Consider the following 135000-nt stretch of genomic DNA (forward strand, 5'->3'; position numbering starts at 1 on the left):
TAGAGCCGGCTAATGTGTCTCCAGGTAAAGAAAAAGCCGCTGGCACTTTCCTTTACGAGTAATTGGAGGCATAGAGAAGGCATTGTCCAGGGCGAGCAACAGAAAGCTCCCTTTGTACATCATTAACAGTTCGGTGACAACAAAAGCGAAACTAATAGAACATAATGCGGTCTCCTCGCCCGCCCGTTTACTCAAACGGTCATTAGGAGAGTAACGAAGGCTAATTCTTTCCTGCTGCGGTGCAACCCAAAAACTTGGGGAGAGAGACTCCTCCCCATCTCCCTGCACGGCCCACACATTTCTATTCCTAAACTGCTCCACCATATTTTCATCTTCACATATTTCTCCCTCGACGAGGGGGTGGGGGGGGGGGGTGTGTGTGTGTGTGGGGGGGGGAGTCCCTGAGGACTGAGTTCTCTCTGTATCTGGATGATAAACATGATTTCACGGTGCCTTACAATCATCACTCTTCATAAAACACACCAAATCCCTTATAAAGGAATTAATTCTCTGTTGGAGAGACATAACCAAATGTATGGATTTACTATCTCCCCCCTCCCTCCCCCGACCCCATGTTTTAATGCATCATAAACACTTGGTGTTTGCTGCTCTCTGTTCCAATAAAAACAGAGAGCAAGCGGGGGGTGTAATATCTGGAGCTGGGGGAAATTAAATCTGAAAGTTGCTCTCCTCCTCGGTGTGCTCCCAGCACATGCACACGCACGCACACACACACACACACACACACACACACACATGGACGGATTGACGCATATACTGTACACACACACACACACACACACACACACACACACACACACACACACACACATGGACGGATTGACGCATATACTGTACACACACACACACACACACACACACCACACACACATTGTATGTACGTACACACACACACACACACACACACACACACACACACACACACACACACACACACACACACACACACACACACACACACACACACACACACACACACACACACAGACATACTGTACAGACACACACACACACACACACACACACAGACATACTGTACAGACACACACACACACACACACACACACACACACGGACACGGACACGGACACACATGGTTAATCAGCAGCCCTAGGAGAAATCTAAGACCACATCTACACCCAGTGGAGGGAACCCGATACAACCGCCTCTCTTTTCCCCTCCTGCCTGCATTCCCTCGCTTTCTCTTAATCATCAGTGCACACGATCTCTCTCTCCCCTCCCTCTCTCTTTCTCTCCTTCCTCCTTAGATGGATTTGACTGAAGGTTCAGAAGAAATCTTATGATTACACAGAAGTTCATGATGACTGAAATTGATCTCAAACAAGGACATCCGTGGTGGAAAGAGGCTAGGGAGGTTTGGGGTGGGAGGGCGAGGTTATCATGAAAACATGAAGGGTGTGTATTATTTAGAAACCCCCCCCCCCCCCCCACACTTAAACCCCCCCCACATGCAAAATTCTGCCTCTGCCCTGCTATTTCCACAAGTCCTTTCAGTGTGCGGTGACAAACATAACCCTACTGACTGGTGGAAAAATAAATCATACTTTCAAGTGAAGACAAATGCCTTATCCGTTGGGAATAGCTGGAGGCTAGTCATAATGGCCTCTCTCTCTCTTTCTCTCTCTCTCTCTGTCACTCTCTCTCTCTCCCCCCCAGCAATCTATCTCCCTCCACCCTCTCTCTATCTCTCCCTATTGCATTGTCTCTCTCTCTCTCTCTCTCTCTCTCTCGCTCTCTCAATCCAGTTCTCCCTCTCCAGCAATCTCTCCACCTCTCTCTCTCTCTCTCTCTCTCTCTCTCTCTCTCTCTCTCTCTCTCTCTCTCTCTGGGCAGGGAGTTTCCCTGGAGCTAGTTTTAAGTGTCCACCCAAGCCCAGCCCAGCCCAGCACAAAGCCAGCTCAGTACAGTACATTATGCTCACAGCCATTGCTTTTTTTTCCTGAAGCCATATTCCATGATGTCGATGCTAGCTAACATCTTTAGAGAGGGAGCCACCGCTTCTTGGCCGCCATTTTGAATAAACAAGAGAAGTTTCCCCCATCATTGGGCCAAACAGTTCTTAGGAGTGTTAAAAGACGAGAGCTGTTTTGAGCGCAAAGCACAAGGTCTCGTGTTCAATCTTGTGACTAGGCCATAAAAACATGGATTTCCCAAATAACTGCCCTGAGTTCTTGGACAGAAGTCAGACAAGACTGGCTGGGCTCATGGCAGGCCAGCTGCAGAGGTCCGTCTCCCATCCCTCTCTCTCTCCTCTCTCTCTCCTCTCCTAGTGCTATCAGATTGCCACTCCCCCTCCTTTAGCCCATTACACAGGCCTCTTTATGCTGTGCTAAAAGCTGCTCATGTTCAAACACTCCTGGGAAAAGCTCCTTAAAACACGTCAGGATGAGAGGCCCTGTCTGGTAAAATATTAATAGGAAGTTAATTGGTTGTTAATGGACTGGTGCTTGGGTTGGAATCGCTAGCCATTAGATAGGCCACAGAACCGGTCCCATTCAGGGGTGTCCGCTTACTGCCTACAAGGGCTAATTGTTTTCCGGTCACTGTGAGCGCGGGTTTGTGGTAACCGAGTGTTAAAGTCATTACTGATGTCTGACTTTTATGTATGGGCTTGTGCGGCTTTATTGTCCCTTGTGCCCATGTGCCAACCACATTTCCTTGTAAGCTTGGCATTGTGGGTATTCAGTTACTGTCCTGGCACATTAGCTTTCGTCCACCATCAGACCTTTCATACCATCTTACATATAGAGTAGTGGAAGATTCTAGCGTAATCCCCTCCGGTTATCAGGATGGTTCCGAGTAGTCCTTTGTTGATTAACCGAGGGTATAGTTTTAACTTTGCTGTTTGCGGGCAGCATGTTTGTGCTCTCTGTGGTTGCTGCTCTGAGGGGGAAGGGGAGGGAAAAAAGAAAACCTCTTCTGCTAGAGTAGGCATGTAATATTGATGTGGAACAGACTTGGAGGAACACAGAAATCAAATGGAATCTAAACTGAGTCCAAATGTTGACATCAACACATACATTTTTGATCATTGCAAATATAAAGATGCCTATCCTTTTAAAAGGAAGCCACCGGGAATACGCACAGAGAAGAATATATTTAGAAATGAGTGATATTTCAGAGATACTGTAATTCCTGTTATCCATTCAGCTTCAGTTCATTTATGAGGGACGACAAAGTACTTGTTCAAAGTGTTTGTTCAGGAAGTGGTACTTAAAATGGCGGGTTGGAGGTTACTCACAGAATGCTTTTTGCAGTTGGAGCTTTTAAATGTTGCCTTGAAACTGAAATAGACCATCTTTCAAAGTATACTGTACGACAGTGTATGCTGTTTGCTAATGTTGGCCTGCGGACATACAGTATGAAGCCAAGCATTTTGTTCCACATCTCCACTATGATGGATGGACCACAAAGAAAGATGAAAAACTGGTCTGCTAAACTTTTCACTATTAATCTGACCTTCATAATTGTATACAAAATCAAAAACATTCAAGAGTTAAGGATAGGATAAGTAATTTGTTTATGTAAAATAAATGTTAAATAGCTCTATATTGGGATAATCCTTCAGTATTTGTTTGTTCAGTAACAAACTCCTCTCCAGCTCTTTAGTAAACAGAAAATGCATTTCCAGGTCGGGATACCAATTGCATCCAATCAAGAGATAGAATTCATACAGGATTCAGAATAAACTAGAAAAAGTGCCCTTCTGGGCACAGGTCTCCACCAGGAGGATAGGAGTGTGTGTGTGATGTTTGGCAAAATGTTTAGGAGCAATATAAACGTGTGTGTGTGTGACACGGCTTGGCCTGTTGTAGCGCCACCATGAGGCTGATTTGAAAACTGTCAAGTGGCATTTCTTCCAAAGCTTAGTGGGAATATGCATGCACAGTTTCACCACAATCGGACGCTGCGTTGAGTAGTTGTGGCGATTTGTACAAAACGGGTACAAAGCGGGCTACTCCTGAAAAGTTTAGAAGCCAATCGTAGCCAATGAGGGTGGATGATGAGAAATCAAACAAACCCGTCTTGATTACATGACTATGAAGAAGATGTGTACTGACTTGCGTGAAATTTGGATAAATTCTGAAGGAGTAATATTAGAAAATGTGTTTTACATATGTCGGCCTCCTGGTGGCGCTATAAAGAGCAGATGTGAAAAATTCCAGGCAAAGGTTTTTCCTTGGCCTCTAGGGAGTTGGCATACAAAGTTATCCACAGATCCGTGCAGTTAGAGGTCACTTTTCGGCCAGTTATAGCGCCACCATGAAGCTGAGTTGAAAATGTTCATGTGGCATTTCTTCCTCGGCCTAGTGGGAATGTGCGTGCACAATTTCACGGAAATCACACGATGTGTTCATGATTTGCAGCATTTTGTTTGAAACTGAGCACTCCTGCGAACTTTGGAAGCCAATCTTAGCCAATCAGGATGGAGTCTGAGAAATCTGAAAGACCCGTTTCGTTGAATGGCTCTAGAGAGACTGTGTACCAATTTGTGTGATGTTTGGACAAAATCTGTAGGTGTACTGTCCAAAAACTTGTTTTGCACAAAGCGGCCTCCTGGTGGCGCTATAACAGGCCGTTCTGGACATTTTGGGGTAGAGGTTCATCGTTGGCATCCAGGGAGTGTGTGTGCAATATTTGGCATCGACCGGGTTAACGGTGCCGGAGATTAGCTGGTCACAGACGGAAGGACGGACGGACGGACGGACGGACGGACACACACACACACACACACACGGACGGACGGACGGACGGAGTGCAAAACATACTCTCTCCCCATGCCTTCGGCCTGGTGGAGACAACAACTGAAATTGAAAGTATATGACACAAATACATGAGCAGACAAAATTAGAACTAGAACAGTACTGCATAAAATTGAAGCTGATAAATGGGTACTCTCCTGAAATTTCGACCCACTTGAAAATGTATTTTGTTTATTAAAGAGCTAATCTCTCAAAACAGATTCTGCTAACAGCATAATCTGTCAGCAGCACCACTGCCCCAAACATGTACTGTAGTGTCGAACCAGTTCCTGGTTCGAAAGTAGGTGGTGCCTCCAGAATTAAAAATCACACCTGTGCGAAGTGAGCGGTGCAACTGTACCGTGTGGGGGTCCCCTGGGGGGTCCCCGCAACATCCAGACCCCCAGGAACGCGCCCAGGGGGGGCGGCCCGGACACACATAGCGGCCCGTGTCCGAAATGGTCGAGAAATGACGGAGTTATCGCGGTGCAGCTTTTTGTGCTGGGATGCGTGCTGGGACGCGTTCACATACATGCATGCATACATACATACATACATACATACATACATACATACATACATACATACATACATACATACATACATACATACATACATACAACACTAGTCCCATTCATAACTACATTTTCACATACTCTCCAACCACTACACCATAAATTCAAACAGAACTTCGCCACTACACAACAATCCTACCCCCCATTACAAACACATCAGGTCATCTCTGCACTCAGAAGGAACAGGAACCTGGGAGACCTCCTTGTGCATTCCACATTCTCCACTTTACCTCCCAAGCCCCCACAGCCACACACACTCCATTTTAAGCCCCGTAAATTCATCAACAACCCCCATAGTCACACTTCCTCCCCCATTCAGGATCCCCTGTCTCTGACCACCCCCAATATAGTTTATATCATCACCTGCACACAATGTCATAAACATTACATAGGAGAAACCAGTCACACACTAGAAACACGCCTCAAACAACACCTATATCACATCAAACGAGCAGACCTACACACTACCCTGTACACACACTTTCAATCCCATCCCATCGCTAACCTCATCGTTTCAGGTCTGGAATGTGGAGTCCGATGGACCAGTGGACAGCGGAAACTAATGGAGCATAGATGGATTAATAAATTGCAAACAGTAACACCCACTGGTCTAAATGAAAGAAGCTGACTATCAAACACCCACATAGTACACTCACACCTCATTCATTTTTATGTTCATCTTTCTGTTCAATTAAATAAATTGTATCCAGGCCTTGCTGTGAACTTTTACTCTTTTAGGTTGTTTTATTAATGTCCATTTTTTACCAAGTATATCCATTTTACCATTGTGTTTTAGAGGATGGGTTCGGACCATGGTTTAGGTATGCGGTCTAGTCTAACTTGGACTCAGGGGGGTGGACGCCTCTGCCTTGCATAGTCCCCAGTGAATAGGCAGGTTGCCCTTCACTGGTAACCTTACTTTGGATTTTAAATATATTAAGGTATTGTAGGCTGGGATTTTACAAAAAAGCCCCCCTTTTAAATACATACAGACATACAGACATACATACATACTTATAAGGTATGCCATCTGGTGGCTAATGAACCAAACACACATTCTCAGAAGTTGGAGCAGTTTTAGAGGACCCACTTTTAGGCCAGTGCAACAGAGCATGCTTTTGCCTTTTTTAAAACCTTACCCATTTTAACCAAATACATACATACATACATACATACATACATATCGCTAACCTCATCGTTTCAGGTCTGGAATGTGGAGTCCGATGGACCAGTGGACAGCGGAAACTAATGGAGCATAGATGGATAAAAAAATTGCAAACAGTAACACCCACTGGTCTAAATGAAAGAAGCTGATTATCAAACACCTACATATTACACTCACACCTCATTCATTTTTATGTTCATCTTTCTGTTCAATTAAATAAATTGTATCCAGGCCTTGCTGTGAACTTTTACTCTTTTAAGGTTTTTAGGTTGTTTTATTAATGTCCATTTTTACCAAGTATATCCATTTTACCATTGTGTTTTAGAGGATGGTTTCGGACCATGGTTTAGGTATGCGGTCTAGTCTAACTTGGATTCAGGGGGGTGGACGCCTCTGCCTAGCATAGTCTCCAGTGAATAGGCAGGTTGCCCTTCACTGGTAACCTTACTTTGGATTTTAAATATATGAAGGTATTGTAGGCTGGGATTTTACAAAAATGCCCCCCTTTTAAATACATACATACATACAGACATACAGACCTACATACATACATACAGACCTACATACATACATACAGACAGACCTACATACATACATACTTATGAGGTATGCCATCTGGTGGCTAATGAACCAAACACATTCTCAGAAGTTGAAGCAGTTTTAGAGGACCCACTTTTAGGCCAGTGCAACAGAGCATGCTTTTGCCTTTTTTAAAACCTTACCCATTTTAACCAAATACATACATACATACATACATAGGGACACACATGGCTCCGTAATGAGCGGAGGCACCGCTCAAAAACTAAGGATTTTTTTTTACCGAGTGGATTCCCAGATTGTTAAAGAGCTGGAGAGACCAGTAGACTTAACAAAATATCTCACCTGTGTGAAGTGAGCAGTGAAACTGTACCGTGTGGGGGTCCCCGGGGGGTCCCCACAACATCCAGACCCCCAGGAGCCGGCCCGGCTCCGGCGAGCCGCCCCGCGTCCAAAACGGTAGAGAAATGACAGTTACCGTGTGGGGGTCCCCGCAACATCCAGACCCCCAGGAACACGCCCAGGGGCCCGGCCCGGTTCCGGCGAGCCGCCTCCACGTCCGAAACGATCGAGAAATGACAGTTATCGTGTTGAAGCTTTCCGTGCTGGAGTAGAGTAATAAAAGGATAGAGAACGAAACCTGGAGCGACAGCCCCGCCCCCCGTTATTTCAGTTCGATGGAAGTTGCTCAGTGGCATTTTTTAAATAATTTTTTTATGGGTTTTTTTCTGCGGCTTTCGCCTTCATCCTAAAGAATCCGGAAGAACTTCCGAATTTTTCCGATTTGGGCACCAAATTTGGCGTCAAAAATTGCGGAAGTGCAAACGGGCGGTCAATGTTAAACTACAGCGGTACGGGGTTTCCTCCTCATAAATCCACGGGTCCGCCTGCAGTCCCACCTCTGACCAGTAGGGCCGAGTGCTTCAACGTTTGAGAGCCTCCCTGGGGGCTTAAGGATGCGTACACATACATACGTACATACGTACGTACATACCTACCTACCTACCTACCTACCTAGGGACACACATAGCTGCGTAATGGAGCGGAGGCACCGCTCAAAAAAAAACTTTTAGTTTTTCTAACAAAAACATATCACTTACCCTACCTTTAATGCTGTATTTATTCATAAGACTGGAATTATTGTACTTATTATTTGGCAGTTACCCAGTCCCATAATTCAATGCCAAGCTTGTTTAAATGTTAAGTGCTTTTGTGTCTGATTACATTTATACGTGGGAAAAATGTCAACACATTCACCAGGCAGATAAGACTGACCTGCTGAGCTGGAATTAACCACTATTTGCAGACTACACTACGACCACTAGGTGGCAGTAAAACACAGGAAGGGAATTTACAACCTGCAAACAAGCCTCTTTCTTTCACAGGGGCCACTAGAGTAGAGCAGGCCTCCACCCATGAGCAGTCAGCCCTCTGTGGTGGGTAATCTGTGGGGTACTGTGTTGGAATCTAATACCCGCTGGGTGGAGAAAGAGATGAGTGTGAACCTAGGAGGCAATTTAGTAGCAGAAGAAAGGCCTGTCTGTTTGTTTGGTGCTTAGCTAAACCTGCCTGTCTGTCTCGTCTGCGTCGTCGGTGGGAAGAAACACAATCCACTGTGAACTCACTCAATTGTTTCTGAAATGAATCCAAGACACAGAGAAGCAGAGACATGACTGTATTATAATTAATTGAGCATTAAAACGAGACACCTTACTGTTCCTTGACAAGTGAAAAGTGTGTGTGTGTGTGTGTGTGTGTGTGTGTGTGTGTGTGTGTGTGTGTGTGTGTGTGTGTGTGTGTGTGTGTGTGTGTGTGTGTGTGTGTGTGTGTGTGTGTGTGTGTGTGTGAGATTGAGTAATGCATTTCATTCTGCGTACATTATTTACAGCCAAACTTGTACTTTATGTATAAAGCTGGATGATCTAACTAACATAGGCAGTCTCTTAGCTAGACCTTTATGATTTTCTAGGTAGCAAAAAAACAAGTTTTCTAAAGGCAGTACCTAGCGATAGATGTATGATACACAGAATATAGCACTGGTAAACAACACTTGAGTTAAAGTGTAAAAAAATAAAATGCTGTAAAATGTTCATCAAGAGAAAAAACATGCTAGAAATATTACACTCAAAAGAACAAACAAAACAAACAGTAAGAATTACCTTCTGTTTGGAAGTTGGAAACCTAGGTGAGATTTATTTGATGTGTGCTTGGAGTTTGAGTCAAATCTCTCTGGACAGAAATGGAGAGAACCCCAATTGAACATGACTGCTTGATTAAATCAGCTGTCCAGTTAACTGGTGAGATCCACCTGTTGACCGAATGGCCTTAGCTACAGTAGGCCTCTAAAATCCATTCATGCATCTATAAAAAGTAAAGCATTCCAAGAATGGACATCCACTTGGAGAAAACACTTGCCTATAGTGCCAGCAAACCAAATGTTGAACACCACCATCCGTTTGCATTTATAGTCCAGAAACCCAGTGCAGAGGTGATAGTGCTGCACAGACAATTTTCGGACATGTGGAATAGGATCTTTTTGTCTTGTGTGTACATTTCTAGAGTCAAATGACTCATGCAGACACTGTCAAAGGCTGAATGCAACTCACCATGATGTAATAATGCATGTTAACAGCAGTGAAATAGTTAGTGTGAGAAACTGAGTTGAGAGGCTATTAGATTACAAGAGATTAGAAGAATGTGCGCTGCTGTCCAAATGTCCATCCGTGCCTAATTTCATCGTCTACGAACGTGAAGAAGTGATGTGATAAAGGTTCAAATTCCGCCTGGCCTTCTGACACGCAGGCCGGTAACATTTCACTGCACAACTTAACCCCTTCACTCTAAGGGCCGATTCATACTCCTATTTTAGAGCCGAATAAAAGTCGGTTCGGCTCTGTAGAGCCTACAATGTGACGTCATTTGAGGTTCGGGGGGGGGGGGGTCAGAAAATTTCTGACGAGCCGAAATCATTTCGGCACTACAGCGCCGAAACAGCGGTAAAATAGGAGTATGAATCGGCCTAAGGCTTATCAGAAGTGGCCAGAGGATTTATCTGTACAAGTGCCATTATGGGATGAAGACCTCGGTTTTCATTAGGATGTTTTGTGGAAGAAGATGGGCCTGACCATGCCTGTGAGGATCTTGGGAACGTGAACGCTGACAATCTCAGCGATCATCTCTGGGAAGCTGACGCGTGTCTGGAAGGACTGGGCCTGGAGGAACAGATCGTATGTGAACTGGTGAAGTTTCCTCACAATCTGAAAAACAGAGAGAGAGAGAGAGAGGCGGAGGGGAGAAGGAGAGAGAACAGAGGTTAACATACAGTAACTAGATAAAGTGCCCCTCGGGGCACAGGTCTCCACCAGGGCAGGTCAGGTTGTGGCCTCCTGGTGGCGCTATAATAGGCCAATGTGAAAAGGGTGCCATTTCTTCTTACGCAATTGATTACGCTTTGATGGCAATTGGATGACTTGAGGCATTTTGTTCCAAAAATGTGTTTTGCAATCCACCTGTTGGTGGCACTATAATAGGCCAATGTGAAAGGGGGGGATATATTCCTCAGCCTAGTAGGAAAGTCTGTGAAAGATTTCACGTAAATTGCACGCTGCGTTCATGATTTGAGGCTTTTTGTTCAAAATGGGCCAATCCTGAAAACTTTGAAAGCCAATGTTAGCCAATTAGGATGGAATATGAAATATCGGACAGATCCGGCTTGAACACATGACTATAGAGATAGTGTGTAACGATTTGCGGGATTTTTGGACAGAATCTAGAGGAGTAATATCAAAAAATGTGTTTTTTCAAAAGTTGGCCTCCTGGTGGCGCTATAACAGGCTGCTCTGGAAAACTTGGGGCAGAGGTTCATCGTTGGTATCCAGGGAGTGTGTGTGCAAAATCTGGCATCGACTGGGTTAAAGGTGCCGGAGATTAGCTGTACACAGACGGACGGACACACACACACACACACACACACACACGGACGGACACACGGACGGAGTGCAAAACACAAATACTTCAAGTTCAATTGTCATACAACCGCATCATATAACAATATATCAGTGTAGTAACCCACCCACAAATTATAGGCAGTCAAATTACAATATTGCAAAACTATTGCATTGTCTTTTGAGAAATAGTAAAAATGTCATCACTATCAACCATCATCACCACCATGATGAGCTAGTCCACCGCTGACACACCACTGACGGTGCCAACATGAAGTATTGACGGCTGGATGGAAACGGGAATGAAGGAATATTTGTCTCCACCAGGCCGAAGGCATGGGGAGAGAGTATGTTTTTGTACCTGTTTTTATTAGTTATGGGACATTCACACTTACCAGATGGTAACAGCTTGTTTTCAAAGTTCAGAGGAAGGGTTTCTGAGGGAATTTATTGAGCATCTGCTTACTAAAGTGGTTCAAGCTACTAAATTGCACCCTTCCAATCCCCCCGTCCCTTATTATCGTATCAAGTGCATTCTCACCAGCAGGTAGTCTTTGGTATTAATAAAATAAAAATGTGGACGGTTGTCAATAATGGAGCCAAGATATTTACCATTGTCCACTGTCCGACCTTAGATAACCCTGCTCTGGAGAGCTGGGCAGGCTAGTACTACTACTACTGTTACTGCCACTACTACTACTGTTACTATACCACTAGTAATACTGTTACTACCACTACACTGTAATCTCAGCAAAGCAGATGGCTTCTTGGTTAGAGTGGGTGACGATATTATCACACGAAAAGATGAAATTACCAGGAAATTCCATCCTGGAGGCAAATCTTTCCGGTGACGAAATGGCCACCAAAGTAATCAAAAAAGTCAACCAAAGAACAAGATTCCTATACAGGATCTCCTCACTGGTCAACAAAAACACCTTGAAGACCATAACAGGAGCCCTCGTACAAGGTTTCTTTGACTATGCATGCACCTCTTGGTACCACAGCACCTCAAAGGCCCTTAAAACAAGGCTCCAGACTTCACAAACTGGTCAGGCTACTACTTGGCCTTACTCCCCGAACCCACCTCACCCCTGCCAATTTTGACAGGCTGGAATGGCTTAGGGTTGATGACAGAGTACAGCATCTTGCAATGGGTCTGGTCCACAAGATTCGCTACACCACCAAGATACCCATGTACCTGTCTCTAAATACTTCCTTAATGTCAACAAAGTTCACACCCACAGGCCACAACACCAGACGGAGTTCAACAAACCAGGTTCAACCCAGATTTGGCACAAACAAGGGACTAAATTAATTTCGCTCCTATGCCATTAAGACATGCAAATCCCTTGACTCCTTCAAAACTGCTCTCAAAGGGCACCTACGGACGGCTGCAATTCCAAACGGGCCCCCATAAAATCTGAATCCCCCCACCCCCTTACTGTATATGTTTCTTTTCCCTTTTTACCTCCTTACATGATTTCCATTTGTTTTATATATAGAAGTGTATATTTGTACGTCTTTAAATGTTCTGATGAATTGAAAAAGGTGGACCCTGTTGTAAACAATTGTAATGCTTTATCAGTGTGTCGTCCACAGTAACAGTCTTTGTATTGAGTTGTACTTTCATGTGAAATCCCCAAATACCCATTCTGCAAACTGTTAAAAAATACATCAATCAATCAATCAATCAATCAAACTACTACTGTTACTACCACTAGTAATACTGTTACTACCACTAGCAATACTGTTACTACCACTACGACTGTTTGCACCCATTTCCCTCCATCACCTAACACAGCTAGTCAGCAGCATGAAAACCTCCTCCAGTCCATTAGATATTATTCCAACCACTATGCTGAAAGATGTGTTCAGCTCCATAGAGGCCCAGCTCTGCTAAATATCATCAACCTCTCGCTGGTCTCTGTCCCTTCCTATTTTAAAACAGCCACTGTTCACCTGCTTTAAAAAAAAAAGTCTGGCTTGGATCCAGCACTACCCAGTAGTTATCGGCCTATCTCCAAGCTCCCTTTTATTTCTAAGATTTTAGAAAAAATTGTTGCTGAACAGCTTCTAACAGTTTTAAACGAGCACAAAATTTTTAGTTAAATTCCAATCTGGTTTTAGACAAATGCACTCCACTGAGACAGCACTTTTAAGAGTGTCAAATGATTTAATGATGGCATCTGATGCTGGGAGATGCTCAATTTTGGTCCTGCTGGACCTTAGTGTCGCTTTTGACACAATCAACTACTTTATTTTAATTGATAGGCTCAGGGATCGAGTGGGGGTCACTGGGAAGGCTCTGGACTGGTTTTCCTCCTACCATACAGGCAGAAAGTTCTCAGTGGTGGTGGGCCCTCATGTCTCAGATTATGCTTTTTTTTTAATGTTTTTTTGTGGCTTTCGCCTATATTTTATATTTTTTATGGAGGGACAGACGGTAGGCTGACAGGAAATGGGGAGAGAGATGGGGGGGTGACATGCAGTAAAGGCCGTCGGGATCGGGAGTCGAACCCGCGGCACACTGCCAGACTGAATTACCAGCCAAGGTGCCTGGACCGCTGAGCCACGGACCAGGCCATGTTCCCCTCTTTTGTGGGGTCCCCTAGGGCTCGGTTCTTGGTCCAACCTTGTTTGCACTTTATATGCTACCTTTTGGACACCTTATTAGCACCTTTAAAAATATATCTTATCATTTTTATGCAGACAACATTCAACTTTATTATTCTTTCAACGCCAAATGCCCTGCTGATTTTAATTTGTGTTGTACATGAATGTATATCAGCCATTAAGGCTTGGATGTCGGACAACCTCCTCTAGCTAAATGAGAGTATTGTTCCCAAGGTGGTGGACTGTATTGGGCCCCTTAAACCCAATGTGCATTGTGCGCCCCAACATTAGAAACCTTGGTGTTCAGTTTGATCAATCAATGCACCTTGACGCTCATATAAAAGCTGTTACCCATACATGTTTTTTCCACCTTAGAAATATTGCCAGATCAATTGTATCACACACTGAATTAGAAATGATTATCCATGCATTTGTCTCCTCACGGCTAGATTATTGTAACTCACTTTTCACTTGCCTCAATAAAACCACCACGGCATGGAGTCATGGACCGCCTCCAACTCATTTGGAATACTGCGGCCAGGTTATTAACCAGGTCCAGCGGATGGTGCCACATCACTCCGGTCCTGGCCGCGAAGACTTGCAATGCACACTGTCCCGGGCAGCACACCCCCCGCGCCTCTGCCTCCCAGTTCTTCTGCGTGTGTGTTTATAGTGTCAACACACGCAGAGATGACAGATGTCATAATCACACACACACCCGCGATAGAGTACTATGTATAACTACAGGCATTAATAACTACAGACATTAGTCTACCGCATATGTACAATTATATTGTCTACATTTAACAAACAAGCTTGATTGACATTTGTGACTAAATTTGACTGAGGGACTGCCATTGAATTTTTTTGTCATTTTTGTTTTTCATGTCATATGAAAGCAGGGAATCATAGCTTAAAATTGACATTGGTTGTTCAGTTTGAACCACCAGTTTTGGAGATGTGGCTTATAGAGTAATGTCTTGCAGAAAACTGCGAGTTGAGAAAGCTTGAAACATTACACTCTAACATTACACCTAGCTACATGTTTAAGCATTTATTGTCGATTTCAGCTCTGACACTTATTTCAGACATGCTCTAGTATGTGAAGAGTATGCCTGTGCTATTAACTCATTCTTGGGAAATAAAAGTTTTTCTCCTCTGGTGAAAAGCTGGAGTTTGTGCGATGGCAGGATCTCAGTCAAATCTGGTCACATTTGTAAATAGGTCAATACAAAAACTGCTACGAGGATAAAACCAGAAAGGCACTTAGGCTTCTTTACATCAGAAGGAAAACGTGACAACCGTATGGAAAAAGGGGCAGAAGAACTGGGAGGCGGAGCGGGACAGTGTGCATTGCAAGTCCTCACGTCCTGGCCTCCGTGCACTGGCTTCCTGTTAATTTCAGGGTCCAGTTTAAAGTCCTAGTGCTCATTTTAAAGCTTTGCACGGTCAGGCCCCGGGTTATGTGCCCAGAAGGGCCATTAGGTATGCCAAACAGGGTCTGTTAGACCCATCCTCCACTAAACTGAAAACCAAAGGTGATAGATCCTTTCAGGCTGTATAGCTGTTAATCTTTGAAATGCACTTCCACTTGTTTTGAGATATGCACCCCCTGCGGACATTTTTAAGAAGAGCCTTAAACCTTTTCTATTTGAACGAGCGTTTGTTGATGGTTCATGATTTTATTTTCTTTGTATTTATTGTCTTGTTGAGTTGAATTGTACAGCATTTTTATCTGCTTCATGCCCGTTTTGTTTGTTTAGTTTTCTCACTGTATGTAAAGCACTTTGTGAGATCTCTCTGTGAATGGTGCTATATACTGTAAATAAAATGTACTTACTTACTTACTAGTAATACTGTTACTACCACTATTACTTTTACTACCACTGCCCTGCTCTGCCCTGTAAAGCTCTTTGAGAAAGGTGCTATATAAATAAAGGAAAATTCGGATTTTGTGCAGAAATTCCTGAATGGAAAAACTCTTGTGCTTGAAGGATTTTGGGGCTATATCTGGATTTTGGGGCTATATCTTATATAATTTAATGCGCAAATGGGGTAAGGAAACACTTGCAGAATAGGTTTTGATTGAGAAAGCATTGAACTCGCATATCCAATAGCGCTTTTGCACAGTTGGAAAAAATACAAATAAAATAGAAACACACGATGGGGAGCCAGTGGAGTGAACGTAAGGTTCGTGGCCCGTGTGGGTGTGATGTGGACACATTTACGCACTCTCAATCAGGATCCTAGCAGCGCTGTTTTTAATGTATATTGAAGCCTCTGCACTGTCTACAAGCTCTTGCTCTCCCGATGAGTAGTGCGTTGATCATGGAAGTTTGATCTGTGAATATATTTCCAAGGCAAACGCTCTCCCTCCAAAACACCTCTGAACGGTCGAGGGGAGACTATACTACTCCACTAGTCCGAGACTCCACTACTCAACAATAGAAGCAACATCAACACGACCAAAATGTAAATTCACCGGACAGTCATCGCGTCAATTCACACCTTGATCCGTTAAAAGTCGGAGGGGTTCCTCGTCCCTGTGTAAATTTTTATCTGTGCTTGGAAACTAAACCAGCCCCTGTCAACACACACCTATTTATATAATAGACCGCCTGATTGAAATACAGCCTCTGGACCAGACAGCTAGAGGACCTGCAGCCCAATCGCCAACTACACGGTCGGAGTGTAATATAACAGTTTCACTTGACTGGCAAAATAGCGCCACCTACTGCTTATTTGGTGAACTTATTTCATATCTCCCAAGAATCGCATTTTATCAGTGAATGGAAGCTGGACAAAATGCACTTTTCTTTTTTCTAATTTCTGAAAATGCGCTTCCTATTTTCGACGTTCAAACGTGCTCCTGTCTGCGTGCCAATCGACAGAAGCACGTTTTAACCCAGAAGCACGTTTGAACCCCTTGAGTAAGACAAGCCGAGCAAGGCTTACTCTGTCTTACTCTGATGGCTGCGATGTCAACTCAGCACCTAATCTGATTATGATATATTCTGCCAGGCACTACAATTCCCATAATGTTTGGGTGCACTGCTCCTCCTTGTGGATAGGGGGAGGGCTGTCTTACTGAGACAACATGTAGTCCATGAAGTAAGTGAGCCCAGTGTCCATGACATCAGAGACACTGGGCTCACTGCTAAAATGTAAAATATCTAAAACCACATATTACACACAGGAAAGTGTTCTAAATCTTCTAAACGTCATTAACATATATTTTTTGGCAAAAGGGTGAAGTGTCCCTTTAAAGGCTACCTTTAAAACGGCTTATGCAGAAATTGTTATAAAGATGACACCAATTTTGCCAGCCAAACTCCTCCGGTATTCCGGAGTCACGCCAGAATGAAAGATGAAATCACTTTTGGTCTTTAGCTTTGGAACGGGTGGTGGACCCCGACAGCTCCAGCTAGGCGTGAGACCGGGCTGAACCATAAGTAAGATTGAGTAAGATCTTCACACTCTATTCTAGAAACGGGCAGCAAAGACGAGCTAAAGCCGCGGTAATGTGATCCCCTGACATGCCTTTAGTCTTCGTCAGTACTCTTGGTTGCTAAATTCTGTTCAAACCAGGTCAGTTGACAAGAGAACAAAACATTACAGCAGTCAAGTTGGAAACATTATGTAAAAAGGTTGTAAAACATAATGTAAGAATCAATGTATAGCTTGTGAGGTTCCAGAATTCTGTGAAAACATCTATTGTGTTACTTGAGGTTTAAACATGAATCAAATATTGAATAATAACTATCCTAGAGTCAGAAAAGTACATGTGTGACAAATATGGAGACTATTCTGGCGTGCCGGGCAGTTAAATATCTATTGCTATGATGCTATCTAACGTTATTAGTACTGTGATAACGGGTACTGCACTGGGTATACTAACAAGGGGTACAGAGGTACAACAGGTACAACGGACCCTATTGCATAACCGGGTGGGGCATGCATTCCTAAATTTCATCGTTCCCGTTTCACATCGTTCTAGACTTGTTGGTCCCCAAATAGGCCCGGAAGCAACAGGAATTGGTCTAGTATACGTATGTATATACAGCATTGGCGTAGGCTGGATTAACTTTAGAGTGGGCAAATGTTCATGTACCACCCTGTTTTTAATTGATACGGAAGGGTCACTCGGAGCTAGACTGGGCAGCTGCCCGAGTTGCCCAATGGTGACTACGCTACTGATATACAGTATATATCATTTATTAACTTGGATAGATCCCATTGAGATTAGAGATGTCTCGATACTTATTTGGTCATATCGGGTCATATCAGGATCTGCGAATATGCCGGTCTAACCACCGATCCGACACAGGGGTAAGGGGTTGACAGACACTATGGCAGGTAAATAAAATGTTTGGGCATGTGGAGTTTGCTTGGAGTTGGAGTTGCCCAAACTGCAAGTGCAAGTTTGAGTGAGGAGTCTGCTATAAATACAACACGAGATATACTGTATAGCTAGATAGAAAACACAACATGATATATCCGTCTCTAAACAAACACCTCCGCTCTGTTCCTTCTCTCTCCCTCTCTCCACACACAGTATAACACACACACACACACACACACACACACACACACACACACACACACACACACACACACACAAAACGCGCACGCGCGCGCACACACACACACACACACACACACACACACACACACACACACACACACACAGAGACACACACGCACGTGCAACACACACTCAATGTCAGTGGCTCAAAAAGCTCATTATCTCTACTACGATATATATAGATATATATAAATATATATACCGGTATATAAAAGAAAACACCTGCAGACTTTTGCTGCATGTTCTGCGGTTCCCTACTAGTCCAACGTGTGAAGAATGCAACGCACCTTAACAGTCAAAGCTTAGCATAGCATATGTATCAAGTTAGACTAATGTCAACCCTTGACTTCCGGTCGGTGGACTTCAAGATTTGTTTTCCTTTCTTTTTCTTATTATAAATATTATTCTCTGGTATCGGTATTCAGTATCGGTATTGGCTAACACAGAAGTTGTGGTAACGCGATCGGATCGGGAACGAAAATAATTGAGATTAACTAGGCCAAGATAGGCAGCAGCACAAAAAATTATAAACATGTTGTTTTAAACACAAAAAAAACTAAGACTTGAACGAGCACAGATCTCCACCAGGAAAGTATGTCCTATCTGTCTGTGTGGTGCATGTGATGACAATGTTGTGGGGTTGTGTGTGAGTATGTTCTTAAATGGGACACTGAGCAGCGAAATGGGCCTGTATGACTTGGGGACTTCCGCATCTTTATTTGGCTTCAGTAGAGCTATTACAGAGGCGCGTCGCCAAATCTGACCGCTCTTGAGATGCAAGGCACGTCAGTTGGGCAAAGTCTTTGTCTGCATCTGGGAAGCGACCATTCTTCTGTGACTGGGCATCTGTGGGTTATATTTCTGCCTGTAAGCTGGTTGATGGTCCACTTCTTCTCTGGAGCTGACTCTTTGGTGGTCATACAGAAGGTGGCTGCACTCCTCGTCCCAACCCGGGATAAAGTTCCTGTTTGTGGGATGGTTTTCTTTGCCGCACCCAGAAGGCCTCGGCCTGGGTCTGGCAGGCCGGCTGATCTTCTTTCCGTCTCCTAAGCATAAGACTCCCAGTTGGCCTTAAGGGAAATTCCATCGCTTGAAAGGTTTCCCTGGTACCGGTTGCGGCCAGTCATGGGACTTTAATGATGGATGGTCTGGTCTGTGATGTGAGCGGGAAAACGTGTCCAGGATGGGTCTCTCCGGTTTCGGTCACCTTATCACGTATACACATTTTTGTGTTGTCACTGCTGTTGCATCCTACTGGCTCACCTGCCAGTGAGGAGCCCCCACCGGGAGGGTGTACTGTTGTATCCTACTGACTCACCTGCCAGTGAGGAGCCCCCACCGGGAGGACGTTGGGCCTTCGTCCTACTCCTTCCACCCAACACTCCCCCGCTGACAGGTGCCGCCCTCAGGCCATAGGAGTATGTGCTGCAGGCTTTCTTATCACGGTCTCCACGTATGCTACTCTGTCAAAGACTGCTGGAGCAAACCAAGGGAAGGCTACAATTGGAGGGGGTTCAACACTTGCTTCCTGATGTAAATAATTTGAAAATTAATAGGAAATAAGAGTCAGATCTGTCAAGTTTAATGAAAATCATACCAATATGTTGTGTCATATATAATATTATATACTGTATAATCAAACTGAGGCATACAAAGTTGTAGATATATTGCCAGAATGAACCAAATCTTGGCAGAAATAGTTACTTATTGATATTCCAAATTGCTTTATTGAATTCCTTGACCCCAAAAACATAATTTGACACCAAGATTGACCTTCTAAGTGGCTTGATATTGACACTTATGGATATTACATGGTAGCCATCTTTGAACGCCAATATGGCCACCTTCTGCCATTTTGATGACGTGGCTCCCCTTCCAAAATTAAACGTATGGTGATGAAGAGCATTTGGGGATTTTCTTTTGCTTTTGTCAGCCAGTCCTCTGTGCTGAGAAGGCCGTTCTCAAATCTGGACCTAAGTGACCTGAATAATTGGCAGAATTAACCAAATGTTCAAATCTTGGCAAAAATAATCACTTATTGATATTCCCGATGGCTTCATTGAATTCCTTGGCCCAAAAATCAGCGGCCATCTTTGAACGCCAAGATGGCCGCCTTCTGCCATCTTGATGATGTGGCTCCCCTTCCAAAATGAAATGTGTGGAGAGCATGTGGAAAAAAATTGGCGCTTTTGTCAGCCGTGTCCACATTTCTTTGCTAAGCTACCAGACTACTAAAACTGGAGTATGAATAGGACTTTGGTCGATTAGCTCCACCGTCCTCCATAACAAGGAGCTGGCTGAATAGCAGCTGGACCTAACCATCAGTTCAGTTGTAACTGTTACAGTACCCATGTTGTTCTTCGCTATTTTACCTGCATGTCTAGTATGTTGAAATTGTACGAATGCACGTATTATTGATTATCAATCTTTGATTTATCTTTCTGTATGTCTCTGCTTTCCAAAACACATGGCACGTGTTTACACACGTTTGCAGTCAAAGATTCACAATGGAAATAAGCTCTTGGGCTTTTTTGTGTTTTATACTTTTGACCGGTGGTGGAAAAAGTACTCACATTTACTAAAAGTAAAAGTACGTAGTCATTGTGCAGAATGTCCCATTTCAAGTTTTCAAAATGTATAAAAAATCATTTGAAAATAACAGATCTACAAGCTCACAATTTGTCACATCGCGATGCATTGTGAGCTTGTAGATCTGCTATTTTTAAATGGCCGAAATGTTTATAGGGCTGAAGTGGTTAATATATGTTTTGTAATAATAATCAAAATCTGTACTTAAGTAATGTACTTAAGTTACTTTCCACCACTGCTTTTGACAAATTCTGTAATATATATTTCGCTTGGAGGAGGGTGTCTGTTGCAACTTGCAAGACCCAGAAATATCCAATGATTCCAGATTACACTGATGATGTGTCCAAGTTTGTGCGTCAGAAGTTTAATTTACTATAAACAGAGTATGTAAACTATGTTTGCAATGCATTATAGACATGGGCTTGATAGAAGGAAAAAATCCTCATGGTCTGTCATCCTATATTCTTTTTCTTTTCAGAATGATGCGTCATTGACTGTTAACGTGAGTCGTCGTAATGCCATTTATAGTAATACCATGATTAAAACTAGACTGATGTAACTGTGTTTTTGAACTACTCCCTGACTATAGGTCCACTGCAGTTAAGTGGAAACTTTGTCACAAAACTGAACGGAATGGACTCAGTTGCCCTCATGGAAAAAGAGCTCTTTAGTCTACAGTGGCATCACAATTTCACCCAGAGATATTAGTCTTGGCATTAGGAAATAAGTTAAATAACTGATGATTTTATCAGCATCGAGAACAATTTAATAATAGGGAACAAGTTAATATGTTCTGAACAACATCAAAGGCACAAGTGGTGGATTCTCACTGTGGGGGGTTTATATGACGGGGCTGTATGAAATCATTTCACAAGTTTGGCCTCCAAACATGTACATTCTGGCAATATTCACAGTTGAGGCATGTATTGTTTGTTGCTGGACAGTATCACTAAAGTATGCGGGACAGATGGAAAACAGTGAAGTGTCTTATGCGCTTAAACCAAAAAATGGAGAAGGATCTGCATGCATCTGACTTTCAGCACGCATTTTTCTGCAGAAACTCTGCAAATATGTCTAAAGATGTACACTTTCACCCTTTTTCTATTGGACACCACTAATTTTATGAATAGCTTTATTCATAATGATCTCGTTTTATAAGCAGATTATAATGCAAGTATGTTTAGAATGCATATAGGCTTGATGGAAGGAAAAACAAAACTGCATGGTCTGCCGCCTTAGCTGTATGGTCATCTACTGTATATGCTTTTACTTTTCAGAATGATGCACAATTGATTGTTAAAGTGAGTCATCATAGCCCGAATGCCATTAGTAAGAAGTCATACCATGATTAAAACTAAACGTTTAACTTCACGTCCACAACACAAGATAAATGGTCAGCCACATAATCCAATTTCACAGTAACAGCCCTGGTTTGATGTAAGCAGCTGCAGCAGATGGAATGGGCGACACGTTTCCTACCTGTCTGCTGAAGAAATAAATAATCATATATAAAAAAGAATATATTCCATTCCGCTGCCCTCTGGTTTCGTCCACTCCAGTCCCGCATTAAAAAGGAACGGTAGTCCATTTATAAATCATGATCCACAACAGTAATGGGTCTGCCATGTCCGTCGGTAGACCCTAACGGTTCTAGTTGGTTCCACCGCGGGCCATCAGAATGATGTGTGGCATCCATCCAGCTAATGCCGGGAGTGCCTATCATTCACACGACGGGGGGGTCCCGCATCATGCAGACCATCGGCTCAGAACTGTGTGAAAAGTTGAAAGCAGCTGAATTTTGGAGTCTGCTCTTTGACAGATTAGAAGACATCAACAAAATGGAGCAGGAGATCGTGTACATTGTGTTGGTATCGGTGAATGTGGTTTAGTGGATGAGTGGAAGAGGAAGTTGGTCTGCGTGTGCACAGACGGGGCAGCTCTCAGCGTGGGTGTAATAACAGCGTCATTCCTAAATGACGTCAGAAGGCGCTCAACGGCGATTCCCTTGTACACATTCTGTGCACAGCCCACACCCTGGAGAACTTAGTGTTGTTTTTGGCAGCAAATTTAGATTTTAGTTTTAGTCATAGTCTCTTGAATAGTTTTCATTTAGTTTTAGTCACCTGGAATGTTTTAGTGTTAGTCTAGTTTTAGTCGACTACATATCATAAGATGTTAGTCGACTACAACTACGGTTGATTTAGTCGAACAAAATGTATTTTGGCGGGCCCTGATGCCGTCGTAATGACTGTTTTTTTCACTTGCTGAAAATAGCCGATCTACAAGCCTTTACAAGCTTGTAGATCTGCTATTTTCAGCATGCAACCAAGTGTAAAATGACTTATGCTGGATCTCTTGTCCACTATAGTCGCTTTCTAACATTTTAGTCTAGTTTTTATTTGTTGACGAAATATTAGTCAGTATATTTACTTATTTAGTCTTAGTTTTAGTCATCATATCTTAGTTTTCATGTGGTTTCCATTTAGTTTTAGTCGGTGGAAAAAGGTAGTTTTTCGTCTTAGTTTTAGTCGACGAAAACAACACTGTACCTTAGTGTGAGTCTTTTAACTCATTTGCCACCTTGTTTCAAGTCTTTTGACCCTTCGGCCCTTGACGTCTTTTTTATTGATTACGTTTCATAACGCTGTTCTGCACCCTTCTGTATTGCTCCGGTTGCCATGCGACCGAAGTAAAGTGAAAGTGAAAGTGAAAAAGTCAACGCACTTATTATGTCTGACTTATTATGAGAATTGATTTATTTTAGAATACATTTATCTGATTCTTTTTCCAGACTGCGTTTTTATCAAACAAAGCTGGATTTGCGGCTCATAACTAAAGCGTTTATGATCGCGGTTACAAAATGTATATGTTTTGGCTGAAACATAACAACGTAACATAACATTCGTGGGACATGTTTGAACAGCTGTCAAAATAAGATTGTTCTCCGATACATTGTGGCGTTTCTTGAGTTTAAATTCAGCCACTAGATGCACAGGTTGCTAAGCAAAAAGGCGTGCAAAAAGAACTGCAGTCTGCAGAACTACATAAACAAGAAGATAAATAAGTATAGACACGTCTTATGATCTTGTATTTGATATTGTGACTATTCTAAATACTAGAATTTAGCCTAGCGCCACGCGTCGCAAATATTGTTCTTTCTTTTTTTTTACTTGGAAGAGCACACATGGCAACCCATGATGTTTTCATATACCCAGTTGCTTGGAAAGTGCAAACTTGGCAACCTGGCTGAGTGGCCCTATTTTTTGTTTTGCTTGTTTTTATTCGCGTATAAAAGCAAGCATGGCAAGTGGCAATGTTTCTATATACCTATATAAGTTGCTTGGATGTGGAAAATGTGACAACCTAGCGGGAATACTGTACTGTACTGTACTGTACTGTACTGTACTGTACTGTACTGTGCTTACCTGTACTGTACTGTACTGTACCATACTGTACCATATTGTAGCATACTGTGCCGTACGGTATCATACTGAACTGTGCCATACTGTACGGTACTGGACCATACTGTACCATACTGCACTGTTCTATACTGTAGCCTACTGTACTGTACTGTACAATTCTGTACTGTACCGAACCGTACCATACTGTGCCATAGCGAACTGTACAGTACTGCGCTGTGCCTTCCCATACTGTACAGTACTGTCCCCTATAGTGTATATGGCTGTACTGTACTGTACTGTAGCATACTGTGCTGTACCGTACTGCTGCGCCGTGTGTGTGTGTGTGTGTGTGTGTGTGTGTGTGTGTGTGTGTGTGTGTGTGTGTGTGTGTGTGTGTGTGTGTGTGTGTGTGTGTGTGTGTGTGTGTGTGCAGTGGAAAGGGGAGGGGGCATTTGTGATGTAATTTGCATCACAGCGAAATGTTGCGCAATAACAGTGTGTCTGACAAGTAATATTTGTATAGTAAATATGGCAGTTGTGGGGAAGCGATGTAGTGCATATGGATTCAGGTGGCGTGCAGGAATTTTTGTGCATGGAGAGATGTGTGCTAACGGAGTGGTTTGGTAGGAGAAGGCAAACGGATAAACGGCCATGTGCTTGTGTACCCCCCTTCCATTAGGGTAGAAGGATATTATGATATGTATATGTACGTACAATTTTAGCATGTAATTTATATACGTGTACAACAATACATGTATTATCATGTATTATGATCTGATAACCACTGTTATCACAATATTAAGAAGAAAAAAGAAAATAAATGTTTTTTTCTCTGTTTTTTTTGTTTTTTCCTGTATTCTTACAGAGACTTATTACTTTGTTTTTGTTTTCTTTGTTTGTCATATATATTATTTGTAGGCAAAATAAGCTAATTAGCTTCAGCCTACACCTTTTTTGGTCATAGAAATGTATCTTTATTTATATACTGTTTCATTCTGTACAACTGAAGACCAAAATAAAACATTGAAAGTAAAAAATAAATAAAAACTATGTGATGAGAATGGCATTGCCTGTGTAAAACTAGGAAAGTGTCACAACATTTCATGGTCTACATGGAGACAGTTGAAAATATGGAGACTATTGCCTGCCATTTAAATTCAACTAAAAAATGAAACAGTTCCGAGCTGTCGGTCTGCATGATGCGGGACCCTCCATCGTGTGAATGATAGGCACTCCCGACATTAGCTGCCACACATAATTCTGATGGCCCGCCGTGGAACCAAATAGAACCGTTAGGGTCTACCAACGGACATGGCAGACCCATTATTATTATATATAATAACCCATTATTATTATAAATGGACTACCTCTTTAATGGGGGTGCTGGTTTGGACTGGAGTGGACGAAACCAGACGGCAGCCAATGGAATATATGATTTTACATGATTTTTATTATTATTTTTGAGTGGTGCAGTCACTCCAAGGAATAGCAATGTCCCTATGTCAATCCATCCCTATGTATGTCCCTATAGACGCCTTATCAGACGACGTCACACTGATAAGAAACAGCATGCGCGCGCATAAAGGCAGCAGAACAACACCACCTCTCATAAGATGCAATGGAAAAGTTCTAACTGCACTCACGTGTAAAAAATGCCCCATCAAACTTTCAGATGCTGTTTTTCTCCCAGTGTGGAGGAAGAATGATTAGGATTTTTACTGTGATCTCTCGCCCTTGAAATATATAATCCTTGGTTTCTGTTGTGTTTGAACAATAATAGCAATTCAAAACAGTTGTCCTCAAAACCACACCTCCAGTCGCTGTCATAAGAACGGGAGGTGCGCTCATGAACACGGCAGCAGAGCCTATTTGTGCACGGCTGCATGCGCACCTGCAGTCCATCAAGTATAATTTATGCTTCGTCCTGCGATGGTGTCGCGCACGCAGACCTCTACGCTCACAACAGTCGCATCTGCGATGCGATGTGAGCTTGTATATCAGCTGTTCTCTGTGCGCAATACTGTTGGGCTTTGAAGTATAAATGTCTCCTAGGGTGCACCTCACTAGCCAACTCACAAGAGGAGGTTGAATGGACTGAAACCAGCGCTCTCCAAAACAACAGGTTTGGAGATCTGTTGGGAATTGATTACATGAAACAGTCACCAGTCCCAATGTTTGTAAACAAATAATTGGTCTATGTTTAGGGTACCAGTAGGGGCAAAAGAGAGATCGTGTTGCCTGCTAATTACAATGTGGAGTGTGCATGAGAGAGGGAGAGAGAGAGAGGGAGGGGAAGAGGAAGAGAGAGGGAGAGTGTTGTCTGCTAATTCCCCCACACAGTAAGTCATTTCTCGACTGTTTCTGACGCGCGGTGGCTCGCCGCAACTGGGCCAGCACCCTGGGCCTGTGGGTCTGGAAGTTCCGGGGACCCCCACACGGAGATGCACCACTCAGTTCACACGGGTGTGATTTTCAGCAGACAGGTAGGAAAGACGTCGCCCATTCCATCTGCTGCAGCTGCTTACATCAAACCAGGGCTGTTGCTGTGAAATTGGATTATGTGACTGACCATTTATCTTGGACTGTGGACGTGAAGTGAAATGTTTAGTTTTTCAGGCTCCAAGTGATGACAATGACCTAAAACATGTACTGTATGCACAGAGCGTTTTCACTGTTTCCTAGCCAGCATGCTTGATACTGGGGAGATCTTACAGTTTCTCTCCCTCAAGTTCCAGCAAGAAGAAGAAGAAGAGAGTATTGGTGAACGCAAGGATGAGCTGATGGTAGCTATTGGACAGCTGTCACTTATGCTTGACAGTGATGGCAAGTATAGGAAAGAGACTGTTGCAAATGCTGCTGCTGACAGGGACAAGATTAATGTACTGAGGGGTCTAATTCAGGAGTTTGGAACCAGATATGATCATATGAATCCCTCAGGGCATGTGACCAATTTCTAATTTTTCAACTTGGCCTCAGGAAATGAAAGACCTCCACAGTTTTGGCAACACAACACTTAGCATCCTCTAGAATTATGAGGCCAGCTTGTCTGTTGACAAAGACTCCACTCTAAGAGAATGGATCCGTTTAAGGGCTTGCAAGAAAACATTTAGCAGACACCGCTGTGTATGACTTGGTCAAAATAGTGAAGACAAACAACCCAGAGACTTACTCCAACATTCAGAAAGTCCTTGTTGTTACACTGCCCTTGAGCAGTGCTGCATGTGAGAGAGGCTTAAAAAAAACAAAGAAAAGTACAGATCCAGGCTGTCAGATTCTGACCCAAAGCCAGCTGTTGACTTGTGGATGCAAACTGCTGATCACAGGCTCCACCAGGGGAAGAGGAGTAGGCCTACATCATCATCTACCACGTTTGAAATTGAGGACAGTGATGACAGCAGTGAAGAGAGCGATGATGATGATGTCCCGCTTCATGGCATAAATGCCATTGTAGCTTTAAGCAAACTGAGCTCAAAGAGCAGACATTCAGTGCTTAAATAGCAGTCAGTTGATTTCAGTTTGTTTAAACAGACTTTGATGCTTAAAAACAAAAGCAGTAATTTGATTTTGCACTTGTCTCTTTTGTTTTGCATCCAACACCCTCAAACTATATTTTCCCCACATTCACTCACCTACAGTACACTACTGATTCTACAGACTAACACACACCATCATTTGTTAGTTCATCTTTATTTTACTATAAGTGGACTTTAGTGTCACGCAGTCACGGTGTATTCAGCGTTTTCTTTCCTTTCCTTTTTTTTAATGTCGATTTGCCCTTTTTTAGGATTTAGAGGATACAGACAACCCACCCTAGAAAGAAATCCTAATATTTTATATATATTTTTTTATATGCCACATATATGATTAACATATGTGGATGAGCTATATATGACAAATATATTTCTTATAAATCTACATACTGTATATGCACACATATTATGAACCCGCATATGACATATATGACATATAATATGTTGGCATGTATATGTTCAAATATTTCCTTTCCCGTGTTGTGAGTGGGAAAACACCCCTGTTTTAAAAGCCAGTGGTTCTCAAACCTTTACCTGTCTACAATATTTTGCTTAAACTGCAAGAGAAAATGATAGCTATAGCACATGATGCTGAATGATAACCTACCTTTTGAATAATGGCATTTAACAAAATTTGTGAAAGAGTTGCACCAGGTGAATACTAGAGATGGTGACTCTCATATTGGTCATATGGTGCACCTTAACTGATGTTTACTATTCAATATCCATATTGATTTCCATAAAAGTCTGATATCTAATAAAACCGACTACATCACAAATTATTCTAAATTGTCAATCTCTTTAATCCCACTTCAGTGGAACACTCTCTCTCTCACTCTCTCTCTCAGACACACGCACACATATTCTACGTTCACTAACAGAACTACAAGCTAAGGCATCGCATACAGCTTGGACAGACAGACAGACAGACAGACAGACAGACGGAGGAGATGGTCCGTAAATAATTCGACATCTGTCGAATTTTAAAGATGGAGTGATTTTTTTTCACGGCACTCCATCTTTAATAAAATCTTGATTGTGTAACTTGGATGTGTAGAACATAGAACACCTCGGTGACGTTTGGGTTGTCTGGGTGACAATTTCACCCAGAGATACTGTACGTCTAAAATAGCCTGCATTTCTTTCCAAATGGTACGGACTGTTCAAATGAGGGTCAGCTCTCCTCGTGTTTAGTCTTGGGCCTTGGCATTAGGAAATAACAAAAACGTCGTCTTCTTCAGCATTGAGAAGTTAATAGGGAAGAGTTAATGTTCTGGACAACATCAAAAGCACAAGTGGTGGATTCTCACTGTGGGGGGTTTACATGAAGGGGGCTGAACCCCCACTGTGGGGGGTTTATATGAAGGGGGCTGTATGAAATCATTTCATAAGTTAACTGGATTTTGGCCTCCAAACAATTCTGGCAATATTTACAGTTGAGGCATTTATTGTTTGTTGCTGGACAGCGTCACTAAAGTATACGGGACAGATGGAAAACACTGAAGTGTCTTATGCGCTTAAACCAAAAATGGAGAAGGATCTGAATCTTTCAGCACGCATGTTTCTACAGAAACTCTGCAAATATGTCTAAAGATGTACATTTTCAACCATTTCTATTGGAGACCATCAAGGCTATGTCTTAAGGACTACTGAAATGTATGTTTCACTGTATGACTTAAAGGGATATTTCACTTTCAAAAAAACTTTTGGTCATTTTATCATCTACTCCCCAGACGGTTTTTAAGTTACTTGATTCAGTAATTAGATATTTGATATTCATTTTAACTGCCCCGCCCCCTTCCTATACAAACCCATTATAACTCCAAAATCCATTTTAACTATGATAGATTAATTGAAAACACCCAACCTTTTTCTGGTGACTGATAGTGTCCTTCCAATACATGAGGGGGCCTTGCTTTTTCATTTACTGCCTCTCCTATATACAGGTTTGTTTTTAGTTCAATGTTTGTTTAAAAACACCATTGACAATGAAGGGAAAATGTACGTCATATTGTCCCTCATTACGTCATATTGTCCCTCATTACGTCATATTGTCTCTTTATTGTTAATGGCATTTAATGTTTGTGTTGGCACCGTTTGTTTTACATCACCATTACATCACCTAATCAACATGAGTTAGACTTTAATATATTAGCGCCCCCACTTCACACGGATGTGATTTTTAATAATTCTTTTGGAAAAGAACCTCCTCCAGGAGGAGGCCGGAAGAGACTAAAACATCAAAAAGAGTTATTTAAAAAATTAAAACGGTAAATGAAAAACCACGACCCCCTCACGTATTGGAAGGACAATATCAGTCACCAGAAAAAAGGTTGGGTGTTTTCTAACACAAACATGAAATGCCATTAACAATAAAGAGACAATATGACGTAATGAGGGACAAGACGTAATGAGGGACAATATGACGTAAATGTTCCCTTCATTGTCAATGGCATTTTTAAAACAAACATTAAACCTGTATATAGGAGGGGCTAGCGCCCCTCAAAAAGTGAAACTTTCATATATTCTCAATTAATTGTGCATAAAGTGAAGTATTTAAAACCTTTTTTGTTTTAATCTTGATTATGGTGTATAGCTCATGAAAATCAAAAAAAATCCTATCTCAAAATATTAAAATATTTTACGAGATCACTAAAAAGTAAAAGAATTAGAAATATCGACCATCTGAAAAGTATATTAAAGGTGATATAGACAAGTGTTCAGCCAAAATTTAAAATATATATAAATGTATTTTGTTGGCCTTTTCCCCCTCTATCTTTCCCTATATTATGATGCTGAGGTGTTCTCCTGCAACAGCACACTCCCCCTTTGTCCCCCTGTGGCTGAATGCACTGTTTATATCCACTACAGTTTACTAGACGGGACGTCGGAGGGGATTTAAACTTTTAGCCAATTGCAGCGCGAGGCTGTGACGGTGTGTTCAATCCAGCAGTATTATAATGAAAACGCGATGCGATTTCAATTGCAATGTATAATATTATCCCCATATCTTAGTTTCACTAACATTGTTCATGTGAAATAGTATGTTTAGGATTTAATATGTAAGCCTATTGAAATTATGAGAATCGCTATGTATAGTGCATGGTTGGGTGGTGTGAAACTAGTGAACAACACCAGCAGCAAGCACCCCTCAGAACTCGGAGGATCCTTAGTCACAGAACGACTCGGACCCCAATAAAATCTCCTGGTTAGGCCTACATCAATATCGTTCATGTGGAGTGGGTTGTATGTGCTTATTTGCCTGCCGGCCGGCTTGAAGCGTACATTCAACCCGTGTTCACCAGCGGTGACAGGCTAGCCGTCGCGGATCATCATAGCGATTTTTCTTCATTGCAATGAATAACCGTGGACAGAGTAGTTCACATGAACGATGCTGTAGTGGCTGGGGCATTTGAGGGGCAATATGTTTTATATGCACGATTACAAATAAAAGATAATTGAATTGAGAGCCAGTGAGTCTCCTCCTCCGCTACTTCCTCATTTGAGGGACTCGTCGTGTCAGTCGTGTGATATTGCGATTATGCTACAGTTACCCTTAAAAAATCATGTCAACTCAATGTCATTGTTGTAACTAAGATATCGATAGAAATTCATAATTTTTTAATGTCATATTTAGCCATACGAGCGCAATATCCATAGCGTCCCTCCCAGCAGCAACAACAATCCCATAGCCTGAAGTGACCTGGCTCAGCCAATAGAATGAGGGGGGAGGGGGGTGGAGCTAGATTTGCATTTGTTTGGAAACACTCACGCACTTTGTGTACAAACACTGGAAACTTGTCTATATCACCTTTAATGTATGTATGCAGTCAATACTTGGTCTGGGCTACTTTTGAACAAATTATTTCATTGATGTGCGTGGCATGGAGGTGATCAGCCTTTGTCACTGTTGAGGTGTTATGGAAGCCCAGGTTTGCTTTGATAACAGCCGTAAATGCATTTGTATTGTTGAGTCTCATGTCTCACACCTTCCTCTTGACAATACAACCTAGATTCTCTGTGGGATTCAGGTCAGGCCAGTTGGCTGGTCAGTTAAGCACAGTAATACCATGGTCAGTCCGACAGTCCACCAGTTACTAGTAGTTTTGGCACTGTGGGCAGGTGCCAAATCGAGCTGGAAAGGAAAATTAGCATCGCCATGAAGCTTGTCAACATACTGAAGACAATGTACTCTAAAAAGAGGCTGTGTTGAAACCATTGTTAAGTGTCAATGTCAGTGGATCAACAACAGCAGATAACATCGCCTAAATCATCACTGTGTTTTGTCAAGTCCAGAGTCTCAACACAACCATCTATTATGATATTTTACAGCACTGTGTGCCTCCGTACATTGACAAGCTTTATGTTAATGCTGATCTTCCTTTTCCAGCAGCACTTGGCACCTGCCCACAGAGCCAAAACTACTACTAACTGGTGTACTGACCATGGTATTGATTGATTGATTGAAGTATTTAGTAACAGATTGGAGAATTACAGTACATTTCAAGCACAACTCAATACAAAACTGTTAACTGTGGACGACACTATAAAGCATTACACTTGGTTACTTGCACAAGCAGAGTGCGCAAGTATTGTGGTCGTGCTGGCCTTTTATGCGTATGCTCAGAGGTATATATACTAGATGTTGATGGTGACGTAATTAAGATATGTTTCAGTGTTGGTTGAATTAAAGGTAATGTCTGTATGTATAAATGTATGTAATCTGAAACCTATCTTTATTACATCACCATCAAAAGCCAGTTATAACCCGGCATTGATACATATCTTAATTAAGTCACCATCAACATCTAGTATATATACTGTACCTCCGAGCATACGCATAAAAAAGCCAGCCGACCACAGTATAGTACTTTCAACTTACATACATGTATACATACATACGTTACCTGAACCCAACCCATATTGAAACATATCGTAATTACGTCACCATTGACAGCCAGTTATAACCCGACTTTAGTATTTAATTTCAATGTTTTACAGAGAGGCTGAGATTTGAATGTTCATAGCGGTCGACAATACTTGCGCGCTCTGCTTGCGCACTAGTAGGCCTACTTGTGTGGGGCACTCGACAGAGTGCCCCACACAAGTAGGCACTCGACAGAGTGCAGTTCTAGTTTACAATATATTAGTATTAGGTATTAATAGGTATTACTGTGCTTAACTGATCAGTCAAGAGGAAGGTGTGAGACAGAGACATGAGACTCCAACCTGGGCTTCCATAACACCTCAACAGTGCCACAAGCTGATCACCTCCATGCCACGCCCCATTGACGAAATAATTTGTTCAAAAGTAGTCCAGACCAAGTATTAACTGCAGACATTAATATACTTTTCAGATGGTCGACATTTCTCGTTAAAAAAAAAACCACAAAATATTTTTTTGATTTTCATGAGCTGTATGCCATAATCATCAAGATAGAAAATGGGTTTTACATATGTCGGGAGTGTGCATACAACGTTTTACACAGATCTGTGCAAAACACTAATTGGTAAACACTAATTGGTAAACACTAATTAGGTAAAAACACTAATTGGCCAGTTATAGCGCCACCATGAGGCCGAGTTGAAAATGTTCCAGTGGCATTTCTTCCTCTGCCTAGTGGGAATGTGCATGCACAATTTCACGGAAATCACATGATGTGTTCATGTTTTGCGGCATTTTGTTTGAAACCGTGCACTCCTGGCAACTTTGGTAGCCAATCTTAGCCAATCAGGAAGGAGTCTGAAAAATCTGAAATACCTGTTTCGTTGAATGGCTCTAGAGAGACCGTGTACCAATTTGTGTGATGTTTGGACAAAATCTGTAGGTGTACTGTCCAAATAATTGTTTTGCACAAAGCGGCCTCCTGGTGGCGCTATAAGAGGCCAATGTGAAAACCTTGGGGCAGAGGTGGCATTCAGGGAGTTTGGGTGCAGAGTATGGCTGCGATCAAGCCAACGGTGTCGGAGATTAGCTGTCCACAGACGGACGGACGGACACACACACGGACGGAAACACGGACGGACGGACGGAGTGCAAAACATGCTCTCTCTCACTCTGATTGAAATGTGGATTAAAAATGTGTTTATTTATTCCCCCCCCCCCCCCATCATGACTCACACAAAGCATATGGTCGTTAGCACACTAACTGGCTGAGCTACCAGGCACCCACAGCTGCCAATTAAAAATCAAATCTCAATCAGATCTCAATATCTATTTACCTTAATTGGAGAAAAAACACTGCGCTTTCAGTGATTTGTGTACTTCCTGCACAGTAAAAGGTAAAAAGCTAGAGCGAAGAAGACCACCATTTACAGGAACATGAGGACAGTGTTTCACAGTCAGTGGCAGAGTTCATGACAGAGCTGTTAGTCATGAACAGCAACAGTCCTTCATAATGCAAATGCATAGTGTAGGCAAGGGTCGAGAGATATTAGTCACAGAAAGGGATTTAATGGCTTTCCAAAACCTGTTTGCGCCAGCGGTGACTGAAATAAAACTCAGACGTTGCCTTTGTGATTAGATACGTTATTGCCTAAAAGCACAGCGCGCCATTGTTTATGAAAGGACTAATTAAATAACTCGACTCAACTGTCTATAGGTACCTGCATGTGCCGTATGAGCCCGGCTTCAGGTCAGGAGTTGGTGAGGTATTGACTGTTAAAAAGATATTTCGGCGCTGCTTTAGAACCAGGGTACGGCAGAGGGTGTTTTGTGTGTGTGAAGTGAACTGTTGGGTCCATTACCGGTTGGAGGGAATCCAGCAGCTGTGTGAGCTGGAACAGTCTCTGAGTGCGGGTGGTCTCCCCTCCACTGTGGCTAGCCAAGCGGTCCAGCTCCTTAATGTAGGAGGTCCGCAGCTCATCGAAACATCGCTGGCTCTTCAACCCGTCTACTGGCACTGGGGGCACAAAGAGCCAGAACACACAACAGTTTAATCAAACGAGCATGACAGCACACCTAATGAAAATATTAAAATTCACCACATCACTGGTGTGCCAATAATCAAAATAACGCACACCCCCTCGTGTAATATTGCTTAATTGCACTGCAGATTTGGGCAAAATATAGACTATTATTTCCATATTCTTACTAATTGTGTTTTTCCTATATTAATGCCCTACTATTATTATTGAAAGTAGCAGATCTACAAGCTTGAAATGTGCCATCAAGTAATGCGTTTTGAGCTTGTATATCTGCTACTTTTGTTATTTTTTAAATTTGAATCCTGAAAAGAAGTTTTAGACATTTGCAACCGACAGAGGGTATAGGTTTTTTTATGAAATGAAAAGAAGAAAAACCTGTTCTAATCGACCTGATGGATTTATAACATATTGTCACAAGCAATAAACATTTGGAAGTATATAAGATATGGCGTAAATGGTTAAATACATTTGTAAAACACAGAGATGTAAACCATGATCAATATCATTGATCTATATAAAAACAAATAATGATGAATATGGAGATATACGGTTTCTACCCGACAGTAATGATTTGAATCAATGATATGAAACAAAAACAAAAACACAGCCATGTTATTTGTTGTTTTTCTTGCAATCTTCAAAAGTGCACAGGAAGGACTGGAGAACATCAATTATGCTCCCCAGGAAATATATTTTTTATTTTATTTCATTTTAATAAATGTTCTTAATTGCACTGTTTGGAGTGTATTTTTATATATTTAGTTTTGAGAAATGTATCAAAAATACAATATTCATAAATTCATTGATGCGTGTTTGCCCACCTCTGTTGACTGGTTCTCACAAGCCAATTGCTCAGCCAATTGATGACACAAATGCAGGGACACTCCAAGATTTACTACAGTTCCATGCAAGGATTTACAGTATATACTCTGGAACAGTAGCTACAGTATATACAATTAATTGTAAGCTCTTCCTGATACCCAACAACCTCCAGCTTCCAGTCAAGACCACTAGGGAATGATACCTGTGAATTGTGTACCAGACTTTTCCTCCAGACTGCATTCTGACACTGACTGCAGTGTCAGATACTGTACAGTAGTTTGTACAGAGAATGTGCTTGTGCAAAATATTCATGCATGGAGGTACAGTAGCTGCTGTGGCTCAGTATGACCCTTCTGCGATACAGACAAACCATAGCATAGTTTAGTTTGTTGACTTATTTATTTACTATATATATTTATTTATAACTTTAATACATAATAACTGCTTCAGTCTGTCAGTCAGTGACTGGGAAACAAACTGTCCCAAGGTTGCCGTTTTCTGCAGCTGTGCTGAATCATCCTTCAACAACTTGTGAATTTGTGTAAGTGAACCCCGCGATTAACAGTAATTGTATCGGTGTACGTGTAGACAATTGCAACACCTAGTGCAGAGAGACCTGAAGACTCACCTCTTCAGACTCCACCTCACCACCTAGCACTCCTCTCTCCTTATATCCTTCTTTTCAGCTTTTCTAGATAGATGCTACCGGTACTTTAGGGAGATATACGTTTTGCTTGACCACAAATGGTGGTGAACAGATGCTAGTTCATTGTTTACCTGGTATCCGTGTTCACTAGGGTTCACACTTACACTATGCTGATGCTAGTTTTCTTGGTTTACCTGGGATGGTAGTTTCTTGAGACACTAAACTGTCTCTCTGCATTCTATGTACTGTATGTGATTACTTTGCTTATTGTAAGGGTTAGAGCCTCTGCTAAATACCTAAATTATAAATTGCAATTGTAAATTGTACTCTGCTTACTCCGATCTCACACTTGGTGGCTCAGAGGGTCTTGTAAATTGTAAAATTTCATCAAAGTCATTTTGAAAGTGTCATCTTAATGGCTGGGTTTCCCGAACGCATTTAATGTGCGGCACTACAAGACTTGTAGTGCCGCACATGCTCAGATTCGTTCGGGAAACCCAGCCAATAGCACTCTCCAACTCCACTGAGCGACACCAGCTACAGTACCTCCATGCAAACACATTCTCATCAGACTGCAGTCTAATAGAAAACATTTGGTACACAACTCACAGCTGTTACTGAGCATTTGGAAGCATAATTTAAAAAAAAATTAAAAATATGCTGGCTTTACTTAATATATCAATCCCAATATGCTATCCCGTAAAAAAGATTATATATACAGAATGGTTCACGGACACCTTGACTGCTACCAAATCTGACCTGCACCTGACACTAATGTTATACTTCAAATGTTCTGATGTGGTCAAATGAACCACATCAGAAGCCAATAGACATTTATGAATGGACTGTGGTAATGATTTAATGTGAGACCATATCACCCTCTAAAGCCCTAACCACACCAAAGGGTCAAGGCGGTTTTAGCGTTGTCCCTGCGGTGTGATATGTCTTGTTGCACGTTGACCCACGTTGACACTAGTGATTCAACGCATGGAATACAAACCACACCAAAGGGTTGAGACAGTTTTAGCGTTAACTCCTTGCAACCGTTTGGACCCAAGGAGTTGCATGGTGACCCTTTCGTGTGGTTGGGGCTTTACACTGTAAATGCAAATCTGCAAATAAAGATTAAGTAAAAAGAAAATGGTATTGCAAATCGATGCGTTGTGAGCTTGTAGATTTAGCCTCGGTTCCAGCCTGATTCGCTGCGTTCCGTGGATTTGCATTACTCAGTCTGGCCAGCAGGCTGTTGACTCGTATTTCATAACGTCACCTGTTACGTAGCCACGTTGTTTCTGATACGTCATCAGCCAGCGACACGCTATCCATGCTTCTCATTGTTGAAAAAAATAGCGCCAGTTCGAGACTCGAGAGTAAAAACCTAAACATGAATTTGATTCAGTAGTCCACTGTCAGATTCAGTAGTACAAAAAAAACTGAAGGCTGTGTGGTGGGGTGAGTTTAGTGAGTCATAAGGGGACATTGCAGGGCAACAGCAGTAGCTGCACGATGCACATTGATACGACATCAAACTGGTGTTTTTTTTCCACGGAACGCAGCGAATCAGGAACCCATGCAGGCTATTATAGACTGGCTGTTGGGGCATTGCTGGGGTTCAAGTACTTAAGGTATTGCACTCACTGATACTGAAGAGCAGCAGGGCCTTCATGCACAGGAACTCGTCATGAGTGACCCGCAACACACAGAACCTCTGCGATAGAAGCTTCATTCTGACACAGTGGTCGTACATGCTAGACACCTGCATCCGCTGGCTGAGAGGGAGAGAGAGACACACACACACACACACACACACACAGGGGCATCATTTGGGGTCCCAGGGGATGACAATTGGTACCCCCCTAGTGCAGTCAGTGGTTCTCAAGCTCTTTTGTGTCAAGGACCCCCAAATTGATATGCAATTGGCCACTGATAGTGTTGTGCCAGGGAACCCCAGAAAAAATTCAAGACTATTCAAAATGTTCCAAATATCTTAGATATTTTTCAGACAAGCTCGCCACGTGGCACGAATAGACGTGCTGTGAGCTTGTAGATCTGCTATTTTTGAACAACATATAAATGGATAAAAGTGGTTAATATCATCAGCTGGGGACCCCCTCAGGGTCCCCAGACCCCACTTCGAGAACCACTGCCCTAGTGTTCGCATCTCAAATTAAGTTATTTTATGGATATTTTCTCCACCTCTGAACATTTTCTGTGCAGATTAATCAGATTTAAGTGAGTGCAGCTCAATCCACGCCTGTGTCCATCCATCTTTATGTGACATGTGACACGTTATGGACAGTCAAGGTGCTTACTGTACTTATCTGCAAACATACATTAATTAGCCACTTTCATACCTAGAGTCCCTATTTTGGGCATGTTATTATAGGCAGACAATGGACATTGAAAAAAGAAATCATGGCGTAAATAACAAATCTACCAGCACATAACAATGAGTTGTAGATATGCTATTTTCAGGTTTTGAATAGGGCTTATGTTATGTGGTAAGTTTTCTTGCCACCCTCTACTTTGGATGGATGGGAGGAGGAAAAGAAGAATTGGAAGGCGAGAGAGTGGAGGGGAGAGAAAGAAAAATCTGAAAGGGAGGAGGGACCAATAATGGGGGGTAGGAAACTTGGAAAGTGAAACGAGAGGGAAAAAAAGGAAATGAGTGAGACGGATAATGGAGAAGGGTAACGGGACAGAAAGACGGGGAGACAGAGAAAGATGAGGGTCAGAATGTGGGTCAGGCGTATCCATTACCATGCAGGTCAGCAGCAGCCAGCCAGCCGGAGTGGCAGGGGTCTAATGCAGACTGAACGAGCGTTTTACTAATGCTGCATGAAATATCAGCCAGATTGTAACCTGCTCCTGGGAGCGCGCGCCCATCTCGCTTTAGCATTCCACACAGCCGTGGACTTGTCTCCTCTCCCGAGCGGCCCGCTCTGCACTCAGCAGAAGTCGCTGATAAGACGCGGTGGGATTGTGCTTTATGTATATCATCATGTAAACGGGGTGTCGCCTGGCTGAACTCGCATTACGCTTGTACAGCCACTCTATTTACAATTTAGGCATTTTTCAAATTTTCTCTGAATTCTCAAAAAGCTCAGGAACAAATGGCATTGAGTATTGACCAGTGGTGGTGTTCAACTCTTATTGACCAATGATGGTGTTGCAGTGATAAGATGGAAATGGGACATTGTGCATCTATTGAGTACTTTTACATTTGGTACCTTGAGTATATTTTGATGCCAATACTTTTGTAGTGAAGTGATTCATTGTGCTATTTCTGCTACTTTTAAGTAAGGAGTAATACACAAATAAGTTATTTTTCCACCACTGAGCAGATATAAAGCAATAAATACTATTGGATCCGACTGTCGGATCTGCGTGTGCATCACAGAAGTTGGGAACATTTTAAGTCGGGAATACTTGCCCACCTTGTTGTACAATACTCCTTTATCTGATGTAGTCATTGTACATGTTGTCTGACATGTTTGAGTCTCATAGGGGGTAATACCGTCAAAAGATGACCAAATCGCTACTTACGCGGCGGATAAAAGCATGAAATGTATGTCCTTTGGGTCATCCTAAAACATTCTAGAAGGGGTGCCCAAAAAAACTTCAACTTGTAGCGTGGGCAAAGTGTTTCCGGTGTTCCCCTTATAATGGGAGTGGATGGTACTTGAAGCCACTTGACACCACTGTCTACACCACTGCCACTGGTTACGGCGGGGCTCCACTGGACGCGTGCGTGCGTGCGTGCGTGCGTGCGTGCGTGCGTGCGTGCGTGCGTGCGTGCGTGCGTCAAAAAACGAACCGGGGCAATTTTAAAGCAGTCACGCAACGCAACACATCGTAGGCAGGGCATGGAGCCACCCTTTATTGATTAAAAAGGGAACATTCCCTGACGGTGACGGTGACGTGCCCGGTGGAGCCCCGCCGTTAGGTAGCCGCACGGCAGAGCACTGCGTCCTGTTGGTGATTATGGGCGGCACTATCACATGCGTTGATAATGTGCTGCTATGCTGCTCAACCTGTTTACAGCCTGTGCGTGTTCCCCTTAAGACATCCTAGAAGGGGTGTCAAATCTGAAACAGCAAGTGAGTTATTGACTAAATTGAAAATGACCGCCTACAGTGTTGACAGATGAGGGAAAAGACATCTGAAGAATCTCTTGGCTAATTGGTCTGGGTCATCCTAAGACATTCTAGAAGTGCTGGCCAAAATAATCTGAAACAGCAAGTGAGTTAATGAACAATTTAAATGACCGCCTACAGTGTTGACAGATAATGAAAAGGACGCCAGTAAGACGCCCCGACCTCACCCTTCAGGGCGAGGTCACGTTGAAACAACAGCTTCTTAATACGGCACAGTTAACTCCTTTTCTGCTAAGAGCAAGATTGGAGGAGTTATATTTATGGTCACAGATTGCCTAGGACGAGATCGAACGAGTCCTTAGTTTATAATGTTTAATTGTCTCCACCAGGCCGAAGGCATGGGGAGAGAGTATGTTTTGCACTGTGTGTGTGTGTGTGTGTGTCCCCGTCCGTCATATTCTCACTAGGCTGAGGAAGAAATGCTACTTGACAGTTTTCAAATCAGCCTCAGTAGTCCTTCAGATTTTATCCAAATATCAATCCTGGTGGAGACCTGTGCACTTCTTCTTCTAGTTTTATGTATGTAAAGCACTTTGGTCAACTCTGTTGTTTTTAAATGTGCTCTATAAATAAAGTTGGCTTGGATATTTATTTGCACTCCACCTCTATCTTCTTATTCATTTTCTTCTAGTAACTGTGTGGCATTTGATAATTACCAGCACATTGACATAATGCTGTGCAAGGTAACCCAACCTCCTAGCATCTCTCTCTCTATGTCGTCCTCAGACGAGCCCTCATCGTCGCTTCCAGTCATCACGGTTCTCCATACAGCTGACCAGCTCGTTGGTGCTTTGCGCTCCCACGTCGTTCCTGAGTACATCCACATATGTTAAATTGATGTGGTACGTCCTCGTGGCCGGTGCCCGTGTGTTGGTTCCCACAGCAGTAGTTTGCTGACTGGCAGCTCTTGGTATCTTTGGCAGTGTCCTGCTAGTTTCATTCTCCTGGCTGCTATTTTCTGGCTCACCCTTGGCATTCCATCATACCGATTCTTGTTGGTAACGTGTACTCTTGCTGATGTTAAGTACTGCACGCAGCATTCTGGTGTAGCACCCATCTAGAGACTCTACCGTTGCATAGAAGAAGCAGAGTTTGGTTTTACGGGGGAGGATGGAGTTCCATACACTGGCCATACCGTTCAGCTAGGGCCCTCCTCACTTTAAGATCTTGCTCATTGTTGACCCATTGAGTGCCCCTCAAAAATTATTATACCAGGCTGTTGAGCATAAAGGTGCAAATAAAGGAGCCAACACAGTTTCAGAGCCAAAAGGTTTAGCTTGAATATGTACAATATTTACATTTGGACAAAATGTATGCAGGGCATACAATAATGCAAAAACAATTAAGCCACTACCAAGGGACACGGGTGTTAAGAAAAAGCTTGCCTACCTAACTATTCTAACCAAAACTTAGTTAAAAAACACATAGGTGCCGGCAAACACCCCTTAACAAGGTTCTGCCTACTGCCTATGTATAAAGGCCTCTGTCTTACCTGTGCCAAGGCAGAGCATATACAATAGAATTTACATAGAAGGAGAACAATAAACTAAAATACAAAGTTGGTCTGGGGATTCAAAAGGTGAGACAATTACTGCATGTCACCACCCCATCTCTCCCCATTTCCTGTCAGCCTACTGTCTATCCCTCTATAAAAGATATAAAATAAAGGCGAAAACCACAAACATTACCAAAAAAAAGAAAAGAAACAGGGCTACAAACTGAAATGAACTGGTTGGGAGAGTGAGCTCAGGTGGAACTGAGCCTTTTATAGACAGCAGATGGTTGTGATTGGATGAGGGTGGAGTCAGGTAATGGGCTGATTGTCAGATGAGGTGATTGGTGACTTCAAAACTGCAGAGAATAATAGAGTGGAGAGGGACGGAGACAGGGGAGGAATACAGAGAAACCCAGACAAACCTACACTACGTGGCACATAACACCAATCTTGGCACACTCTGATTCCACTCTGTTCAGGAGCTCCTGAGCCTTTCTGTGTGGAGTTTGCATGTTCTCCCCGTGTCCCCTAGGGTAGGTGCCCTCACAAAAAACATGCAGTAATCCTGGTCTCTAAACTGCCTCCCCCTGGCCAGCCGGGGCGCCTGATGGAGGGAAAAGGAACTAGTTGGAATAACGTGTTCCTTCCACGCGCTACGTCCAACCAGGGAAACTCCCCCCTGTCAGGTGTAAAGGAGCAACTTGGACACTCGTGCATGAAGGAAGCATGAGTTCAAGTCTGTTGCTCTCCCCAGGTTGGCGGAGGGTGTGTAGAGCCCAGGATCACATTAGATAATTGACACAGGGGTGAAAAATGGGTTACAAAATCGTGGTATAAAAATCATAATAAAAAATAAAAAAGGGAGCTCCTGAGCTTGTTGCAGAGAGCAAGCTGATGTAGTTCAGGTCTGTCTGGACTACTGTGGGGTGGCACCTCGACCTCCTTGGTGTTAGAGTAAGGCCAAGATCTGCTCTCGTCCATTGATGGCCTTCCTTAACGCCTAGTCCAGGACTATGAGGAAGAGGAAGGGGGCTAGGGTGTCCTTGCAGTACCCCAGCCAAGATGTCAAACTCCTCACTGTTGCCATCTGGGGTCACCACCTTGGCCCTTGTTCCTGCATACATGATCTCTATTGCCCGGAGTAAGTTGGGAGGGACACCGTAGGCCTTATGGATCTTCATCATCATATCTACTACACTCTCTCGAACAGAGGGGCTCAGCTTTGCAGCCACACTTGAGGAGATCTCTACACACGTTGGCAACCTCTGGCAAAAGTGTCCATGAAAGTGTCCACAAGCCAGAAACTTTAATCAGTCCATATTTTTCAGGAGATGGTAGAGATTGCACATCTTTCAGGCTTCTGGACCAAAAGTCAGATTAGTAAACTGCTCAATTTGAATGTTGTAACAGTGCAGCATTGAAAGACATTTTTGAGCAAACAGGTCCTTCCTTAGATCATTGACATTTTCAATGTAAAATATCTTGCCATACACGGGTGTATATTTCAAGCACTGCAAAACTGTTTGATTCAATGATTCCTGCTTAAGCGCTTCAAAAGGATATACCATCAGTTCTTTTGTATCACATGCTTTAGGTGGAGATTTAGAATTTAGCCCAAAACTCACTTCCAAGGGACTTTTGTACCACATGTCATGCCTTTATGAGATTCTTTAGGTGTCTTTTGCATCATCTGTCAACACTGTAGGTGGCCTTTTCAATTTAGTCAACACATTTCCTGTTTCAGATTATTTTGGGCACCCCTTCTAGGATGTCCTAGGATGACCCAAGGGACATATGTGGCAAATTGTATGCTTCTGAGATTCTATAAGCTTTTTGAGTCAATCGCCAACACTGTAGGCAGCCATTTTCAATTTAATCAATAATTCACTTTGAGATTTCTTTGGGCACCCCTTTTAGGATGACCCATTTCCCATTTCATGCTTTTATCCGCCGTGTAATTTAGACAGTATTACCCCCTACTATTGGGCTTATCTCACATTGTCTGTCCTGTCTGAACTGAATTTCGCCCGCAGAATCAATATTGCTCTTTCTGTTTGCCTACTGTAGCAACAGCAGGGAGAGGTAATGTTTGTTTTGACACCGTTTGTTTTACATCATCATTACATCACCTAATCATAGCAACATGAGTTAGACTTTAATATATTAGCGCCCCTCACTTCACACGGGTGTGATTTTTATTTTCGCACACACCTGCACTTATATTGGTGATACGGTACAAACATAATGCAAAACTCAGCCAATCAGTGAAGCTGATGGGTTGGCCAACCATGGAAACTTTGGTTCTAAAACTAGAACCGGCGTGCGTTTCCATCAGTTTCAAGCACCAGTTTTAGACAACATAGCTGAATGCCTGTGGAGCATGACGTCCGATTCCGATATGTTTGGTCGAACTGTCCATTTCACTTGTTCAACCGAGAATGAACAGACTGTGTCCCTTTTCTTTTTAATGATGATTTTTTTGCACACATTTTGAGACGGTGCCCGAGTTAATGCCTGGGACAGACAGACACAGGTTTTGTGATTTAATAGATTGATTCAGAGATTAGGGTGTGGATTGGATTCTCCAGAAACATGCTATGATATGATCTTACTCGTTGAAGACCAGGTCTGGGGCAAAGTAGAGCATGTCACCGTTGGTGAGCGTGTAGGACCTCCAGCCCAGGGCGAAGACCATCACTCCCATCCATGACGACTGGATCACCGACATCTGGTCGTCCACGTGGAGTTCACGGAAACCTGCTCAGGGTAGGTTTCAGTGAAAAAGAGAGGGAGGACATTGTGTTTTAAATTAAGAGGCCTATTGTACATTCTGGACAAAAAAGGTTCTGGAATTGTTATAAGGCTAGAACCGTGGCCATATTCAAGAACATTTATCTGGAAAGAAAATGGCATGGTTCTTCATAAAGATATGACCTTGTTATAGAACCACATTATTCCATCTAGAACCTTCATCGTAAGTGTGTATGGATGGATCAGAGCTCAGTGGTGCCTTTGTCACCTGAGTTAAACATGAAGATGTCTCCCTCTAGTGGTGAGAATCTGAACTGTTAGGTTTAACACAGCATGGGATATTTTCTCCAGAAGTGCTGACTTGCTGACAGTGTGTGTGACTCTCACTCTAACACTAATGGTGTTTGCACACTTGTGAAGCCAGGACTCGATATAAAAAAAAGTCTTGTACATTTAACTTTTTCAAAAATAATGATCGGATCAGGGTCTTCACTGCTGCCTGCTCCACTCCATTTCTTTCTGCGAAAACATTGCTACGAATATAAATAATAGGCATCACACTCAATGTGCAAAGACGTGTTTTTTTTTGTGGATTTCGGATCCGCAAAATGCAGCGATGTGCAACCACCTTAACCCTTATTAAATGGCCATGAATTCTTTATGGCTTTGATCCATGTGGGGTTCGAGTCACCTGGCAGGCACTTCTAGGAAAAGTTTCTTATCTGGCAGGCAAGGCCCAGGGCTAGTCTTGCTAAAGGCTCTTGACCTAATGACACTGACCTGACCCGTTTTACCTGGCATTGGCTTTTTTGTGTGTGTTATATTTAGCATTGCCTTGCTCCCTGTGGGTATAATTTATTAGTATTTATGCAAGTGTGTGTGGTGTACATAAGGTACATCGTGTACCTTAAGTTTATTTATACATTACTGCACAACTCGTTTGACATAAATGGACTGCACAGTAAAAATCCTCAGTGTCTGAAAGTGTACAAATCTAACCAAATGGACCCTTATGGGTCCATTTGGTTTCAGACGGTGCTGGTTAATGGTACCCTTAGCATTATGATGAGCCATTAGAACTAGGCCACCTAGTTGTAAAAGCACTATAAATGTCTATTACGCATCTATGAGATATAACTACAAATTTGGGCAAGGTTTCAACACAATAGCCCCATTGTCTTCCATAAAATTAACATTAAATATTTCAAAACGACACATAATGTCACACACACACACACACACACACACACACACACACACACACACACGTGTGCTGGGCCTCTAATTCAGCCTGGGAAATGGAGTTGGAGAGGCCCTTGGCCACACAAAAGAATTGCCCTGCGGCGGCGCAGACCCATAATACTAACCGATGAACGGTGACAGTGATTTGGCCTCTAATTCAGCCTGGGAAAGGCACAAGGCCAAATGATATCATAGGTCTATATATATATATATAAAACACACACGGCACACACAGCTAGCACCTTGCAGAGCCAACAGCAAAATAATTAACATTAGCTGGGATTTACTGGTCATAACTTTGGCGCTGCGTGGCTTTCCTATGCTCCAGACTGGTTTACCTGGTAAGCCCTTGGCCCAGCGCACCACATTGACCAACTGCCTCTCTCCCAGCTCGTTGAGGCTGGTTAGCAGTGACGAGGAGCTGTCGGGCAGGGCTTGGTTGTGTCCCGCGTTGACCACGGCGGGTTCGATGGAGTGCAGGATGCTGAGCAGGGACAGACAGGAACGCAGGCTGGGAGTGGGAGCTATAGTCATCACCTGGGACTGTTCTGCAATCAGGAGAGCACCACAATGTCATGAATGTTAATGCAATGAGTATTACGAATCATGTTCTGTTGTAAGTAGGATATAGGCATTTATAAGCTTTAGCTTCTGCCTACTCCTTTTGATCATCTTCATGTTTTGTTTTGTTTTTGTAACAGCTTCCATTCATTGTCTTTAAATATTGTATTTGAAACTGAAGGATTTCAAATACAAACTCATGTTAAATACGACTAAATGAAAAGCTAAAACTACAATTTTAGAATTAAACAAAAACTAACCAATATTGTTTGCATACCAAAATACAACTAAAACTGCTGTAGCAAGAAGAGGCATTGGTGCAGCTGATGAAAGTATTATTATTATTTTTTTACTGAAATAAGCAAACCCACTCTGGAAACTAACTGAAACTAAACTGAATTGAACAAAGATCACAACAACAAAATACAAATGACCTTGGTGAGTACAGAAGTTATGAATACAGTACAGCTAAGATAGGACAGCTGTTACTTCACCAACACAGGCAGCGTGCTAACGTTACTTATGAGCCATGCATCTACTTTAAATAGATGCTCGCTGGGGATTAAATTCATATGTGGATTAGTGCTGGGAAAACAGCAGGGTTTTACTGGAAGTTCTTCACTATGACCCAAATAACAGATGCCAGTTCTGAACAAAGTTTTCTGTCTGAATATGATATAATAAATAGAAAGTACTAAATTGGCGTGTGTTGCTTGCCTTTGTTCACATTGTATCCCTTGTCGGCAACGAGTACGATTAGTGTTGCCAGATCTGGCAAGAGAAACAAGTGGCCAGGACTATGAAAACAGGCCAAGGAAGCCACTCTTTCAAAAAAAAAGAAAAGAGAAAATGCCAAAGTGACAGACACTATCCCTCTGGAGTTCTTCGCGTGAATTATTAATGCAGTGCATTTGGTCTGGTGTTTTTTGAGTTCTTTATCACAATTAGATCCAATTAACTTTCAGAGACAATCAACAGAACTAATGAATGTGTGATAGGCTACAGTCTGTGTTGTCTCGTTTGACCAGTGGTGTAAAATAACTAAATGTACTCAAGTACAGTACTTAAGTACAATTTTGATGTGTTTTTACTTCAGTATTTACAATTTTATAATTTACTATTCTACCCCAACCCCACTACATCTCAGAGGAAAATATTGTACTTTTACTTCACTTTATGAAAGTTTTATTTACTACAGTAGTTACTTTGTAGAATTTGTAGAAAACACACTAAACACTTCAGCCGTATATATATATGGGCCATATGAAAATAGCAGATCTACAATTTCAAAGGATATTTTTTACATTTTGTACAATGAGTACAATGAGTGGCATTTGATGCCAATACTTTTGTACTTTTACTCAAGTAAGTTTACGGGACTTCTTCCTTCACTGCATTTGGCTTTGAGACCATGAATATATTGATGTGTAAACACGGGCAGATGAAGACGTGTTGTGAGTTGATTTGGAGCAGCTACAAGCATCATTCCGTCTTTGCAACGTCATGTTGCTGGCTTCCATTGGCAATGAATGGTAGTAGACTGCATCAGGGCAACAAGTCCTTCAGCCTCACTGACGAGAAAGAAGCTGCATTTATTTCGTGTTCATCTGTGAACCAGATCTGCATGATGTGTCCGTATTTCACAGTCAACAATCTGCACAATGCCTTGGAATTGTCCCCACATGAGGTTGAACCCATTCCTTTAATCCAGCTCCTTTAATCTTCCTTTATTCCATTTACTCCAATTCAATCCTGCAAATATATTTTGTTGGTCATGTCACTGAATCGTTATGTGACTGTGTGTAAAACCTGCGGTAATGCAATTTTACTTGTGTATGGATCAGTCAATTATTGTTATTGTCGTTGTTTTTGACAATCTAAGTAAGCAAGCCCAAATAAGAATCTATGCTTTAGTTTAGAAACACTTTACAGCCAATCAAGCCCAAAGTCGCTTTCAATAAGCAACTATATGTAGAATTCCACAAGTAAGACGCATAGTCTCACGAAACAGGCTGTTAGCTCAAATGCTTCGCTCTCTGAAACGCAGCAGAAATTAAAGCGGAAGAATATGGAATCTAAAAATGAAATCAATCAATCTGTCTGTCTGAGGAGACATGAAAATGACCCCAGAAGTGTTTTATAATTAAAGCCATTAAGACCTGAGACCAATTCTACAAATACCTTCTAAATAACTAGTTCTCAAAAAATGTCGTGCCAAGGACCCCGAAAATGATTATGTATTTGGCCGCGGACATCCCATCTGGAAAGGTTTCTTGACAGGGACCCCCCCGACCCCCCCCCCCCCCCCCCCCCCCCCCCAGAAGAGTATATTTGTTTATAAATAGCAGATGTACAAGCTCGCAGTGTGTCAGGAATATGTATATCTGCTAACAGTTTTCTGAAAAACCTTATGTTGCTAGCTAAAATCTAAAATGACACAGATGCTTCCCCGGTTTGACTGGGTAACAGCCGGGCTACACTGGGGACGGCATTGGTTTGACTGGGTAACAGACGGGCTACACCGGGGACGGCATTGGTTTGACTGGGTAACAGCCGGGCTACACTGGGGACGGCATTGGTTTTACTGGGTAACAGCCGGGCTACACTAGGGACGGCATTGGTTTGACTGGGTAACAGCCGGGCTACACTGGGGACGGCATTGGGGTTTTACTGGGTACCAGCCGGGCTACACTGGGGGCGGCATTGGTTTTACTGGGTAACAGCCGGGCTACACTGGGTACGGCATTGGTTTTACTGGGTACCAGCCTGGCTACACTGGGGGCGGCATTGGTTTTACTGGGTAACAGCCGGGCTACACTGGGGACGGCATTGGTTTTACTGGGTAACAGCCGGGCTACACTGGGGACGGCATTGGTTTGACTGGGTAACAGCCGGGCTACACTGGGGAAGGCATTAGGGTTTTACTGGGTAACAGCCGGGCTACACTGGGGACGGCATTGGTTTGACTGGGTAACAGCCGGGCTACACTGGGGACGGCATTGGGGTTTTACTGGGTAACAGCCAGGCTACACTGGGGACGGCATTGGGGTTTTACTGGGTAACAGCCGGGCTACACTGGGGAAGGCATTGGGGTTTTACTGGGTAACAGCCGGGCTACACTGGGGACGGCATTGGTTTTACTGGGTAACAGCCGGGCTACACTGGGGGCGGCATTGGTTTTACTGGGTAACAGCCGGGCTATACTGGGGGCGGCATTGGCGCGGAACTGCTCAGTCCACGGGAGTCTGCAACCGTATGCTGGCACTATAATCAATATTTTTCCGTGTCCGCAGGGGTTACGCAGCCCTTCGCTTTATCTTCAGAGAAGAAAGAAAAAAAAACAGTAAATAATAAATACGGAACTCCCAGCAGGACGGATGAATTGTCGGTGCAGCCACCTAGCTGCTTCCGTTCCATCCCCAGTGTAGCCCGGCCGTTAGAGTGAAATACTCCTTTAAGTGGTTAAGTAACACAACAGACCTTGAGCACGTATGATGCTACTGCCAGGTTCCTCCATCGCGGGCCTCCTCGCCCCTTCTTCCAGTACCCACGCAGTCTGGTTCTGCTCTTCTTCTCCGCCTCTCGTCTGCCCGACTCCCTTTGGTCGCCGGCCTGGTTAGCGTTCGCCGCAGACAAATAGGATGCAGGGGAAATACGCAGCACATGCCAAAAACCAGATGGGTGGAAAAACAAAGTAAACAAAACAAGAACTCCAGTTTTGTACTCGGAAAGACAGAGAATCAGTGACAATGAGCTCAACTGAGAGAATTAATTTGAGCGGCCATACATTTTGGTGAATAATACTTTACTTAATAAAAGTATTTTTGTTTATTATTTTTCGTTTTGTAAACGCATTATATTCAGTCACTCATTGGTGTCTGTAAGCAAAATGTACTGTATGTGGGTGGGACAAGTATATATGTGGGTCTGACATGGGTCAGACCCACATATATTTTGAAACAAAACAAATTTGTATACATATTAAACTATTAAAAAAGTACTTTTGAATTCTTACGTATTTTTAAAAGCAAGTAGTCCAGTACTTTAACGGCCGATTCTAAAAACACTGACCTAAGTTTTCTGAAAAACTTAAATTATTTATATAGCAGCATATTTTTTCTTGTCATTTTTTAATACTGTACATACTGTACAGAACCCCAAGAGTGGTTCCCGTTCAGAAGGGAAGGGTTACAAAAAGGAGTTCCCGCCTATAATGGGTTAAGTAAAAAAGGTTGACTTTGTATTTCACTTTCAAACAGAAATATCTATATCACAAAGGCGGTTGGCCACATTTATGACAGTGTATCTGAGCTGGAACATTTCATTAGTTCATCACATCCACTGCATCTGAGGTATTTGACCGTCGTGACCTCCTCTGTACTGCACCACTTTTTGAACGTACACCAAAAAGCTTCACAATTAATTATATCTCTCCCACGCGCACACACAGACACACACATACTGTACACATGCACGCACATGCATGAGCAGTGAGCACGCACACACATGATGGCCGAAGCTTAGTAGGTAGAGAGGCAGAAAGATTACCAGGCGGCCTGCCGGTTCACCTCCCAGGCCAGGTCTGTTATGTTTGTCAAAGTGTCCCATGTGCAAGATACTTAACCAATTAAGTCCTAAGCTGCTCACAGATGATTGTGATGAGCACCTGTTCCTGGGGGTCTGGATGTTCCGGGGACCCCCACATGGTAACTCTGTCATAATCTCTACCGTTGCGGACGCCGGGCCGGCACCCTGGGTGCGTTCCTATGGGTCTGGAACTTCCGGGGACCACACAGAGTTGCACCACTATTAACCCCTTAAAGCCCGAAACACTGAAAATCCACCCAAAATAAAGTTTTATGGTATTTAATGCAAAATACTTGGTCTAAATGCATCAAATTGGCTTTCTACAGTGTTTATGAATGTGGAAATGCACAATGAATTAGATGTATGATTACCGGTAATGCATTATTAATTAATGCATATTAACCCCGGAAACCCCAACATTCCATACAAATATATCTTTTGAGATCTAAATGCATCAAATCTGCTTTTTGAAGTGTTTATCTATGGATGTGGATATGTACAATATATATGATTTCAGAATAGGGCATTTTTAGATATTAACACCTTGCTTAAAACGGCAAAATCCCATAAATTACAATAATCAATGCAAATCCAACACATTTTCATTTCATTTCAGGCCTATCGTGAGCATTCTACACCAAAACATCAACAGAACATAGTGTGCATGGCAAACCATATACACAGGTTTTCATTCTTGCTTACAGCATGCACACTTTATAATTGCACAACATGTTTGTATTCTTCAGGGAGATTCTTAGGGCTCAGTGGCCTGATGTGTCTTCTTTTTCCATCCAAACTACTCTGGGTCCCATGCTGGTGGATTTGGCTGTTGTTGCCACCATCTTCACTTTAGATGGGATGGTCTTGTAAAATACCTTTGACCAGGTCTTTTCTAAATCTTGTAAGATTGTGTTCCCACTCTTTATAGTCTAGCCTCGCAGTGGCCAGACGCAAATCTGCCGGTGATAAAAGTATGACCAGGCCAGGCTATCTTTACAGCACTGTTTACATTGACAACTGGTGTGTCTATCTACTCACTGATGATGTTCACAATACTCTTTGTGGCTTCTAAACTCATTGATTTAGCTTCCTCTTTGTGATAGAGATGTAGGCCTACTGTTGCAGTATCCCTGTTGTCCTCTTCCATCTCTTTCATGTCTGGCTCAATCTTGGAGCAGATGTGACAACTCAGGGCCAAGGTCTTCACGGTCTCTTGTTTCAAGGTTATTCAAATAATCCATCCTGCACTGTGGCCGTACCTCATGAAGGTGAACCCTATGAACTGGTTGGTCCAGCGACCATTCCATGGTGTCACATAAAAATATCTTTGAACATGTGGAGGTAGCTTGTCGGGTAGTAGAGGCAGTAACATCAGATGGAGAAGGCAGTCATCTCATGTTCAGACTAGATGTATGACATCAGCAATTGCAATCTGATCCAAGGCTCTAGCTCAGCCATCAACTGCAGGGCACCCACACACATTCTGAAGGAACTTCTTGACAAAAACATCTGACAGAACACCAGAAAGCCCACTTTCAGCTAATAGTGAACCTACTGTATATATAACAAAATCATCAAGGCATGCATAGCAAGAAAATGCAAGATGCTCAAGATAGATGGCCTGAAAGGGTTAACTTAATATTAGGGGTGCACCGATGTATCGGCCGACAATCGGTAGGGGCCGATATTTGCCTTGTTAACACTCCCATCGCCCAGGACGAAGTTATTTGTCCTTTCTATTAGTAACGCCCGACGCCCAGGACGAAGTATTGTCCAAAAGACGAAGTTTATTGATATGAGAACGGATCGCATGGCTCTATAGCCCAGGAGCGCCTGTTGGGCAATCCTCGGTGACGCACAAGAGTGAGACGTCATCGAAAAACTCCCTCCCCTGTTTAGCTGATGAAAACAAAAATCTTAAAACGTTCATAACTCGCGATCTAAATCATCCCGTCTAATTATGAAAAAATATCATGTGTTAGACGGCCCTCCGCGTTCACGATAGATTTATTCTTGTCTCCCGTTGTTGTCGATCGACTCTAGAGTGGTGTGGCTATTGTTAGCTGCTACACACACATCAACAACTTCCGCCGGTCCGTTCGGAAAAGGGGTCCGTGTTTATAAATCGACTGGGCGCTATAATGTAATGGATTAAATAACCCCGGGCAATTAAAGTGTTAACTGCCATCGGCGCAGCGGTAAAAAACTTGACTTTCACCGATGGCAGTGGCCGATGTTCTCCTGCAGGCAAATCCGGTAAAACGTCCCGTGTACGGAGATGTATAGAGCGGCTGCATGTCGCTCGGTGCACTGAGTCAGTGGTATTCCTCCCCTCCCCTCCCCCCCCCTCCCTCCTCCCCCCCTCCCCCCCTCCCCTCACAGGCTCCTCCCCCCTCCCCTCACAGGCTCACACACAGGCAGCGGGCACCGTTTCAACTCAAGACAGGACACTTTTTTTCTTTTTCTTTAGTTTTCAGTTTACCAAACTATAATCCACAAGTTAGTGACGGTGTGAGCGCTATAGTGAATACCCTTGCACAGCGCGAGGTAATTAACGCAAGCTGCAAACGATCAACGGTCTTTAATTGTGTGAGCTGTGGTGGCTTGTTAGGCCTGCACTCTCTCAATTAGGGATTTTCCCAGCGGTTAATTTCACTGATGTGTACAACCGTTATTCAAATAGTTGCAAATGTATTCATTAAAAAACTGAGCACATGTATTTTTGATCTATAAGGCCAAACCTAATTTGAAAGAATATATTCAGAGTATATGACAGCTTTTTAAAATCTATATAATATTAGAATTTTACACAGCTGTGCTACGAGTCTGTTTGCACGAATCTGGGTCAAATCAATTAAGCAGCAGTAACTGCCTATAAGCTCCCCTATTCTCAATATTAAACCAAAAAGACAAAAGACTTTGCCTGCTATGTATGTTTATCATACCTGTTTATGCAGACCGGTGCAAAACAAATAACGGCCTACTGCAAATAGCAGCCTTGTTCCTTATAAACAACGGGGTCCAAATCGATTTTGCATATTAACAGCCCGGGCTACCATTTGGAAAAATACGGTATACAAACATCGGCATCGGTGACTATCGGCTATCGGCTAGATTGTTTTTTTTAACATCGGTATCGGTATCGGCCAAGAATTTCCACATCGGTGCACCCCTACTTAATATGCAACCACCTGAAAAGAAATATGCTACCGTTTCACTAATACAGATTGTAGAAAGCCGATTTGATACATTTCACTTGATTATTGTGCATACAATCTCAAAATATATCTTTTATTGGATTTTTGGCATGAAGGGATTAATATGCATTAATAAATAATGCATTAATCATAAATCTAATTCATTGTGCATATCCACATTCATAAACACTGTAGAAAACCAATTTGATGCATTTAGACCAAGTATTTTGCATGCATTAAATTCCATACAACTCTAAAAATGCTCAAGGGATATCACTGGGCACCCGGACTGTGGGGCAGCTAACAGAAGTTAGCACATACGCATGCACTCACACCTTTGAGGCTCATCCCTGACAGGAAGCATCTCCTCAAGCGACATGAAGCACAGTTTTTCCGTCGCAACTTGTCGATGGTGCAGTCATTCCGGCTGGCGCACAGGTGGTTCTGTTTACCTGAGGACACACACACACACACACACACACACACACACACACACACACACACACACACACACACACACACACACACACACACACTGTGGATGAGGGCAATGCCAGCGGCTAATACTCATAAGCAACATGTGGACGTGAACTGATAACAAATTTCAGGTTGAGAGATAATCATAATATGTACCAATTTGCATGATGTTTGGACAACATCTATAGGAGTAATATCAAGAAATGTGTTTTGCAAAAATCGGTCTCCTGGTGGCACTATAAAAGGCAGATGTGAAAAATGCAGGGCAGAGGTTACACGCCGATCGGTGCAGTTATAGGTAAAAACGTGAAATGGCCTGTTATAGGGCCACCATTGCTGATTTTGAGGCTGGAGATGTCCACAGACAGACAGACACACACACACACACACACACACACGGACGGACGGACAGGGTGTAAAACATAGTCTCTACCACGCCTTCGGCCTGGCGGAGACAATAACTGCTCTTGAGGTCACGGTGCGCTGTCACAGTCACCGATCGGGTGGGAGAATGTGGTCCTACACTCAATGTTACACAAAATTATTAAAACAATAAGCCCCAAGAGGCCATGGTTTACTGTGATTTTAGAACCGCTAAGCGGTCCCAGCTGTTCTAAAATCACTGTAAACCATAGCCTCACGTGGCTTATTGCTTTTATAATACGGTAACCAAATACGGCAACATGAAAATCATAGACATATCCAGGGGCAGAGCTAGGATATTTCTGGCTCCACATTACAAAGAGGCCATATTTTACACACAGAGGGGCCGGTATCGTGTGTGTGTGTGTGTGTGTGTGTGTGTGTGTGTGTGTGTGTGTGTGTGTGTGCGTGTGTGCGTGTGTGCGTGTGTGCGTGCGTGCGTGCGTGCGTGCGTGCGTGCGTGCGTGCGTGTGTGTGTGTGTGTGTGTTGAATGGTGCATTTATATAGCACTTTTATCCAAAGCACTTTACTTAGATTGTGCAATACATTCCCCCATTCATACACCGATGGCGGAGGAAACCATCTTCCTTAAGGACACTTCGACACTAACTCTGGCCATTCTATCGGCCACTCTCTACCCCTGAGCCACTGCCGTGTTGGCGGGGTTCATGTTTTAAACACTAAAACCAATTTCCAAACAAAAATGTGTTGTGCAAGCAAACTGAACTGTCTGTAACCGCCTAATGTTAAAACACTTTGACCATCAGATAGGGTCCTCTGTGTGGCCTTCGGCCTGGCGGAGACAATAACAAATACAAGAATAACTTTCCCAACTGCACATAAAGAAGTTGCAAGGCCAACTCTGAATGGTACGCAATATCTGCCTTTTTTTTAATACATTTAAAGAGTAATGCATTTGTTGTTAAACTCTTGACAGTGCCAGGGGAAGTGCCAGGAAAACAATGTGAATGGTAATCCGCTACACGTGGCCCAGGTGTGTGTTTATAGCTAGTATTTTACAACAGCTTTGAAGCACCAGGAAAGGCAGCAGGTGAGTTTTCAGTTCTGAGGTGCCAAGATATGGAGGGATGGAGAGGTTAATTATCTAGAACCTTAAAAACAGATGCTTTATATAACTGGCAGTGAAGTTAGAGAGGGTGTGTGTGTGTGTGTGTGTGTGTGTGTGTGTGTGTGTGTGTGTGTGTGTGTGTGTGTGTGTGTGTGTGTGTGTGTGTGTGTGTGTGTGTGTGTGTGTGTGTGTGTGTGTGTGTGTGTGTGTGTGTGTGTCACACGACGACACACATACAACGACGACACACCTACATAGTGTCCCCAATGTACGTGTAGTACATTTCGTACACACCTGCAGCAGCCCTCTTGAAGAACACCTTGCAGCTGCCACAGGTGACCGCACCGTAATGGCACCCCGACGCATCATCACCACAAACCTGGCATACTCTCCTGTCGGACAGATACACACTCACACCAGGATACAGGGCGTCGTACCTGGAGAGACACACACACACACACACACACACACACACAGAACACACACACACACGTTTATTATTGAAGTGTTATCCTGGTATGCAGCATAGCAGGATAAACAGGGTCACTGATTTTTGTGATGGACAAAAGACTTCTAGTCTCTCTATTAATACTAAGCAGCAACACAACACAATTCAACAAAGGGGGATCTGGAGCACACAGTCAATTTGGCAGCTTCCGCTGTCTAGTGTTTTGCCGCATTAGAAATCGCCAAATTGACCGTGCGCTCCGAGTCTACAACAATTTACTGGATTTATTCATATCACAGTCCCATTTCAGAATCGCATCACAGTTTTACAGGTACTGTATAAAACAGTGGGTGAAATTTTGTTTTTGTGCAAGCTCCATCGTTTTGATGGAGCTTGATGGAGTTTTGATGGAGTTTCCAGAAAGAGAGAGGAAAGTCATAATTGCGACCGAAGGTCTCAACTATGGAATCGGGCATTTCCCGTCATTCAGTATTTTAGCCGTGACGTGAGCGCCCCCTCCAGAGATACTTCCGGGTCCTACTTTTGTGTCGCTTTTGTGTTAGAGTTATACTGTGACGCTCCGTCGGACTAAATCTGAGACGAAAACAACCACGAAAAACCGCTTGACAGGCCGTCTGCCCCACACTGGATACTATCGCCATTTTATTTCATTGTGTCAACTAAATCCTCATTAATTGCAAACTAGATTCAACATACTCAACCCTGCACACATTCTAAATATGCCCCCAAAATATTGTACTGAGCAAATGGACTGTTACCACCTTCAATAATGATAATAATAGTCTTTATTGTCTCCACATCATATATTTTCTTTGGCATTAAGACCCATTTTAATCCTCAATGGCTTCCTTTCGGAAAAATAACGTAATTGTAAAAAGATTCACGCGTTTAGATATTCTATTTACAATGAGATGCGGACGGGAGCTGGTGCCACTTGGACCCGGACGTAACGTAGCACTACAAAATTACGTCGGACTTAAATACAGAATTGTGTTGGTTGGGCACCATCAGTGTGTTGGTCGGGCACCATATGTGGTGGTGCCCAGGTCATGTGACATCATCAGGGATGGAGATGTGGAGACCCTGATGTCATAGTAAATGCGACCTGCTGTCGCAGTTAAGCCCATATATGGAGATCCCTGATGTCATCAATATTGGCCAGCAACCCTTAGATCTCCATACTGTATATGGATATATGTCAGAACCTGTTCTGACATTCCATATGTTGATCATTCCCCATCAATCCCTCCTCTTCGATGTCTCCCTTTTGACTTATACCTGTCCATTCAAATGTCAAACTCTAGACAGGCCTGCCGCCTGCCCCATTAGTGCAGTGTCCCGCTGGGCCGCTACCACCCTGACCTTTAGGGTGAGGTCACTTCTCGCCCTCAGGCGTCTTACTGGTTTATAGCAGCTTAATACTGCTAATCACAATAATCTCATCTCAAATGGGTACCGGTATCTACATACAGTATTTACGAAGCATATCCATCCAGCAGTTTATGGAATGGCACATAAGTACATCTTTGTACATGTTCCGATACCGATACTGGTATCGGTTACTCGGGCCGATACCACCCTCAAGTACTCATACTCGGCCCCGATACTCTGACTCGAGTACCAAAACATCCAATTGACACTAGGCTGAATGAATGCAACGGCAGTAATTCTGCCCCAACACTGCAGGAAATCGCCAAAAACAGCCGATCTACAAGCATAAATGACAACTGACAAGTGTAGGCATGACAATGAAATTAAATTGGAGAAAAAGGGGGTAAAATAAGTGGTTACTCAACGAAAATAAAAAAGTACTCGTATCGGCGAGTACTAAAATTTAAATACTTGTACTCGGTTTGAAAAAAATGGCAACGGGACAACTCTACACACAATTACGATAATACTCCTCCGCTAACAAAGAAAGATGCACAGATGGTACACAGTAAACACTCCTTGGCCTAAAAACTGCCATAGCCATATGAATATGGCCGAATTTAGGCTAAGGAGTGTTTTTCATGCAAAACTAATGCTTGTAATGGATTCAGAATCATGAAACCCCCCTAGTTTGACATGTCGCATGCTACTTAAAGTATGATGAAATTTTGCCTTATATTGGTTGTCTATGGTGTGGTATACAAAAATGGCCATAACCTTTTTTCGCGATATTTCCGTCAGAGCAGACCTCTCATTCTGTTGACCAAGTGAATAGAAAATACACAAATAAAAAGTATATGACATCACAGGTTAATCTCTATTCCCTTTTGGGCCTGTGGCTCCCTGGCCAATTCCCCCCATGTGCCAACTCCTACTTGTTGGTCCGAGGGGAGGTGTAGACACCCATGTGTCTCCTCCGATAAATATGGAGTCTTCAGTAGCTTCTTTTCACCTGTGAGTGAGGAGGAGTTTCACCGGGTGCATGGCCCAACCAGAGGGGGTGGCTGGCTGTCCTTTAGTCCAACGGCCCATTATTCAGACATCCCAACAGTGACAAATGTTAGACTAATATAGGGTTAGTGTTACTGTTAGCCAGGGTCAGTCTTAGTTAAAATGCACACCATCGGACCAATTCACTAGAATGGGCCTCTTGGACTATGGCATGGCAGCCTGGCATGGCAGCGTGCCATTAGGCACAGTGGAGGTTTTAAATATACCCCAGCACCACTATGGTTGTTAAATCAACACTCTGGATTTCACTTAACAGATCCAGTGTGATGAATACAGACAGACAGACAGACAGACAGACAGACAGACAGACAGACAGACAGACAGACAGACAAGCATGTCATGCCAGACACAACATTGCGATTAGATCAGATTAATGATGCTAAGTTTATCCACTGTTTCAAGATACCTAATCTAACTTTGTAATGCAATGTTTACCATTGGTAGTGCAGGGGATGAACCCGTTTTTGTACTGTAGTTTGCTTTCCAGGTCAGCTTAACAAGTACAGCGGGGTGCATGGCAGGCTCTGACATGACCTTATGGGTGCATTCGGAAATATGCACTGAGAGCACTGTGTGATCTCTGGTCGTTGGTAAATGCTGTGCAGTAAGTGCATTTACCGTTCAGAAATACAGTGCACTGTGCCCCAGGTGCATAACATCACCCGGAAAACTGTCTAGGAAGATTTCATGCCCCTTTAAGCCCTATATTTTGTCACGGGTCTATACAAGCTTATTGTGAGCTTGTAGAACTGCTATTTTTTCTCTTAAAGAAAACAAGAACAGATAATTAGGGACACGTACCGCAGGGTTAATGTGATTAAATATCTGATTGGCAAGCATATTTTTTTGTACAATATTGAGCTGACCATGAATTCAGCCCATGAACAAGATGGTCTTTGGAGTGGCTGTGACTCTGTTAACTGAGCATCAATCAAATAAAATCCAGTTCATTTTCTCACATTCTTGGCAGGAAATCTACAGCAGGTGCTTTATCTCTTGTTTACAGTGACACTTATAGAAGAAGTCTGAACGTGTGCAAGGTTATAGCCACAGCAGGAATAAAGTAAACTCATAAATGTTAGCGGGAGGAGAAACATACTTTGATTCAGTCTAGTTCTGTGTGAAACACTACCTCCCAAGGCCATAAGGCAAGACAGCTTTAGGAGTGCAATTGAGTTAAGGTGGCCCATGTGAGTGCAATGTAGCCTACCATGTCTTCAATGTAGCCTACCATGTCTTCAATGTAGCCTACCATGTCTTCAATGTAGCCTACCATGTCTTCAATGTAGCCTACCATGTCTTCAATGTAGCCTACCATGTCTTCCTTTGCAGAAAATGTTTCTCTCAAACTCATTACTCATTACGCAGACAGACTTCACTCATGTCTTCATATCTCCATATATCTCCATGACTCAGACAGACTTCACTCCATATGTCCATAACTAAGCCTTAACTAAGGGTTTAACTAAACCCTTCCATTGACAAGTACAGACAAGTACAGACAATTTAAGACAGGGCTAGATTAAGGACATTGGATCCCTCAAGCAGTAGTTCTCAAAGCGGGGTCCAGGGATCCTTAGGCTTCCTTTGGGGTTTTAAATGGACCCTTACAGGTCTGTAACTCTAAGAATGCACACATGATCTGTACAGTGTACAGTGTACAGTGTACACACTCTCACAGTACGTTTTAACAGCGGGCGACAACCAGACGAATTTTCCGGAAGTGCATTATTTGTCTATGGGACCCGGCGACTACCGGCGATAGCAGGCGAACGGCCGATAGTAAAAAAGTGGGCGGAGGAACGTCGCCCGAAAAGATAAAAATAATTCATCTTTTCCGGAGATACTGGGCGATTAGGCGATGTGTTGGCCAATGCTCGCCCAGAGTTATGAACCACTGCCTTAGAAAGCCCCCTCTAAATGTAACTTTGTTACCTGACAAAACAAAAGCAATAGCCTATACTGCTGCCATGTCACCACCATCACAACAAGGATTACGTGTTATAGAAGGATGCAGGTCATTCAGTCATTTTTTGGGTCCAGCACCGTATTCTGAAACTGGGATGTGCATATCGTTTTCCTTCTTTACATATGATGACTTGAGAAAGCCCGGAGGGGCGAAACGTTGTTGTATTTAGGTTGAAATAAAAAAGACGGGGAACAGAACTATATCGCGTGCGGACATTCCACTTTTTTCTTCATTCAGTAATTTTTTGGGTCCAGCACCGTATTCTGAAACTGGGATGTGCATATCTTTACATAGAAGGATGCAGGGCCACATTGGAAGCGTTTCAAGTTATGATTATGATTACTTGCATTACCAAAATCAACCCGAATCGGAATTGAGAACAATGGTCACCTGAGAAGTCTGAGCAGCGGGACCTCAATGTGAAATTGGCTATTTCTTAATTCCTAAATGTGGAAAAAGTAAAGAATTAAACCAGCCTCTCGTCTTTAGCGTAAATAAAAATAACGTTTTTGCTACTCACCAAAACAAAGGCGGGCTGTGTCATTAGAAAGCCTACTTTCCTTAGTGGAAGCACTCTGAGCCCCCCACAACACGTATAAACGGTACTTTTTGGCCAGAAAGGGAGTAACTAAAAGTATTTTTTTTCCAGTGGAAACAAAATCCCCTTTTGTCCAAAAAGTACCGTTTATACGTGTGGTGGGGGGCTCAGAGGGCTCCCACTAAGGAAAGTAGGCTTTCTAATGACACAACCCGCCTTTGTTTTGGTGAGAAGCAAAAACGTTCTTTTTATTTACGCTAAAGACGAGAGGCTGGTCTGCATTCATGCGAGTGGCGGAAGTCAAGAGTAACATAGCTCTAAATGCAACGCATTAATAATACTATTTATTTTTATTTTAATAAGTGTTATAGTAGTTAATATTACCATAGTAATCACTGTTTAATAAGTGTTATAGTAGTTAATATTACCATAGTAATCACTGTTTAATAAGTGTTATAGTAGTTAATATTACCATAGTAGGCCTAATCACTGTTTAATAAGTGTGTGTGTGTGTGTGTGTGTGTGTGTGTGTGTGTGTGTGTGTGTGTGTGTGTGTGTGTGTGTGTGTGTGTGTGTGTGTGTGTGTATACAGTAATACTTTTTATTTTTTCTAATAAGTGTTATAGTAGTTAATATTACCATCGTAATCACTGTTTTGTGTGTGTGTGTGTGTGTGTGTGTGTGTGTGTGTGTGTGTGTGTGTGTGTGTGTGTGTGTGTGTGTGTGTGTGTGTGTGTGTGTGTGTGAAATTGAGACAAAATTGGAACTGGAACACTATACATTTTGAAGCTGCACGATAGATGGGTTCTCTTGATTGGATGAAATTGGTAGGCCTACAGCCAATTAACCAAAAGCACATTTTTAAGTTGTGTCCAGTAGGGCTGTAAAAAAGTAGGTGTATGTAGTCTAATCTATAGGCTATGATACCTATACCAATACCGTCACCTATCGATGCAAATAAGGCATGTACATAGCCTACATAATCTAAAAACTAAGATTCCTTGCAGCCCTATTAGTTAAAGAAAACAGACCAATTGTAATTAACTGGAGTAGTCAGTAGAGTAGACCATACAAAATATTGTACTGGAAAACTATAAGCAAAGCAATTATACCTTTTAGGTCTACCGTCAAACGCCAGAAATGTATATTATTGTTATTATTATTTTTGACATATTGTGGTAACAGATAGGGTTATTTGTTACAATAATTTAGGCCTACCGAATTAGAAAACAAGGCATTAAAGTGTGAACTGGATGTGAAAACCAAATATGAAATGAGGAAATTATATATAGCAGCCTATGTGGCATTTTATTTATATTCTCATCATTATCATTTTTACCTGGTCATATCGACCCAGCCAACGGCTTCTCTCTTGACAGGAGAATAGGAACTGGCATGCTGACTTGGATGGATCTCGATCATCTCGCTCGGGTAACTTTCCACTTGGCCGCGTCCCGGTACCATCATCATCACCCCCGCATGCAGGGCACCTTTCGCCCCGTCCTGCCCGCCTGCAGACGGGACAACACAGCGGCAGTGTTGCTGCTGCTGCATGGAGGTGGAGGTGGAGGAGGACTGTCCATAGTTACAGTGTTTACATAACGAATTACATGCTGCGCCCGCCGGCGGTCCGCCTCGCTCCGGCTCGAATCGGTCGCTGGCGCTGCGTGCTATGCTGTCATTAACGCACCACACGCCGGAGCCCAGGTGACAGGCGGGGAGAGAGGGGCCGAGCTGCTGCTCGTCACTGCAGGCGGCGCCCGCAGTCATGAAGAAGTTGGACTCCTTCCAGGTGTACCGCGGCACGGTGGTGGGACACGCGCTCCGTGCTCCGCCGTCCACGTCCTCCTCGCTGGACCTCAGGAGATCCATGCAAGAGGTCAGGCGGTACATGTCACCGGGACTCACCCCGGCTACGAACGACGACGCAACTGGCCGCGGTGCCGCGGAGCCGCCGCGAACGTAGTGACCCCGTCCTCCGGTCGGCGCTCCTTCTGAGGCCGGCGTGCCCGCTGCTGCTGCCGCTGCTGCCTCGTCGTCGTCGGGGGAACTTGTGTCCTCAAAAGCACCGTTATTATAATTAGAGCAAATAGTGATGTCGTTCTGCTGAGCGCCCAGAGCCAAGGACACGGAGACCGCGTTGCTGAGACTCTCACAAGTGTCTGAAACAATATCTGTAGGACCGCGTTTCTTTATTGTTGTTAATAAAGTGCTAGGAAGTTTATCCAACTCGGCGGCCGCTCTCGACCGAAGAGACATCTTCTTCTTCCCCCCTCGCTTAGAATTTCAGTAATTTTTATTTAGTGGCAAATATGCACGAGAGAGAGAGAGAGAGAGGGAGAGAGAGAGAGAGAGTGAGTGTGTGTGTGAGAGAGAGAGGGGGGAGAGAGATACAGACAGATGGGGGAGAGAGAGAGAGAGAGAGAGACGGAGGGAGGGAGGGAGCAATACAACGTTTCCCGGGGTGTGAGCAAGCATTTGCCCAATGAGAGTTCGGTCATGTGTTTGTCTGGTTGCTCTCAGTAGAATAAAACCAGATCAGATATAATCCAAACCAATCGCCATAGAGGCGAGGAGGGAAGTCCTGAACGAATGAAGTGATGCAGTACTTCAATGTCACCACTAGTGGGCGCATGTGAACGTTCTCTACCAGTACCTCAGTAGTTGTCAAACTTTTCAAGAAGAACCCCCAAATTAATATGCATTTAATTTGGCTGCGGACCCATTTTTGACAATATGTGCACCAGATTAATTAGAGTGACCAGATGCGTGGGACATTACCTAATTTCCAAGAATTTTCAGGCGTCCGTGCCACAAATTGAGATCCTGTACAAGCCGTTTGTACTTAGACATGCATGCATGGCTTAATCTTTGAGACAAGCATAATGCTGTATACTGGCAGGAAGGATCAACCAGGTAGGCCTCCTGTTCCGCCGCCTGTCAGTCACATTGTGACTCATGGCAGGCATCAGTGTTCAAATGCCCTATTGTTAGTCCTCCAATATTTGGCTTTCTGTTGTAAAGCTCTCTCATTCTTTCTTTTCCTGCAAGATGTGTTTTAAGCCTGTTAAAATTACATTAGAAATATCCCCTAGCTACAGTACCAAGTCAGCCATACCACCCATGACCAAAAACAAAATGATAGGCAATATTGGGCCTATAGTCGAATATGACATCAAGGCATTTAATAGCAACTTAAGTAATAAATTGCTAACCTTGTCCAATCCCCCCTGTCCCAGTTTGGATCTGGTCACCTAAGGGAAGATTTGTGTTGTTAAAATGTTTAAAATATTCAAATGTTTTCACATTTGTTCAAGATTCTTTGAAAATAACAGATCTACAAGCTCACAATGTGTACAATGGTTAAACTGATCTGGATGCTATATTAACTAACATTGCTGGGGGTCCCTTGGAACCCCCTCGGGGAGCCCTGGCCTGGGGGTCCCAGGACTGCATTGAGAACCACTGCTCTACCTAAGTCTTAATTTTATAAAAGTGCTTTTAGAGTGCAATTTTGGCTTACACTCCAGACAAGATAAAGACTTACTACCGTAACAAGAAGGTCATCTCCATACTCGGAGGGAGACCGGCTATTGTATTCCTCTCTGTTTTAGGACAGAGGAAATCTTACAAGATCTCACCATGTGCTCTGTGCACGTTCAATGTCTCGGTCTCATTACCACCAAGAGACGCCTTCATTCACTCCTCTGAGAAATAAGGTTTGGAATCAATGAGTTGTGAAGTAAAGTGGGACTAGAGGGAATAGTTAACAACATAGTCTCCCTCTCAAGCCGTACTATAGTATACAGAAAGAGAACGTGACATCACACCTTTGAAAGTAATCTGAAAACCTCCCAAGATGGCACGTTGTCTGACTAATGCGCCGTTACGAGCGGATCCCGTCAAAATCTGTACCCATCAGTCACCCGTTTAGAACGGCACGGGTGTGAGATTGCATTGAAAGTCGAGACCAATTGCAAGTGTTATGTCTGCTTTGTCCTTATAACAGGCCACAATATCTCACAGCTAACAGGACAGAGATGAACACAGGATTGTACTGTACAAGATATCTGAAACTGGTTATTTATTTATGATTTATTTCCAAGAGACCAGATCCGACAGTTTCACACACACACACACACCCCCCCCCCCCCCCCCCCATCCCCCAAAATAAGTTGGATGTTATTTCTGTTATTAACACATTTTCATGACTGTATCCCACAAAATCATATGTAGGCTATAATGAACTTGATACTAGCTATGTGACCACATAATATTGACACTTTAAACACGTTTTCTGTCTATTTCACAGTGGTGCCAAACAACACTGTAAATGATAGTTATAAATGAAGGAATACGACATAACAAAACCTGTAAGATCACACAGGTTTATAAACTACTGTAAAGTGAAGGTGTATTTTATGTTATGTTTTAGGACGGCAGGGTTAAAGAGGTTAAGCATCTCTCTGCTCCTTCAGGGACTGCTCCCTACTGTAAACTCTCTCACATGGACTCAAATTCATCAATGCGCTGCTTGGTGTTGCCCTGGCGAATTTGACGGAGCGTCTTGTATTTGTCACGGCCGTGTTTGACGTTCTCAGCGTGGATCAGGTCGTTGGGCGTCATCTTGCTCTCATCCATGGCCGCAGCCAGCTCTGTGCTCAAGACCTTTGCGAAGAACACACACACACACACACACACACACACACACACACACACACACACACACACACACACACACACACATTTTAGCAAATTATTTTTAGCAAAGTACCTTTCACACCGAAGGAATTTCATGTGATTGATTGCTCTCTATGTTTACGCCAATTATCAAAAAGGGAAAAATTAAGCCCCTGGGCCCAATTATGTTCCAAAGCTCCCCCCCAGCACTACCTAGAATGGGCAGTCAGATGGGTGCACAAACACATTTGACTACCCAGTTTTTAAGGCATTAGTGATTCTAAAAAGCACCCGTAGACATTTATCATAAATGATTTACTGACTGCCTACAGTATTTACATGATATGTGCCCTATAGGAGGGGCTGTGGTAAAAGGGCCATAGCAGGGCCATATAGCTGTGTACTGTATAGGCTGAGGTGCTGAGGGGCCTATGTACATTTGAGTATATTGTTGTTGGCCCAGGTCCCCTCAAGGGTCCTTAGTAGTCAAGGGTTTGTCTATAAGTTTAGAATAGTATTTATAGAATATAGAATATTGCAGAAGTAGCACAATAACAAGCCTTTCATTTTTATCTTGCAGTTCCACTAATTCCACTCATCTAGTGGGTTTTTATACGACTGTATTTGAGCACTCACATTGTAGCAGGCAATCAGAAGAAGTGCACCTGGTCTGCATCTCAATAGAATATTGCACTGAGACATATTAATATACTCAAGACGGTTCAGGAGATGCTTCAAAATGAAACTACACAAAATCCCCCTTGGGGATAAGTTTTATATTATTAAATTCACCTCTCTAGTCTCCTGAATGTTCGGGAACTCTTAAATATTATGTTTACTCTAGTGATTTAGCCTATTGATACTATTGGTTCAATATGGCAATATGGCAGCTTTTCACCCTCGCTGTGGTTTTTATTTCAAAATAGATAATTATGTCCTATGATAGATACATAGAAGGTTAAAACACATCACAAAAAGAGGAGGCACGGGTTAAAAATGAGAGAAAGACAATTTTTTAAAATTATGAATAAGCATAACAAATTATTAAAAAAAGGTGTCACTGGGGATAATAATCCTTTGATATTGCGCAGACCCATACATAACAAGACACTCCACTGCAGGTCCGTGCCGTGGCAGTGTTTCCTCAACTGCCGGTCGCCGGTCCAGACGCGGCAACTGCCGATTACAGCCGCGGCAGTGTTTCCTCTGCTTTCCCAACATGCGTGGCTGGTTAAGACTCACCCGTGTCGGCCCGGGCGGTTAGCTCAACCATCTGGGCACCTAGGCTGCCAAGCCAGCCGGATGGCGTGCCGCGGGTTCGACTCCCGAGCCCGACGGCCTTTTCCGCGTGTCACTCCCCATCTCTCTCCCCCTTTCCTGTCTAAATACTGTACCCTCAACTGTACCATCAATTAAAAAGGCAAAAAACGCCAAAAATATATATATAAAAAAAGGCGGTTAAAACTCACCCGTGGCTTCCCTATGAGGTTATGATTTGGGGTAGGATGTCGAACGAATACGGAAACACTGCCGCAGCTGTTATCAGCAGTTGGTGGCGACGGTGCATCTGACGCCACTGCTGGAGAATGCACTCGCTCTATCTCCGCTTTTCAGGTCTGCCAAGATTTTGTGGAGAGGATGACTCACATTGTCCATTATGGCCCGCATCTTATATAGTGTGTGCATCTCTCAACAACAGACTCCAGTGATTCCGGCCTCTCCCACAGTACTAACTAAGCCATCCTTCCTCATCAGTTTGTTCCGCTGCTTGGCATCCTTGTGACCTTGTCCATCACGCTGCCTCCCCAGCAGACTGCAGCGCAGAACAAGATACTTCAATACTTGCCACTGCTGACTGGTAAAACATGTATAGCATTCTGCTGCACACACCTCAAAGGATCTGAGCCACCTCAGAAATAAGAGCCTGCTCTGTCTTTTTATAGACAGTGTCTGTGTTCAGAGCCCAATCCAGGTTCTGATCCATGTGAACTCGCAGGTACTTGTAGGACTGTACTTGTTCGATATCTGTCCCTTGGACATTGACAGGCTGAAGAGGAGCAGGCTTGTTCCTCCGATAGTCCACCACCATCTCCTTAGTCTTGGAGGTGTTTATTATTATTATTCAAATATTTGTATTGAAGTTTGTACATTTAAGCACAGACAACAGATACATGACAGTCTTGGAGGTGTTTAGTAGAAGGCAGTCCCTGTCACTCCATTCCCTGAAAGCCTTCGTCGGGTCCCTCTATATCTCCTCCTGCCCATCCTTGACACGCGGCACAATGGCGTGGGTCGATTAGCACCCAATTACCATTGGTTTCTCATGTGGTTTCCATTATTTTCATGTTTCATGTTTTCATATATTATATTGATCAGACAGACTACTGACTAGCAGATGAGCTCTCATTTAGACATCATGACAAGCTACAGTATATTTAAAAAAAATCACACCCGTGTGAAGTGAGGGGCGCTCTTACATCACATCGTCGTACATCATCCAATAAAAAATTAATATACTTCTTCATGAATTCATTTGTCAACTTATGTTATTATCTTTTAACCATGATGATACATGATCATGTAAGATGACAACTGAATGTATGTGTTACATACTGTATATATACTGTAAGCCCGAGCTGAATTAAAACAGTTGCACTGTGTTTAGAAAAGCCGATTTGCTCGTCACATATGACGTAACTTCTCCATTCATTGTCAATGGCATTTAATGTTTGTGTTAGGACAAAATAGCAGATTTGCTCATCTACATATGACATTAATTTTCCTTTCATTGTCAATGGCATTTAATGTTTGTGTTTCCACAAAAAGCTCATTTGTTCAGACACATATGACGTAAATTCTCCTTTCATTGTCAATGGCAAATGTGACAAGAGTTCAGGACATAAAAGCTGTATATTGGATCAAAAATCACACCTGTGAAGTGAGGGGCGCTCTTATACATCATCTCATTCTGGCCAATCACAATTTGCGTCCTCACTTCTTCCTCACTATCTTCAATGTTTGTGTTTACACACTTTTGTCTTCAATGTTTGTGTTTACACACTTTTGTCTTCAATGTTTGTGTTTACACAGAGCCTCAAAGCTGTACATAGGAGGGTCTAGCGCCCCTCAAAAATATCTATAAGCCAGTTTGACCTTGCAAGGTGTTGATATCTAAAAGGAACAAGCTGACCTGTTACTGGACACTTGTCTGTACTGAACACGAAAGGTCTCTGAATAAAATAAGATGGGTAGGATATATGAGATACTGGTACAACAACAACATAGATGTGGATGCTGGATGCTCCTATAGTTGAAACACCTTGTGATAGGCATGTCTTGTTAGGCAAAGGAAGTGGCAGAGGATGACTTTGAATCCCAAAATCCCTTTGGAGGACAAAGTACTCACACTTTTTTATTGGCACACCAATAACCAATACACGAATGCTGACGGGTTTCGGCTATGATCATCCATCAGAGCATTAAAACACCTGTATTCAGATACATTGGCTAGCTTTGATTAGCTGAGTTTAGCTCTAGCTTTTTGTCCATATGCAAAGACTTGCAAAGATTTGCAAAGACCCGTCAGCCTTTATTGACTGTGTATGTAATATATATATATATATATATATATATATACATATATATATATTTATTTTTTAATTTTGGAAAATCTGTGGCAGCCTATACATTATTTCTTTTTTATATTATCTATTTGAAAATCTTTGCCTATAATGACATGCCCAAAATAGGAATTGCAGGTTGGAAGTGGTTAACTTAAAACAACATGTAAAAAGAACAAAGCCTGACCTTAAGGCTTCTCCTCAGCCTCTGGTTCTTCTGCGCCTCTGTCATCCTCTCCTCCTCGCTGCGGTCTCGGACCATGCCGGGTGACGTCAGCTCAGCGCTGGCTTCAGCATTGCTCTCGTCTGTCTCGTCGTGATCTTGCATGTGACAGTTCACTGGGTCCTGGATGTGGACACCCATGAGTTTAACCTTAAGCTCCTCTTTGGTTCGCTCCAAATCAGCTTCCACCATCACGGCCTGTTAAACGCATCCGCGCACGCACGCACGCACGCACGCACGCACGCACGCACGCACGCACGCACGCACGCACGCATGCCCATAGACACACCACTTGCAGTGAGCTCTATGGTTATATATGAACAGGAATTATGGACATTCTGGCCCAGTTTCAATAGAAACATCTTAATTTATAATATTGGTCAGGTCAGAAAATGTGGCCCAGTTTCAAGAGAAAGATCTTTATAATATTGTTCATTCAATGTCCTCTATCACATTTACAGATAATCTTCCATCCCATTTAATAGGAATTCAGTAGAATTACTCCATGCACATATAGCATTCTCACATCGCATGTACAGTGCATTTTCACATCATATGCACATTGTATCCTCCTATGATTCTGAGCATCTTGCACACTAATGCACTGCTACTGAACCCGCACTACTGCACTGTCTATAAGCAAAAGGAAGGACTACCTGTTTTCCAGTACGTTTATACTATATTAATGATGCGAAACCTGCAGAGCTGGTTCAGGCAGACAATTCAAAGTAGTGCCAAGTTCTGCCAACTCAGGTGATCAGTCACATGCATGCTTCACTGGACTGGAACGGGCTATTTAAACTTCCCCATTTACCCCAAGGGTATAGGAGAGGACAGATGTTCTACGTCATGATATGCGGCGTAGACTCACTGGGTGGCAAACTGGAGCTGGACGTTTGATGGAATGCATGGAAGAGAGCCAGGTGGACAAGCTCATGAATAAACAACACTATCTTTTGAATGAACATATCACACTATGTTTTCATAAATTGGAGGTATTTAAAAGAGCACCTTGAGCACATTGAATTCTGACTGGGCAGTATTCGCTCTGGCAGATTCGTCAGTATTTCAGGCTAGACAGCCCAGTCAGAAACTTACTCTATTGCCTTTTACATACATATCCATGTAATAAAATGATATACTGTGCAAATCAAAAAACAAGAGACCTTATTTTATTTCCCTGAACCCATTATTTAACAAAGGTCGCTACTCGCTACCATTACAAGATGGTGTTTATTCATAAGCTCTTGTTGACTTCAATCCATTCCACTTCCAGCTCCAACTTGACGAACGCCTACAAATTTGCCAGCTGGTATTACAAGACCAAGAAAGTGACGTATTTGTCCTCGCCTTATTTACATATCCTTGATTTACCAGCTCATTCCTTACTCTGCTGTCTGCTGTGCTGTACTGCTGCTGCTGCTTGCTGTGCTGTTCTGATGCTCAGCGGTTGTGTTTCTATGATCCCTTTAGGGGGTCCAACTATTTCCTTCCCTGTAATATCTATTGGGCAGATTTTATTGTCTCCACCACGCCGAAGGCATGGGGAGACGAGAGAGTATGTTTTGCCCTCCGTCCGTGTGTCCGTCCGTCCGCCCGTCCGTTAACAGCTAATCTCCGGCACCATTAACCCGGTCGATGCCAAACTTTGCACACACACTCCCTAAATGCCAACGATGAACCTCTGCCCCACATTTTCCAGAACAGCCTGTTATATAGCGCCACCATGAGGCAGCTTTTCACCATTTTTACCTATAACTGCACCGATCTGCGTGAAACGTTGCATGCACACTCCCTAGAGGCCAAGGACAAACCTTTGACCTGCATTTTCACATCTGCATTTTATAGCGCCACCAGGAGACCGACTTTTGTAAAACACATTTTTTGTATATTACTCCTCCAGATTTTGTCGAAAAATCCCGTAAATCGTTACACAGTATCTCTATAGTCATGTGTTCAAGACGGATCTGTCCGATATTTCATATTCCATCGTAATTGGCTAACATTGGCTTTCAAAGTTTGCAGGATTGGCCCGTTTTGAACAAAAAGCCTCATGAACGCAGCATGCAATTTATGTGCAATCTTTCGCACAACACATTTTTGGAACAAAATGCCTCAAATCATCAAATTGCCATCAAAGGCATAAGAAGAAATGGCACCCTTTTCACATTGGCCTATTATAGCGCCACCAGGAGGCCACAACCTGACCTGGCCTGGCGGAGACCTGTGCCCCGAGGGGCACTTTTTCTAGTTATAAATATTTTCATGCTTACAGGGAATGAATAAATTGAAACAACGCCTTGATGCGAACATATGCCAACAGTACTTACATTGCTTATAGATTAAAACAAATCTGACTGAACTGAAAATATGGTATTTCAGTTAAGTAACAAACCGTAGCCTAAAACAAAATTTTGCTCAAAGTTATGCTAAATAATTAAATACTGTAAATTAGCACGGGATTCGTTATAGGTGAATTAGACATCCATATAGACATTTATGGTGCTTCATTACATTGTAACTGTACATGTAGCCCTTTATTTATCTGCATCTATGATTTGTTTTTAATGAGGTCTTTATTCATTTCTTGTTTTTCGTATTGCCTTTATATTGTGCATGTATCAGGGTATCTTTGAAAAAGAGAGCTTGCTCTCAATCCTCCTCCCCGGATAAATAAAGGTTAACGAATTAAATGAATGAACAAAATACATAGACATTACATGGAACATTTCTTGTATGTAGGTGTATGTATGCATGTAAATGCACGGTTCCAGAGCACAGACGCTCCAGATGAATTAAAGATGAGGCTCTCGTGGTAGAGAACAAAACAAACAATACCATTGCTCATGGTTCCATCATCATCTGCTCACCGAAGGCAGGAACTAACACGTTCCTGAGCCCTCATCACAGAGGATCACATAAATTTCACATTAAGTTTCTATTAAATGCCATTTTCTGTGGCTGTGATCATGCTGATTGATGGTTTAGAGCTGAAACCTGTTCGTTTTTGCCCTAAAAAACTGAAGATGATGCACCCATGAGTGCTGGTATTGTTTGTTTTGTACACGCGCACACACAATGCACACATGCACGACGCACGCACGCACACACTTTTAGAACTTTTAACTTTTTGTTAAAAGTCTCTAAGTCTCTATATTCTGAAATATTCTATTTCTTTAGTAACAGGGGTCTCTTCAGCTCTTTAGAAAATAAACGACAAACTCTTCCTTGTGTTTCATTTCCCCTTAACTCTGGAGATTACATTATTATGTGCATGAAAGCACATAATAAACGCGCACTGACATCTTCTTTCCACCTACTGTGGTGCCAGTGTATATGATTGAGTATAAGTTCTGGGTAAAGTTCCCAGTGAACATAGTTGGGTGTGACTTCTGTTTTACCCACCGTTTGACTCCTCATCTTTAATTCATGTGGAACATCACCTCACACTCACCCTCTGCTGCCACCTCTTTGCCTCTTCATCCTTTTTCTTCTTGGCTTCCTCCAGTTGAGAGATCTTAGAGGTAAGCTCCGCGAGCTCAGTGGCCTATAAGCACACACACAGCCACACAAACACACAATATTGATCTTAGATCTAGAACTAACACCAAGGGCCCTATTTTCATCAGTGCCTTACCCCTTATCCCTAAACTTCTTTACTTTGTTTTTACTATTTTGATAAACATTTTAAAGTCGTTCAACTATAGCTGATCTATCGACATGTTGTGAGCTTGTAGATCGGCTATTTTAACTATTTGTGTGTGTGTGTGTGTGTGTGTGTGTGTGTGTGTGTGTGTGTGTGTGTGTGTGTGTGTGTGTGTGTGTGTGTGTGTGTGTGTGTGTGTGTGTGTGTGTGTGTGTGTGTGTGTGTGTGTGTGTGTGTGTGTGTGTGTGTGTGTGTGTGTGTGTGCATGTGCGTGTGTGCGCGTGCTGACTGTGTTTCCATCTGGTCCCTCTGTGGATAGTAAACATGACCTTGTGTGTTTTTATTTGTATCAGTCTTGAATGTCACACTGGGTTTCATTCAACTGACTAGTAATACAGAGTGCTACTTAGTGTAGCCTACCTTTGAGCATGTGTGCGTGCACACGCATTCACATGCGTGTGTGTGTGTGTGTGTGTGTGTGTGTGTGTGTGTGTGTGTGTGTGTGTGTGTGTGTGTGTGTGTGTGTGTGTGTGTGTGTGTGTGTGTGTGTGTGTGTGTGTGTGTGTGTGTGTGTGTGTTTCCGTAAAGCAACAAACGCAGACCAATCATTGTTAATTAATAAGTAATCAATTGTCCAATCAAACAGAAGGTAGTTGATCTACAAGCTCACGATGACGTGTCAGGCTAGTGTCAGGCACCTACACAACAAATGTTCGGTCCGTGTGTGATGCCTGATTGCTTTTTGATTGCTGCTCCAATTCATTTTCAATGGGAGTCACATGGTTTGACCAAACATTTTTGTTTGATGAGGGGGGAGCAATCAGCGATCAAACACAAATGTTTGATCAAACCATGTGACTCCCATTGGAAAAGCATTGTGGTGGCCCAAAAAAAACATTGCTTGATTGGTGTTTGGTACGTGTTTGGTACGTGTGACGGTGTGAATGAGGCCTCACAAAGCTTGTAGATGGTCATATTTCCCAGGATGTTAGCTCCAGGCTAGGGCTCAGGTGGTTATAAGAGTCAGTATTCATGCTGCTCCACAGAATGAATGCTCCCAGTGAACAGGAGGTTTAATCATATGCTTCTATGAGCTGGTATGCACAAAGAACCCTAAGTAACCACTTAAACCCTTTACACTTAATAAAGTGGACATGAGTTGCCTCTGTCCTTGGACTGCTTTTTTCTGTCTCTTTTCAAATCCCTTTACCAAAACTAGTCAATCTAAACTCGCAACAACGCATGCAACGTGACAAGTTGTGAGATTGTAGATCTGCTATTTTTTAACGTTCCCCCCAAAATGGTGGAGACATTGTTCCCCATCTGTTTAAACGTTGTCGAATGTACAACAAGACTAATGAAATATTGATTACGGGGCTGTCTCAGGGTTTTGGGCTGGGCGCCGACTTCTAATATATCACACAAGAGACAAGACAACAGGACCAGGCCAGGAAATCAGGCCAAACATATAATGTGTCTACTAAATACCTCTCACTTTAACAGACTGAACTAAAGGTAAACAAACCCTAACCAGGCATGGGTTAATCTATAATGAAGATCAATTTGAGCGTCTGTCTGTCTGTCCGTCCGTCCGTCCGTCCGTCCGTCCGTCCGCCCGCCCGCCTGCCTGCCCGCCTGCCTTTCCTGCCTTTCCTGCCTGCCTGCCTGCGGTGGGTGTGCAGACATGCCCGTATGGACTGGACATACCCGGTATCAGCACGAAACGGCTCCATGGCCTTTCTTTTAGCTCCACCCTTCGGCCAACATGTTCCCTGGAGGGGAACCCTACCCATTTGAGTGAGTTCTTGAGTTTTCATCTAGCACCACCATCCCTCAAATACCATTATGCCATGATCGCACCAGACCACACCTAATTTTTGAGACCAACACACTCCCACACTCAAAAGCACACAGCCATTTGGTATCTAGACAACACAGGCACAAGGCGTGTGCGTCGGTGGGGAAAGATACCGAAATGCACTTCGCGCTGCAGCCACTTGCGCCAGACAAAAGATAAGGCCCTTCATCTTGTTTTGTATATTGTGACGGATACAGGTCAAGTGGGCACCTTGGACATCTGGGCACCTTGATGTAAAATTGGCTATTTTGTCCAAAATGTTAAATAATATATTTGAAAAATGGTCTTAAGTAATGTAAAGTATACATCATTATTATTATAGAGATTAAATGTTATCCTTCAATTTATTTTTTATGCCCCAAAATGACTGGATATACAGGTTTTGTAGCAATTTGTAACAATTGTAGAAATATTAGACCTTAATTGTCGAATGTTTAAGCATGTGTGTAGTGATGCGCAGGAGCAGGGATTGAACCCCAGTCTCCCACTCGCCAGACAAACGCACAGCCTGTCACTCGCCAGACAAACGCACAGCCTGTCATGCCAGGAGGGCTGTTGTGGGCCGGGTCTTGGCTGGGTGCTACAATCACCCTCCCAGTCTTGTGGAGCGCATCCTCGCACTTCACACTTCGCGCCGCGGACCACCGCACACAACATCCATCATGTCCCTCCTGCAAGGATCCCCGTGCTCCAAGTCCGACCGACTACGCCAGATTGTAGTGATGCGCAGGAGCGGGGATTGAATTCCCGTCTCCCACTCGCCAGACCGACACACGACCTGTCGTGCCAATAGGGCCGAGCCCGATTTGCAGGGCTGTTGTGGGCAGGGTCTTGGCTGGGTGCTACACATACAATGATCGTGTACTTTCTTTTAAGACCATTTTTCTAATATTTCATTTTTTAACATTTTGACAAAATAGCCAATTTTACATCGAGGTGCCCAGATGTCCAAGGTGCCCACTTGACCTGTTACCATTGTGACAGGTGACATTAGTAGTGGTTGCTGTTATTGTTGTGTGACTGTGCACCACGTTGTCCTGGTTCCGCTGCTGGTTGTCGGACTGGTCTAGCAGAGCAGCCTTGGCCTCCACAGCAGCCCTGCAGTCCATGTCCAGCTTCTCTGCTTCCTCCTGGGCCATGGTCCTCTCCTTCTCCAGTTCCAGGGCCCTGCGCGTCTGTTCCTCCAGCTCTGAAACACACACACACACACACACACACCCACACACACACACACACACACACACACACACACACACACACACACACACACACACACACACACAGACTCAATGGTGGAAAAAGTAAAAATGCCCAAAAAGGGACACAAAGGCAAAGGGGTTTAGGCAATTTGATTTACAAATAATACATAATTAATTCTTGTAAAATATATTTTTTAAATGGGTGCCCCATTTCTATTTGTTTTCCACGATGTGAATGGAAATTAAACATTGTTTTTCATCCTGCGGGATGGAAATAACTCTTACCATGTAGCCTACTAAATTTAGAGTGCAAAGAAAGCCTTCCATTTGCATAGTGTGACACATATTAACTAATATTATTCCAAATGTATCGTGAATGGTGGGATATTTTGTTTTATAATGTGACATTTAACATTACGTTAAATGTCACAATCATATCATTTTAATCCGCCTACTGGCATACAAATCCTTCCTAGATAACACTATTTAGCATCACCATAAAGGAGTAAGTAACATTTATACATATATACAAAAGTACTCAAAAGTACCCACACAAAACATGTGTGCATGCCAGACACATGACACACATGTGTGAGCACGTGCAGGTCACGCACAAAACTCATTACAAACACAGATGCATAATTAGCTACACACAACAAAGCCTATCATGTTATTCTATTATAAAGGTTGTGCTGAACTCAGAGCTACTTCATTATCCTTAAGACATCCTGACTCTGACCTTCAACCAGACACAGAAACTACAGCAGCAGACAGAGACATTTGTATTCAGATTGTCATCTGACCATCCTGAGCTCTCTTGGTCTGCTCCTCAATCTGCCTCAATCTCTCCATCAGCTCCATGGTCTCCCGGGCAATCTTCTCAGCTTCCTTCTCAGCGTTCTCTCGCTTCTTCTTTTCACTCTCCAGCAAGGCCCTGAGAGGAGGATCACGTGTAAACAGACAACTCCATCGAAAAAATATGAAGTATGAAAACTCAGCAGTTCTCTCTTTTTGTTTCTAGGTGAGGGAGTGCGAACTGTCAACGGTAACGAGCACAGCTTGAGCTCCGTCTAACCTTCCCACCTTTCCATCTGCCGTTTGTTCTTCTCCTCCTTGGCCTGGGCCTTCATCTGCTGAACCTCGATAGTGTCAGGCTTCCGTCTGCGCATGTACAGGTCATGGTTTCCGATGCACAGCGCCAGAATGCGCTTGTTGATGCGGAGACGAGGGGCGTAGAAAACAAAGTCCTTGAACGCAAACACAAGTCTGTAAAACATCTGGGGCCATCCCATGAACTTTAGCACCAAGTTTTGCTTCCTTTCAGGTTCTGGAGCCAGTTGCACCACTTCACACTAAGTTCAAACTTAGCCTAGTTATAACTTAAATGGCTTTTAATTCAAGCCATTTAAGCTATAACTATAGGCTAAGTTTGAACTTAGTGTGAGGTGGTGCAACTGGCTCCAGAAGTGGACTCAAACCATGTCTGCTGTCCATTGCCTAGCTGTCTGCTGCTCCCCATGAAGTTTTGCACTGAGTCCCACCGCCTCTCCATGCAGCATCCACCTATAGGCTCTGTTTCTAGATTCCCCTTTGAGGTCTTAATTAATTCGCTGTAATTCTATTTGGCAATATCACTTAATTAAACTATTCATGCTTACGGGGAATGCAGAGAGACAGAGCCCTGACGCCAAACTATGCTTCAGATATCTATGCTCAATTATGCAAAAAAAAATGTTTTGTATTCAATCCAAGAGTTGTCTGACTGAACTTCTTTTGGAACCAATACTGAAAAATAAAAATGTTGCTTTCACATACAGTAGTACGTAGATCAGAAAGAGAACTCTCTTTCGGATCTAGCTTTGACGAGAAAGAACCACAAAGGAACCTCCTAATGTGGACTGAGTTCAGTAAGTTCAGTAAGCTATTGCCAAAGTGGAGTACTAATACCGCCTGGAGTATGTGGATCAATATGCCTTCCCAAAAAGTCAATTTGAAACAAATATAAGTGAAGTGAGTATAAATAGTAGCATAAAATTGAGACAAATGTAGTTGGGTTTGTTTCACTCTATCTCTCTGTGTCAGTCTCGCACGCACGCACGCACGCACGCACGCACGCACGCACGCACGCACGCACGCACGCACGCACGCACGCACGCACGCACGCACGCACGCACGCACACACACACACACACACACATACACACACATAACCTTGCATCAGATGATGCCCTCTGTAACAATATATTACATATTATATTATTATAACCACTGGTCTAAGTCCCTCAGAAGCTGAAAGGAATCAAATGTGAAAACACAATCTTTGTTTTTCTCCTTTAAATATAGATTTAAGCTTACTCATATTAACAAAACAGCCATATTAAATGAAATGCATTATAAGCAATTCACACTGCAGTTCCCAGCTATATTTTGCTACTTTAATTTATACAATAACATTGCTATCTATAAAAGTAGAAAGTTCAAAGCAGAAAGCTATACACAGCAGTTTAAGTTATCTTTCTATAGCAGTTTTAATCACTAGCGTCTCTATTCTGGAGGCAAACATTCAGTGAAAATGGCAGATATAGAGATAGATAGACCGCTGGGGGTCTTTGGGACCGGCAATTTTTCATGTTGCTCTTCACTTAGGCTTCTGTGGTGTAAATTACCAGGCAACCAGGCCTGATGACATTATATGCACTTAATGCCTAACTAACAGAAACACACCTGTTTCCAAATGTGGCTAATTTACTTGCAAATGCTTTAGTTGTATTGTGTTTAGTGTCTTTGTTTTCATAATTTATTCTCAAGGCAGCCCACTCTGTAAATGCAAGTTTCCCCCCTGATGTGCCCCCGAGTAATACATAGAGGCTGGAATGAATGGGTTGAACGTTAAGAAAGGTTTGCAGTACCGGCGCCTTCTTGTCGATTGGCTTGATGACAAACTTCTTGTCGTTGAAGGAGATATTTTTGATCTCGCTCCAGGGAAAGCCGATCTTTGGGGTCATTCTGGTGAGCAGAAAGAAACAGACAGCATGTTTGAAGCTCTGTAACACTGGCTCTCAACATCAGAGGTGGGGACCACCAGCAGTCCAAATGGACCCTTATGACCCTTAACTCGGAGGGAATACAAATCTACTCTCTCAGAGTTAAATGAACACTGAGGGTTTTACAGTGTAGATTAGGGTCCCCGAGAGAGCAAGTTGTCTCAAACGGGGGTCTGTGGTCTATTGCATATGAAACTGGGTTCCAGACGACTTTTGGATCCATTGTAAGGTTCTGTTACACATACAGACTACAGAGCCCTCCATAGTCAGGTACCTGCATATTTATGTGACCTTCTACTCCACCCCAGTGGGTCTCTGAGGCCCTGCTGGTTGTGCCTCGCTCAGGAGTAAAGACTATGTGGGTGATTGATGAGCCTTCGCGGGTTTCGCCCCTAAGCTATGGAAGATTGTTAAAGACGTATTACCTGTTCAAACCGGCTTTTACATACAGCTGTTTGTGATTACAGCTCTTTGTATTAATTGTGACATGTCCTGTATTGTGATCCTGTGTTTTTATTTTCTTTATATCATTGGTTGGTTGGCGATTGTTTTATTTTGTCTATTTGTTTTATTATTGACATTTATGTCTGCTTTCAAATAAGATTTGTTATTGAGTCAGGATGGATGTGACTGTTGCAGTGCCGCACAAGTGAGATGCTGCCATCGCAAAACCAGGTGATATCACACACAAGGCTTATGTTGTTAATGGAGCCCATCTTGGCTTAGTAAGAGCCAATTGACATCCAAGTGCGGTCAACCACACACTTTGCTAATTTAGTAAGCCTGGTCAAAGTCAAAGCAGAAGATGCAAATTTGCATTGGGCCTGCACTCTTTCACTCGCATTATCGCATTATCGAAATAAACGAGAGGCAAATCTTTAAATTGGTCTGCTCTCTCTCTCTCTCTGTTTTTCTGTGTTTTATCATGTTCATTAGTGTTCTGTAGTGTTTTTCTTATCATTTATTTTAAGTTTAGCATTTGTATGCTTTTGAGTGCTTTTTATATCTTTAAAACCCTTTCTGTGTCTTGTGTACAGCTTCAAGGTAAAACATAAAAGGTTCAAGGTGGTTCAAGATTAAAGCTTTGAAGTAACTACCACAAATTCATACCATTTTACGCCACTCTCTGCCAATGCAAATGGCAAAACCTTGTCACTAGCCAGTAGCCACCCCGCTCATGTTCTATTCTTTCTCCTTCCATCAAAACAACATTACGGACGCATCAAATCGCACAGCAGCCATCTCAGTAACAGTTAATTTCCACAGGCTGTCAGGTTGCTGAACAGCGGACGCACCCATATGAACCACACATTGTTGTTGTGTAATACTGTATGTAATGTTATCGTGTAGGAGAGACGGTAAGTTGAGCCACTGGGTAAGATGAGCCACAGCATGTTTAACCAAAAACGCATGTCGCTGATTGGTCTAGGAGAAGTTCCGCTTATATTAAATCAATGAGGGGAAGAAGTATATAATTTCTTAATTAATACATAACAGTTTAAGAAGAGAGAGAAAAGCTGTTTTCCCATAAATAACAAAATCCTATTCCATAGTTTAAAGAAACAGAACATACAAGCTTTTTTGAGGCAATTTATCCCAAACTGGAGGGTAACTTGAATTTGTGAATGTAGGCAAAATGTTTTTGTTTGCACAAGAACAAAAATGTATTGTGTCATTATTGTACCGAAAGATGGCCATAACAATGTGTTCTCAAAATGTAAAAAGTGGCTCATCTTACCCCCAGTCCTTACTGTATATTGTGTACATAATATGCACATTTGAGTCTATGTAGGTTGATAGTGTGTTTTGTAGGTTTTTGGATGGTGTATCCACGGTCCAGAAGTATTTATTTTATTTATGACCATAAAGTTGAACTTTTGTTTTGGACGTGGAGCATATTATTGCCTCGATACATAGTGATTATATTGTGTGGACACACTAGGTTAGGAATAAATGTCACCTCCTCTGTTTTAGTTTGGGTAGTGAGAGTATAGTGAACCACTTAAACACTATTTGTGCCCAACACGTCTCCAGACGTCTTTAGAAGACCCCCGTAGGGAGCCCATGATGTCTGGGGACATCTTAAGGTCTTTTTAAATTATACAAAACCAGATCGCTAAAATCATTTTTTTTCTTGATCATTCCCTCTTCAGCTAGACATGTTTGGGGCATGCACACTGCCGTCGATATCCTTGTTTACGGCCCGACTTAACTGTCTTTACTCTAAATCGCTCTCCATGGTTTTGATAAAACGGCAATGTCATCATTTCTGACTTAACCAATCATCTCATTTGGAATATAAACGCTTCTAGAGAGACTTGAGATGTGACAGCGCAAAGTAGTAATGGAGGATTTTACCTCGCGGTTTGGGGGGAAATGGCTTTTCAGAGTAAAATCTGTCTCATTTGCTGGGCACTCTAGCGCCTTTATTCTGAAGAAAGAAAAAGAGAAACGGCGCACTGGAAGTGTTAAGCTGTCCTACTTGTCTGTCTTCTCATAGACGTTGAGGCCCAGGGCGTCCACCCCCAGCCAAAGCTCCGACCCTTTCTTGTTCTTAATGCTGAAATAGTTGACTCCATACATCTCCAGGTCCTGGGCTATCTTCAGATACTCCATCATGGCATCTTCTCTGTAGAGGAGTTTATAGGACAGTAACACGTTCATCTTGTGTCCACTCTTACAGTATTCGGTCGTCGCATATACAGTAGCAGGCATGCAGTACCACTGTGATCGCTTCTTTGTCTGCAACACTGTACAAACCTATAGTCAACATCCAACAGAAATGTGTAGAATTGAGTTAATGCAGGATTTACACATAATTTGTCTCATATTTGCAAGGTGCATACATTACCAGTCAGCTAAAGAGCCAGATTAGATAGCGAGCAGCAAGGCAGCACCCTGCGGCCTACTAAAGGGCGAGGTCGCGTACACACATCCACCTGGGTGATAGCAGACTGCCGGGCGAGCACTGGCACTTTGGCATGGGGGTCAGATCAACATATCTGCCTGGGTGATAGCAGACTGCTGGGTGATAGCAGACTGCTGGGTGATAGACTGCTGGGCGAGCACTGGCACTTTGGCATGGGGGTCAGATCAACATATGGCATGTCAGAACAGGTCAGCTCCATATATGGAGATCTAAGGGTGGCAGCGGGGGCAGTGCAGTGTCTTGAGTGTACAGGGTTTGATGAGGTCTGGCCATATATGGAGCGTGTCGAGTGTACAGGGTTTGATGAGGTCAGATCAACATATGGAATATCAGAACAGGTCAGCTCCATATATGGAGATCTAAGGGTGGCAGCGTGGGCAGTGTCTTGAGTGTACAGGGTCTGATGAGGTCTGGCCATATATGGAGCGTGTCAAGTGTACAGGGTTTGATGAGGTCAGATCAACATGGAATATCGGAACAGGTCAGCTCCATATATGGAGATCTAAGGGTGGCAGCGAGGGCAGTGTCTTGAGTGTACAGGGTTTGATGAGGGCCGTGCCTTAATTTTCGGGCCTGTTGAGAACTAATTTTCTCCGGTTGAAGGGCGCGGCTGCACTAATAACTTTGAGGCGAGCCCGTCTAGAGTTTGAATGGACAGGTATCAGTCAAAAGGGAGACATCGAAGAGGAAGGACGGGTGGGGGTGGATCAACATATGGATTGTCACAGGTCAGCTCCATATATGGAGATCTAAGGGTTTTGACGTTTGAGGCCAGATGTAGTTGCTGGCCGGCTCCATATATGCAGATCTAGGTGATGATCCAGTCTACTCCATGTATTCTCCAGGGTTTGATGAGGTCAGTGTTGTGATCTTCATATATGGAGATGGCCATATATGGAGCGTATCACGAGGTGTGACGGACGGACAGACAGACGGACGGACGGACTGACAGACAGATTTAGCAGTTTTTCACAGTAATCTGTGACCTACGGCCGCAACTACTACTACTGTAGTACTGTATACTACAGTATATAGTAGTAGTAGTAGTATAATAATACATGTTAACACCCCGAACGCCCGGGGTTATTTAATCCATTAAATCAGAGTGCCCAGCGATTTATAGCAGCGGAGCACATTTAGCGACGGACCGGATGCTATCCCGGATGTGGCTGAAGTAGCTTGATGTAGCCAAAACACTCTCGATGTGATCAACAACAACGGGATGTGTGATTAATTCCATTGAGCCTGTGGAGCGATGCGATCGGTTTTGATATCAATAATCTTCGTCCTTTTGATCAATCTCCGTCTTGAGCGCTGGGCGTTACTAAATACTAATTACTAAAGGGTGGAGAACTCCGTCCTGTGCGCTCAGGGTGTTAACCACGAACCTTAACATCCCTGTTCTAGGGGAAAAAATAACAGATCTACAAGCTCACAACACATTCACAACTTATAGATCAGCTATTTTTGGTGGAGAGAAAAGAGTGTGGAGGGCAAACAAGGACTAGTATAGAGCCTTGTATAGAGCCCTTGTCCATACAGTCTAGGGTCCCCTATAGGGTTTAAGTGGTTAAATAAATAAAAGTACCTCAGTAGTCCTTTGTGCTCTTGGTGCCACACTTTGATTCTTTCCTCCCATTCATCTTTATTCAGCTTGTGCTGTTCCAAAACCCTGGTGTTAAGGGAGAGAAGAGATGGATCAATCAGGACCATGACAGCCGAGAGATCCAGTGAGACTGACCCTGGTTAATGCTGATTGTACCGTGGCATCCATTTGAAGGAGCCTCAAATGCTCTGTAAAATCCTGAGTGTTAATTTAATTCTCAGAGTCACAGGTCCGTCGGGTTCCATTTGTAACACACTCATTTTAAAGGTGATAGAAGTATATATTTATATTTTATTTGTGTTAAGTAGCTCTATATGCTGGTTGCTATAGAGTGTTCTGTAACAGGGATCTCCCCATCTATTTTGGTAATGTGAACATTTTCAACTATTATACCATTTTGATCCAATCAGGAGATATACTGCATACAGGATACAGGATACAAAATTTGAAGTGACATAATTGGAACGGGAACACAATTGAACATGATAAATGGCCTTTGTGGGGTTCTGTCATTTGAGTGGATAAAATTAGCATCCCGCCCTGAAGATGTATATTTTGATATTTTCTGTTCATTAAAGAGCGGGACATACGGGGAGATACCAATGACTGAACCCTTTCTTTTTATCCACTTACATACAGTTCGATTCCACTTGTAACACTAAATGAACACCTACTACAGTATAGTATTTTTGTGTGTACTACTTCACACCTCTGTGGCAGCAGCTTCTCCTTGCTGAGGTAGCCGGGTACATGGTAGTCCTTCCTGAAGGCTCCGTGTTTGGTCTGAACGGCGTACGATGCCAGAAGAACCGCCGTCTCCGGCGGGCAGTAGATGTCGTCGTTCAGAATGCACTCTTTCACCTGTACACATGTGATCAAAAAGGGGATTGTTTCAGCAAAAGAAGTCCTGATGCAGCGTGTGCGTGTACATGTGGCGACTGTGGCTCAAGAGGTAGAGCAGGTCGTCCAATGATCCATGGGTCGGCGGTTCGAATCCCGGCTCCTCCTGGCTACATGTCGAAGTGTCCTTGGGCAAGACACTGAACCCAAATTGCTCCCGATGTGCTGGTTGGTACCTTGCATGGCTTCCGCCGCAATCGGTGTATGAATGTGTGTGTGAATGGGTGAATGTAATGCACAATCTATGTAAAGCGCCTTGGATAAAGGCGCTATATAAATGCACCATTTACCATTTTACCATTTTACACGTGTGTGCGTAGCACAGTGGCTCAGAGCCTCAGCCTGATGGCCTCAAAAGTCTAATATCTCCCCCGGTCCATAGGGATATCCCTTTGATCTAGTGGTTAAGACATTGGACTTGCACGTGGGAGACCCGAGTTCAAATCCTGGGCGTTATAGTGGCGGCGTTACATTGGCGTGTGACATGGGGGATATTCAGTTTCATCTTCCATGACTGCTCAGATGGTTATGATGTGCCTTTATCCAAGGCGCTTTAGATTGTGGGGTTCAGTGTCACTTTCGACACTTCGACAATAACGGATAGGTGTGCTGTCATGCTCATTTCAGCACGGCTGGAGAGCATATTTCAACCAATTGCTTGGTCAGAAGAACTACCTGTATTAATATAAATATTACATTCCACTTTTGTCTTTTTGAGTGGTGCAACCACTCCATTACGGAGCTTTGTGTGTCTCTGAATCTGTCTGTCTGTCACCCTTTTTTATTTATTGTCTCCACCAGGCCGAAGGCATGGGGAGAGAGTATGTTTTGCACTCCGTTTTTTTATGTTTTACTCTCATTTCCTTTCTTTATTGTAACTTGCTGAATGTATGACCCTGTACTTGCTTACAAATAAGTTGTAATGTAGATTAGTGAAAGCGTCTCCTTTCCCCCTTTTCCCTTCAGAGCTGCCCAGATGTTCGTCTTTTTTGTTTTTTCTTGTTTGTTCGTTTTTTGTTTTTGCTCCAAAGAAAAAGAAAAATGTTGTAACTTTGGTCACCATTGAGAACATGGGAAATATATCTTTATATGTATATGATTGTAATGTAATGTACTTCTCATGATGTAGTTGTTCATTATGCTTGTACACAAGGACCAAAATAAAAACATAATTTCAAAAAAAAGAATCTGTCTGTCTGTCCCTGGCTATAGCTGGCTGTGTCCAAGCGCGAAAATAGCGTTTGGTTGGTTTTCACAACCAAGTGTCTCACTGTTGCACAGCCTAACACACACACACACACGCACGCACGCACGCACGCACGCACGCACGCACGCACGCACGCACGCACGCACGCACGCACACACACACACACACACACACAGTATGATGATTTCGGGTGTGACAGTACAGTACAGTGACAGTACAGTAGCCGACAGTCTCTGCACTAATCCATGGCCATGTGCGTGCGTGCGTGCGTGCGTGTGTGTGGACAATATGATAATGTCACCTGTATAACATTTCAGCAACTCGGGACGGCCACAGCCACCACATCAATGACTAAGTTAATTCACACCTAAATATTATATAATTTCCCTGTAGCACATAAACCTGTAGCTCCTGTTTCTAGCCTGTGGTTGTATGCACATGCACCCTCCCCCTCCCCCTCCCAGGGAGCTGCAGTGTTCCTCAAGGAAGCATTTGTTTTATACAATAACACATTGCATTCATGTACAGTATATAGTGGCAGTGAATCTGCAGTCATATATGTGCAGGCTTCTAAAAGTCAAAATGATGCTTCATTTTTCAAAAACGATATATGAACATATTTTTTAGGTCACTGTGACCTTGACCTCCTACTTCTAATCAGTTAATTATTTATATTTATATTTATATTTATGTGTCTGACCTGACTGTACGCAAAACTAGATCACACTGCCAGTGCAGCAAATGAATTCTGGGGCAAATGTTCTGTGACAATAGCAGTGACAGCACAGGATATCACAACAGATCTGTAAGCTTACAGCGTTATGAGCTACCGGTGTATATATATACCTATATTATTGACCCCTGGGAGACTCCTGTCAATCAAGTATACGGGTGGTTACATCTGTGGGCATCATCTTTCTCACTCGAGTCATATCATATTGGTGGTCTGGCTTGTTTAGCTCACTGAAAGGCATACCATTGCTCTCAGTCCCGTGAGTCTGTCTGTCTGTCCGTCCGCCCGTCTCTCTGTGAGCAGTTAATCTCTGGCACCACTCGAGATCAGCCACTTAAACCCTACAGCACTACTTAGTTGACTGGGGTCCCCGGGGCTCCATACTCTGTCCTTTTTTTTAGCCGATCTGCAAGTTCACAATGCCTCGTATTGTGACGTGTTGTGAGCTTGTAGATCTGTTATTTCCGTCAAGCATTCACCCCAGAATAGGGATTGCTAGCGTTCATGTGTTCACACCTCCACCACTAACCTGCAGGAAGAAGAGTCGCTGAGTTGCCTCCTGGATCAGTTCCTCCGCCACCTCCTCCGGGTAAAACTTGCCTCTGAACTTAATGAGTAGAGGGTTCTCCCGCTTGATATCCTGTGCCGTCACCTGGTGATCCCCGGTCGCATTAGGAGAACACATGAGAGTAGGGCAGTGGGCTAATTAGCCTCGGAGGAGTGACACCAGAACACATGAGCGACTCATAATCAAAATCATAACAATCCATGACGTCGGCAAAATGCAACTGTGTCCCACCCGCAAAACTCTGGGGATTATGAACGTGACATAAAGGTCTCCATGGAGAGTGTTTCTCTTTCTCACCCTCTTGTTGAGCTTCAGCCAGGTGCAGAAGCCCTTGCTGTCCTGATACTGCAGGCCGAAGAACCAGGTCTCCCTCAGCCCGATGGTCTTTACGATCTGAACGCATGGACGACGCTCATGCATTTAAATATGTTATTAACAAGAGCTTGTCTTGGTGTTCTGCATGGTACATAACAGGAAAGGTGGGCACCAAAACATATTGGCCACAAGGGAAAACTGGGCACCTAGGAAGAGTGGGCAGTGGGCACTGGGGGAATGTGGCCATCCGGAAGAGTGGACACTTTGGGGGGAGAAAGTGGGCACTGGGGAAATATGGGCACAAAAACAGAGTGCACCCGCACCTCAGAAGAGTAGGCATTGTAGGGAAATGTCGGCACCAAAACAGAGTGCACCCGCACCTCAGAAGAGTAGGCATCGTAGGGAAATGTCGGCACCAAAACAGAGTGCCCACCTTTCCTGTATACTTCTACAACAATTCAGTGACTATCTCAAAGTCACACTGTAAAGTGTTCAATTACAAGAAAGTTATTTCTTAATCTTAATATAATTTTCCACTGGCAGTATTTGCTGATGTCTGCCCTAAATAACACATTCCACCAGGGGCTCCGCCCAGAAATTCTATATGGTCTGATTGCCATTTTTGGACTATTTTAAACAAAAATTCCCGGCTGAGGATGTTCAGATGTAGGACGGTGGTTTAATAGTTGAACTATTCCTGTATAGCAAGTGACAATCTGTTTGAGAACGATGCGATGTGATCTTATTACCTTTATACTTTTACTTTTATTTTATTTCCTTGTGTGTCTGTTTTGGTCCTGTATTTCAGTTTTTCCCAAGGTGTTCTTAATGTATTGTATGCTCATGTGTAGTCTAGTGGCGTGTGTGTGTGTGTGTGTGTGTGTGTGTGTGTGTGTGTGTGTGTGTGTGTGTGTGTGTGTGTGTGTGTGTGTGTGTGTGTGTGTGTGTGTGTGTGTGTGTGTGTGTGTGTGTGTGTGTATCTTGTTGTGTGTCGAGAGTGTGTCTGCCTGGTTGTCTGTTAGAGGGGAGTGGGCAGTGTACCTGGTCAAAGAGCTGCTTGCCAGTTGTGCTGGGCAGAATGGCAAATTCCAGCTCAGCATCCATTGTGGTGACTCGGACATTGATCTGTGGAAGAGAAAAGGGACAGGAGAGTGACAATATGAGGGGGTCATTCATCTGTGTCACTGAGAGGTCACATTTGTCACATGTTACAGCCCAAATTAGATTATTGGCCTATCCAGATTGTCTTCATACTTTCATAGCTCATAGTTGGTTTAATCAAGTCAAAATAACAGTGTGGACAGTCAGTCAGTCAGTCCTAAAGATCAGATTTGCGAAACAAATCAGATTTGCCTGCGGTCTGACCAAAGCCTATGAGACATTCAAATCAAAAGCAGAATGGAAGAGTACACTAACATTGTTCATTCATTGTGTTGCTTCTTTGAAATGATTGTAAATGGGGAGGTTCTCGGGTAAAGCAAAAGACCAAGGAGAAATACAATGTGTTTCTTACATTCTTCTGTTCAACCAGCAGCATCCAATCACAAGAGGTTGGTGGGGACTACAGTCAAAACATGAAGCCGATATTGTGATTTAGTCTTTGACAGAAGTGACAACGAGGTCAATTTCATGAGGCACATGATTCAGTGTTAACGTAAGCATGAAGGCACAGAACTAATTAGGGATAGCCAGGGTTGGTGCATGTGATCACATTACATTAGAATATTTCACCATAAAATACAGTAAAGCAGGTGGAGGAGAGATCGTATGCTACATCATTAATATCCCAAATAGTTTGAAAGCTAATGTGTTAATAATGAAAAGATAAAATATATATCAAATAAATTCAATAATAACAATAAATCTTGCAGTTGGCTGAGTGTGCCACTCACATGACATAATTGTTTTTTTGTTCATGCATCAAGGGGATTTTTTTTTTAAATTACGTAACAATGTAACTAGCTCTTGGGAAATCTAGGACACGAATGCAACAAATACAGAACAGCTGACAACAGGGCATAAAGTGATAGCCACAGGCACTCAGGCGCCAAGAAATAACAAGCCATATTGCAGGATAACACAAAACTGTTTAACCACTTTTAATATAGGCTATATATATATACCAAAACACACAACGTGTCGCATGGCAGCATATTGCGAGCTTGTAGATCTGCCATTTATTTTTTATTTAATTTTAAAAAAAATTGGGAGGGGGGTTCCTGAAACATTTGCCTAGAGTTAACGTGGTTAAACACAGAAGAGGGAAAAGTCCTCAATCTCACACAGAATTATACGCCTGTAAATCAAAGCTTGTCAACACGTCAAAGACAGTTATGGTGAGATTAAATCAGTGTAATGAAAAGCAGCTACTTACAGCAGACATTTGTATTTCTTTCCTGTTTTATCTGTTATTTCTTCTTTGAGAGAGTTGTTCACAGACTCAGTAACCTTTTCTCCACGGAGTCATATGAAAGTGCTTGCAATACCTACTGGGATTAGAAGACTGAATTAAAATGGACCATTGTATTGTTCAGAAGACTTTCTCTTGGTTAATCCCACACCAAGCCATGTATGTCACAAGAGCGAGACATGTCTGATCCGAGACCAGATTGCCCATCACGTTTCTCAGATCATGTGAGTTTATTACTGACCCTGGATCGGTTTTCCTCCTCTTGGAGGCAGTTTGTACATACGTGAAAAAATTTACCTCATAACTAAACCCCCATTCCAGAAGCAGTTAAGGATGCTACAACAAATATTATTATTATTACATTTAATAATAATAATAATAACCTACAGCAGAGGTTATTCTCAAACTATGGGTGGGGAATAACCAAGTGGGGTCTTTTTTCCCTTTTTTGTTTTTATTTTATACATTTTGAGTAGCCAATTACATTTTACCCCAATGTATTTGTTATGCCAATTGATACCTCCCACTGATTGCCACTGCTGTTGTACCCTACTGGCTCACCTGCCAGTGAGTAGAGCCCCCACTGGGAGGATACCCTACTGGCTCACCTGCCAGTGAGTAGAGCCCCCACTGGGAGGATGTGTTGTACCCTACTGGCTCACCTGCCAGTGAGTAGAGCCCCCACTGTGAGGATGTACCCTACTGGCTCACCTGCCAGTGAGTAGAGCCCCCACTGTGAGGATGTAGCACCTCTGTTCTACTCCTCCCATGCATCCCATGCAACACTCCTCGCTGGCAGGTGCAGCTCCAGCCTGTAGAAGTAGGCTACATGCAGTGACAAAGTTCAGCCTCCCCCCCTGGCTTCCATAGCTCTCCTGAACAGAAGAGGGCTTCAATTTAGAGGGCCTAATCAATGCCTGGAGATAGACACAAGGAACTTCCTTTTGATGATTTACTTAGCAAGCAAAATGACAAACATGTTTCAACGCTATGCTTCAGTTCAAACATGATGTGACGTGGATCCAGTGTCAGGCAAAGAGGGCTGATGGTTGGATATTCTAATCTAGACCATACAGGATATGGCTAAGAGTAAGACTGACAACAACCAATATTTAACTTCCAGCAGATTAATTCAATATTGGTTTCTCTTTGTACTGAAGAGCGCTGTATGTGTTAATTCAATATTGTTTCATAGTGTGCGTTTAATAGCTTGATTTGATTTTAATTTTGCAATGAGTGAAAGTGCTAGATAAAATTAGGCAGTATTTTGTTGTGCATTCGGCTTGAGTTTTTCTCGTTTGTACAGTATGACTACTTACTGTTATGTGTTATGCCAGGATGGACATTATTGAAACAATGCCATTGCACAAGAGAAGTAGCTACTGTCTGACTAATAATCTAACTCCATTTTAATTGATTTAACATTGTGGCACATACTGTAAGCAGTGGTGGACAAAGTACTCAACCCCAATACTTGAGTAAAAGTGCAGATATATTCCTGGTCAAATTTTACTCAACTACACCTGCATGAAAGTTGCTCAGTCAAACTTGTACTGGAGTACTTGCTTTAAAAACATTTAATTACAAAGTATATTTTCTTTTTAATATCAATGTATTGCAATAAAGCAGCAAGATAAAATGCCGTCATGGAAAACAACATTAAATGATGATAGACAGTCAACCACATCAATGGTATCCTGTCCATTAGGTGCTTCCATTCAAGAAACGGATCAAATTGTCTCTCTTTATCTTGTACCAAACATAAGTACTACTACAATGAGCACGCACGCACGCACGCACGCACGCACGCACGCACGCACGCACGCACGCACGCACGCACGCACGCACGCACAAACAGACAGGAGCGAAAACATATGCCTTCAGCCTTCCGGCCTGGCAGAGACAATTATTATCTCCACCAGGCAGAGATGTTGCAGTCTGCTGTGCTGTTTGTGTGTGTGTGTGTGTGTGTGTGTGTGCGTGCGTGCGTGTGTGTGTGTGTGTGTGTGTGCGCGTGCGCGCGCGCGCGCGCGCGCGTGTGTGTGTGTGTGTGTGTGTGTGTGTGTGTGTGTGTGTGTGTGTGTGTGTGTGTGTGTGTGTGTGTGTGTGTGTGTGTGTGTGTGTGTGTGTGTGTGTGTGTGTGCGAGCGAGAGCTGTGTCCTCATTGTAATGCCATGTTAGTCCTGATGAAAAATGTCACACTACTTTTGGATGTGTTGTTCACTGTCCAAATATTGGTCTCCATATCCTGTCTACTCTGGTTGCATTCTAATGAAAGTCCTTTGTTGTAGCCTTTCCCCCCCATTGCTCTGTGCCTTTTCATAACCTTACCCCAGCCACAAGGCAGATACCCTCTCTGCGTTTAAGGCTAGACTAAAAACCCTCCTTTGTGATAAAGCTCATAATAGTTATACTGTAGCTGTGCCGGTGGACCTCCTATGGCTCCTCTCTCCCGCCCCCTCTCTCGTCCTCCTTCTGCATGACTGCATTCCCTCCTCCTCTCAATCTCCACCCTCTCTCTCCTCTCTAGTACCTCTACCTTTCCCTGTCCTTTTCACTGATGTTTCAGCTCTCCATATAGTCTCTCAAGATACATTCAGAAGTAGAGCAATAACTCCACAAAATCAGCATCTAACGGACATTGTCTCTCCATGTTGGCAAAACAGAGTCAATACTCTTTGAATCTAATGCAAAGCTAAAGAAGACCCATGGGTACAGAGTGGTAGTATAGGTGATTTTGAAGTTACAGCCAAGTTACTTAAGCTATTAGACAATACACTATTTGGAAAGAGTATGGTACCAAAACTTATATCAACTGTCAATCAAAAGGTTTCTCGCTCCACTTTTACAGATAAGTTCTCTTTATACACTGGCTGGCTGGGGCACTTGTTCAATGTCCTTGTGATGACATGGAATCCCTAATAAGATTGTTAAAATTAAGCTACAGACCTGGTACAATAAATTAGTTAGGTTGTTCCATAACCACTCGAACCCTAGCATCCCCATTCTGGGGAGGACCTTTGTCAAAAATAGCAGATCTGCAACCTTTCAACACAATGGAATGCATTGTGAGCTTGTAGATCAACTATTGTTGGCGATCAAGTTAGAGTAAAGGGGGAGAAAGAGCAGCAAGAACGGAACCGACCTTGGTAAATTAAGTATTAGTTTACTAGGGGTTTAAGTGGTTAAACTCTATCCAGGAACACTTCTCCCTGCTCAGAGAGAGGGTACCACATAATTCTGCAGCAGTTATTGTCAAATGGGTTACCTGCAAACCTTAAAGAGGTAAACACCATGTTCAAGGCAGATGGCTGCACCCCCTAGACTAGAGCTTGGTTCTGCTTAAGGATTGTTTCAAAAGGAGTGTTTTTCCTTGTCACATTGCAAAAGGAATGCATGCACATGTTTGGGGGGGGGGGGGGGGGGGGCGGGGGGTAGGGTCTTTGTTTCTTAGAGTTAGACAACTCGTGATTCGACACTAAATGGAATTGAAATGAAAGAAGACAGAAAGATGGAGTGAGCTATGCCTCTTGACAGAGGTTTGAGCACATGTTTTTTTTATTGTGTCTAATGTCTAGTAACTATTCGTGCATTCATTGATTGAATGCAGTTGTCCTTGGGAAGAAAGGGAGAAATAAGCACTTTGGTAATTTACTGTGACAGTGCATGTCGATGTGAAATAGTCGACATTTTGGCACATCAAGAACGATATTCACACTTCACAGTCACACACATTGAGCTTCACACGGACGTAGGCTACGCTGATGTCCACTATTGCGCCATTATTGCATCACACTTGCATATTCTTTTGAAAGTTCCAAAAACAAATACAGTGTTGGGTTTGTTGTCATTCCAGTCTGCTGTGGCCAGGGACTGGAACATATTGACATCCTGACAGAGAGATGTTGTTGTTACCTATTGGCTGACCCTTGGTTTATGTTTTACTTCATTTATGCTCAAGAGGCACTGAGGTTACCCTAATTCAGTGGTCAGCAAACAATATACAAACAACAGGAAACATTAATAAGACGAACATACAGGATATGAAAATAGCAACTTATCCAAACAACTAAATACTAATATACTAGAAATTGGTATACTAGTCCTTACCCATTCTGAATATATGAACAGCAAATTATGTTCAGTGTAGGTAATGCAATGTAATAGATCACATTACTGATAGGGGGGGAATTGTTTATAGATGGTCTAACAACAACAGGGTTTAAGTCCACCCGGACGGGGAATTGCCTTGGCAACAGTTACAATCCTGTGCACTTTTATATCTGTTGGATCATAACATATGAATACTTGTGATGGTGATGTTCAGTGTGTCACGCAGTCACGCTGGGTGCGCGCAGGGCTGTAACCTGTCGTAGTCAGTGTCCAGGCTTTCAGCGTGCATGTAGCCTATATGGCACGGTGGTTGAGGAGGGAGCGGACAGTTTGGTGTCGAAACAGTGCGTGTGTTCACGTTAACATGCCCCCGTCCAACTGTCAGAGCTGGCTTTCAGGTGCCTGTACCACGCAACCACCACGTTGGCCGCAATGCTTCCCCAAAGAAGAAGTTATGTCGAGTGACGCAAGAGTAGCTGTAGTATCAGGGTCCGAGTTGTTTTCCCCGTGTGGGTCTGTTGCGCGGAAAAGTGTGTCCCAGTATTAATCTGTGTCCGTCCCAACATGCATTTCACTGGTGACACGTGATTTGCGGGGAGATGAGTTGTTTTTTACGCGAATTAATTTAATTGAGATGATTGTTAGAATGTTTGGCGTGTGTAATGCGGGGCAGATTGAGGTTGGAGGACAGGGCTGCACGGCGCTAGGTTCCGTGAGGCGGTCCGTGCATCGTGGCGTCGTGAGAAGGCGCAGAAAGCGAGCAGCTGTCTTGCTCTATGCTAAGGAAGTATTCTGAAAGACAGCGACCGAGCGAAATAGACAGCGAGCGAGCGATCGCTAAATTATTAGATAGATAGATAGATAGATAGATAGATAGATAGATAGATAGATAGCTAGATAGATAGATAGATAGATAGATAGATAGATAGATAGAAAAAAAGCTTTTAAAAATAAATGTTGGTGACTGAATAAAATACACCTTAAAAAGTCAGAGGGACTGCAAATCGTACCGGTTTTGTGGAATGACTCACACATCATATTTTTGGCCAAAAAAAAGACTATATACCAAATTTTGTACTTTAAACAGAAGAGGCCTGTTGGCTGCCTGAATAATATCTCAAGTGAGGGAAAGCTTCCGCGTTGGTGCCATATAGAGTAAAGTAACAAAAAAGGAAGGGACATTAGTCACGTGACTGGACGCCGGGGATGTGCCATGAGTCATGACGCTTATGTCCGGCGCACTTCCGCCCTCACGTGGATAGTGGATACAGGTCGCTCCAATGAACTGCAGCGGTGAATTAGGCATCTATGGTAATATACATGTAGCACTGCCCCTTTAAGGGTAGTGCATACAAGGGGTGACAGGGTTGAGGCTGAGCAAGTTAAGCCAGACAAAGTAATCATATGCTCTGATTCAGCTGCTGCCTTGATGGCCTTGAGGAGTGGGACATCTAGAGCTAGAGACAACCTGGTAAATGAAGCACTGGTGATAAGCCTACGTGTACAAGATAGAGAAAGTGGGGTGATGGAGGTTTCCTTTGGGTCCCAGGGCATGCAGGTGTAGAGGGGAACGAAATAGCTGACAAGATGGCCATAATTTCACTCAAGAGACAGTAGATGTGGACATTCTGTTGGGCAAACCTGAATTCTATAGTTCCATAAAGGAGGGGTCTGAGAAACAGTGGCAAGAGGAGTAGAACAATGAAGAGAGAGGGAGACTGTATTCAGCGCAGGCATCTGTAAAAAGAAAGGGCATGTATATGGGAGGTGACAGAAGAGACTCTGTCAAACTGACACGGCTGAGATTTGGACATTGTGGGCTAGACAGTTGCCTGAAAACAGTGAGGAAACATCCAGGTGGACTGTGTGAATGTGGAAGAGCAGAGAGTGTTGTTCACATTCTATTTGCGTGTGAGATATAATAATATAGGGCAGAAAGAGCACAGTTATGTGAAGAACTGGATAATATTGGGATTTTCTCTGCATTATATTACAGGTCATAGAACTCTGAGCGGAATATCACCCCTGAACTGTGGAGGGCAGTAATACGCAATAGTGTCAACACTGCCGGAAACCCCAATAGAAGAAGAAGAAGAGGCCTCATGTTTTTTGGCCAGAAGCCTGATTTGAGTGTTTGTTGGGGACCTGGAGGCATGAGGTCTACGTTTACAGCCTGGTACTTGGCAAAAAACCTCAAAGAAATGTTGATGCTTTGATAATTCATTTTGATTATATGGGGATATATTTTATTTTAAGTGACATTTTATATTCCATTTACTTGAGTTTGGCAGGTATAGTCTAAGAAGAGGTGGATCTCTCCATCTTTCTTCATCACGACCACAATCGGTGATGAGTAGCCTACGGGATGCAGCTTGGCCTGGCAATACCCTGCAACATATAGTTACACAGTGGTGTGTAACCATGGATTTCAACTCTGCAAAAGATGGCATTGAATCAAGTTTTTAAATGTGTTGAAGGACATTCTAGGAGTCATGGGGCGTTCAAAAGAAAAGGATTTGCCAGCCTCAGTGTAAACCCCAGGACGTGCAAGTGCAAACCTTACACCTATTTGTTCAAGGGTAAATCGGCGTGTACCAGGTTGAAGGGGCAGAGTAAGAGAGAAGGCCTTTTCTGTACAGACTGAGGCAGTGTTGGTTTTGTCGTTTAAGCCATGATGAAAAATGTTTGTTGACTACCTTTTTTCACTGATATAAACTAAATAAAAACTAACCTGCACCCTCCCTCCCTACCTTCAAAACCGCCCTGGAAAGATCTTATTTACATCTTTATTGAAGCTTATAATGGTGATACCACTAAAAAACTAATATCAAAACTATATTCGAATACACAGTCTGCTAAAAAGCACTCCACATCTTATGTCAAGCTTAAATGGGAAAAGGAGGCAAATCTAACCATCGCAGAGGAGGACTGGCTGAATATTTGTAATATGATATCCACAACCACTAGTTCTGGCCTATGGAGAGAATTTTCATGGAAAAACATGATTAGGTTCCAAAAATCAAAAGCCTACAGAATGGGACACCGGAATCAGGAAATTGTTGGAGAAAATGTAATAATACAATGGCTGACCACTTCTGGGTATTCTGGGACTGTCCAATAATAAAAAAATTCTGTCTAGAAATAGTATCAGATATCAACACAATAATGGGTTTCGAGATTTAATTTGAATTTACAAATATTTATCTGTGTAACCAGAGGATCTTAGTACGCCAGATAAATACCTTCTTAAAATACTGCTAGTGGCAGCTAAAAAAGCAATAACCAAGACGTGGCTGGATAGAAGCCCGCCTAAGAAAGGAGAGTGGACAGCCATTGTATGGAACATATACGAAATGGAGGAACTTACTTTTTCTGTTAGAATATGTACAGAGAAATTTAACAAGTACTGGTTGAAATGGATATTATACATGGGGAAATACATTTTGTGAAGGATCTTTGTATGAATGAATAAGAGGTGATTTATGGTTATTTCTGTTGGGGGGTTATTTACTTATACTTACTCAATTGGACTGTCATTATTCTTTGTCATTAACAATGTCATGGATGTATTTGTTGTGCTCATGTTTTTTTTTTTTTTTTTTTGCTTATTCTTAGTTTTTTGCTTTTTTTCCTCTGTTTTCTTTTTTACCTCCCTTCATTGTTTTTCATTATCTTGTACATTACATATGAAGATCGATTTGGAATACCAATGTATAACAATCATGAACTCTATCACTAGGAATGAACGGACTAAAGGCTCATTCATAGTCTGGATTTTCGGTGGTGAGGTGACGTCATGTTGTAGTTCGGTGGTCACCTCACCACCGAAAATCCAGACTATGAATAACGCTTTACTCACCTGGGACTGTATGACCCGTAACATAATGAATGTTAATTGTAGAAATGTAACAAATGACTTGTAACAATTACGAAATGTACTGTAATGCCCAACACTACCCACTAAAAACAAAGAAAAAAAACGCCCTCTGTTTAGACTAGCCTTTCCGAGTTTACTTGATTTCAACTTAATAAAGTTATCCTTTTCTATGTTCTCTCCCCTGGCCCCCACACATGTAAAGCGTCTTTGAGTACTTATGAAAGGCGCTGTATAAATCCCAGATATTATTATTATTATTATAACCTATGATGACTTAAACTATGACTAATATAATGACAATTCTGCCAACAAAAACTAGGGAGGGACTAGTGGAGAAGAGACCCAATAGAACTAAAAGACAAGACATTTTATGTTTGGATGCGGTCGGGTGTTGCGCTCTGAAATTAGCAGATCTACAAGCTCAGAACGCGTCGCAGCGCACCACGTTGTGACCTTGCAGATCGGTTATTTTCAGCATGCAACCAAGTTTAAAATCAGGCATTATGACGGCAAAATACATTTTCATCTGCAAAATCAACTGTACATTTAGTTGACTAAAATCTTAGGATATTAGTTGACATTGCAGATGACTAAAATAGGAATACAACTAAATTAAATTTTATTCAAAAGACTATGACTAAAACTAAATCAGAATTGGCTGTCAAAACCAACACTGCTGAGGGCTGGAGAGATAAGTGATGAATCCCTGGGAGCGTAGGCTGTAGCCACATTGTTTATGTGACATGTACTTAAGTGGATAGATACTGTACCTAGGCAGCAGTCCAAGGATGGATTTATAAATGAAAACATACCCGTGTACAGTGGATAATGAAAGGGGCTTTCAGCGAGGACAAACGCTTGAAGGCCGCAGTTTTCTAGTCTCCATAATCCAGGAGAGGCAAGTAGGTGGCACCCGAGATGTTTCCTAGCATTAAAAGAAAATCTGGATTTTAGATAATAATAATAATATCTCAAATTTATATATAGCGCTTTTCTAAGTACCCAAAGACGCTTTACATGGGGGAATCTGATCAATATGAGATTTAAAAGAAAGGTTGGCACCATATTTTTGTTAGAAAAGAACGTTGTCTGCATTCATCACGGCTTTAACCACATGAATCCCATATGTTAGTTCAAGCATTTGGCGAAAGTAGCTGATCTATAAGCTCATAATATCAAAATGCGACTCTGGGGTAGATTGGTTGGTGAATGACTGAGTGGTGTTGAATGTAGACTGCAGATGCACAATGGCATTATCTGCGTAAAGATGTACAGAATAATTAACAGTATGGCCAATGTCCATGAACATAAACAGTAAAAAGCGTGGGACCTAAAACTGAGCCTTGTGGCATAATTTTAGGTCTCACGCTTTTGTAATGACAATAATCTTGTAGAATAGCTTCCATTGTTCCATGACAACATCTCAGAGAGATAAGAAGGAAGTTTTCATCTCATAAAGTGCACAGTGATAAGTGACATATTTATTAATAGCCTAAGGCATATCTGAATTCCTACAATCTGATGAAATCTTCTAAATAGGAAAAGGATACAATTTAATGATAGACCAAAATTGATAAGAACCCAACCCTTTTCCTACAACCTAGGGGGAAACTGGATATGTTTCTGTACAGGAAGCCGATTTTCTGGCACAGCTGGGAGGCAAGGCTTTTCATCGAGCCCCACCCAGATATTGTATTCATTGACTCTCTCAATGCTAGACCTATCACAATTAGAGAAATAGACATCTTTGGGGGGCATGGTGGGGCCGTCGGTTGCGCAGTCGGTAGCGCTGTCGTCTCACAGCTAGAAGGTCCTGGGTTCGATTCCCACCCGGGGATGCTGTGGGTATGTCCTGTCCTCTGCGTCATCAGCACCCATACCCTAGGTATGGGTTAGCTTTGGCTAACTCTGGTCCATTTACATTGATGTGAAAACTGACATGTTGATTAATGAGCTTTGTCCCTGTCAAAAAAATAAATAAAAAATAAATAAATAGGTGGGGTTGGCAAAAGGACCTTTATGTGTGCAGTTTGTATGTTCTCCCTGTGTCACCTAGGGTAGGTATAGGCATGATTCTAAACCACGTCCGTCTATAGACAAAGACGCCCCACCTGCCTCTGGTCTTCATTGGGTCTCAGAGACTAATACATGTTGCACAAAGTTCTTAATTTGTCATTACTGTTTTTGATCTGCAGCACTGATTAATGTAATATATTCATGTGTAAACTTGAAACATTATTGTACTGGAAAAAGGTCTATTTTCCCTTCATCTTTAACCTTTTTAGTATAATAGTATTAGTTTACTATAATTAGATTAATACATGATAATCAACACAAATTGCCTCTTCTACAAAAATAAAAGTTACAAATTACAATTAAGGCTGCCATCTGGAGCATCATCTGTCGTGCGTGTCAAGCTGTCGTTATCTGTGCCTAATTGTATTATACCGTACTTGGTTTTTTTCCCCCACGATTTTGTAACCCATTTTTCACCCCTGTGTCAATTATCTAATGTGATCCTGGGCTCTACACACCCTCCGCGAGAGCAACGGACTTGAACTCATGCTTCCTTCATGCCTGAGTGTCCAAGTTGCTCCTTTACACCTGACAGGGGGAGTTTCCCTGGTTGGACGTAGCGCGTGGAAGGAACACGTTATTCCAACCAGTTCCTTTCCCCTCCATCAGGCGCCCCTGGGGGCAGTTTAGAGACCAGGATTACTGCATGTTTTTTGTGAGGGTACCTACCCTAGGGGACACGGGGAGAACATGCAAACTCCACACAGAAAGGCCCTTTCGCCAACCCTGCCTCGGGTATGGGCACTGATGACGTGGAGGAGGAAACACGCCGCCAGCACCCACAGCACCCCGAGCGGGAATCGAACACAGGACCTTTTGCTGTGAGGCGACAGCACTACCAACTGTGCCACTGTGCCCCCTATACCGTACATAAGTTGTATTCTTTCCCACCACGGAGTAACCTCGCGTCAGTGTCACGGTTATCACCAGACTATCCACCATCCACCATAGCTCCCCACCTCGGAGGTCTGGTAAGCTGGTAAGATGGGCAGTGTCAGTAGGCCAATCAGAGGCAGACGTAGTTTAGAATCATGCGTAGGGCGGTACTAGGTAGGTAGGTACCCTCACAAAAAAACATGGAGTAACCCTGGTCTCTATACTGCCTCCCCCTGGTCAGCCAGGGTGCTTGATGGAGGGGAAAGGAACTGGTTGGAATAAAGTGTTCCTTCCATGTGCTACGTCCTACCGGGGAAACTCTCCCCTGTCAGGTAATAAGAAGCTGCCTGCTCACTCCTCAAGCACTGAAGGAAGCTGGCAGTGTGCGTCTCTCCCCAGGTTGGCAGAGGGAGAGTAGAGCACAGGATTACAGCGAGTGATTAAAATGGGTTACAAAAATCGTGGGTAAAGTCATCTGCCGTTCACTATGCCCATATTTAGATCGAGAATCCAAGCTACATTGACTTCCATTATATAAAAAAGTAAATTATGCAGTGTGCACAGGAAGTTTGGTTTGGTGGTTTGCAAATTGGTTTCAAAAAAGCAAAGTTACTATATTTACCCAGGGTATCTGGGCTAAGCTCAAGAACTTGTTTCCAGCCAGGCCCTGCTCATAGAACATTTCATGGTAGTGGTTCAATGCCTTGCTCAAGGGCACTTCAGCGGTGGTAATTTTAACGTGTCGGACCGCTGATTCGAACTGGCGACCTTCCGGTATCAAGACCGCTCCGCAATCCGTTCGGCCACCTGCTGTAAACCAATTTGGTTTGGTGGTTTGCAAGATTAGCTCCGGATAGACATACACACGGACAGATAGACCAGTGAAGACCACCATCTTAAAGGGACACTTCACCCTTTTTGCAAAAAAATATATGTTAATGACGTTTAGAAGATTAAAACGCTTTCCTGGGGTTTTTCATGTGTGCAATGTGTGTTTTTTTATATTTTATATTTTAGCAGTGAGCCCAGTGTCTCTGATGTCATGGACACTGCATGGGCTCATTTACTTCCTTGTCTCAGTAAGACAGCCCTCCCCCTATCCACAAGGAGGAGCAGTGCACCAAAGCATTATGGGAATTGTAGTCCAGGAAGTAAGTGAGCCCAGTGTCCATGACATCAGAGACACTGGGCTCACTGCTAAAATCTAAAATATCTAAAACCACATATTACACACATAAAGACCCCCAGGAAAGTGTTCTAAATCTTCTAAACGTCATTAACATGTATTTTTTTGCAAGGGTGAAGTGTCCCTTTAATCAAACCTTGCAGCACACACATTTATTACGTTATTGTCAGGAATTCAGCTTTGACTCAACCCAATGTCACACAATGACAGTCAAGTACCCGTGAAACCAAGCCTAAGCATGCAACAGCTTTTGACAGATCAATAAAAAAGTGCAGGACAGTGTTTTCTGTTGACAACTGAAGATCAGATGGGCATATTTCCAAACAACTACAGTCTAGACTTTTGCCAGAAGAAATGGAGCGATTAAAATGAGCATCAGAGGCTCAGTAAGAATTGGAGCAGCCAACTTTAGAAAAGGTTGATCTAGATTATCTTCACCAGTGTAACTCCTGGGATCAATTGATATCAAGGCAACACATACACAATTAAATGAACATGGAAAACATTGTGAAAATAAGTGATGGTCCTGGATTCTCAAATAAATGCCCTGCAGCTTTGAAGTGGAAGACAAATGTCGTTCTGATAAGAGATCATATTTGGGTAAAGAACTGTAGTTTTTATTTATGAAAACTGCATTTAAAAAAATGGTTTTCGTGTTTGACTAGGAGCAAGTAAATAAACACTGCTGCAGTACATTTATTTGTGAGCTGTAGGAGAGCCAATGTTGTGGCTCTCAGCACGAGACCATGTACTAATCCTGTCGAACAAAGCTAAGAGTTCCTGTGTGAACCAAGGTTCTCTGTCTTTGATTCTACACGTCTTAAAAGGTGCACTGCATGTTTATTAAAACATGAAAGCTTTTTAATTATTTTTTGTAAAAAACAGCCAGTTTTTGTTTCTATGAAGGCTAACATCGATTATTTTCTTGTGAGTGTGTTGTGAGCTTGTAGATGAGCTATTTTATTTGTTATTGTTTAATGCAAATCAGTCTTTTTATAACCGGCAGCCAGGCTTGTGGGGTGGGACATTTGGTATAGTCTTTTTTATTGGCCTAAAATATTGTCTTTATACATACATTCATGAATCCACTTGCTGACGGCTGTCAGTATTAAGCAATTTTTTATAGGGGTTTCTTGTGACCCTACCATTAACATCCAATATGAGGCAAAAATGTCAAACTTTCCTTATGCTTTAAGTAGCATGTGACATGTCAAACTATGGTTTTTTCATGATTCTGAATCCATTCCAAGCATTAGTTTTGCACAAAAAACACTAAAAATGGCCATAGCCGTTATGACAAATGAGATCAGCACACATTGGATGAAATGATTCGTCACCATTATTACATTGATGTATGTATGTATGACTTAGTGAAATGTTTGTGGCTGCAAGAGTAAATACTTTTCAAGCTGTTCTCCGGAACTTAATGCATAGATTCATGTGTCGCTTGGATGAGTCTGTGAATAGCATAATTGTCAGTATAAATAACCCTGTCAAAAGTTGCACTAGATACTCCTCTAGCCTTAGAAAACATTGGCTTAAAAGCCTTTATTTATAACTGTCACAGATGCCTGTCTAACATGTACATTTGGACTGTTGTTTTATTTATTTTGTATTGGATGTATATTGTATTTTGTGTTTTGTATGTTTCTCTATGGACCCTGAGTCTGCAATAAAGTCATTCATTCATTCATTAGTATTCGTTGACAGTATTCAGTTAGTATTCACTGATTTAGAATTCATTTTAGTATTCATTAACTCAGTATTTACATTATGGCCCTGGCTGGCTGCATATCAGTGGGGGGTGTAACACCCATGGGCATGCTCACTTTCACCATAGAGTCTGGGTTGACTTGTCCAAAATTGAGGATATTTTCTGGAGAAATTACAATTCAGAAGCACAGCAGGGGAGATGGTAAAAATCCAGGAGTGTTGGCAGGTATGCATGTAGGCTATGTATGTAGCCTGGGGTGGTCACATTGAGGTTTAAGAGCTCTTTTGCAAGTGAAAGTGAGGCCTGGCAAAGACAAAGAAGGAAAACAGAAGTTATGTACCCTGTTTACATACAAAGCACTACTTAAGTTGGCAAGCTACCCCTGTATTTGACAAAACTGCTATTCCCCTGAAATAAAGGTTTCAATCATATCCATCAATCAAAGGACAAAGCAGTATAAAAGCAACAAAGAACAAAACTATTACAGAACTGTGCAAAAAATACACAACCAAAGAAGATAAAAATACGAATCAATTCATCTACATTGGACTATTAGTACGATACTGTGTGTTAAAAACACTACATGATCCATTATCCACCTTTTAAAAGCTATAACGCTTGTAACATACAGACCACCACGTGTTAGCCTATGCCAATAGTGATTTTAGTAGCATCACATCTGCTCTCTCTCTCTCTGTAGTGAACTGTAATACTCCTCCTCATAGATCATTAGGTCAGTTCACTTCCACGTAGCCACTAGTCTAGTCTCCCTCTGCGTGCGCACTCCCGTCTGCGCGCACACGCCGGCTATTGTGTTTTTCTTACAGGAGAGGAGACTGGAGAGCAGCCAACTGAAGTGAACTGAGCAGTCCCGGTGGCCCTGTCTGTCTGTGTCGAAAAAACAACCCTACAAGCCATGGCGGACGAGCAAGAAATCATGTGCAAATTAGAAAACATCATGGAGATACGGTGAGCCTTTCATATTGAATCAAAAAAAGATGCGTGCATGCATGTTGTTGTAGGAAAACTGCAGAGGCCGGCGGGCGTGCGCGCGCGCGTGTGTGACTTGTTAGCCGGCCAACAATAGCTTGTTGGCTTTTTGTTATTGAGCTAGCTAATGCTAATGCTAGCCAGTTAGCTGCATCAACTGTGTTGCGTTTCTGTTGTTGTCTCCGGTTAGCGTTGGCAACGTTTCTATCGCCAAAGGAAATGCAGAATTAGAATCTCATGTAGAAAGGCTTGCTGCTGCATTTCTAGTCATGCCTTATCGTTCCTTCCAGATGTGGATCAACAAATGCCAGATGTGATCGCGTTAGCCCATTTAGCTGTATGCAGTGGTGGAAGGAACGGAATGCATTGATTGATTGAAGTATTTAACAGTTTGCAGAATTACAGTACATTTTAAGCACAACTCAATACAAAAACTGTTAACTGTGAGTGGACGACACCATAAAGCATTACACTTGTTTACAAGAGGGTCCACCGTTTTCATTTCATCATAACATTTAGAGACCTACAAATATACAGTTTTCTATAGGCAAAAACAGGAAATCATCATAAAGGAGGTAAAAATGGGGAAAAGCATATACAGTACAGTGAGGGGGAAAAGGGGTGGGGATTCAGATTTTACGGGGGCCAGTTTCGAATTGCAGCCATCTGTAGTAGCAGCCGCAATTTGCAACTGTAGATTTTTTTTTTTTTTAAATAATGGGATGAGTCTAGAGACTCCCCATTCGACGTTAAACTCACCAACATTGCAGCTCTAGGCCAAGCTTCATCCTCTTTCAATCTGCCAAGCTTTTGTTTCATAACAATCCACCGTAGACATGTTATAAGCTACTTTATGTCAATAAAATCTCTGCAGGTGATTCTTTTTCTAAGTGTTGTAGTTTGGAAGCACTCGTCGTAAGTCACGAATGGCCCTGCGTACCACCTGTTTCGCATTTGCACATAATGCAGGAGGCAGCAGCGTGACCCGTTAATTAAAACGAGTGCTTCCAAACTCCAACACTTAGAATAAGAATCACCTGCAGAGAATTTCTTGACAAAGTACCTCATAACATGTCTATGGTGGATTTTTATGACACAAACACTTGGCAGATTGAAAGAGGAAAATTCAAGCTTGGCCTAGAGCTGCAATGTTGGTGAGTTTAAAACCTCTGTCTTGAGCCCCATTGCCCCCACCGGCGGGGGCAGCGGCTGTCCACCTCTGAACAGCGCTCAGCGGTTCAATGGAGACCCAATTGGTCTCCGGTTCCAACTCCGATTTACCCCCTTTACCCACCTGGGGTTTTTAAGGTCGTTTAATACAAGCAGATCGCAAAAGCAAGTTGGATGAATGGGGAGTCAATGGAGGGTATTGCAACTCTAGATTCATCCCATTATTCAAAAAAATCTAGAGTTGCAAATTGCGGCTACCGTCCGTAGGTGCCCTTTGAGAGCGGTTTTGAAGATCAGTGTGCTGTGAAATTGCTATGAATGATATGGTTGGTAAAAACGCTGGTAAATACATCAGAGAACTGAGCCGAGTGAATAATGGCTCTGAATTAAATAGCTGTGATGCATCGTGCTCAAGTCACTGACCCGACGTCGTGTCTCTCTGGGCCTGTAGGAACAAGACCATCCAAATGCAGAAGATCAAGTCTCGTCTGAAGACGGAGTTCGAGTCCCTGGAGTCTGAGGAGAAGCACCTGAAGGAGTACAAGCAGGAGATGGACCTCCTGCTGCAGGAGAAGATGGCCCACGTGGAAGAGCTGCGACTCATCCATGCTGACATCAACGTGGTGGGTACCGTAATAGCCTCAGCCTAGCACTTTACCCTTCTTATATTTATATGTTCACTGTATTGTTTTTATACTGTGCTGAATACATAAATACTAATACTAAAATCATGCTACGGAATGGATGAGACCCAACACAAACTATTTCAACCTTTTTCACATCAAGGCCCATTAATTATTCGCCATTTGAGCCACAGAGACCACCATTTGATGAGATTTAATCTCTCAGACCCAAACGTGGAATATTTTGCTGTCGTCGGATAAGATTTTGTTGATTGATGTGACCATGGGAGAGATAACAGGCAAACGTTGATCAAAAATAGCAATTCTACATTCTCTAATTGTGTAGACTTCTTGCAAAGTATGTAATGCAGATGTTTAACAATAATTTAACTCTTATAGACTCTAGGGGTCTATATAAGGGTCCAATTGGTTACCAGCTCTATCATTTAGCTGGCAACCACCTGGAACCCCCTCACTGTCAAAACAACAACAAATATGGCATATATGAAATATATGATTTGGCCGACATTGTATATATTTAACAATACTGTACGTGAAATGTTTATTCTGCTGTATTATATTCTAATGTTTCTTGTGTTGTTTCAGATGGAGAGTACCATTAAGCAGTCAGAAAACGACCTGAACAAGCTTCTGGAGACCACACGTCGCCTCCACGACGAGTACAAACCTCTGAAGGAACACGTTGATGCCCTCAGGATGGCGCTGGGTTTGCACAGACTCCCCAACCTCAACGAAGAAGAAGAAAAACTCTCACTGGAGTCAGTACCCCCCACACACAAACACACACACACACACACACAGCAGTCTTGCTTTAAAAATGCATATATAGTATCTCCATTTATCCATCCGTGTTTAATGCATGAACGACAAGGATGTACATAAATGTAGCCCAACAACAACAGTTAGATTTGTATTGAATACTATTTGAACATAAAGGTAGGAGTATTATACACATTTTATATATCCAGCTTCATATTGCACAAGCAGATTTAGTAGCTTCATTATTCATATTAATTCATGCATTTTGTGTGCTGTGTGGCTGCGTGTGTCATGACTTCGCATCGGTTTAATGGAACACAAGTGGTTGAGAAAAACACAAACATAGGCACTTCAGAATAATCCATGCAGGTCATGGCAACATAATACGATATTCTTTTGAAATGTTTTTTTTTGTGGCTTTCGCCTTTATTTTATATTTTTTATGGAGGGACAGACAGACAGTAGGCTGACAGGAAATGGGGAGAGAACGATATTCTTTTGAGTGCAGCTTTAGGACAGTTAACAGTTTAAGGGCCCCAGACGGAGATCACCGTCAAGTTCACGGTGATGGAGATTGATAAATAAGACGGAGATTAATGATATCAAAACCGGTCGCATCGCTCCACAGCCTAGGAGCGCTTGTTGCCCAATCATCGGTGTTGCACAACAGTGACACGTCATCGAAAATGTTCCCTGCCTGTTTAGCGGACGAAAACGAAAATCTTAAAACGTTCACAACTCGCGATCTAAATCATCCTGTCTAATTATGAAAAAAAGATGATCCTGTGTTAGACGGCGCTCCGCGGTCCAGTCGCTAGTCGCGATAGATTTATTCTTACCTCCCGTTGTTGTCGATCGACTCTAGAGTGGTGTGGCTATTGTTAGCTGCTACACAGACATTCACAACAACTTCCGGTCCGCCGGTAAAAGTGGTCCGGGCGCTATAAACACATTTAATCCATTTTATTAATGGATTAAATAGGTCCGGGCCCTCAGGTTGTGTACAGTCTCCTCATGCATGTGCGTGCGTGGGTGTGTGACGTGTGTGTGGTGCGTGTTCAGAGAGAGTGCACTTGCGCTGTGTCTGACAGTACAGTATTTTCAGTGTGTCTTCAAATCTAGTCACATCTGGGGAATTATATTACCTGGAATTAATCAGACACATATGACTACTGATAACACAGTTACATTACATTAACATTACATTTAATTACAAATGTAAGTTTATGTTATTTTTTTATGTAAGTTATATTACTAACTTACATAAAAAATAACATACATGGCAACTAAGAATCCTCAAATGAATGGCTACTTTCATTTTGTATCGTCTTCACATTTTTGTATTTGCTTGCTCCGATCAGGTATTTTGACTGATCCGATCACCGATTGTTTTTCTCATGATCACCAATCAAGTCATTTGGAGTGCCGATCACCGATTGGTGGCCGATTGATCGGAGCATCTCTAGTTGCTGTAATATTTAGCAGTTTATGTTTAAGCCTGAGATGTGCCTGAAGAGTGCAAACTGACTGTGAAAAGTGGACTGGTTAAGTAATCAATTGGCTGGTGTGGGGTTGCCATGGAAATCAATTGGCTGAGGCAGAGGCTGGAAATTGCACAGGTGAGGGGACTTGGGCTCATTAGGTCCACTGGCAGAGCCTGTCCAGAGCCTTTTGTGGTGTTTCTAACTTTCTGGACAACGGTGTATGCCACAGACTCAAGGCCGGGCACTGCACTCCCTGTGGGGTTGAGGAAATTTGAAGTCGGTGGGGCAAACTGTTCTTGAGTTTCGTGCATTACAACTGTACGCACACAGACAGACAGTGACGTGGCACATTTATAGTTAGATAACACATTTCAACAACAAGGCAATTCAATGTGCTTTACACAGAACATCAAGCAAAGGAAACACAATTATACAATGACATTAGGATGAAGGAAAAAATAATTATTAAAAGAAAAAAGATAGTTACAGTGCAGGTCTTTAGTTGTGTTTTTAAAAGAAATAAAGAGCGGCAGCAGACCTGCAGTTCTCCGAGTTTGTTCCAGATATGTTGTGCATAAAATTAAATGCACTAAATGCTGCTTCCCCACGTTTATTTTTGGTTTTAGGGACAGAAAGCAGACCTTTGCAAGATGACCTGAGAGAGAGATCTGGATGGTTCATGAATGATGTAGCACAAGATCAGAAATGCATTTTGGCCTGAAACCCATTCAAAGCTTTATAGAGTCTAGAAAGCTGTTGGTCTAATAATATAGAGTCAGACCAACAGTAGTATTTTGAAATCAATTTGTTGATACACAGGGAGCCAGTGTAAAGCTGCGTTCAGACCTCAGTTCGACCTGTTTGTGCCACGCCCGTTCACGCAACTTCTCGTCTTTGCATGTAATCGCGCCGCTCTAACCATCCAAGTCTGAACGCACTTTAAGGATGTAAGAACTGGAGTGATATGCTCCTTCATTATTAAGGAGTCGAACAGCAGGGTTTAGAGTCTAGAGACCAGTGTTTCCCAAGCTGGGACACAGGCCCAAAGATCACATGGGTGTGGGGTGGACCCGAGGTAGCACAAACTCATAACTTGCTTTCATTCACTTTATGTCTGCATGTATCTATTTTCGTCGTCAGAGAAAAGTGGAAAGTGGTTGAAAAGTGCGTACAAGCATGCAGACGTGGATCCATGCATGTAAAAAGTTGTCTTTTGTGGCTAGTAGACAGACCGTTAGGGAGGGAAGGGCTTTGGTGGGATTGTCAGGGGAGGCGGGTGGTTCGTGACAAAATAAAAGACAGTATTTTAATGAGCTGTTGGATGTAGAGCTCTTCACAGGTCTGAAAGGATGAGCCCGAACACTAATGGACCCGTGAAATTCGCTCCAAGATCCGATTTGTTCCAAGATATTACAGAACCTACCCCGACTGTCAGGTCCATAGAATACACAACACAACAGTCGGGGTCGGTTCTTTAATATCTCACAACTAATCGGATCTCAGAACAAATTTCACAGGTCCAAAATGAGGGACTGGAACCCCAATGGACCGTGAAATTAATTCAGAGATCTGATTTGTTCCGAGATATTACAGAACTGACCCCGACTGTTGGGTATTATTACATGGACGTGACAAACCTAATTATAATTGCTATAAAAAAAATCCTTCTAGATACCAGTTATAGGCTACTACATAATGGAATATAGCAGCTAAATTGCATGTTTTCACCTCAATGGGATTATTGATTAGTTCTATTGATTTTATTTGATATATATATTTATCAACACATCGATTGTTCCACTTGACTTAAAGGACAACTTTAGTTTTTTTCATTTGAATGTTTAAACATGGGCATTCAGGCATTCGAACATGGGGCTAAATATGTATTATTTTTTTTACAACCTGCTGTCGCAATTAAGCCCATATATGGAGATCCATGATATTAAGCCCATATGTTAACTATGAAATCTTGTGTTTTTTTGTCACTCAAAATCCCCATACATTTTTGTCACTCAAAATCCCCATACATGGGGAAAGCCCCCATATATTGTGCCCAGGTCTCGTGACATCACTATGACATCATCATCCCCATACATGCGATAAGCCCCCATATATTGTGCCTAACCCTGTACATTCAAGACACTGCCCCCGCTGCCACCCTTAGATCTCCATATATGGACTCGGAGCTGACCTCTTCTGACATTCCATATGTTAATCTGACCTCATCACACCCTGTACACTCAAGACACACTCCATATATGGCCAGTGCACGCACTGCACGCAGCCTCGGGCGAGGTTACTTCTCGCTAAAACCTATTATTATCTAGGCAGATATAGGACTAGGACTTACCTCAGTGATTCCAGGGTAGTGGCACTGAACTCAGTCATTCTAAAAGACTTTTGAGGGCCTTGTGCTGTACTATCTAAGGTTTCCAAGAGTACTCATGCTACCCCACCTCCCCCATATAGTTTGTCTGTAGGTCAAAGCAGTCTGGCAAAGTTCAGTGCTCTAATCCAGGGGTTCTCAACATTTTTTGGCCGGGGGGAAATGCTTTGGCAATGTCTCGGGACCCCCGCCCCGCCCCCTCCCGACCCCCAATATAAATTGACTGCTACAATAACCTTAATTATAGAGACAATACACCATAAATAAATACTGAAACCAGATATAATCATTAGGGAAGGTGTATGCATGTACTATATGTAAACTCATCATTTCCATTTTCCAGTTGCAATTTTTTATTTTTTAATGATTTGAAATTATTTATTTTTATACCCCCCGGGGGGGTCGTGACCCACGGGTTGAGAAGCCCTGCTCTAATCTGTCAGTAGTAGACATTGCCAGCATGGGACTGCACCGTGACCCCAAACCCCCCGACACCCTTGGCCCCAATGCTGGGATTCTGTTAATTCCAGCTCGCCATTCCAATGTTATAATTCTCCAACCGTCCCCACTTAACGAACACCATTGCTTGTAAATATGCAAAAAAAATTCCAGCTAAATTTGAACATCTCTGAAAAGGGTGGTTAACCGTGACTGCAAAGTAACTATTCACTATGTATCCATATTGGATCCAGGCCCAAAGATCACAAGGGTGTGGGGTGGACCCGAGGTAGTCCAACATTTTAAACATGTTGCACAAACTCATAACTTGCTTTCATTCACTTTATGCCTGCATGTATCGATTTTCGTCGTCATAGAAATAGAGGGAAAGTGGTTGAAATGTCTGAAAAGTGCGTACGAGCATGCAGACGTAGGATCCGTGCATGTAAAAAGTTCTCTTTTGTAGCTAGTAGTCTTAGCATTGTTGATGCGATGCAGTTTTTAAAAGGCTCCAAAGGAGACAGACGGGTAGGGAGGGAAGGGCTTTGGTGGGATTGTCAGGGGAGGGGGGTGGTTCGTGACAAAGTAAAAGCCAGTATTTTAATGAGCTGTTGGATGTAGAGCTCTTCACAGGTCTGAAAGGATGAGCCCGAACACTAATGGACCTGTGAAATTCGACTGCACCTTGACCCCAAACACCCCGACACCCTTGGCTCCAATGCTGGGATTCTGTTAATTCCAGCTCGCCATTCCAATGTTATCATTCTCCAACCGTCCCCACTTAACGAACACCATTGCTTGTAAATATGCAATTTTTATATCCATATTGTCAACAGAAAGTTACCTAAAGAGTAAAGGCACTTCATAACATTTTAAATTATCCAACTTGATAATCCTGCTTTGTGAAACACTTCAATTAAGACTGTCATCATACAGGCAGGCAGACGGATACAGAGATCTCCATATACAGTATGGGCACAAAAGGGACACAGACAGATAGTTAAAACAGGTGCTATGACAAGTTGACAACGAGTATTATTAGGTTCCCAAGTTGCATCGTTCTCAAGTAGGCCGGTGGCCGACGGGCACGTATACAGGTCTAGTACAAATAAAACTGGGAAAAAAAAATCAAACTGTCATAATATGCGAATATTTGGCAAAGCTCTAGATCTACACACTCTCTCAATGCATTGCGGTGTGAGCTTATAGATCTGCAATGTTTCAGCCAAGCAATTTGGTGTAACTTGGATAAAAAAAGAAGGGGACCAAGTACAGACCCCTGAGGAACCCAGTCAATTAAGTATGGGTTTAAGTAAGTAATTAAGACAGGATTGAGGGTAGGGGAAACAACATGTGCCTGTTAATGTCCCATTTTAGGAAAGGAAGTGGGGTTATTTTCAGAACAATGAAAATAACTAGGGGGGATTTCTATCCACAAATTTCCATTTATAGACAACCTTTGTGTGTGTGGTTGTAGCAAATGGCATATTGGGGAAGGAGAGCTTGCTGGCAAAGTCGTGTTCTGTTCTTATTTATTCGTTCACTGTGACTTGGCAACAGTCATGGACTTGTGGAGATGGCTTCTGCCCAGCCAGCAGCTTTCCTTTAACCTGCTCTTTTGACACGTGTGAGGTTCTTCAGTTATTTAGTAATTCATGGCTCAGAATTGTACTGTACTTCCACAAAGCTGTTGTGTTTGTTTTATTTGGTTAATTGAGTGGTTTTGTGAGCTTACACACTGCATCATAGGTAACGGGACCCATTTAATCTGTGTTCAATCTGAACGCTCCGTTGATCTCTGTTAAGTCATCACATTTCTGCTCTATTCTATTCCAACACGACCCTTTTGTGAGAAAGCAGGGAGTAATGAAATTAGATATCATACTACTTTTTGAAAGTGGGCCAGTCAGGCATAAAGTCCAAGGACAAATATATCTTTCCCTGTCTGCCGCTGCCAACACACAGTCACACACACACACACACACACACACACACACACACACACACACACACACACACACATGCATTGCATACACACACGTGCGCACACAGTCACACATGAGTGCGCAAACTAACTCATTGTGCCTATACTTTTTCTAACATGCTACATAGTAGAGAATGGTGTGAGGCTGACCAGGGTGCACTTTAATTTAAGCCTGCTTTGGGCTTGCTTTTCTCCCTTCGTCTCCCCTTTATACTTCTCTTCCCTTTTGTAAACTAGTAGTAATCTGAAATGTGATTGCATTCTTTTGGGCTGTCTAAGAGCCGACGCCAACCCAATTCTTCTTCTTTCTCTGGTTTCAATAGCTACTTTGAAAAGCAAAAGGCAGAGTGGCAGAAGGAGCCTCATGAGCCCACCATCCCAGAATCCCTTGCGGCAGCCGCTGCCGCAGCCCAGCAGCTTCAGGTCTCCAGGAAGCAAGATGCCCGCCAGACGGCTACCTTTAGGCAGCAACCCCCACCCATGAAGGTACACAAACGGCTGTGCATGCTGGTTAACCACTTAGTATATTGCCACTGAACAAATCCAGTGCCAAATCCAGGACACTCTGAAACTGGGAAAAGTGGAGTCTATAGAATAATTTAAGGCACTACTTGAGGATGCAACACATAGCGACTGTACTTGTTTTTTTGTAGCGCCAGTGTATTAGCATTATGTTCTTTTGAATTATCATGTGTAATGTTATACATCCTGGGCTTGCGTCAGCCATAAATGACTGACTGTAAGCTGCATAAATGGCCCAGCGGCTGTGAACACGCCTGCAGCTGCTGGGCTATTTAGTAGGTTCACATGACACGGCCCAAATCGCCCAACACAACGTGAACAGCATACAAATACAATATTTCATTCAGCACCTGAAAGCGGACCTTGAGGGTCACTTGTTAATGTGACAATTTATCTCAGTGCATAACTGCATATGAATGACGGTTCACAAACATGCATAGCTCACCGTCAGCTAGACTAGAGTAACTTAATCATCCATGTTCAGCTGCCACCAACTGGCTTGTTAAACACAGACATTAACGGTTGTACTGCTTGTGACGGAACACTCCGCCATAATGGACTGTATTTACCTTCCGCTCCTGCCGGATTGAGCCGTCAGATAAGCTGTATTATTGATATCAAACCGGATCGCTGATTTCAATTTTTTCATTATTATTTTGGCTTGGCCTTTCCTTCTTTAGCGATCCTAGAGCGGTTTGCGCAACCTCGCCCCCGCCTGCATCCCATTATACAGGCTGACTAAAAAGCTGAATAACTCCTAATCTGCGGAGCTCTCCGTGGTTTGGATAAAACGTGCGATGTTCGGAGGTCTTTGCTGATTATCCGGTGGTCTAGATGGAAACATTGGCGCTTTCTAGAGCAAGGATGGCTATAGTTTAGCTCGCTAGCATTGATGCTATTTATTAGCATAAAAAGATGGACGCCCACAACATCCGTTCTGTCCTGTGTGTTCACCCTCTAAATCGCCCCCGCGAGGTTGGATTTGCGTCCAGCAGGTGGCAGCAGATGTTAACTAGAACTGCACTCCATAAATGGCCTACTAGTACGCAAGCAGAGTGCGCAAGTACTGTCGACCGCTACGAACTTTCAAATCTCAGCCTCTCTGTAAAACATTGAAATTAAATACTAAAGTCGGGTTATAACTGGCTGTCAATGGTGACGTAATTACGATATGTTTCAATATTGGTTGGGTTCAGGTAACGTATGTATGTATACATGTATGTAAGTTGTAAGTTGAAAGTACTATACTGTGGTCGGCTGGCTTTTTTATGTGCATATGCTTGGTAGGTATATATACTGATGTTGATGGTGACGTAATTAAGATATGTTTCAATGTTTTCCCTTTAATTCAGCTCTCTCTGGGTCGAGCATCAGTCTCTCCACAGTATGACTAGGTGTTTTAGGTGGCAACTCTTTGGTTTCTTGATCCTAGAGTAGAATGACTGAATAGTCTAGGACCTAGACTATTCACATATGTCAATTTGATGACTCTTGTGGTCGACAGGTTCTTGGCAACAAGAGCTGATTTGCCTTCTTTAAGAGGCTGGTTTTTGATATAAGTATCCTCCCTTCTCCTAGCTGTAATACTGAAAGTATATCTTCCTTATTTCTCTCTTTAAGTAATCTGAAAATCTCCGGAACGCTTGAATGAATTATTTTTCTGACCCTGTAAACGATTGTAACCTTTAATCCGGACATTTTTGTTTTGTTTATTAATCCTAATCAAGAAAGACCATGCTTTTCTCTAAGAATGTTGGATTTAGCAACTAGCAACTCATTTTAAATTACTTATTAGTAAAGGATTGCTTGCGCAAGTAATTAGGTATTAACATTGGCTACAGCAGGTTACATGTTTATTATTTATTGATGATTTATTATGTAGCGAATGCAAAGTCCTTAAAGTTGTAGTGAAATAAAAAATACGTTTTTCACACTTTTAGACCGGTCCCGGTTATGGTTCTCATGGTGGTATTGAGCTGGTGTGTGTGTGTGTGTGTGTGTGATGACCTAGACCAGACAGGGGCACAACATTCTGCTGCAGAGTATGACAGGGCCAGTGTTGAGGTGCGCAGTGTGGAGACTGCCACCCCCCATTTTGCACCAGCGAGCTTGCAGACGGCAGCTTCACCTTAGCTGCCGTCCCTTTTAGGTGTTCCTTGAAGGACAGAGTTCTGTCGAGGGTCACACCAAGGTAGGTTGGATAGGATGCATGCTTTAGTTTGAGTCCGCTCAGATAGATGTCTAGTTCTCTGGCAGCTTTAGCGTTGTGGAGATGGAATACACTGGAAACAGTTTTAGCTGGGCTCGGTTTTAGGCGCCATGTTTTGCAGAACTGGTCCAGTTTGGCGGTCTTCGTGAGCACTTGTTCCAGTGGGTCGAAGTCTGGTGCTTGGAATTTATTGTTGATGCTCAACAAAGACTCAGTGGTGGTGGGCACTGGGCACGTACTAAGTTAATTATTGATCATTTATTTTATGCTCTATCATTAGGAGGACAACGGCATGTATTTTTTACATTTAAAATGAGTTGCTAGTTGCTAAATCCAACATTCTTAGAGAAAAGCATGGTCTTTCTTCATTAGGATTAATAAACAAAACACAAAAACGTCCGGATTAAAGGTTAGCTAATTGCATTGCAATAACCTTTTTAAAGTTAGCATAGGTATATAAAATAATGTATCAATGCTGATACTGTATGGTATGCTAAAAGATGAAGGAGTGATGGAGGAGTATGGACAACAACAAACTTGTTAATAAAGTATTCAATCAATCAATGATGACAATGCAGTACACAAAGACTCGTGACCAAACAACACTTGCTTCTCAAAGACTCGACTTGATTCAGACTCCAGCTCAAAGACTCGACTTGATTCAGACTCCAGCTCAAAGACTCAAGACTTGATTCAGAGACTGTGAGCGTCTGATTGTGCAGCGACAATTTTTATATTCATTGCTTATTTTTCTTGGCCCACAACACTACAGGTGTGCGTTGCATCTCCTTGGATTCCGTGTTATGTATTCACCTACTGTGGAAAGGAATTTCTCCCTTGAGGACAAATAAATTATCTTATCGATCTTTGTTTAAATTGTTTCTGTCCAGGCTTGTCTGTCATGCCACCAGCAGATCCACCGCAACGCTCCCATCTGCCCACTGTGCAAGGCCAAGAGTCGCTCACGCAACCCCAAGAAACCCAAGAGAAAACCTGACGAGTAATCTCACTCCACCCCACCTCCCAGCTCTGCTAGTGTCAAAGGGAACTGGTCTGAGATGCTGATCTAAGACCAGCCTAGCACATTTAGCACCAGTGTACTAGTAGTACACTACTACACTGTAAAATCTCAGGATCTTACTGTGTAGCCTATATATGGTTGAGACGGGGGTCCGATTTGGATCGTGCTGATCTTAGATCTGTGATTCACAGCAACTTCCATACACAGTCAAGGTGTGTTACACCACTGTTTATAAGCCGCCCAAAGACCTTTTAAGGTCTGGTATTAATGTTATGCTCTCATTTCTAACCAGTGCTTTGAGTGTGTTTGATATGTATGTAGCCTCTGTATTAGGTTGAATAGACTCCTTACCATGTAACTGCAATAATGATATGAGGAAGAGAAAAGAAGTTGAACTTAAATGTGCCCATGTTTATATTTTGTTACTGTACCTTTTTTTTTTTAAATTTAATTGTTTGCTCTGCATGCATCTTTCCCTATGGCTGTCTTGTAATTCCTTGTGACAATATAAAAATCCAGTGGGTTTATTCATAGTGAAAGTATTGTTTTAATGTTTACAGCATACAGGTAAAAGGAAACCACACTTGTTTGCTCTAATTAGTGTTGTGTGTTAAACTTTAATACAATAATAAATGTTGATTTTGTACTTAAATTAAGTAGGGTGCATTGGCTTTCTTTAAACAATCCATGTGACACAAGGCATGACGCATGTTATGTTAGCAACTCTATAATAGTCTGGCAGGGGGCTGTGAAGTGGGAAATTGTTTTTTTTTTGCCTAAAATATTGTCTATATATACATACATTCATGAATCCACTTGACCGGCTGTCTGTATTGAGCAATTTATTTTATAGGGGAATATATGATCATACCATTAACATCCTATATAAGGCAAAAATGACAATGTCATTATGCTTTAAGTAGCGGGTTTTCATGATTCTGAATCCATTCCAAGCATTAGTCTTGCACAAAAAACACTCCTTGGGCTAAAAATGTCCATAGCTGCCATTACAAATGTGATGAGGTCAGTCAGCATATTTTGGGCACATTTGGGCAAGAGGCTATTGCGGTTTAACCCTAACCCAGGTCTCGTGACATCACTATGACATCATAGACATCATGATGTCATAGTAAATGTGATCTGCTGTCGCAATTAAGCCCATATATGGAGATCCCTGATGAGATCAGTATTGGCCAGCAACTCCACATCTGACCTCAAACCCTTAGATCTTCATATATGGATATATGTCACCTGTTCTGAAAATGAAGGCCCGGTCCTCATCAAACCCTGTACACTCAAGAGAATGTCCCCGGTACCACTCTTAAAACTCCATATATGGAGCTGTTCTGACATTCCATATGTTGATCTGACCTCATCAAACCCTGTACACAAGACATGCTCCTTATATGGCCAGTACAGAATTAATTCCATGTTGATCTGACCCTCATGCCAAAGCACCAGTGCTCTCAACGAGGCGGATGCGTGCACGCGACCTCGCCCCTTAGGCGTCTGGTATAGGATGTTAATGGTATGGTCACATATATCCCCCTATAAAACAAATACCGACAGCCGGTCAGCAAGTGGATTCATGAATGTATGTATATAGACAATATTTTAGGCCAAAAAAACAACTACATACCAAAGTACCGAAAGAAGAATGTTGGCTGCCGGTCTATGTTTTCATTTTCTTTATAGTATGCCATAAACATTCAGTTTAATTATGACACCACATCTAAATTAAACATTTTTGTGTGTGTGTGAGAGAGAGGGAGAGGGGTGGGGGGGTGGGGGAAGGATCTAAGACAGTGGTTCTCAACCTAAGTGACCCCAAAAATAACAAGGGACCCCTCCCACCATGACTCCAACTGAGGCATTACATTTAGTTTGACTCGGTTCCACAAATAAATATTGTGAAAATAGCGATCATTTTGAAAATATAGCTGATCCTACAAGCTACGAGCTTGAGGATTGGCTATATCTTCAAAATGTTTGCCTCTTTATTTTTTTAAGATTTGTTTTTGGCTTTTCTGCCTTTATTAAGGTCGCCTTTATAATGCATTATAAGCTCATTTATAATGCATTATAATGTGCTTATAAGGCATTATAACACTTGATGTTTGTAATCATGTATAACAACTTATAACCACATTTATAACATATTATAAGTGCTGGTCATAATGCATTATTATGCTCAGTGGAACAGCACATTATAACTATTATAACTTAGGTGGTTATAAAGGCACATAGAGAAGTGCTGTAATGTCTGTCATAATGCATTATAACCATTGTGTTTATTAGATGGAATAATGTCTTATAAACATCAATAATATGCTATAGTATATTATACAAAGTCACTTTACTTAAAGGTCACAAAGTCATGCTATAGGGTATTATAAAATGATACAACTGCTAATAACCATTAAAGAATGTTGCCACTTTACTTAAAGGTCTCAAAGTCCTGCTATAGCATATTATTGATGCTTATAAGACATTATTACAATTAATAAACAATGGTTATAATGCATTATGACACAGACATTACAGCACTTCTCTATGTGCCTTTATAACCACCTAAGTTATAATAGTTATAATGTGCTGTTCCACTGAGCATAATAATGCATTATAATATGTTATAAAGGTGGTTATAAGTTGTTATACATGATTATAAACATTTATAACAAGTGTTATAATGCCTTATAAGCACATTATAATGCATTATAAATGTGCTATAATGCATTATAAAGACGGCCTTAATGTAAAGTGTTACCAATATTTCCAACCGATTTGATTGTCCATAGGCTATACATATCCTTTATTTATTTTTCTTCAGAAATACTTTCATGATGATTGCATGATTGTACTCAAAGCATTAACCCCCATATCTCCCAGTTCCAGTCAGTTTGGAGTTTGAATTAACGCAGGATGTAATTTGTATAATTTACAAATTAGACTTAATTTAACTGACCCCAAACGTTTTTTTATTTTTATTTTTCCCACAGATATCCACCGTTGGTACTAAATCGATAGCTAATAGCTTCCTCCAGTGCAAAGTGCAAACCATCAAATACAACATTTTCAATACACAGGTTGAATTATCACCCCAAAGGGAAGAGAAATCACACTTGTGTGAAGTGAGGGGCACTCTTATCATCATACATGAGCAAATCAAATCATCACATTCCGTGCTACAGACACACAAAGCTGTGCATAGGAGGGGCTAGCGCCACTCAAAACAAATCCCAAAACATACAGGAAATACAGGTTCAATAAAAAAAGAGAATAAAAGATAAATAGAAAAAGTCCAACAGTACATATCCGACAGATCTTAGCTCCGTTTGGAACCTCAATATCTACGCTGCTTTAGCTCTGAGATGAGGTTCCGATCACCCTCCACTGTGCCAATGTTGGCACCCGTGCCTAAGGTTGCCTACCCCTGGCCCTGCATCAAGCCAGATAATTCTTCCATTAATTCTTCCAAATGCTAGAGTCTATCTCTGCCACTCAGAAGTTGTGACAGGAAGCTGTCATCTGTTTCTCCTTTCCATTCACAAAATATCTAAAAATATTTTTGAATTGGCATTTCTGCTAAGCAGCAAGCTAGAATGGTTTAGACTAATTTGATTTGATTGAATTTGATTGTGCTTACGTGGCTGCAAAGGCTAAACGGCTGTGGGGGAGAGTGGAGACATTGTGTGAGCCAACAGTCTCCCCTGTTCCCCGGGTGCCGTAGTAATGGCAGCCACAGCTCTAGGTTGCGTAAATGGAAAGGACAAATTCTACGTTATGTGCAAATGTTCAGTAAGAAATACCCCCAACAACAATAATGTGGAAATGGTAATTTCAGCAGTTTGTACACCAGCAGAGCAGCGATTAAACTGTAAAAGACAGGGTCAAATGACGGCATCGCTTCCATGTGGATCTCGGCCTTCGTGTGACACATCTGACGCCAGTCAACTATGATGTATGACTCCATACTTGGGCAAGGTTTCTGCCCATTCCGACCCTCACTGACTTCCAGAATAAAATTTAAGTAAAAGAATCACACTCTCACAATCACACTTAGAATAATGAAACATGAACGAAAATGCATGGAGATACTTCCTTGGCCTACTGGCAGTGTGTTGTGCCCCAGACACACACAGACAGACTCACTCACTCACTCACTCACAGATCCACTCCTAGACAGCTCGCCTCCTACAGTGCCACACTGTAAAAACAAAAAGAACAGCCATTATAAAAGGGTCTTAATCAGACTGGATGAAACTCAGACAGTCTGGCTATTAATCATCAGTATTAATTTCGGTGGTTATTGCACTAATGGAAAAGCTCTCTCTACGGTACGAATACAGGGATAGATATATGGTTGTCTCCCCGCCCAAAACACAGCAGCTCCTCTTCCTCGCATTCATACTTTACTCTGCCTGTCATGTCTGTAGCTGTCGGAAAAAAGCACAACGAGGTCCTGCTAAATGAGTTCCTGTAAGGTTTTTTGTCAGGGTAACCCTCATCTCATCTGTTGTCAGGGCAACTTCACTTTCCTGATTCGTAGTCATGGCAACCCCAGGTTGCTGTGACCCTCCTGTCTCGACCAATCAGTTCCTCCCAAATCCTGTGAGGGGCGTCGGAGGGCTTAGGGAGGCTCCGCGCCAACTCCCCCAAAAGGCACACGCTGTCCTGTAACACAAGAGAAATAATAATTGTCAGTCAGGCCGTGAGATCAATAAATGATCAATGAATCAAGTGGAAGGAGATGGTAGACAATAAGTGAGAGAGATTATAGATACAGAGTGAGTGAGCGAGCGAGCGAACGAGTGCACGTGCATCCATGCATGCATGCATGCATGCATGCATGCATGCATGCATGCGCACCTGTCTGTGTGTGTCTTTAAGGGACAAAACACATACCCAGTTGCACAAGTGCATGTTTAGTCTGGCCTCCAGTCTTCGGCTATCTATTTGTGTCGTCTTTCTCCTGATAAAAGCATCCAAGGCCAGAGAAGCCTGCTCCGCCACACACACACTGCAGACAGAGGGATCATGTTGGTTCACCTCTGCAGCCTGTCACATAAAACAAAGAGAGACACTAAACAATTCACACAGAGCTGAGAAGGGAACCGTGTTGTGCTTTAGTAGCCTAAACTAGGATTCAGTTTCCTCACCCGTTGCATCTCAGACTTGAAGGTTTTGTGCCTCAGCAGTGATATTAGCTGCTGGGGGACCAGCTGCACCGCAGGGCCTTGAGACTGGAGACCGGGGGAGGAGGCCGGTGGGTTGCTCTCTATATATATATATCTGTCCAGTTTTTAATTTGGAACCTCCGGGAGAAGGAGAGGTTGGTCAACCTCAGTCTGACGTCCAAGCAGATGCCTTCCTCTTCCAACTAGGGCTAGAGATCATGACATTTTACTTGACGACACATTTTGAAACACTATCGTGTATCAGACCTACTTCCAAGTTTCCATCTAGGCTGCAGGTTTCTGTCATAGTCCGGCAGTCGAGGTGGACGGGTGGGAAATTTGGTATATAGTATTTTGAATTGGCCTAAAATATTGTCTATATACATATATTCATGAATCCACTTGCTGACCGGCTGTCGGTATTGGGCAATCTTTTTATAGGGGTTTCTTGTGACCCTACCATTAACATCCTATGGCAGGCAATAATGTCAAAACTGTCAAACTTTTCTTTTGCTTTAAGTAGCATGTAACATGTCAAACTTGGGGGTTTTCATGATTCTGAATCCATTCCAAGCATTAGTTTTGCACAAAAAACAGCCCAAAATGTGCTGACCTCGTCACATTTGTGCTGACCTCATCACATTTGTCATGACGTCTATGGCCGTTTTTAGCCCAAGGAGTGTTTTTTGTGCAAAACTAATGCTTGGAATGGATTCAGAATCATGTATGAATGTATGTATATAGACAAATTTTTTTTAGGCCAAAAAAAAAGACTATATACCAAATTTCCCACTTAACAAAAGAAGCCTTTCGGCTGCCGGACTATCACCACCTACAGGTTCACAACGCAACACATTGCGATGTGTATCTTGCCCCAAACTACCCTATATTACAAAACACAACCTATAAGACCATTTTTATCCAGCTTTTGGTTACCGTCCACAAACTTCGTCTTAAACAAACATTAAATTCCCATTGACAATGAATGGAGAATTTTACGTGATAGTGTCTGAGCAAATAGGCATAGTGTCTATTTTACGTCATGTTCAGTTTAATTTGTATTTAACCCCCCCCCCCCCCCCCCCCCAAAAAAAAAACCTGTGTTTTTTATATCATATATCATCTCATTCCGGCCAATTAGAATTTGCGTCCTCACCTTCGTCTTCAATGTTTGTGTTTACACAAACACTCAAAACTGTCCATTATCAATGGCATTTAATGTTTGTGTTAGGACAAAGCTAAAAGCTGGACATAGGAGGGGCTAGCACCCCTCAAAAAATAAACTAGAAAGCCCATGTTAAAAACGGATCAAAACTAAGCAGAGATCGAAAATGAATGAAAAACAAATGGAAAATGCAAAACTATAATAACCTTGGGAGACAGGGTGCTGCTGCTTCCTACGGACATGTGAAATCATTCTCCTGCAGTAGTTTTTTAAGGCTTCTTCTCCCTCCATTGTGTGTTGGCACACACTGGTGTATGTTAAGATCCCTGTTTCCGTCACAGATCTGACAAATACATTAATTTACATATAGTCAAGTTACTTAAAAAAAAAACATAACTAGGTAAGCTTCTAGATCAGTGATTCTCAAAGTGGATCCTTGAGGCGGTTCCATGGAGTCTCCAGCTAAATCTGTTAAAACATTTGTTTAACAGCTTAAAGGACTTTAACCCCATTTTCCAAAAAGGGGAAAATGTAATATTTAAAAAAAAAGTTTTAACATAAATCTTTGATGAAGGTCCTTAGCACAAAACATTTTCAGATGGGGGTCCACTCCATGGCAAAATACATAATAGAGCGCTTTATTGGTCCTGTGGGTCAAATGCAGTTGTGGGCGTGGCAGTGGGCCTAAAGGAGACTATGGCCCTTTTTTAAACTAGCTCCTCACCCTACACTCGGTTTGAGCATAGATATAAATAATAGAGATGCAATGCAATGCAAATGGATGGTCAAACAGAGTGGAAGTGTGGCGAGGAGCTATAGTTTCAAAAAGGGGGAAATAGTCTTATACTGCAATTTTGGGGACCAACACAGGTGTTTCAATTTGTATGAACAGTCTGATTGGCATAGAACTAATTAATTTGTTTGCAACACCTGTTGCTCCCCCAACATGGCAGATGTAGGACTACATTTGAAACTCGTGAATTGGGGGGGGGAAAGGAGGTAGACACGTTTTTTTTCTTTTCATCTATACACTACAGACAGTACAGAGTACACCATAATAGTACTAATTACTCTTCATAAAGGGAAACTGAGCTACACTAAAAGCTCTCTTTCAAAATAAGTATATATAAGTTACTTAGTAAAAGTATAATTCAAGTTGATTTGCACATGGAGGTGGAGAATTCTCTGACAAACTGCACCCATCTATTGTGGTATTTCATGTTGATGATCCACTGAAGATGTATAGTCTTTTGCCAAACTACCCAACCACATTACATGGGGGGGGGGGGGGGGGGGGGAGAAAACGGCTAAATTACTTGAACGCTACATCATTCATTCTAAATGTAGTGAAGTTAAACTACTTTAGCACCTCATAGCTTAGCTCTTAGCTTCTGACAGTCATGTTTCACTGCTCCGCACTGTCTACGGCGCTTGTCGCTTAGCTAAAGCAGTGGTTCCCAAAATGGGGTCCTTGAGGGAGTTCCAGGGGGTCCCCAACTACATGATAGTTTGGAACCAAATGGACCCATAAGGCTCCAGTTTTTGGTGATAAGCTATCACCAAAAACTGGAGTATGTATGAGCCTTTATGGTTCTGTAACTCTGAGAGTGTACAAATGGAACCAAATGGATTTGGTTCCATTTCCATTTGTACATTCTCAGAGTTAAATTTACATTTATTTTACAATATCAATTGGGGGTCTCAGAGATAGAAATTCCATTAAATGGAGGTCCGTAGCCTGTTGCATATCAAACTGGGGGTCCTTGAAATGAAAATGGTTGAAAATCACCGCTAGAGCTGTAAAAGTCTTCTCTTATGGGGGACCCTGGCATATCTTTTCAAATGGGAGTCCGCGGGCTAATTAGTGTCATTTTGACATGAAAAAGTTTGGGAACCACTGAGCTAAAACGTAGCTAGTCCATAGCTCTGCCTTTAGAGAGAGTAACCAGATCTAGTTACTCATAGTTTAGCTACTAGCCTACTATTCAACGCTGTTTATCACCAATGCTAACTAAGGGTAAAACAAGTTTTCATATTTAATCAAAGGAGCTCCTCAAAACATTGATCTCTATGAGTAGCTAGAATAAGTTAGACCTTGGAGAATGGAGATTGTGTAAATCCTTCATTCCAGCTTGTTTTGAAAACGTTCTTCTTTTAGTATTTAATTCCAGCGACACTCATTCCAAACAATGAGCCGCTACCGCCATCTAGTGGAATGAAAATACACTAAAGGCAAGACAACAAATTATTTTAAATGCAAGCTATTCAAATAATGTGGGGGAAAAAAACAATATAATATCATTTGGTATTCTTGAAAACAATAAATATGTTTTTTAAATGTTTGGAAAAGGTGTTTGAACAGCCCCTGACATTCAGTTGAGCAGTTTTGTGATTTGGAAGAAGTCCCCCCTGGTAAACTCATCTAAACTCCCTTAGTCCATGGGCCAAACCAGTTATCAGTACCATTTGAGTGGGCAAAACCTTACCTATATTAAATTGATTTGAGGGTCAATACAAGTCAATTCATATTTTATATGTAAGCCTATCCACAGGAGTACGTACTGGGCATGATGTTAAACTGCAACTGCAGGTTGTAGAACCCTAACCCTAACCCAAGACATGTGGCAGTTTCTGCACCTGTTGGGCAATGACCCTCCTCTGAAGGCAAGAGGGTGGTGATATATATATATATATATATATATATATACATATATATACTGCATATATATATTTCTGTGCCACTGTCACTTCTGTGTCACTGTCTCACATCTCCTGACTCACCCCCCCAGGAGGATGTAAAGCCTTCCTACTTTGCCCATGCCCAAAACACCCACTGTTGACAGGTGCCCAAGCCTGTAGGAATGTGTCACTGTTGACAGGTGCCCAAGCCTGTAGGAATGTGTGCAGTGCCAGTGACATCACCCTCCTCACCAGGCTTCCCAGTCACAGGCCAATTGTGTTCGTGTAGAGTAGACGTTCGACAAAGATGCACCACAGTGCTTGTTCTTGAAGACTACATCATTTATAACGGTAATAAAAACAATGTGTTTGGATCTGCAATTCTGCATACACATTGTGTTGTTTTGCAATACAAAATAAGACAATCATCTATGTGTTTGACCAGGCATAATACATTCAAACAGAAATGGTGTGAAATAGTATGACAAGTTAAGAATAACTAAAAAACACTGTCATCAGGACAACACGTGTGTTATTGTGGAGGGGTCAGTATCTGATGTGAAAGTGCAACAGATTAGGAGCACATACTTGTCTACAAAGCATTAATGAGGCTTGCCTGGAAAGGCTTCCTTCTCTGGCTAAAACAGAGGTCCACCTCCTGGAAGAAGCTCTGAGGAGAACTTCCAACATCATATCCATCAGGCGTCACTCTCAGTTCAAGTTTTTAGAGAATTCCTCATTCACCCTCATCTTAGACATGGACTCTACCTGGACTCTCTCCGAAGCCGACATGGTATTTCAGCTTTCTGAATGTTCTACTTTCATTCATGCTTCTAGATAAGGCATGGATGTTGCACCTTGTATGCACCCAAAAGAACCTTCCCTAAAACATCTGGGACACCGCTCCACACGTCCCAGACTCTTCTCCCTTTGGGCCCGAACTCTCTATTGCAGTTAGGACTGCAGACTCACTCCCAATCTTCCGCAATAATCTGAACAAGACTCACCTCTTCAGACCCTAGCCCTAGCAATGATGACCTTGCAGGCTTATGCAAAGGCTAAAATGTAATTTAGATAGCATGTTATGTAGACAGATGCCAAATTAATTTGGAGACCTGGCCTCCAATAGTGTGTATAGTTTCAATGTACAGGTTATTTCGTTTGCAACTTTTTTATATTATAGACCTACTGTTTAGAGTAGACTGATGATTCTTGGTTCCTAGATGTGTTTACCTTGCTTACTGTATCATATGTAATATAATATGTGTAACTGTATATATAATAGATAGATAGATAATCACAGTCAGTTCATGAATTCACATATGAGACAGAAATATTGCACAGCAAGGAGTCCTCAACAGCATATACTGTAGGAGAAAGGATAGGATATTGCACTTATATGGGGAGTATTGTACTTTTTTGTATTCACTAAAGTCTGGTGGCTTGGAGGAAGAAACTCAGCAGAGTGAACAGTCCATGATGTGGGTGGGTATAGGGTCTATTCTGATGTTATTGGCTCTAGGCAGACAACGGTTGTGAGCAATGTGCTTTGATGGAAGGCAGTGAAGTCCCGATGATCTTCTCTGCTGTCCTCACCACTCTCTGCACAGACTTCCAGTCTGATGCATTGCAGTTTCCAAACCAGGCAGAGATGCAGTTGGTCAGGATGCTCTCTAGAGTGCCCTAGAATGTAGTGCGGATGGGAACTACTACCCAGTTGGGAACTATGGCATGCATTTTCTTGTGGCCATTTCACTCTCAGTTATGCCATTAGTTTACTTCTGTGAAAGGCCCAGCAGGCTATTGTGTTTTCTTGGGTCAGAACATTTGCATTAAAAGCAAACCTCACCCATCCTATCAAAATGTGTGCGCTGAATTTAAATCTTTTAAGTCTTTTCACCATGCAGCCTTAAAATAAAATGCCAAAAATGTGTAATCTTGTGCCAAATGGTGTAAGAATGAGGCGGGGCGCCACCTAACCCACCCCCAAACATGGGGCAAATGGAGGTGTGGGGACAGCAGAGAACAGCTGATTCCTTCCTGCTCCTCCACGTCACAGCTTCAGATAATTCACACAGCTGCAACTTGCTAAAACAACCCCTCTCCGTGTGATTTAGGAAACATGCTGACAACACAGTAATAATGAGTAATGACAATAAAATTCAGTCTGTGAACGGCATTTCATCAGGGATTTGATTTACATTTTTTATTTTGACTATTGGAAAGTCTAATATACGCACAACAGACTGTGGAAAATATAATGGAAAAGGGGTGCTGATAGCAGAGTGGTTGAGGTGCAGTACCACATACTGTAGAAAGTCTAGAAACTGATGCCTGACAGCGAGTCCCAGAGTTTCCCGGGCCTGGTGGATCTTTGTTGCATGTCATTGCTCTCTGTCAGTGTTCCCTGTCTCTATACACTGTGAACTATAAATAAAGGCAAGAAAAGCCAGAAACATAACAAAAAAGAGAAAATTGTAACATGTTAGAAGGAACAACTGCACCCCAGTTGTTCCTTCTCATTAGTCATTCCATTGTTTACTCATGGCCAAAGGACAACATACACCAGCCTCACACACCAGTCAAATCCACCACAGAGTGAAGAGAGTGTCACAAGCCTATCACCTTTCTAATTATAACGCCTGGCCCCCGACTCGCCAAGAATGGAAGTTTAGCCTGGCCCAACTGTGGCCTAAAATTAGACCCCCACCAGAGCACCAACCCCTCTCCACTCTGCAGTGTCAGACATGTCAGTAACACACACACACACACACACACACACACACACAAACACACGGTGAAGCCCTCAGAGATTCACATCACACACACACACCCTGCTCATAGTGTCTCAGTGTGTTCCCAGTCTTCCACGTGACAGATCCATGGACTTATGAACGAGTTTGGTATTAACATCATTGGCTGGAAACCTATGAAGGTAAGCAGACGCCACTGTGAACTTTCATTTCTCTTCTGTTGGATGAAAACCTCTTAAGTCCAAATTTGGTGTGTTTGTGTGTGTCTGCCTTTTGATGGCAACTGAAAGGTCAGAGGATGTGTTTACATGCAGTGTCAGTTTCACAGAGCGATATGTGTGATATGTTTGTTGTGTCTTATAAACATTCTTACATAATGAAAACGCATCACATACAGTACAGTATTTCCATCCCTTATAGTGGTTCTTTGTCATATCTTTGAGTAAACATTAACAGCATGTATCTCTTATTTGCTCATACAATTTCTACACTGATTAAAACAATATTGTGTTGCTGTGACTTCACTCTGAAATATCCTGTATTCTTTAAAATGTATTTTGGAAGGAACCCTAAATGAGATAATAGAGACTCAAGGGTCGTCATAGAATTACACTGTCCTCATAACAATTTTTACACTGAAACAATGTATTTCTTATCATATTGTTTAAAATGAAAATCTTTCCACTCAGCAAACTCTGTGTTGAGCATTGTAGGTTCTGGGGCTGTAAAACGTTTATCACAAACTTTAGAAGAAATAGGTACTTTAGGTAGTGTGTGTTTAGAAATCCTTTCTAAAAGGAAGCAAAACACATTCAAAATGTGACTATACATCTTTACGGGAATCACAGACAGCTGTTCTCAAAGTGGGGTTGAGGGCCCCCCAAGGGTCATCAAAGTTTGTAAAAAAATATAGCAAAAATAGTTTAACCACTTGTCTTGAACCCTATTTTATACATTGCATTCAAAAATAGCTGTATGTACAACCGAGATTGTACATTTGCTATTTTATATATATATAAATAAATATAAATATATTTATATATATTTTTTTTACGAGAACATTTTTGAATGATTTAGTTTCCAACACAAATGTTCTCTTCTGGGGGTCCCTAGCACAAAATGTTTTCAGATGGGGGTCTTCTGCCAAATAATTTGGTGGTCCTTGACACAAAAACATTTGAGAACCACTGTTCTAGGAAATTGAGTTATAGTGAAATTACTATTCTTCATTTGGCTGGAATCCCACTGGAACACTCTGAAGGATCCCTGGTGATTCCCGGACACCATGTTGGCAACCACTGTAATAGGTGATCTTCTAATATCATAGTTCAGTTTTGAGAATTCCATGAATTAATTTGCCATGACTGAGGAGCTTATTGATTGGTGCTTTTAATGCAACAAGAGCTTTGTTATATCAAAAATGCATTTGGGTTGTGTGCGCGCGTGTGTGTGTGCGTGCTTGTGGTGTAATCACTTCTGACATGTCTCCATCCCATCCGTCATTCCAGATGAAGAGGATTTGACTTGATTTGACCACGCGGTGCCATCACAGTTCAGGGGAGAGCTCTCAACATGAGTTTGATGGACATTTCTAAGATCTTCTCCCTGCTGCAACCTAAAGAAGACGAGGAGGACAATGAACATTGTGAGGCATTGAACCAGGCCGTGAGCAGTGACGATGCGTCCCAGCTGTTGGAGCTGCTGTCCCAGGAGGGCTACAGGAGGTGTGTTAACTCCCGTAGCGGGTGGGGAATCCCAGTAACTCCTCTGCGGACTGCTGCTGCCCTGGGACACTTGCGCTGCCTAGAGCTGCTGCTGCAGCATGGTGCAGAGGTGAGACAAACTGCTTGCTTTTACAGTTGTTAGGTGTCAGCTCACATCAGTGTGTTTGCCTTAAAAAAAACGAGGATCTAAGACTAGTAGAATGGCGATAACAATAAATGGTCCAAACATCATTATTTGCATTTAATCACTTTAGCCCCGGACTCCCTATTTTGGGCATGTCATGGTGTAACCTTTTGGAAAAACCCTATAGGCCTATAGTGGCCCTATTTTGGGGTAAACATGCTCTCAATACACCGCGTTGCGACGTGAGTTTGTAGATCAACTATTGGGTATGTGGGTCTAGAGGGAAAATGGAGTGGGCAAGGGATAGAGCCCTGTCAATGAAGTATATTATGATTAAAAGGAAATAAACAGGGGGCACGGTGGCACAGTCGGTAGTGCTGTCACCTCACAGCTAGAAGTTCCTGGGTTCGATTCCCACTGGGGACGCTGTGGGCGTGCTCCTTCCTCCGCATCAGTGCCCATACCCGAGGCGGGTATGTGCTCCATCACTCCGAAAGTGATGGAGGGGAAAGGAACTGGTCGGAATAACGTTCCTTTCCACGCGTTCTGTCTGGCCGGGGAAAAGAAGCAGCTTGGAGTCCTCATGCATAGAAGGAAGCATGAGGTCAGTCCGCTTCCCCCCCCAGGTTGGCAAAGGAAGTATAGCGCCCAGGAGTACATTAGATAATTGACACTGGGTGAAAGAAATGGGTTGCAAAATCGTGGGATAGAAATTTGACTTAAAAGAAAGGCAATATACAAGGATGTAATCCCGTGTATGTGACTTCTGATAAAGACCAATGTACCCTTCTCATATGGCCGTGTGTTGCTGCGTTTGTGCTTAAACAGGTTGACAGCCTGGACGTGAAGGCCCAGACGCCACTGTTTACAGCAGTCAGTGGGAAACATCTGGACTGTGTGACGGCCCTGCTGAAGGCTGGAGCCGATCCCAACGGCAGCCCACACAACAATGCATCCCCGATCCTGACCGCCGCCCGCGAGGGCGACGTGGACATTCTGACCGAGCTGCTGCGCTTCGGGGCCGAGGTGGACGTCAGGGCCAAGGTGCCGGACTGGGCATCCGGTGCCACGGCCTGCAGGGGCCCCCTGTATATCTCAGCCGTGTATGGGCACCTGGACTGCTTCAAGCTTCTGCTCCTGCATGGTGCCAACCCTGACTACAACTGCACGGACCAGAAGCTCCTGGCCCGGGTCAAACAGCCCAAGACGGTCCTGGAGACGTGCCTGCGCTACGGCTGCGGGGTGGTGTACATCCAGCTGCTCATAGACTTTGGGGCGGACGTTTATTTGCCCACGCTCATCATCGACAAAACCACTAAGCAGAATGAAGCTGTAGATGTGCTGCTCAAGGAGAGAGGTGAGATCTCGTTTTGGGCATTTGCTAAATGTTTCAATTATTTTAGTTGACACAACTGTTACAGCAAAGGTACATATTATGTCACAAACACTGCAGGCAATAATAATACTCATGATAATAATTAATTATTTAATCCCCACTCCTTTGGGGTTTTTAATTGTCACTGTACATTTGCACGTATACAGTACGTGAATTTGTCCTCTGCATTGCCCATCCAAACTATTAGGAGCAGTGGGCACGGGCCAATGTTACAGCACACAGGGAGCAGTTAGGGTTTAAGTGTCTCGCTCAGCAGGGCACTTCCGTCACTTTGACTGGACAGCCCTTCTTATTCCCAGAGGCCTCTCTATCCATTCAGCTGTCCTGATGATAACATAGCCTAACAAAATAAAACTTCATAGAGTACTTTTTAAAACCAGTTCCAAAGCACCTTCTGAAGTTATTAATAAAAAATTATAGGCCTGAGTAAAGTTATAGCAAGTGCAATAAAAATGTATAAACAATAAGAGAAAATAAAAAGCGTTCCAAAATATATTTAATATATATTTAATATTATATATATTTAATATATCCCAGTAAACTAATATTTTTTCCCCCCTCTTTTTTTCTTTTTCTTTTATGAAAAATCCATCAGTCTGTCCCAAAACACTGATGTCACAGGCACGTGTCGCCATTCGAAGATACGTCCCCTTGGCCGATAAGGATCCCGCCATCGAAAGCCTCAGGGACGTTCCCCGCATCCTGAGAAAGTATTTAAAACACGTCGCCAGTGAACGTGTGGTAAGTCCCTGTGGTCATGTGATCATGATGCCCATGTCATCAACACAGACCTAATCTCTCTCAATACTGATTCAGAGCTCTGCAGCTGAATCTGTTGGCAACTCCCGTTATGTGTAGAGTTGTTGTTGGTAGGAATGAAAGAAAAAAAACACCGGAAGAGGAGGGCTGGAGGACAGTGAACGGGCCGACATCCGGTCTCTACGTGGAGGCAAATTCAAAGGAAACATTTTGTCTTCTATTTTTTTGCCGATGGGTTCCCAGAATGACACACCAGGACCTGTCAGCTTCTCACCTGCTTATCATGACTGGATAATGGAGATTGAACTTCTCAATAAATGGCTCCAGAGCAGTGGCAGAAATAAGACAGAGATGAGATGCCTGAAGAAGGTCTTTGACCTAAACATTGCCTAAATAAAGTGTTCGTATTGCAAGTGTGGACGGTGTGCAGGTCTTTGTGCAAGTGTGCATTTTTTCTAAATACATTGAGCCCTGCCTACGCACCCGTCTCAGAGCATATCAGGTGTGCATATAAGACTTTGTTGCCCAGAAATAAGACAGGGAAACAAATACAGTATGGGACACTGACATAACAAGTTCTTTTTTATATTTATTATATTGTAATTATGAAATGTAACTTTGCATCTTTGTGAACTCTTGCTTTGCAGTGAACGGATCAGTACTGTATGATTTTTTACTTTTGTCATTTGAGAGGCTGGAGTTTAATTCGTTTGTGTTTTGAATAGGTATATTTATTGAATAAACCAATTTTGAATATTGTCTTGACTGGAAATATCCTTTGATTCAGTAATTAATACAACGTGATCTAAAATATGCTGTGATCACAGGGAGGTAATCTCATGCTAACGCTACAATCTATGGCTAAGTGTTAAGTGTAAAATTGTAAATGGCCACTAGAGGTAAGTGTAACACTGAGGTATTATTTTAGTGAGCTTGCTCCTTGCTATCTGTCGCTGTCTGCATTGTTATTTAAATGTTGTTGTATAAATCAAGTAAAGTCTTATTTCAGTATAGAGAGATGTTTCTACTGTAGGCTGAACAGTCTACTGTCCACTCAGCACATCCCCTGGCATTTTACAGGGATGGGATGTCTTAGATCTCATTTAATTACAGGTAGAAATGTAAAACACTTTTGAGTAAAAATACAAAAGTATTGGCATTACAATATACTTACAGTAAGTATTCATTATGCAGAATGGCCCATATCACAGATTATTTAATTTATTGTGAATGCATTAATGTATTCATCACTTTAATGTTGCATCTGGTAAAGGTGAGGCTGATTTGAATTATTATATGTACTCAGTAACTTACCATATAATAACCAGTGGTGGAAAAAG

The 135000-nt window shown here is 42.6% G+C and overlaps 4 protein-coding genes and 1 long non-coding RNA gene across 6 annotated transcripts; 2 read left to right on the forward strand and 3 right to left on the reverse strand.

Moving 5' to 3' along the window:
- Nucleotides 1-8720: 8720 nt before the first annotated feature.
- On the reverse strand, nt 8721-63824 carry LOC306930104 (progesterone receptor-like). Of its 2 annotated transcripts, XR_013790848.1 has the most exons (10): nt 62836-63824; nt 56373-56515; nt 54444-54560; nt 49805-49936; nt 46102-46311; nt 44383-44527; nt 37757-37887; nt 34471-34625; nt 10081-10318; nt 8721-9901 (listed from the first exon to the last, which is right to left on the reverse strand). XR_013790848.1 is itself a non-coding variant. In XM_079510848.1 (9 exons), the coding sequence occupies exons 1-9, from the start codon at nt 63753-63755 to the stop codon at nt 10154-10156; spliced, it is 2118 nt and encodes a 705-aa protein (XP_079366974.1). In that variant the 5' UTR covers nt 63756-63824; the 3' UTR covers nt 8721-10153. The 2 variants fall into 2 exon arrangements, 1 of the variants encoding a protein (XP_079366974.1); XM_079510848.1 differs by having other exon boundaries at nt 8721-10318.
- Nucleotides 63825-65696: 1872 nt separating this feature from the next.
- Nucleotides 65697-89561, reverse strand: LOC306920268 (moesin-like; the record flags this gene model as incomplete). Its single annotated transcript, XM_079496968.1, has 14 exons — nt 65697-66164; nt 69984-70142; nt 73474-73566; nt 76552-76712; nt 77526-77656; nt 77806-77969; nt 79632-79728; nt 82249-82395; nt 84284-84367; nt 85011-85162; nt 87671-87793; nt 88007-88102; nt 89066-89149; nt 89538-89561. The coding sequence occupies 14 exons, from the start codon at nt 89559-89561 to the stop codon at nt 66000-66002; spliced, it is 1680 nt and encodes a 559-aa protein (XP_079353094.1). The 3' UTR covers nt 65697-65999.
- Nucleotides 89562-105019: 15458 nt separating this feature from the next.
- zc4h2 (zinc finger, C4H2 domain containing) lies at nt 105020-118539 on the forward strand. Its single transcript, XM_079506832.1, has 5 exons — nt 105020-105245; nt 106888-107059; nt 107666-107838; nt 114455-114617; nt 117753-118539. Exons 1-5 carry the CDS (start codon nt 105193-105195, stop codon nt 117864-117866), a joined length of 675 nt encoding a protein of 224 aa, XP_079362958.1. The 5' UTR covers nt 105020-105192; the 3' UTR covers nt 117867-118539.
- Nucleotides 118540-121933: 3394 nt separating this feature from the next.
- Nucleotides 121934-123253, reverse strand: LOC306927795. The gene is made up of 3 exons (XR_013790589.1): nt 123043-123253; nt 122789-122941; nt 121934-122557 (listed from the first exon to the last, which is right to left on the reverse strand). It is a non-coding gene; the product is annotated as an uncharacterized lncRNA (long non-coding RNA).
- Nucleotides 123254-129673: 6420 nt separating this feature from the next.
- On the forward strand, nt 129674-134309 carry asb12a (ankyrin repeat and SOCS box-containing 12a). The gene is made up of 4 exons (XM_079499898.1): nt 129674-129839; nt 131166-131490; nt 132334-132862; nt 133497-134309. The coding sequence occupies exons 2-4, from the start codon at nt 131230-131232 to the stop codon at nt 133694-133696; spliced, it is 990 nt and encodes a 329-aa protein (XP_079356024.1). The 5' UTR covers nt 129674-129839; nt 131166-131229; the 3' UTR covers nt 133697-134309.
- The last annotated feature ends 691 nt before the right edge of the window (nt 134310-135000 follow it).

Source organism: Electrona antarctica (assembly GCF_951216825.1).
Source record: "Electrona antarctica genome assembly, chromosome: 1".
Taxonomy (NCBI): Eukaryota; Metazoa; Chordata; class Actinopteri; order Myctophiformes; family Myctophidae; genus Electrona; species Electrona antarctica.

Bases quoted from the DNA above. Each gene is read 5' to 3' on its own strand.
- LOC306930104 (XM_079510848.1), bottom strand. From the start codon at position 63,755: ATGTCTCTTCGGTCGAGAGCGGCCGCCGAGTTGGATAAACTTCCTAGC. The intron at 49,937-54,443 runs GTGTGAGTGCAT...AACGCTAACCAG, and splicing joins GTCAGGGATGAGCCTCAAAG to GCCGGCGACCAAAGGGAGTC. The intron at 37,888-44,382 runs GTAAGATCATAT...TCTCCCTCTCAG, and splicing joins CCAGACCTGGTCTTCAACGA to CCAGCGGATGCAGGTGTCTA.
- zc4h2 (XM_079506832.1), top strand. From the start codon at position 105,193: ATGGCGGACGAGCAAGAAATCATGTGCAAATTAGAAAACATCATGGAG. The intron at 107,060-107,665 runs GTGGGTACCGTA...GTGTTGTTTCAG, and splicing joins TCCATGCTGACATCAACGTG to ATGGAGAGTACCATTAAGCA. The intron at 114,618-117,752 runs GTACACAAACGG...GTTTCTGTCCAG, and splicing joins AGCAACCCCCACCCATGAAG to GCTTGTCTGTCATGCCACCA.
- asb12a (XM_079499898.1), top strand. From the start codon at position 131,230: ATGAGTTTGATGGACATTTCTAAGATCTTCTCCCTGCTGCAACCTAAA. The intron at 131,491-132,333 runs GTGAGACAAACT...GTGCTTAAACAG, and splicing joins TGCTGCAGCATGGTGCAGAG to GTTGACAGCCTGGACGTGAA. The intron at 132,863-133,496 runs GTGAGATCTCGT...AAAATCCATCAG, and splicing joins TGTGCTGCTCAAGGAGAGAG to TCTGTCCCAAAACACTGATG.